Source organism: Oenanthe melanoleuca, chromosome 1, assembly GCF_029582105.1.
Source record: "Oenanthe melanoleuca isolate GR-GAL-2019-014 chromosome 1, OMel1.0, whole genome shotgun sequence".
Taxonomy (NCBI): Eukaryota; Metazoa; Chordata; class Aves; order Passeriformes; family Muscicapidae; genus Oenanthe; species Oenanthe melanoleuca.
The window spans coordinates 26,947,868-27,081,110 of record NC_079333.1 but is presented as its reverse complement, the minus strand read 5'-3'; the positions used below and the strand labels follow the sequence as shown (position 1 = coordinate 27,081,110).

The 133,243-nt window shown below is 51.2% G+C and overlaps 13 protein-coding genes and 1 non-coding gene across 20 annotated transcripts in view; 2 read left to right on the top strand and 12 right to left on the bottom strand.

Annotated features, from left to right (window-relative positions):
- Nucleotides 1-5,856, top strand: part of PHB2 (prohibitin 2) — a 6,330-nt gene extending 474 nt beyond the window's left edge. The window contains exons 3-8 of the mRNA XM_056483052.1: nt 1-12; nt 366-550; nt 2,639-2,768; nt 3,239-3,342; nt 3,745-3,822; nt 4,374-5,856. The exon at nt 1-12 is cut by the window's left edge and continues 68 nt beyond it. Of these exons, the coding sequence (XP_056339027.1) occupies nt 1-12; nt 366-550; nt 2,639-2,768; nt 3,239-3,342; nt 3,745-3,822; nt 4,374-4,454 (590 nt within the window). The 3' untranslated portion in view covers nt 4,455-5,856. The remainder of the gene's footprint in view (nt 13-365; nt 551-2,638; nt 2,769-3,238; nt 3,343-3,744; nt 3,823-4,373) is intronic.
- Nucleotides 5,857-8,907: 3,051 nt separating this feature from the next.
- On the bottom strand, nt 8,908-22,537 carry PTPN6 (protein tyrosine phosphatase non-receptor type 6). 3 transcript variants are annotated; one of them, XM_056501069.1, is made up of 16 exons: nt 22,459-22,537; nt 22,164-22,265; nt 17,223-17,345; nt 16,717-16,911; nt 14,461-14,680; nt 13,597-13,713; nt 13,323-13,439; nt 12,827-12,923; nt 12,333-12,412; nt 12,092-12,241; nt 11,855-11,986; nt 11,420-11,574; nt 11,066-11,133; nt 10,541-10,692; nt 9,723-9,820; nt 8,908-9,622 (listed from the first exon to the last, which is right to left on the bottom strand). In XM_056501069.1, exons 2-16 carry the CDS (start codon nt 22,175-22,177, stop codon nt 9,514-9,516), a joined length of 1,827 nt encoding a protein of 608 aa, XP_056357044.1. In that variant the 5' UTR covers nt 22,178-22,265; nt 22,459-22,537; the 3' UTR covers nt 8,908-9,513. The 3 variants fall into 3 exon arrangements, with proteins under 3 accessions (XP_056357044.1, XP_056357870.1, XP_056356232.1); XM_056501895.1 differs by having other exon boundaries at nt 22,164-22,262; nt 22,459-22,520; XM_056500257.1 differs by lacking the exons at nt 22,164-22,265; nt 22,459-22,537 and adding an exon at nt 17,603-21,163.
- Nucleotides 22,538-23,535: 998 nt separating this feature from the next.
- On the bottom strand, nt 23,536-24,362 carry C1H12orf57 (chromosome 1 C12orf57 homolog). Its single transcript, XM_056484392.1, has 3 exons — nt 24,216-24,362; nt 23,933-24,109; nt 23,536-23,852 (listed from the first exon to the last, which is right to left on the bottom strand). Exons 1-3 carry the CDS (start codon nt 24,271-24,273, stop codon nt 23,704-23,706), a joined length of 384 nt encoding a protein of 127 aa, XP_056340367.1. The 5' UTR covers nt 24,274-24,362; the 3' UTR covers nt 23,536-23,703.
- A 35-nt stretch (nt 24,363-24,397) lies between these two features.
- LOC130260955 (U7 small nuclear RNA) lies at nt 24,398-24,458 on the bottom strand. The gene has a single exon (XR_008841889.1). It is a non-coding gene; the product is annotated as a U7 small nuclear RNA (small nuclear RNA).
- A 164-nt stretch (nt 24,459-24,622) lies between these two features.
- On the bottom strand, nt 24,623-33,465 carry ATN1 (atrophin 1). The gene is made up of 9 exons (XM_056493533.1): nt 33,284-33,465; nt 32,949-33,086; nt 32,477-32,590; nt 29,189-31,215; nt 28,754-28,976; nt 27,928-28,645; nt 27,090-27,233; nt 26,668-26,848; nt 24,623-26,123 (listed from the first exon to the last, which is right to left on the bottom strand). The coding sequence occupies exons 1-9, from the start codon at nt 33,359-33,361 to the stop codon at nt 26,090-26,092; spliced, it is 3,657 nt and encodes a 1,218-aa protein (XP_056349508.1). The 5' UTR covers nt 33,362-33,465; the 3' UTR covers nt 24,623-26,089.
- A 21,149-nt stretch (nt 33,466-54,614) lies between these two features.
- ENO2 (enolase 2) lies at nt 54,615-64,972 on the bottom strand. 2 transcript variants are annotated; one of them, XM_056482357.1, is made up of 12 exons: nt 64,803-64,972; nt 61,726-61,817; nt 60,729-60,824; nt 60,396-60,454; nt 59,340-59,409; nt 59,041-59,174; nt 58,111-58,333; nt 56,751-56,948; nt 56,422-56,623; nt 56,104-56,212; nt 55,908-55,966; nt 54,615-55,572 (listed from the first exon to the last, which is right to left on the bottom strand). In XM_056482357.1, exons 2-12 carry the CDS (start codon nt 61,808-61,810, stop codon nt 55,503-55,505), a joined length of 1,305 nt encoding a protein of 434 aa, XP_056338332.1. In that variant the 5' UTR covers nt 61,811-61,817; nt 64,803-64,972; the 3' UTR covers nt 54,615-55,502. The 2 variants fall into 2 exon arrangements, with proteins under 2 accessions (XP_056338332.1, XP_056338423.1); XM_056482448.1 differs by lacking the exon at nt 60,396-60,454 and having other exon boundaries at nt 54,629-55,572; nt 64,803-64,971.
- Nucleotides 64,973-65,119: 147 nt separating this feature from the next.
- On the bottom strand, nt 65,120-70,953 carry LRRC23 (leucine rich repeat containing 23). Its single transcript, XM_056482209.1, has 7 exons — nt 70,884-70,953; nt 70,675-70,846; nt 69,642-69,895; nt 69,420-69,550; nt 66,567-66,703; nt 65,753-65,975; nt 65,120-65,471 (listed from the first exon to the last, which is right to left on the bottom strand). The coding sequence occupies exons 1-7, from the start codon at nt 70,951-70,953 to the stop codon at nt 65,433-65,435; spliced, it is 1,026 nt and encodes a 341-aa protein (XP_056338184.1). The 3' UTR covers nt 65,120-65,432.
- Nucleotides 70,954-74,323: 3,370 nt separating this feature from the next.
- TPI1 (triosephosphate isomerase 1) lies at nt 74,324-77,052 on the bottom strand. Its single transcript, XM_056483796.1, has 7 exons — nt 76,808-77,052; nt 76,045-76,168; nt 75,884-75,968; nt 75,625-75,757; nt 75,430-75,515; nt 75,160-75,247; nt 74,324-74,888 (listed from the first exon to the last, which is right to left on the bottom strand). The coding sequence occupies exons 1-7, from the start codon at nt 76,917-76,919 to the stop codon at nt 74,770-74,772; spliced, it is 747 nt and encodes a 248-aa protein (XP_056339771.1). The 5' UTR covers nt 76,920-77,052; the 3' UTR covers nt 74,324-74,769.
- Nucleotides 77,053-77,112: 60 nt separating this feature from the next.
- USP5 (ubiquitin specific peptidase 5) lies at nt 77,113-91,736 on the bottom strand. Of its 3 annotated transcripts, none has more exons than XM_056495653.1 (20): nt 91,527-91,736; nt 89,955-90,080; nt 89,591-89,657; nt 86,740-86,873; nt 86,306-86,451; nt 85,829-86,013; nt 85,172-85,266; nt 84,479-84,672; nt 84,254-84,325; nt 82,949-83,030; nt 82,606-82,731; nt 82,115-82,268; nt 81,581-81,755; nt 80,204-80,292; nt 79,886-80,008; nt 79,145-79,288; nt 78,846-78,991; nt 78,611-78,764; nt 77,879-77,963; nt 77,113-77,715 (listed from the first exon to the last, which is right to left on the bottom strand). In XM_056495653.1, exons 1-20 carry the CDS (start codon nt 91,632-91,634, stop codon nt 77,622-77,624), a joined length of 2,499 nt encoding a protein of 832 aa, XP_056351628.1. In that variant the 5' UTR covers nt 91,635-91,736; the 3' UTR covers nt 77,113-77,621. The 3 variants fall into 3 exon arrangements, with proteins under 3 accessions (XP_056351628.1, XP_056350773.1, XP_056352494.1); XM_056494798.1 differs by having other exon boundaries at nt 79,817-80,008; nt 91,527-91,701; XM_056496519.1 differs by having other exon boundaries at nt 78,630-78,764; nt 79,817-80,008; nt 91,527-91,683.
- Nucleotides 91,737-91,992: 256 nt separating this feature from the next.
- CDCA3 (cell division cycle associated 3) lies at nt 91,993-94,488 on the top strand. 2 transcript variants are annotated; one of them, XM_056484265.1, is made up of 6 exons: nt 91,993-92,170; nt 92,244-92,373; nt 92,454-92,510; nt 92,541-92,645; nt 93,576-93,697; nt 94,095-94,488. In XM_056484265.1, the coding sequence occupies exons 1-6, from the start codon at nt 92,057-92,059 to the stop codon at nt 94,227-94,229; spliced, it is 663 nt and encodes a 220-aa protein (XP_056340240.1). In that variant the 5' UTR covers nt 91,993-92,056; the 3' UTR covers nt 94,230-94,488. The 2 variants fall into 2 exon arrangements, with proteins under 2 accessions (XP_056340240.1, XP_056340156.1); XM_056484181.1 differs by having other exon boundaries at nt 91,994-92,170; nt 92,454-92,645.
- Nucleotides 94,489-95,999: 1,511 nt separating this feature from the next.
- On the bottom strand, nt 96,000-100,498 carry GNB3 (G protein subunit beta 3). Its single transcript, XM_056483185.1, has 9 exons — nt 100,442-100,498; nt 99,897-99,935; nt 99,642-99,748; nt 99,468-99,531; nt 99,190-99,352; nt 99,023-99,089; nt 97,913-98,114; nt 96,668-96,884; nt 96,000-96,106 (listed from the first exon to the last, which is right to left on the bottom strand). The coding sequence occupies exons 1-9, from the start codon at nt 100,496-100,498 to the stop codon at nt 96,000-96,002; spliced, it is 1,023 nt and encodes a 340-aa protein (XP_056339160.1).
- Nucleotides 100,499-106,873: 6,375 nt separating this feature from the next.
- On the bottom strand, nt 106,874-118,093 carry P3H3 (prolyl 3-hydroxylase 3). The gene is made up of 15 exons (XM_056497755.1): nt 117,517-118,093; nt 116,772-116,924; nt 115,910-116,096; nt 115,657-115,788; nt 114,691-114,824; nt 114,324-114,413; nt 113,955-114,007; nt 113,716-113,774; nt 112,437-112,561; nt 112,218-112,313; nt 111,090-111,240; nt 110,801-110,918; nt 108,361-108,436; nt 107,797-107,937; nt 106,874-107,558 (listed from the first exon to the last, which is right to left on the bottom strand). Exons 1-15 carry the CDS (start codon nt 117,925-117,927, stop codon nt 107,346-107,348), a joined length of 2,139 nt encoding a protein of 712 aa, XP_056353730.1. The 5' UTR covers nt 117,928-118,093; the 3' UTR covers nt 106,874-107,345.
- Nucleotides 118,094-118,932: 839 nt separating this feature from the next.
- On the bottom strand, nt 118,933-125,313 carry GPR162 (G protein-coupled receptor 162). The gene is made up of 5 exons (XM_056503166.1): nt 125,166-125,313; nt 121,697-123,450; nt 120,707-120,896; nt 119,988-120,139; nt 118,933-119,822 (listed from the first exon to the last, which is right to left on the bottom strand). The coding sequence occupies exons 2-5, from the start codon at nt 122,534-122,536 to the stop codon at nt 119,295-119,297; spliced, it is 1,710 nt and encodes a 569-aa protein (XP_056359141.1). The 5' UTR covers nt 122,537-123,450; nt 125,166-125,313; the 3' UTR covers nt 118,933-119,294.
- A 7,575-nt stretch (nt 125,314-132,888) lies between these two features.
- The window catches only part of CD4 (CD4 molecule), a 12,351-nt gene continuing 11,996 nt past the window's right edge, over nt 132,889-133,243 (bottom strand). Inside the window, exon 10 of the mRNA XM_056482114.1 lies at nt 132,889-133,243. This exon is cut by the window's right edge and continues 259 nt beyond it. The gene's annotated coding sequence lies outside the window, so the exon portion shown is untranslated.

Sequence of the window (133,243 nt, the reverse complement as noted above, 5' to 3'; positions counted from 1 at the left end):
CTGGTTCCAAAGGTGAGAGAGGGGCCACGAGGTGGGAGGCTCGGGACGGGAATTCGGCCGTAGCTCGGCGCTCCTCAGGCAGTATGGAATGTTAAGGGATTGGAATAGGCCTTAAAGATCGTTTAGTCACGATTTTCTGCCACGGGTAGTGACTCCTTTCACCAGACTCAAAGCCCCATTCGACCTGTTCTTGAGTATCTCCAGTGCTGGGGCATCCACAGCTTCCCTGGGCAGCCTGTGCCAGTACCTCACCACCCTTCTTCCTAATTTCCAACCGAAACGTCCGTGTCCCTGTTGGCGCCGGTGGCTCCTTGTCCCTGCTGGGAGGGGCTCTGCAGCTCCCCCTGACCGCGCTGTCCCCGCAGACCTGCAGATGGTGAACATCTCTCTGCGCGTCCTGACGCGGCCCAACGCGGCCGAGCTGCCCAGCATGTACCAGCGCCTGGGGCTGGACTACGAGGAGCGCGTCCTGCCCTCCATCGTCAACGAGGTGCTCAAGAGCGTCGTGGCCAAGTTCAACGCCTCGCAGCTCATCACGCAGAGAGCCCAGGTGAGCCCTGCCAGGCCTTGGGTCGGTCACGGGGCGTGGGGGCAGCGCTGGGGCGGGTGGAGGGAGGGAGGATGGCTGTGTTCAGCTGCTGGATGGTGCAGGAGTGTCCCACGTGCAGTTGGATTCCAGTACAGGGACAAATATTGTACTGGCAGCGTCTGAGGAGGAAACTGGGTCCGTTGGTACACAGAGTGCGAAGCTGCACCAAAATGTAGCACTGAGGGAGAGAGAGCTGGTTTGCTTCATGATCCAGTGGAACAGGACTTAAAAATACAGATCTCAGAATTACTGTCGGAGCAAATTCAACCATCTTGAAAGATCTGAAAAACAATAGGAATGAACAGTTAGCAAAGCACTAAGCTGTCAGTGATGGTGTTACAGAAGGGTAGCAAATAACTTCTGTTTACACTCACAGAATGGGTCAGGTTGGAAGGGACCACCATGGGTCACCTGGTCCAGCCTCCCTGCTCAGGCAGGGTCATCCCAGAGCACATGGTGTATGTGGAACATTGCATCCAGATGGTTCTTGAATGCCTCCAGTGTGAGGGAAACTCCACAACCTCTCTGGGCAACTTGTTGTAGTGCTCTGTCACCTACACAGTAAATAAATTATTCCTCATACTCAGGTGTTCCTATGTTCCAGTTTCTGCCCATGTCCTATTGTTGGACAACACTGAGAAGAGCCTGCTCAGTTGTCTTGGCTCTCTCCCTGCAGGCACTGGTTAGACAAAGCTTAGAGTGTTCTCTGGGTGGGTGTTGTAAAATATTAGAAATATCTAGCTTGAAAATGCCTGTTTGTGAAAGTTCGTATTGTAATAGTTTGCTTGCCAGGGATTCTGAGAGTTCTCATCACCTGCAGCAGCTGGCACAGAGAGGAGGTGTTAGTCTTGTTTTGAAAGGTTTTAGAGGGGGTCCTGCAGGACCAGGAGGGTGCGAAGAGGAAAAGTTGTTAGATGAAATACAAAGCATCTCCCAACTCTCAGAGACCACGTCAAAAGAGCCAAAGAGTTCAACCGAGTGCCCAGGTTCTGTGATGAGAAATGATCTGTATCCCCCTGGTCAGGGGCTTCAGGGTTTTGTGCTTATCCACATGGAGTGCACTGGAGGGATTTGTTAGTCTTCTTGTAGAAAGAGAATGCGTGGAGAAGATGGGACAGTAAAGAGTATCTCGGGGGGTTTTGGCTGTATTGGGAGCGACGGCTGTTAAGTATCTCTGACTTCAGATATGAATCATTCTTTGATCTCTGAAACTTTTGAGCAAACTAAATTGCATTTGTCTTGTCATGTATCCATCCAGTTCTTGTTATTATAAAGTGATGTGGTAATGAAGGGATTGGTGGTCAGAAAAAAAATTTAATGATTTTATGTAGCTGTGCGCTCAGTTCACGCAGGAAAGGTTTGTGTCTGTTTGTGTCACTATTTAGAGTTTTGCTCAGAAACAAGTAAAAGCATATGCTCGACTGGATAAGCACATGATACTGTAGCATAGTTTCTGTTTAAGTCAGTATTTGTTGCAGGACTTCTCAGGCTGCCTGAAAAAAAGTGCTGGCAAGTAAATGGTGAATAAATCAAAGTATCTAGCAGCAGCACCCACCCAAAGCAGCCAAAAAAAGTGCAGTAGCTACACTAGACAAGTAGCTACTGTAATTAAGATATGTGATACAGGTTTTAAAAAAATACGTGGTCATTTCTTTTTCTGTGTTGGAGTACAGTTATGAAAGCACAGCTTGCAAACAGTGACAAATCCAAGCTGGAGAAGGAAATGCTTGTTGCCAAAACTGTGGGAGCTATGGAACTGGATGTGGCAGGATGTGAAAGCAAAAGACACTTTCAAGGTTTTGTTACTTTCACAGTGTTACTTGCATAGAACAGTTAAGTAGTAACTACGAATAAGCTCTAGTAGGGTTTTGAAAATGCTTTTTGTGGCTGTGTTACTCAGAGATGGTGTTGATGTCCATGGTTTGGAGCTTGGCTTGGGGAATATCTCTCCTGACACTGAAGAGCAGTTGTGCTTCACTTTCGGAGTGTGCAGGAAGTGTGGAACACCCTGTGCTTGGTTCTACTCTTGTTGCTGTGTTTGTGTTTCAGGTGTCTCTGCTCATTAGGCGAGAGTTGACAGAGAGAGCCAAGGATTTCAGCCTCATCCTGGATGATGTGGCTATCACAGAGCTCAGTTTCAGTCGTGAATACACAGCCGCTGTGGAGGCTAAGCAAGTGGGTGAGTTCCACTGATGCCTGGAAAAGGTGGATTGCCTTCACCTTTTCACGGAATTATTAAACAAGGAAGTGGAATTTGGGCTAGTGTGTCACTGCTTTGTCACTCTATGAGGTACGGATACAGGGTTACAAATCTCTAAGCCTCCTTAGTAACAGAGCTAAACGTGTTTATTTTACAAGAGTTACCAAAAAGCCGTAGCTAATGGGGTAGACCATCAGAGGGACTGAGTTCCCAAAACTAAGGTTCCTCTTCAGACTGGGACTCTGTCACTCACTGTGGGAGTTATATGTGGAGGGTCTGGGTGCTGTGGGTTTTACTCAAGAAAATGTAAAGTGCTCTCAGATATGTTTTGTACTTGGATGTGGTCCCAGAATGTTACCGTTTCTTTGGGAAGCCCAGCTCCTGGGCCTCAGCTCTCAGGTTCTGATGGGAGACAGTGTGGTTCCAATCTGTGTCCCTTCTCCCTGCAGCCCAGCAGGAGGCACAGCGTGCCCAGTTCCTGGTGGAGAAGGCCAAGCAGGAGCAGAAGCAGAAGATAGTTCAGGCCGAGGGGGAAGCGACAGCTGCCAAGATGATATCCTGCTTCGGGAGATTTTGTGGGATGTGGCTTGAGAGCCTGACAGGCCTGAGAATCTGTCACACTGGGCTCATGCTTAGGACACTGTGATCGGATGATAGCTTCAAGTAGGTCACTATCCTTTTCCCCACCCCTTCTCCAGCTGACTGGAGTGAGGTTTGTCTGAGATGACAGAGCAGAGAAGGCCCTAGGCTCCTTAATTTTTATTGGCTATGTGTGACTGTAATCCATAATGTTCTTAATTTGGGCAAATGAAAATATGCCTACCCAAAGGCCCATGTTACTGTCGTGGAGATTGCTTTTTACCCACTAAGATGTTCTTTAATATGGCTTAGGAAGAATTCCTTGGGGGTAAGCAGATTTTGTTTGTGGGATTTTCCTTAACTTTTTCCTTTGTACCTCGGGGAAGCTCTCAGCAGGAATCCAGGCTACATCAAGCTACGTAAGATCCGAGCTGCTCAAAACATCTCAAAAACGGTGAGCGTTGGGGCACAGAATTCCCTTTGTCCTTTTGCGGTCCTTGTGCTGTCCCCCCAGCCCAGTAGCCACATGATGAATTTAAGGCGAATGTGATCTGCCCTGTCCTGATCTTTGTTCCTGCCCAGCCCTTCCCTGCTCAAGTCGAGCTTAAGACTTAGCAAGGATCTGCAATTAGATGTGAGGCTCAGAGTTCATGCCCTTCATATGCCAAGGCCAGATCCACATCAGATTCCATCACCCACCCTCAGCTGCAGCCACCAAAAGCTTCTGGTTACCTGCAGCTGGGAAAGGGGGACAGATAAATGCAGGATCAAAGGTCTTTGTGACAGAGAGACAGAATGAGCACTTCTTTTAGAAAATCTGATGGCTCTGGGATGAGAAGTCAGGAAGCTAGGGAGTTGTTTTGGGGAATTGTGTTGATTTAACAGAGGTCTTAAGTGAAGGAAACAAGAGTGCTGTATCTGAAAGGGGAGATAGGTTCCTAGTGCTATTCCTCCATGTGCATTTTTAGTCCTTGATGCCATGTCTGTAATGTATTTCTTTTTCAGATTGCTGCCTCACAAAACCGTGTGTATCTCACAGCAGATAACTTGGTACTGAACCTGCAGGATGAGGCCTTCACCAGGTAAAGGGGCTGGGTGCCTGGGTTTGTCTGCACCCTATCTGGGAAGCTGCTCCCCTTTCTGGAGCGCTCTCAGGGTCTTTTTCTGAAGGGAGCCTGATGGCAGGGGATACAGCCGAGTAGGGAGCAGCCTCTCCTACTGTGGAAACAGGGATTTTTGTTAAATCTAATCAATTTACTCTTGTTTTTTTCTTTCCCACCCTCCACCCCTTACTGCTTCTGCTGACACAGAGGAAGGTAAGCCACTCTACATTTTAATCCTTTTGTTAGTACTGGAACCAGGGTGTTGCTGTTCCTGGTGCCTGGGACGTTTCTGGCCTGGGCTGTTTTGGTTTCAGCAAGTTTATTCCAATCTCTATCTCAATTCCCATTTGTGATGTGAAACTTAAAGCTTTCCTTGCAGGGACCACACAAAAATACATAGAGTGTGTGGTAATTGGAGCTCCATGTGGAGGAGGCTCCATAACGAGCCTTGCATGGGAAGGGCAGGAGTAACTGTGGAGCATTCTCTGATCAATCACATGTACAGATCCTGTGGTTATGGCAGACAGGGCTGTAAGGAGGCAGGCAGATGATCATGGGAGTTTGTTGGTTTGGGCTGATGATCTCTAGGGAAGATGCTTTTGTTGTTCTCCAGAAGCTTTCCAGTTCATGCAAGAGCACCTCATTTCCTGCTTTTGGAGCTGGCAGGAAATTTTTTCCTGATCTGTCCAGTGTTTACTGAAGATGTCAGTGCCAACTGAGCTAACAGGATGGTGCTAAAAGCTTCGATTTCTCAGAATTGAGAAGGGAAACCAGAGCTGGTTTCTCTTCTGTGGGATCTTTGATTATTAACATCCTTCTTCCTCACCTCTGACCAGATTGTGTCATATTGTTCCAGAAGATTTAAGGGGCTTTGGAAAAAAACTCTGCCTAATAGGAAGGACTTGGAAGTCCAGATCATTTGTGTGTGACATCCCATACCTCAGAATCCATATTGAGGGGCTGGTACAGCTTTGCTTGTCCTTTCTGGGCTGACGACTCCCTTCTGTCTCCCTTTCAGTGACAGTCTCCTAACCAAAGGGAAGAAATGAAAGAAGCTGAAGATTCCTAGAACCAGCGTTGCTGACCAGCAGAAGATAAGAGTGAGGATCTTTGAACTCCCTCCACTAGTATTTTTTGTCCTCACTATGAAGTTTTTAATCCAGTAGCCAGATTTGGTCCCCATGCCTCTGCTCCATCTGTGGTGGTTCAGTTACCGGAATGGGCTCTGCCTCTAGGCAGCTGTAATTCCTTCCTCATCCCACCAGTTAAATTTGGAGAGTAGGCAAAGGGTCTTACTGGTATTAACCCATGTGGATATTTGCCTCTAATCTTCATTAATATTTAGATTTGTGTAGGATATCAAATTCTTTTTTGGCCAAGTGAGGGAGTTCTTCTGCCATCAGCACCAGGCTTTTTTTGTAGTAAACTTTGTTTCTCTTTCACTCTTGATCCCAAGAGAACCTGGGACTGAATTCAGGACAATGCCATTCATTGGGTGCCTGTCACTGCTGGAATATCTTAGTGTCACTGTCTGCTCAGTGATGCTTTCAAATATTTGTAAAAATTAAAAGAAAAAAATCAACCAAATTTATATTGTGTCTAAGTGTGCTTAGTGCATGGCAAAGAAGAGGTTATTTTATGTAGTGAGAGGTAGTGCAGAGATTTTCGTTGGTTGAAATTAGAATGAGGATGATAAAGGGAAAGGAACAAAAGAAAGAAATATACTCGTGGTCACTGGCAAGTCATCACAGTGTGGGGAGAGAAGAAAGATACTTGGATGCTCATACAGTAAGGGCTGCAGAGGAGGGAAGGTTTACCTGCTTTTCCAGGTCACAGAAGCATCTCTGTGCTGTGTCCTGGCCTCCATTGTTACACCTTGGGTTTTTCCCCCTCTCTGCTTTCCTGGCTGAAAAGAAGAGGGAGAAGTCTTCCTCCGCTGGCTAAACTCTCCTTTGCTTGTGTTTCAACAGCAAGATCTTTAGGGGTAGCTTCTTTGCTGTTTCTCTGGGCTGCCCTATACTGAGATTTAGGACTTGGAGGTTATCATAGCACCACAGAATTGTAGAATGTCCTGAGTTGGAAGGGACTCACAAGGATCAATTCTGGGGCAATCTAGAAGTTAAAATAAAAGTGAGAGTGTTGTCTAAACATGACTTGAACAGAGACAGACTCAGGGTCATGAGTGCTCCCCTGGGGAGGTTAGCCACCCTGTAAATAACCCTTTTTTCTGATATCAAATCTGAGCGTCCCTCTATGCAGTTTTCAGCTATTCCCCGTGTCCTGTTGCTGTACACCAAAGAGAAGAGATCAGCACTCCCCTTCTGCTGCCCCTCATCAGGAGATGTTAGGTCAGTCTTCTCCAAGCTGAGCTAACTTTGTATCCTCAGCTGCTCTTTGTAAGTCACACCTCTCCTTGCTGTCTTTGTTGCCCTCCTTTGGACACATTATAATATTTTTATATCCTCCTTCTCTTGTGGTGCAAGAAAGTATACACAGTGGTGGTGAGGCTGGCTCTAAGCACAGTGGGACCCTCCCTTCTCTGGCCGGTTAACTATTCTGTGCCTAGTACACCCCAGCATAACACACCTGGCAGGGTCTGCCATCCTTCAAAATGCCCAGAGCCTTTTCTGCAGGGCTGCACCCCAGTCTCATCCTTCAGTCTGTATTTACATCCAGGATTACAACATTCCAGGTGCAGAATCTGGCATTTGTCCTTCAGTTTTGTGTGCATGAAATTGTGAACACATCTGGCTTTACACTGAATGCTGGCCAGAGAGATATGGTGAGACTATCAAAAGCTTTTCCAAAACCAGAAAAAACCCACATCTGGCTTCCCTTTGACTACCAGGTGGGTAACCTTGTGAAAGGTTATTAAGTTGTTAATGCATGACTTATCCTTCAAGAACTTGTGTACACTTTGACCAATGACTGCATTGTCTTTCAAGTATTTTTATTGATGGCTTCCAGACTAATTTTCTCCATAGTTTTATCAGGCACCAGAGTGAGACTGATTGACCTGTAATTACCAAGATCTTCTGTTTTGCCTTTCTTGAAGATTGGGACAGCATTTGCCAGCTTCCACAACAACTTATACAGATTCCCAAGGCTGTTGATTAATGACTGAGAGCATTCTCAAAGTTACATTGGCCAACTCTTCAGTCCTCTGGGAGGAATCCCACTGGGCCCATAGACTGACGTGTGTCCAGCTGCAGCAGCAAATCCCGTACAAGTTCAAAGTCAGCCAGGAGTTCTTCACTTCCCCCAGTCATGGCCTTCCAGCCCAAGGCTCTGGACACCCCCAGCACCAGTGTTAGAGAAGGAAGCAAAGGCAGCATTAAGTGTCTCTGTTTCATCATGGTTCAGGGATGAGGTGACCCACCAGTAGGTTTCCTTTAGTCTTCCTTCTGCTGTTAACATATTTAAAAATGCCTGTTGCTACTCACCACAGTACCAGCCAGCTTCAACTCAAGCTTAGGCATTTTTTCACTAGTGGCAAGGAGCATGTCTGTCCTCCTGCAGAATCTATCCTTCTTTCCAAAGTCCATACACTTTCTGCTAAGTTGCAGAAGGAGATCCCTGCTCAGCCAAGCCAGCCCTCAGCCTCACTGGCTAGACTTCTGACACACTGTAATTGCCTGTTCCTGTGCGCTTGAAAGGAGGCCCTAAAAAAGTGAGCAGATTTATGTATACCCCACTATCCTCTAAAACAGATTCCCCAGGGGACCTTAATAACTGCTTCCCTGCAGTCTGAAGTCTACTCTCCCCAGGTCCAGGGAAGTAGCTTTACTTACAGTTTTTGTCCAATCACCAGGATTTTAAACTCAGCTATTTCATGATCATGACGGTCAAGACAGGCACCCATGAGACCACATCTATTTACAACCAACCATCTCTTTTTACAAACATCTCCAACTTGAGCTCTCCAGGGAAGAAGAGAGGTCTTTAGGGACTTCTTGCTCTGGTGAAGCAGAGTACAAGATGTTTAAAGGAACAGATATAATCTATGGATTCCTGGTTTAAAGCTTGTTGGCAATCAGTGTCCTTCCCCCCACTGTATTGTTTATAAATCGTGGTGGGAAGTGGGCTCCAGAGGCTTTTGGACCAGGCTGCTGAACTGTTACCAGCATGAGGTCAGAGCAGGTTTGGCCTTGTCCACATATTGAAAACCCTCGAGTAAAATTTAGATGCAGAAGCTGTGTCAGTTTGTCACACCTGGCTTCCCATGCTCAGACTTCCCTGATGACCACCAACACTTGAGCCTCACAGCATGAAGCCAACATAATTGGTCACAGCTTCTGTTCAGAAGCCTGAGGGCAGCAGGGAATCAGGGCAACTAATCTGGAGTCATACTTGTAAGTCTTTGCAGGTCTGCAGATGAAATCAAGAGTGCAACTAATACTTAGAGAAATTAGAGAAAATAACCTTTTGGGACCTGGTAGTCAAACAAATACAAGTTTATTTACAAACAAAGAAGAAAACAGCCATCACATCAAATTCTGGTATATTTACAGCATCCAGGTGAGGGATGAGATAGCAAAAGGGTAAGAGGGGCAGAAGGCTGGTGGTATTAAGGAAAGAGGAAGTCTCCTGTTGAATTGCAGAGGAGCTAAGCTGAAACAGGCCAAAACCTCCATACTTGAAAAGCTGAGGCTTCAGGGAACACAAACAGGCTATACTCTTAACTCACAGCAGTGGGCAGAGATGTAGCTCCTGGGCTGACCTTCCTTAGCTCTTCCCTGAGAATTCCACTAAAGCTGACACAGCAAAGGTGAGTTGGGGTCCTGGTGCTCAGGGACAAGAAGAGGAGGGGTTTGACCTTTTCCTGCTAGTGGATGATGAGGGGGCAGCAAGAGACTGCTCGCCTGCACAGGCAAGGAACCATGGCCTCAGCTGAGCTGGGAAGCGGCAGTGCTTCACAGCACTGAAAGCTGGCTTGGAAGAGAAGGGGAAGGCTTCATTCCAGTCCAAGAGCAAGGAATGTGAGACAGGCCAGCTGGGATGTGAGCTCCAGTCCTGTAGCCTCATGGGGCTAGCTGCACTGATTATTTTTTCTTTAGCGAGCCTTTCAGCTTCTTCTCTGAGGAGCGTTGCTTCCGCACCTTCTCCTCCTTTTTCCCCAAGTTCTCATAGACTGTTGACTCCTCTTTCTGCCTGTAAGACCAGGGAAAAAGTGAGGAAAGGAAAAAGCCAAGCCAGCAGATAGACTTGCCAGAGGCAGGCAGAGCTGGGCCTGCTTTAGGTGAGCTCTTACTTGGAGGGTTTTCGTGAAACCTTGGGGTGCGCATTCCTCACTGCAGGGGGGTAGGCGATATTCCCATACTCACACTCGTTTGGCTTGCCTTTCTGAGACTGCAGGAGAGAGAAAACAATCTTAGAAGAGCGTGGTCTGGGAGATGCGTTTGAGGCACCGTGGAAGAGTTCTGGCTGTTAAATCCCACTTAGTGCCAGGATCTCAATGGAAGCTGGTGGACTGCTGAAGTGCCTGGGCTCAGCATAGCACTGCCAGAGGTGAGCAGCAGCTAGAAATGCAGCCTTGTACAGGAGGCAACAGTGGGGCAACAAATCTCTGGAGGCACCAGAACACCTAAAAGTTCCAAATTTCAGTAAAAGAATATTGAAACAGCAGGAGCTACAGCATGCTGCCAGAGGCTACAAGGAGAGAGAAAAGATACCACTTATCAAATAACAAGATAGATATTGCAGCTGCAAAATGGGGATGTGAAAGACGAAGAGGAAAGATGAGGCAAGGGAAGTCTTTGTCCTAAACGAAGTTTGTAACAAAACAGCACTTGGTGATGTTGTTCAGAATATAGTTGAGGTAACTGTATTAAAATTTAACTGCTGCCTAGCAGTTCAGACAAGTTCTAGACAAGTCCAGCTGCTAATGAACTTGCCCCCTGAATTTAAAAGTCTTAGAAGAGAGGAATAGGGACACAGATCTTACTGCAGCATTGTAGTCTGTGTAGGTCTCAGTGTTCGCTTAAAGCTTGTGAAACAGAGCACATGGGCTCAGAACCAGCACTGTCTAGGGCTTAGGCTTACAGGGCAGTAGAGCCCCTTTTCTCTCACCTGGATAACTTCCAGCTTTTTCTTGGTTGTCTCAATGAACTGGCAGATAGCCATGTAGATGAACTTGTACTGGGCCTCTGTCTGCACCATCCCAGATCGCTGGGCCCTCACCATCTGGATGGTCTTCTGGATGTCAATGTCACAGTCCAACCCTAGCAAGGAGCACCAGGAAAGTTTATGTTCACTCTCTCCTCTCCCAGTTCTCTACCAAAAGCAGCCACAGTGGAGGGCAGTCAAGAAGTTTCCACCTCCTTCCACATGCTTTATTCCTGTATGGACTTCCTATCTCTCCCCCTGCTCAGTATCTTTCAAGTCTGGCCTTGGAGGAAGAGTCAAAGCTCAGGGAAGGCTGAAGCCGTAAGCAGTGGATAGGGTACAGAGATCCAGCAGAACAACTTCCTTAGGGCCATGGCAGGATCTTCTCCCACTGATACCTGATAGTTTTCACCCCTGTGCACCTGAACTTAAAGGCAAAGCCCTGATGGGTAGCCCAGTTCATTTTGAGATCCTCTGGGGTTCTCTTACCCTTGGTGGAGATTGTTTCCACTATCATATCAATGACGATGATAGTCCCAGTGCGGCCAATCCCAGCACTGCAAGAAGAGGACAAGCAAAGGTCAGAGCAAGACAGCTCTTGAAACAAAATGCAGCTGCTTCTGGGGAAGCATGTGGCTCTTGTAGCAGCTTTTCAGTAATGCCACAAGAGTCACGGGTTCAACAGGTAGGGAGTTTGGTGTGGGGGCATCAAAAGGGAAAAAGCGAATATTGTGACTGGCATATGCTTCACTCACAAGTCCTGGGATACAGCAGAACAGACTTTCTGTATCTCACCCTAGATAAGGGATGGAGGATGCACCAAACTCCAACCTTTATACCAACCTGCAGTGTACCAGAATAGGTCCTGCGTTGGGGATGCTCTCCTGCTTCTGGTTTATCTGGTCGAGGAAGCTGAGGACTCCTCCCGGCTCACTGGGTACCCCATGGTCAGGCCAGCTCAGGTATTGGTAGTGCCAGATCTCACGCACAGCCTTGCTCTGAGAATAGCAAATCACCCCACTGGTAAAACTGCAACCCAACCCTGTCCCTGGCCTCTGTCCCAGGGAGAGGTGAGTCTGAAGCCAGAGAGAATCTCTGTCTCCTGCACACTTCTTGGTGATTCCACCAGTGTGATTCCAGCCCAAACCAGGTGGGAACAGCAGCCCCAGGAATGATAAAACAGCAGCATCATCACAGCACACAGCAGTTCCCAGGTTTAGGTGTATGGTGGCTGTTAGACCCAGGGGTTGGATGCAGTTCTTGGTCAGACACACTCACATTATCCTTGGGGCACACGCAGAGGTGCCGGAGTTTGTACTCCAGTGCATCATGCTCCCCAGTGTTCTGCACAAGGTAGGGCCCGTACTCCTTCGTGCTGCCCGGCTCTGGCCAGTAAGGCACACATTTGTTCTGTGTGGGCAGAGAGGGCAGGGTGAGGATGGGCAGAAGGCAGGAGAGAGAAAAAGCAGAGCATTGGTTGAAAGGGAAAAAAGACACCTCCAGACTGCTACTTACCCGGCCTTTTTCTACCTCCCGTGTTGTCATCACAATAATGCGCGTGTTCTCCTGCCACACCATTTGCCACAAGTCATTGACTGTGGCATCCAGGCAGCCCTGGCTGGCGATGTAGGTCTTGGTGCACTCGTCTGGGCTGATCAGGGTGTTCTGAGTGCAGACAGGGCAGGGTCAGGAAGGCTGCAGGAGCAGGTAGGCCTCCCCCTGCTTTGGGCACACAGCCATCTTTCAAGAATCTCACCTTGACATAGTTGGCATTGATGTAGTCAGATCCAGGTATATTTGGGTCCCTTCCCTGGAGGATGACTCTGGAGTGATCAACTGGGGGTGCAGTGAAAGAATGAACAGTGCAATGAGATACTCCATGCACAGCCACACAGAGCTCCCTCACTGCCCCGTGCCACCTCAGCCATGATTCCCATTGCATGCCCCTGCATGTATCCTCAGCTTTCCCTCTCTGGGTTCAGACCAATCTCACTCCATCCTCCCATCTCTCTGCCTCTGGGATGGACCACAGAAGCTAATAAGTCTGATGCACCCCAACCTCCTTCCTTCAAGGACAGGAAAAGGCTGTGACTTCCCTCATCAGCTCTTAAATCCTCAGTGCCATACACCTTGTAACCTGCTCTGGAGGACAGAGTGGGCTGAGGCAAGGATGGCTTGGACAGGTCTTCATTGCCTATCTGTGTCCATTTGTTTGGTTTTTTTTTTTTATAGTGGAGAAGCAAGACTCACAGGGCAATATGTTCTTGTATCGGTTCTTGCTCTTATTTTCAGGTCTCTGGCCCTCATGACGGTCAAACAGGTGCTTGGCTTCCTGTTTTTGCAGGCTCTGAGAGCAGAAGAAAGAATAATCATGGTAAGGTCACAATGTATGACAGGGGAGGTGGGCACTAGGAGGCACAGTGGGGGCTCTGATGACACATGAGCATGCTGTGGGGGAGCAGAGAAGTGAAAACAGAACCTAGACTTGAGAAGTCCAAGGTTTGTGCCCTTACTGTCTTGGTGACTCACTCTCCCAACCATAAAAAAGCACATTTCTACCTCACTGTGTTCACTTAAAGATGAGACTCATTCCCCAGGGAAACTGGTTCCAAATAGAGACTTCTTTCAGAAAGAAATTGACAAGACACACAAGAAATTTGTGTACAGGAAGAAATCGAGGGTGGAGAATGAGGTGGTGCATGCAGACTTCCCAAAAAGCCAAATAATGTCCCCAGCAGTTTCTTACATCAAATTCCTCCCAGAATCCAGCCTTGGATGTCTCCTCGGACAGACTTGTCTTCTTGTTCAGCTCCTGCACTCTGTTCTCAATGTCAGCAGCATTCACCCTCGTAGCATAGTAGGGCTGGAGATGGGAAAACAGAATAGGTGAGAGAGATGCCGCTGGAGAGCAAAGTGTCCTCTGTGCACCATGGAAAAAAGAAGGAAAGGGACATAAAGCAGAAACAAACAGCAAATCAGTCACTCCAAAGGGCCCCTAAAAACCAGGAAACTGGACTTACCTGCTTCAGGTACACAAAGGAACCAGACATCTCCTCAATTCCAACCTTCTTGAAGTGCTCCACCAGATCTGCCAAGCTGTCAAACATCTCAGTACCTCCAACTGTGTAGCGTCCATTCTAAACAGAGGAAGAATGTGTAATGTCTCACCCATAGCATTCATAACAGAATCATGGAATAATTTGGGTTGGAAGGCTTCATAAAGGGCAGCTAATTCCAAACCCCCTGCTATGGGTATGGACACCTTCCACTAGACTGGGTTGCCCAGAGCCCCCTCCAGCCTTGCCTCAAGCACTTCCAGGGATGGGGCATCCACAATGTCTCTGGGAAACCTGTGCCAGTGCATCACCAACCTCACAGTAAAGTATTTTTTCCTAATATCTCATCTAAACCTGCCCTCTTTCACTTAGAAGGTATTCCCTCTTGCTCTATCACTCCATGCCCTTGTAAAAAGTCCCTCTCCAGCTTTCTCATGAGCCTTCTTTACTGGAAGGTGCTGATATCTCCAGAGAGCTTTCTCCAGGCTGCACAGCCCCCACTCTCTCCATCTTATAGACAAATCTGATGACAAAGCTCAGGAAAAAGGCAATGCTGGGATGCAGATCCATAGGCACCATCTAGGAAAGCATTTCCTCTGGGAAAGGAGGGAGGTCAGAGGAGTTTGCCCTGAGCACACAGAGTTCATGACACAGTGCTCTCCGTGGATCAAAGCCCAGAGTAGGCATATTGCTAATCTCATTTAAGGTCACTTGCATTCTCTCCTCGGAATCTCCATATCCCACATGAAAGAATAGGAGAAATTGTGACAGCCATTTGGGTAACATCCATCAGACCACTGCCTCTCCTTCTGCCCTCCCACTGCTCACCTCACACATGATCTTGATGTGTGTGACTTTGAGCCGGGTCCCAGAGGTGCCGGTTGCCCCAGCTGGAGCGTCAGACCCGGGTTTAGGCTGGTCAGTGAGGACAGACAAGACAAAGTCCCCAGGTTTGCTGAGGCTCTCCCGCACCAAGAAGGTCCAAGGGATAGCTTTGGCCTGGAGCAGTGACTCAGCTGCAGGGCCTGACAGATGCCCATGGTACCACCTAAGAAAATACAGGAGAGGGTCAGAAAAGAGGTGGAGATGCAGGAAGGGGATGCCCTTGAGCTGATGAGTGAAGAACAGCAACACTGGGGAAGGGTGAGGGAGGAAGAAAGGAAGGGAGAGGCAGAGAGGAAGGAATGACAGAGGGAAGAGCAGGATCTTGGGAGAAGCAGATGAGACAGAAGGTGAAGAGCTGGCCAGAAGAGGAAAGTGCAAGGGTGGAGAAGAAGGTGGAGACAGAAAGGACCCAGGGAGCAGAAGGCTGGTACCAGAGAACACAGTGGGAAAGCACCAAGTGTGATACATTGTGTGACACACACAGAGGCACAGGTAAGTGATACTTTCTGCCTGGAACACCAGTTGGGAGAGGGTAGTCTGTGTGTTTCAGCACCTCACAGTATTATTGGGGTTGTTGCCTTACTGCTGCAAGGGGATCTGGAAACTCAAACACAAGGGAAAAAAAATAAGCCCCCACTGAGTCAGAAACTCTCCCATCAGATTTAGCAGCACCCAGATGGTTGTATTGAGAACAGATCCATTACAGAACCATTTCACCAACTCCTCTCTCTCAAACTCAGTCACCTCTTCACTCAAAGGATAATTCCCATCCTCTGGGCACATCACACTACAGCAATCACCCTGGCCACAGGAGTGAGCACCAGGAGCAAGCACTCAGCAGCTCCTTCTCTCCTCCTAGCACAAGCTCCCCACAGGATCATCCCCATCTGCCTTGCCGTGGGGATGTGGGAACAGATTTACTTCCCATGGAGCAGCTAACAGGGAAGGCCTGGCATGGTACTGGTGAACTTCACATTGTTAGGGGGTCATTTGTTCCCAAAAACTGAGGTGGAGTTCAGGAGGCCACAGCCCAGTCACAGAGGCAGCTGGGGGCATTCATTCTTTTCCCCCTGCATCTAGTAGAGCAAGCTCCACATACAGCAAGAGGCTCACACAGTTACTGGCCTCAGCAAGCAACTTTTGTTGACCCTCACCTCACGAACTGAAAGAATCAGCTGGTGACTCTCACTGCACAGTTGTCATTAATTTCTGAACCTCCTCTTGGGGAATTGTTTGGCCACCATGTGTTCAGATGCCACCTTGGGGTAGGTAGGCCCCTCTTGCTCATCAAAGAGGTCTCCCAGCCTCCCCTCCACAGGTAGGATGGGGTTAATGGGTCCCATTCCTCCCTCCCCCAGCAAAGCCCAGCTCTTCAAAACCACGTGATGGAAAATCACTTGGGGAGAGAGTGAGAGGAGCTTTCGTAAGAGCCTGATGGGGGGAGGGGGTAAGTTTCCAACCGCAGAAGGAAGGGAGGAAGCTGCAGGGCCACGATGCAATGGCCTTGACTGGAGAGGACAGCCAGCAGCAGACCTGCCCCCTTTGCAGCCTGACCCCAGAGCAAGCTGGGTGTACCCTGATATTTCAGCCCAGGGCATCTCTGCTCCCTGTCTCCAGGTGCCCAAGGACAACCTGTGCAAGAAGGACTTGTCCACCCCAGAGCAGGGCATGACAGCTCCCCCTGAGCTGCATCAAAGGGCCTGAAAGCAAAACACAAGGGCAAAACCACCTGATTTGATTTAGGAACTTGGTGTCAGAGACACATGCAAAGCAAGGGCAGGAAGGAGACTAAGCAGGCCAGGAATAGCAGGGGAACATGGTCCTGCTCTCAGCTACGTGAGTCATCCAGGCCTAGAATAACCAAGGAGGTTTGGAGCAAGACTGAGGGCTTCCACACAACGCATCCCTCCACAGACCACTGCAGACCCACAGCGGGCACCACAACCTTTGCTTTGAGAAACAGAATATAAATAGCAAAGGCAACCGGAAACCAGAAGTAAAAATAGAGCCCGTTAGGTCTGCTGTGATGGATCAAGGTATGCACAGCTATTCCTGGGGATGCTGCCCCCATGGACACATAGGAGGTTAAGAAAGGCAGGAGGCACTTTTGCAGGATTTGCTTTAGGGATGCAGGCAGGACAGAAAGGAGGCCATGAAACACCCCATCACAGACACAGCAGCTGCCTTGCTGTCCTGTACCTCTCAGTTGTGGGGTCAGAACAGTTGAGCGGATATCGCAAGTCGATGATGGTGCCATCTTTGTCCTGCAGCGAGCCCTGTTGCTGTGTGTAGTATTCCACCAGTTCTGACAAGGTGGCAAACTTCTCCCCTCCATATAGATCATAGAAATCCCCAGTATTCTGGATGCGGATGTGGGTTACCTGATCACCAACCCTGTGGAATAAAGCACAGAGCAATCCAATGAGGTGGTTGGAAAAGGGGCAGAAAATGTCCTGCACTACCTCCCACCATGAAACCAGAATAAACCATCTCCACAAATGGAGATGAGAAGCTGGAAAGAGAAGCTCCTTGGGTAACTTGAGGGAGGCTCTGGAAGATGCTGGGAAGCTGAGGTCATTATACAGCTTGAAAAGAACTCAAAGGAATAGAGACAGGATGAAGAAGATGCCACAGGACACGTGAGGATCTAGGCAATCTGTGTATGTAACACTGCAAAGACAGAAGCTGGGGTCCAAGTTACTTACCGGACTGAAAGAGAAAAATCCCCCTGATTCCTCCGACTGGGTCTGGCCAGGAAGCTCCCATGGACACCACGTCCCTTCAGTAAGGCTTCAGCTTCCAGCCCACTCAGGTCACGGTGGAACCACCTAGCAGAGAAAATAAAAGCAAGACCAAGTGAATAAAAAAGGCCGGGCACCACTGTGGAGATTTGTAGGGTGAAGAATGGTCCCTGGTCTGCACCCCTAGGTGAAAACCAGCAGCAGCATCCCTTCCTGCCTGATGTCTCCCACAGCCTATGGACAGTTCCCATTAGAGATAAGGTTTCCAGGGCCATCCCTGCCCTGATCCATCCCACTTCCTTGGTCCCATTCCTTACAGACACAGACCTCTCAGACCCTCTTACCTCACCATTGTGGAGGGAGAAAGAAGAGGCGGCCAAGCAGCTGCCACCAAAGCAACCCAAAAAACACAGATGAAAAATCAGTTTGCGCTGGAAAGAAAAGGGAAGTCGGAGGTCTGTGCTGGGGCACCCAACACCAAACTGTTCCTGCGCCTCTTGGGAGCTGGCCATGTATCTCTCCTGGAGCCTGCTATCAGTCCATTCAGACTCTCCCCTTCCACCTTCTCCTGGAGAGGTGCCTTGATCTCTGCCCGCCGTGCAGTGCTGCTGGGCACGGGCAGGCGCGAGCCCGTACACAGCGGGGCGCGCGCGGCTCCAGGAACAGGAAGCGCTCTGAACCATCCACTCCACAGCACCAGGCTGCTTTGCATACACTTCTGCTTCTCCTTTTGTGTCTTTCCTCCCCATAGCCCCTATTATTTTTGGGTCTATGTCCTTAGCACACAAGGGCTGACTCTTTGCATGCCTCTTGGGTTCTGGCTGTGTTCACAAAACTCAGTTCTGCACGTCCTCTGTTCCCCTTTTCCTCCAAAAGGCCAATGAGCAACATAAATGGTCCCAAATGTCCTACATGCTCTGCACACGCACAAGGGGGAATCTGTGTGAACCCAGAGCTGCAGACTTCAAGGTCCAGGCTAGTGCTCTGAGCACAGCTGTGCCTGCCTGAAACCAGCCTGCCATGGCATGGGGCTGACACAGGCAGTGATAGCTCAAAAGGGATGGGGAGGTTGGGAGAGGTGGTGAAGCTGCCCAGGAAGGCAGGCAGAGACCAGGACAAACAGCTACTACCTACAGAGAGCCCACATAGCACTGAGGGAGCTGAGCCAAGGACCTTCAAAATCCCAGCACCCCATACTGAGGCCAAAGCTGACAATCTGGACAACCAGGTACAAGAAGAAGGAAAACCATTCCAGCCACCTAGCTGCTTCCAGCTGTGGCCCGTGACTGCCCTGCCTACAACACTGGCTTCAAGGTCTGCAGGTCTGGTGAAAGAATGGGAGCTAAACAGTGGCCTAAGAGTGCAATCCAACTGGGAAAGAAGCCTGACTTTTCCCTAGGGCCATCTCAGCTATCCTGTGTGGTGTGGGCAGCAGCAACAGCAAGAGCCTCACTCATTTCAAGTAGTAGCAGCTGTAGACTTCCCCACACACCACCAGACTGGGAAATCCTGCAAAAAGATGAACAGGCTGCTAGCTAAGACCTAGACAAAAACTCATGGTCAAGACAGAAACCAGCAACAAAGGGAAGTACAGGAGAGACGAGTGGGAAGCTAAACTTCATTGCTAGAAAGGCAACCCAGGCACCTACAAGAGCTTCCTTAGAAATGCTTCTGGTTTCATGCACATGGTGAGCAGGGGTGCAGTGAGCTGCAGGCAGCCAGAGGTACTGACTTAGAACTGATACTAAAAACCAAGGAGATTTTAAATGCACAGGACCAACTCAAGGGAGCAACTCCTGCACAAAGTTGTAGAAGTTGCACCTGAAAGATGGCACCAGAATCAGTCTATCAGGAACAGGAAACAAGTGTTACTTATAGCTAAGGGAGAAATGACAGGAACTTCCAGGGAGAAGTCCCAAAAAATAATATCAAAAATAATAATAAATAATATCGAAAGAATATTAGAGTATGCCAAGTCAATATGAAGCTGAAGTAGATGAAAACCAAAACTTAGGCACCCCTGCACCCTACACTGACTGAGGGAGAAAATCTGTCTGAGGAACTGTACATTAGCTGGACACAGGGGAACACGGAAAGAACAAGATAGCAAAGAGCCCAGACCAGAATAAGAAAGGGTGAGAGCACTTATCCCATGTAACTCCTTCCTCCAGAAGGACAAGCTACAGGGTGCAGTGTAATCTCTTGACAGTATTTTTGTGGACACAAATTCCATATCACATAATTTACAGGATGAATTTTGCTTCTGTTTGCTTTAATTTTAGAAAAGGAGTGGATGCATGCAGCTGCCCTGCTGTCTTTGATCTGGGCCATCTAATAAAAAACTACCAGTAAGGGAGGGAAATGTCACCATAGAGGAGCCATCAGTTGGCATCTTCGAGGTCGCTCTCCCAGATGGCTGCAGCATGAACAGATGAGCCACTAAATATAATAAGACTATAACTGAGCCACTGAAACACTTTTTTAATATAATTAAGAGGTCAAGAGATTTCAGCACAGAGACTTCTCTTACACTGTTTGGCTTTCAGTACAACACAGGTGTTAGAACCTCATCTTGTAAATCCCTCATGGAACCAGGCCACAGCTAGCGCAGTAACAAATTTACAGCAGAAGATAAATGAAACAGCTAATTAAAAGACACACATCTGGATTGCTGCAAAGAAAAAAAGGCCCTGAGAAACTAGAAAGGATTCAGCATAATGCCACTAATGCAGTGAAGAGCCCACAGCATAGCAGGGAGCAAGCTGGGTTTATTCATCTTGAAGACAAGATGCTTAAGGAGGGATTTAACACTTGTCTGAGACTACCTAAAAGGAGCCGTGGGGGTTTAGAGATTATGAGTCAGGCTCTTTCTTATGGGGCAGAACAAAAGGACAAGAGGCAACAGGCATCACTTGCAGCAAGGGAAATTCTGGTTAGGTATCAGGAAAAACTGCACACACGCTCCCCCCCAAGGGGGATTTCAGCACTTGCCACAGGTCCCCAGAGCAGCTGAGAGCCTCCACCCTGGTAAGTGCCAGGACTCACCCGAACAAGGCCCTGAGCCATCTGAGCTAGTTTTGGGGCAAGCTCTACTGTGAGCTGGGGGTGGGACTAGGCAATCCAGAGGTCAAAATGGTTGTCAAAGGAAGAGCAGAGAGAAAGATTATGTATAGTTTCTTTTGCCCTTATATTTCCTAAGCCTCTATTAGCAGCTACTTGTAGTCAACTGTCAAATGCATAACAAATTTTGCATCGTTTGGTAAAGAGTTCCATTGCTCAGTTACAGAAACACTCCCTCATTTGATTCACTTACAACCTGCTCCGTGCCTCTTTTTTAACACCTGGCTGTTGTAAAGAAAGGAAAATCAGTGGGTGATTCCTGTTTCAGACCCCTTGCTCCAAGCTGCTTGTGGTACCAAACCTGAAACATCCATATCTACCCTCAACTCTTTGCCAGGCTGAAGACTCCAGCTCTACCAAGGGCCTCTTTTTGTACAAAGATATTCTACACCTCTGACCACCTTTGCTGTCCCTCTCAAGATATTTCCAATTCTGGCACCTTGATTTGGAGGTAAGAGTGAAGAGTTTGGCACAGAACTGTGGTATTCAAAAAGCTGGTGACTCATGGACAGTTATGATTGCTGATGCTCACCACAACCAAGCATTAAGTTAATAATTGCATGGACTTCTATAATCAGTGTCTCACTCCAGAGAGGTTACAATTAGTTCAGAGTTATTGTTTTATATGCAATTTTTTTTATTTTTCTTTATGAACATTATTTTACATAAGCCTTTTCATCTGCTGTTCTATTGCCCACTCATTCACTGCCATTAGGTCTTTCTGAAATTATTCACAAGTCAACTCCCACGTTATTATCCTGAATAACTTTCTACCATAATCCAATTTTCTTACCTTACCAAGCTGTATTCCCAGGTCACTTGGGAATATACTGAACAGCACGTATTTTAGATTAGGCCCCTGTGATCTGGCCACTGATGACTTCCCTTTGCTGTAAAAATGGGATGTTAATTATTCCCACCTTCCATTTACTATTCTCTAGTAATTCTTCACTCAAGAAAACCTTTTTTTATGTTTATTTTCTTTCTTTTGTTTGTTTGTTTGTTGTTTTTCTTTTTTAATTCCACGATTTCAGCCTTATTTAAAGCCCTTTTTTGGAGCATTTGGAGCCCTTTTTGAGTAGCATTGTGTTTGTTACTTCTAGAGCTCAGCAGTGGGATGATTTCAGATAGGAGGTTTTGCTGTTCTGTACAGAACTCCGCTGAAGTTTAGTGATTAATGCAGAGCAAAGGCTGCCTGGGAATGGGCAGATGGACCATATTGCTGTGACTTGCCAAAGCCACATGCTCTCCATCAGGCCATGGGGCTCCAGGACAGTGCTGGACCACTGTGGTTGCCCAAACTCTTACCAGAGAGTAATGCCAGTGTGAATCCCATTTCCTGACACCCTGCTATGGCAGTCTCCAGAGCAGGATGCCTGTTTGGATTGACTATGAGGACTGTATATCCCACTCTTTGTTCCACAAAGGGCTAGAAAGACTGCAGCAAATAAAGGAATAACCAGGATTTAAAAGGCCAGGCAGCTGACATCTCTCGCTGCAAAACCATTTGGAGATGCTGCAGCTGCAGGGTGGCACAGGAACTGCAGCGGACTGGGAATCACAAACCCTGCTTGCTGGTTATGCAAGCGAGAAGGAGCAACAGTAACAATGTAAAGCACAGCGAGCTCCAATCCTCTGGCAGGCCCTCTGACTACCTCTAACAGGCGGCTCCAATTAGAAAGTGGGGATTTTTCCCTTCTGTGCCTGATTCCTACTGCTGATGTTTTTATTTTTCTCACCAACAGCTCTTGTTTTCTTGCCCTAACTAGCATTCACAGCACTCACCCACGGGATGGCATCAGGGTCTTGTCTCTCAGATCCCCACTGATGGAGGACTGACAGGAGCTGGTGGAGGAAGCACCACAGCCCTCAATCAAGGGGGTCCTACTAAAGAAAATAAAGCAATATTGGAATTACCAAGAAATGATCTCCAGAGGGATCTGGGAGAGAGATCAAAGACCTTGATAGAGGAGAGGTGTCCTGGCACCTCCCGGCAGGGCTGGATGCTCATGGCGGTGCGCGCCGGGCGCTGGAGCAGCAGCTGGCAGTGCCTGCGGGTGCAGCACCTCCCGTGACTCACCTGCGCCTGAGCCGCACAGGCGAAGCCCCGAACTCCGCCCGCTCCCGGGCCGACTGCGAAGAAGGTAGCTCCAGGTCAGGCAAACCTCAGGCCTCAAGCTGAGGGTTTAATTTTCACCATTTGCAAAGCACTTCCTGGACTGCAGTTAATGAATAATCAGAGGGGTGGGGAAGGCTAAGGCCAAGCTCGGAGAGGTAGATGGAGACGGAAGGGACCGACTCTCTTCCCGCCTCCCATCCACTGAGCTCACGCCCTCGCTGGCTGCATTCCTGCCCGGTTTGTAACTGAGCACAGAACGCGGAACCCGACACAGCTCCCTCACACCTGGCTTGCAGCTCCCTGCTATCCCAGCCTGGCTCCTTCACTCTCAGCCCTTTCCCCCCATTGTCCCTCAATTCTTTCAAGGGCAACAGGGAAAAAGGGCTACAAAGGGTTTCCAAGGCCAAAGGAGGCTACAAGCAGACACACCTGATATCCTTCTGAATCACACTGGAAAGAAAACATTGCAAAGGAGCAAGGCTGTACCACTAGGCTGATCCCTCTGCAGTCCACAAAAACGTGAGATAAACGTTTCATGTTGTTTATGTTGTTCTAATCCAGGCTGCAGCCAAATGGGGCAAGCCCAGCCCTCCCACACTTGGCCGCTCCCTGCTGCATCTCTCTGCTGCCTTTTTCACTAAGGATAATGTGCTGGATTGCACATTCAGCCACAAAACAAGGCAGCCACAGGCACTGGAGAAGGCAGGAGTAAATTAACATTGACCCTGCTGGGGACAGGGGCCTCAACGGCACTTACAGCACTTGCTGAACAGCACTAGATCGTGTTGAGGGACACATTTCCTAGCATGCTTCAAACAGCACATCCAAAAATGCTTGCCCTTGTAAAGTGCTTAATACCTGTCCCTCTGATATAATATCCTTGGGCTTCACACTGAGGCTCTGCACAAACCTTTCTGCGGAACATGGTACATAGTGGGCCTCCCAAAACAGCATCACAAGTGTCGTGCAGAGAGCACTGCTGTACCTCTGCACCAGGCAGCAGCACTGCTGGGCTCGCGGCCATCCATAAGACACGGGCACTTTCAACACACGTTTTATTCACGAGCAGACACACAAACGGGCACGAGGCATCCCATTCCTTCCAGGTCCGCGTTTCCCGGGTTCAAGTGCCCCATTCCCAGGGTTGACAGGACGTGCACCTTGGGAGGAGGGCACCAGCCGGAGCACCGGGAGAACTCCAGGGGCTCAGGAGGCAGCAACACCGCCGGTGCCGGCCCCGTGCGGCGGCAGCGTCATGGGCGGCAGGAACATGGCCTTGAGCTTGCCCGACATGCTGGCGATCTCCGGGTCCTGCGACTCGTAGGACTTGATCAGCCGGGCGAACTTGAGGACGCCTGCAAGGAAAGGGGGTGGGCGGGTCGCCCCGCTGCCGCGGCGGGCCCGGAGCGTCCCGCCCGCCAGGGGAACAACCCACCTTCGCCGTCGCTGCTGAACCCGTAGGCCTTGATCACGTCCTGCTGGATCTGGGTGGCCACGGGCAGCAGGAACTGCAGCATCTTGCCCATGTCATTGCAGGCGTTGTCCCGAGCCTCCTCCATGCGCTGCGCGTTCTCGGGCGCCCCGAACGCCTTGATCACCTCCGCCAGCACCGCTGCGGGACACGGGCACTCAGCCGCCCGCCGGCCTCCCGCATCCAGGTACGCGACACGGGCAGGGCGCCGGCGGCCGGCCCGGGAGACGGAGCCTTCCGCACTCACCCTTGGCCTGCTCCGCGCTCAGCGCTGGCGGCGCCGCGGGCTGGCCGGAGGCCGCCATGAGGCGCGGCGGGGACACCGCGGCTCCGGGCCCCGACACACGGGCAGCCGCCACAGCCCGGCCCGGCCCGGCCCCAGCGCGCCTGCGCCGCCCCGCCTTCTCTGCTACTGCACCAGTGTGTGGGAGCGGCTTCCCGCGAGCGCGGGAAACCTGCTGGACAAATTCTAAAAGAGCTGAAATCACTGCCGGCCATTATCGCCGTGCGAGGGGCCCATCGGGGCCGATCCACCCCGCGGTGAGGGCGAGGTCCACTCCTCCCGGGGCTGTCTCCCAGGCGGGTCCCGAGCCTGGCGCCACCCGCCCGCCCCGCTCCGTGTGACACCGGCGGCCTCCGCCGCCTCCTAACGCGTCCCGCCGCGCCGCCCGGGCCGTATGCAGATTTATCGCTTCTCATTGGTCCGCGCCGCGCACGCCCCGCCCCTCCCCGCCGCGGCGGGGCTCCTGCCCAGCGGCTCCCCCGCGCCTTTCCCGAGGCGGTGCCCACTCCCAGCCCCACCCGGTTTCCACCCGTGCGAAAAGCCTGGGAGTGTTTCTACCCTTCCCGTCCGTTTTGGCCCCAGTGAAAAGAAATGAACACACTGGAGTCCTGTTTCTGGAAGGGTTTTTTTGTCTTTTTTTTTTTTTCCTTTTTTAAGAGCTTCATATATATATTTATATATATAAATTATTAGAATGTGTGTCAAGGCTCGGGAGTGTGTGGGGAACGTCGTTTGGGTGGTGGGTTTTTTTTTTCTTTTCCATAGCTGGGTTGTTGGTTGTTTTTTCCTTTAATGGTTAAGTAAATATATATATATATATGGGGACCAATCGAGAGATACAACTGTGAAATCAGAACACGCACGCGGGGGCAAGGGAGTCACAAGTTGCTACATAAAACTGCCACGTCTAATAGGATGTGCATGAGTTAAAGTACATCAATTAGGATGGGTGAGGGGAAAGGGGCAGCCACCATCTCACAGACAGTCCCAGGACGCAGTGCTACCGCTCGGCCACGCCAGCTCTCCCCATGGGGCTCAGAGGTCCAGGGTGGTGATGGCAGTCTCCAAAACAGTCTGCTGGTGCTTCGCACCCCATGGCCGTGCCCGTTCCCATCAGCTGAGGAAAGCACAGCCACCGTCATGCAAACAGTCCTGCGGTGCTTTGCACCCTGATGGCTGGGACCAGACCCTCCACAGGCAGGAGAGGCCGCTCAGGAAGGGGTCTGGAACACTTTGTTTGCATCGGAAGGGATGTTGGGAGAATGGGAAGCTGCTCTGGCTAATCTGAAAAGTTCCATGTTGCTTTTCTGTATCGATAAGCAGTATCTTACACCTAAAGGGGGGTGGGGTGTCGAGGAGGCATCTTGAAAAAAGGCTTTTCTGGGTTTGCAGTTATTTCTTGGCTGCACCTCCTCCTTGCAGAAGTTGAAAAGGCAGGAGCGTCCTGCACATGAACTCCTGCAATGCTCTGCACTTTTTATTTAATGCAACTGTTCCCCCAAAACAAAGGATGGAGCTGCTGCCACCCTGAATTCATGTCAGTCTTTGTCTTTCTGAGCTCTGTGCAATGCCGATTCTCTTTTCTTCAGAGCTCAGCTGAAATCACGTACCGATCGCTTCAGGTCCATTAGTGTTGTTTCAGTCCCTCCCCATTTTCTTTCCTCCACTTTTCCCAGGATGCCATCCCATACTTTTTGTCATCTTCTCTTGTATCTACTGCATGGTGGGATCAGGATGTGTCACTTTGCAGCTTCCCCTCCCCCAGGATTTGGTTGATTGATTGATTTCTCCTCTTGAGAGAAAGGCATGATGATGTCACACTGACAGCAGAAGTCCATTTAAAGGGGTTTGTCACTTTCCTTCTTCAGGTGGCTAGGATAGAAAAGAGGATCAAGGAGACAGTGAAAGGGAAAAAGTCAATTTACTACCTTCCCCAGCCTTTGTTCATCTAGACCCACACAACATGGCTGCCTTGGGAAGTTTTGTAGATCCTTGAAGTAGGAGATACTATTGAAAAGGTACAACATCGCACCTCTCTCTTTCCCAGTGTGCTTCCCCATGCAATTCTGAATGCCTTGTCTTGGCAAAACCATCAAATCCTTATAAAATGCTTTGTATTTTGGCAGGGGTATTGGTTAGTCATAACTGCATTAAGATGTGTGAAACACATATGAATTATCTCCCCACTCAGAGGGGCGGAGCTGAAATCTCATAAGGGATTAGCCACTGAATAGCCACTTGCCAAGTATGACCTTCCTGGTAGCCAGCTGTGCCCTATGGCAAAGCATCCCCGTTCCCAGTGTGGGCTTGGGTACAGCCACCGGCTCCAATGGGGCAATGCCTCCCTGCTCCCACCGCCTGTGCCAGGCCAGGGCAGGGCTGGGCCTGCCTGTGAGACGAGAGCGGCTCCACGCACCTGTAGTAGTCCTCCTGCGTGGGGAGCGGCACGCCGTGCAGAGGGTGGTGGGCGTGCAGCCACTGCTGCTGCTCCAGAGCCAGGCGCTGCAGCTCAGCCGACTGCGCGTGCATGGCCTGCAGCTGGTGCGCCGCCGACATGGGCGCCGACAGGGAGCCCGGCAGGTCCCTGTAGGGGGCGGCTGCAGCCAAAGGTGACACAGAAGAGCCGAGTTAATGGTCCATCCAAGGCCCCACAGTACCCTGCTGCACTCCCATTCCCACCCCTGCCCACATGCAGGACCTGCTCATGCTGACAGCGTGGGCCTGTCCTACGCTCTGTTTCACAGACCTGTTTGGTCCTGTGACCCCTCGGGATGCCCCTGCCCCTCGGCATCATGCTGATGCTCTCTGGAGAACAGCAGTCCCTGTGACCTTCCTTACCAAAGAGCTGGTGGCGCAGCACTTCATTCTCATGGAGAGGGTGAGGCAGCAGAGGGTTGGGGATGGTTCCAGCTGGGTATGGTATCCGGGTGAGGTGTGATCCCGAGGCGAGGGGGTCGATTAGAGGGTGAACGGAGGCCGAGGCTGGAAAGAAAAGATGCCGCAAGATAATTGTCCCAGGCTTTGTAGCAGCTAACACAGAGACAGGCACAAGGCCTCACAAAAACAGGTATGGAGAGACAGGGTCAGAGTGTGTTAGGGATGGGATGATTTCACAGCTAATTTCACACTGTCATCTCCTTCTGGGTGTTACTCTTTTTGCCTGCATTGAACTTTATGTGAACCAGTCTCATAGAACTCTGTCCCTACAACTCCTCAGGAAGGAATACTGCTTCTCAGAAGTACAGCTCTTTAAAAGTTGAGTAGGGTTCTGGAAGGACCTGCTCTGCAATCAGGTCTGCACACCATATCATGACTATCTGTCAACCTGACAGCCATTCATGTGCATACTTGTACTGGCTGCTTTCTTTTCCAGGTCTTATCCAGGACAGATTATCTTTCTAGTGGTTTGGACTCACAGCCAGAGTAAGGTGCCCAACCATGGATCATAGGGAAAATGGACATTCATTTGTACCTCATGCCATCTCTAGCAGTTGCAGCTGCTCAGAGGCAGCATCTCTGGCTGACACCAGACCCCACTGACTGCCTGAAGATCTATGGCCTCAAAATTTAGTCTTGTCAGCTTTTTTCCCAGAGCCAGAGGGAGGGAATGCAAGGAAGGCACAGTAGGACAGAAATCAGGGCTTTGTGTAGGGCACCGTCACCATGCAGCCCTTACCTGCGTGTATGGCATCCTGCTGGTGGAGGTGGAGATGGGAGTGGATGTGGGAATGCTGATGATGATGAGGTGTCACATTGAGCATCTGCAGCCGGGCCAGAGGGTCATTGCTGAGAGCAGCCACCCGCTCGGCGTGCTGGCGTTCGGCCGCCAAGCGCTCGGCGTAGGACATGTCGGGACGAAGGGTCGGGCCAGCTGCCAGCGCCAGCCTCTCCCGCTCCAAGTGGCCCAGCCCTGGGTGGAAGGGAAAAGCGGGATGAAGGCCGGGGGCCGTCTGCAGACTCAGCCCGCCGTGGCGTGGGAACGGATCCATGGCAGCAGCTGGCACGGCATGGAGCTGCTCCAACTCGGCCGGTTTGACTTCAAAGCCAGGCTTGAGACGCTCCCGCAGGTCCCGGTCCCTCAGGTCTCGTTCGCGGGCCTCCCGCTCCCGCAGCTCCCGCTCCCGCGTGGCCGGATCGCTGCTGTAGATGGCTGGCACGTTGTAGCCCAGCAGGCCCGGGTCGACGGCGCCCAGGGGCACGTAGAAAGGGTGGTTGCGGTTGCTGGGGGACATGACGTGGGGCCGGGCGTACTCGCTAAGGGTGCGCAGAGCCGGGGTGTCAGGGCCCAGGTATGGGGGAACAGTCGCTACGGCACTGCCCTGCTCGAAGGAGGGGCGGTGGGGAACCGGCCCGAGGGACGAGCACTCGACCGGACGGCCCTCCTGGGCCATCTTCTGCAAAAGAGCAGAGAGACTGGCTTCAGGGTCCCAGCGGGGAGCGGCCGAGGGGGCCCGTGAGCATCCGCCCTGGCTGCGCTGTGGCAGCGGGACCCCCAGACCTACCACACTCCTCTCCAGCTCCCGCTCCTTCTCCCGCTCCCGCTCCTTCTCCCGCTCACGTTCCCGTTCCCGCTCCTTCTCTTCACGGGCCTTCTGCTCTGCCTCTCGACGCACTTTCTCCACCAAGTCTGCTCTTTTCTTGGCCAGCTTGGAGCCATCAAGGGGCACAAAGTACAGGTCTGTGCGGGAGCAGGAGTTGAAGCCACGGTCCAGGTGTTTGTTGAATCTGGGGATGAGAGGTGAAGCCTATCAATGCTGACAGGGCTGGTGAGCAGGGATGGGGACAGGGACAGGTACTGTGGGAAAGGCACTGCGGGAATGTGAAGAGCATCAAGAAAAAGCCAAAAGAGCATAGCTACATCTCAGGCTTGGGGTGATTTCCTCCTCCCTGCCTCATACATCCCTCCACATCCTTTGGAGAAATCCGCCTCCCCTCACCTGGCGGACTGGCTGGCGTGGCTGGGCACATCCACCACCTTGGGGGGCGGTGAGGGGCTGCGAGCAGGTGGCACGGGGCTCTCTGGGGGCTCGTACTCCTCCGACGGCTCCTGCTTGATCTGAGCAGCGCTGAGCGGGAGCGGGGGCGGCGGCGGAGCCGGGGCAGCCATGCTCCCTGGCAAGGGTGGTGGGGCAGAGGGGGCGGGCGAGGGGGCTTTGTAGCCCCCCGCCACAGGGGAAGAGGCCACCCGGTAGCCAGGAGGGGTGGCTGCACGGAAAGGGGCAGCCGAGGAAGTGGGGGGCGAGCCTGGCTTGTAGGGGGCCGGGGGCTGGAAGGTGGGGACGGGGGAGGCTGCCCGCTTCCCATATGGGGCCACAGCTGACGGGGGTACCGGGGGCGAGACCGTCTTGTAGGGGGCTGCAGAGGGCGATGCTATGGTGGCAATGACGGTGGAGAGGGTGGTGGCAGCAGAGGTGACTGGAGGGCCAGCCCCATGAGCAGGGGAGGGGGGTGGTGGCGGGGGGAAGGTGTAGGTGGCAGGACTCTGCCCTGGCGGGTGCGTGCACATGCTGGCGTAGCTTCCCTGGGAAGAGGCAGCAGAGGAGGATGAGGAAGAGGAAGAGGACGAGGATGAGGAGGAGGAAGAGGGGGCAGCGGCCGCAGTGGCGGAGGGAGCCTGGCTGTAGGCGGCCTGGCTGTGTGGAGGGTAGAGGCGCAGCCCGTAGGTGGGATGGGAAGGGTGATGGCTGTTTGACTCCAGGCCGTGGGGGTAGCCCCCAGGGGGCTGGGGAGGCGCTGTGGCTGCTGGGGAGATGCCCCCGCTGCTCCCGTGACCGTGGTGGTGCTGCTGGGGAGGCTGCTGGTGATGGGGGGACTGGCCAGGGAAAGGGGCAGCGGGGTGGGAGCCAGCATTGCCCAGGGGGCGGCTGTAAGGAGGTGGCCCCTGGCTCCAGACAGGCTGCGAGGGCAAGGAGGGCTGGGTGTACTTGGGCGGCTGGCTGGAGACAGAGAGGCCGCTGGGCGGGGGGAAGGAGTGCCCGTAGGAAGCACTGTAGCTGGGCAAGGGCTGGCCCGGGGAGGGCTGGGGGTACTGGGCAGAGGAGCTGGAGGGTGGCAGTGGTGGTGGGGCATAGGGGTAGCGGGAGGGGGCCAGGGCCGGTGCCTTGTCTTGCCCCATGCTGTGGGGAGAGGGCAGGTGGCCGCCCAGGGCCTGCCCCACCATCCCCGGGGAGCTGGAGGCAGCCACTGCGTTGTTGAGGGGGCGCAGGGCGGGCGGAGGAGGCAGGTTAGAGGAGACGTGGGGGAAGGAAGGGGCCGAGGCCGGGGGGGCAGCTGGGGGGTTGGCTGGGGGAGTCTTCTGAGGGGGCAGCCCTCCTACCGACGCCAGGGAGATTGGGGTGGTAGGGGGTGGATTGTGCTTGGCGCTGACGGTCTGCTCGCGAGCCCCCGGTGCTGGGAGCCCCCCCACTCCACTGGCAATTTTGGCCCCAACCTGGACCACATTGGCCGTAGGATAAAGGGGAGTGTGGGAGGAAGAGGAAGAGGAGGAAGAGGACGAGGAGGAGGAAGGGGGAGCAGAAGGGGCAGCAGCAGCAGAGGAGGAGGAAGAGGAGGAGGAGGAGGTGGAGGAGGAGGAAGAGGCAGGTGTCTGTGGGGCTTGAGCCTGGAAGATGCGTGAGGGCTGGCCCTCCAGCTGGGAATGGTAACTTCCTGCGGGGGGTCCCTGGGGGTGCACCTCGCCCGGGAGCCCAAAGCCGGGCTCTGGCGGACGGGCCAGGCTGTCGGGAGGGGGAGCTACCGGCGGGCTCTCGGGGAACAGAGGGGGGTGGTGGTAGGGGTGAGACGGCCCCTGGGACAGCACGGATGAGGAGTCGGAGTCGTTCTCCACACTCCCAGGGCTGTAGACACTGGGCGAGGTGCTCCTGTTATCCTGGTCAATGTCCCGTGGGTCGCTGCTCATCTCATCGTTGAAGCTGTGGCCATCAAGGCTGTCAACATCGGATGGGGATGGAGGACAGGGCAACTCCTGAAGGAGGAAAGGGGCATTATGAGGCCTTCCAGATCACAGGTGACACACTTCGAGCTCCCAGAGAACTTGTTTTTTGACCTTTCTCTGCCAACCCCAGCACTAGAAAACCTCACAAAGGAAAGGAGACATTGTCTGGCAAGGTATACATAACATCAGTGCTCCTGCCTCCTTTCCAGTGCTCTCAAGTCCTTCATGAGCATTCCCTATTCAGGGGAGAGGTAACAATGGGTACCTTGTGTAAAGAGGCAGTGAGGGAGGAACAGGGAACTGTTACACAGGACTGAGAGGGAACAGATACAACATGGGTGATGGGCTGTTAGCCAGGACATGGTATCACTGGTGGCATGGAGCAGCACACATCACAGTGGTCCCAGCACAGGCCCCAGACCCTGAATTGCTCTTCTTGCCCCTGCAGAGCTCTCTCTGGTCAAGGAGACCAGCTCCCCCCCAGACCCCTCTCACTGTTCCTTCCATTTCTTGCTTCCAGGAGTTCCCCCTGTGCTTCCTAATCCCTGCTCCTCCACACTACCTGCTGCCTCAGACAACATGCATTGGTCATTAAGCAGTCATCATGGGTAAGGGTAACTAACAAGAGACACTCTAAGGAAGAGAGGCTAAGCTTAAAAAATATCATTGTTGAGCTGAACAGGCTGTCCATGTGGAGAAATTACAGAAGTGTAACCAAGGTGGCTGAATTATAATGACCTCTTCACAGGAGCAAGCATCCCCATGTTTTGCAGGCCTTAGCAGCCAGTTCCTGAACAGGCTAACAGGGAATGGAAAAGCACAAGAGCTGGAGTCTTCAACCACCTACCCACCAATCCAGCCTGGTGCTGTCAGTGTTTTGGAAAAGCCCTGCCATGACTATGTGTGCATGAGCAGATTTTGCATGACTGTCACCTGGAACCCATCATGACTTAAGCATCTCCATTTCACACTGTTCTGGGGACAGAAGGGACTGACTTCGACCTGCAGCTGTGCACAGAGCCAGGCTCTTGCCACTAAGCTGGGAAAGGCAGCTCCAATGGCACAGCAAATGAGAGAGAGAGCCTCCATCCACTCATCACTCCTGGTGGCATTTTTGTAGCCAGGTGATGCCACTTAGGTTGGAAGAGCTGCAGTGCAAAACCCGAGGTGTCAGGGCTGCCAAGCAGCAGGAACTTCAAGCTGGGCAGGCAAGAGCAGCACAGACAGGGAACTGGAGACTCCTTTGCTCTGGACTGGGCACATGCCAGCAATCACAGCAGGAAGAGCTCACCTCAGTTTTGGTTTTTTTGGGAGCATTGGTGTCCTCCCCTTCACTCTCTGAGATCTCTTCTGTTCGGCCCTGCTTGCTGCTCTTGGGGGTGCAGGATTCTTCCAACCGGCCTTTCTGCAAGGAGACAGGGAGAACAGAGAGGTGGAGGGTCATGGGGAAATCTTCCAACCCGACAGGTCTTCACACAGTGCAGCAGGTGAGACACAGCCACCATGACACGTGTTGATGACACGGACCCAGGATACAGCAAAAATTAGCACTACAAGGGCCTGGTGACACTGGACACCAGTTCCTAGGAAAGTGCAAGATGGTGAGGATGAGAGAAAAGAGGGATTCTGCACATTTCAGGAAGCTAACCCAGCAGGGGTTCCTTAGTGGATCTCTTCTGGTCCATGTCCCTGGATCCTCAAACGGATCCACCAAGTCTGGGCTGCCCTTGGCCACCCCACACTTGTGTTCTAGCTGGCATTACCTTTGTTGCTTGTCGGGATTTCTCAGCCTTGCCATCACTGCTGGACGTGCTGACACCACCAGGGGAAGCTCGACCCCGTGACCTGAGCTCCTCTCGGGGCCCCGGAGTCTCTTTCTTCCGTCCACTCCGCATTGACATCTACGAGAGGCATCACTGTGTCAGTCCTGCTTTGCATCTCCCACCACTGCTGCTCTGTGCCCAGCCTCCCAAAGCCCCTAACCCCTTGCACTCCACTGTGCCAAACTCATGCCCACCAGCTTTGCAGGGAGCCTCAGTTCCAACCCACACCTCAGGCTTGGCTCCTGTGTCCCACCCCCCTCTCCCACTTCACGTACTGAGTCCTTGTTCTGTCGCGTCTTCATTCTTTTGGGTGTGGGACCCCCATTCTCCTTGGCCCGGTTTGATGAAAACATAAATTTTTATGACTCTGTTTCCGAGGAGATGGAGATGGGCAGTTCTTCTGGAAGGGAAGGACTGGCTGCACCAGCCACGCAGCAAGATCCCGCTGAATCCTGAAAGGCAGACAAGCAGGTGAGGTGGGAGAAAGGCTGAGCGGACTATAGACCATCCTTTTGTGGTCTGCTATAGAAATATGACAAAATTATTATTGTTTCCTTATTTAGAGACTCAAGGATGTTTACCAAGAATGCAATAAACTCTCCCATCAGTGTGGGAAAAGATTTGCCTGCTGCCATATCTGATTTTCAATTTCTAGGAGTGATATGTGACGATGTGAGGTATTCATTTTCAATAGCTTCAAACTGCAAGAGGGATGATTTAGATTAGATATTAGGAAGAAACTCTTTACTCTGAGGGTGACGAGGCACTGGAAAAAGTTGCCCAGAGAAGCCATGGATGCCCCAGCCCTGGCTATGTTCAAGGCCAGGCTGGATGGGGCTTTGAATAACCTGGTCTTGTGGAAGATGTCCCTGTCCATGGCAGGGGTGCTGGGAGTAGATGATCTTTAAGGCTCCTTCTAATCCAAACCATTCTGTGATTATCTAATTCTATGATTTGGGGCCCAATAATGCTGCTTTGGAGGATGCAAGAAAGCATGGTTATCAGGATGTTATCTGTCTTCTGGAATAATTTTAGTATTTTCCTTTCCTCGGGGGAAAAAATAACAGGAAAGTGCTTTACAATGTTCCCAATTACAATTTCTCTGACTTTGTTAGTTTGTCTTCGCACTTGTTGTCAGTGCAGAAAGTTACATCACCCTTACCTGGCCATGTGCTGTCATTTGCTAGCCCTGTGTCATTTGTCATTCAGCAAAGTGGCCTTTGCTGAAGGGCACTGCACATCCCAGCCCTCTCCAGAGCACATCCACACGCACTCACGCACCACCACATTATCCTGAAAATGTGACAAGTCTTGCTTGGGTTGTTCCATGCCCAAGGTACACAAATAGGTGCGAGAAAACACATTTAGCTTTGCTTTTGCACGACACAATCAACAGCTCTGTTTTGCCTGCCAGGGCCTCCTCCTCCTCTTCTACACTACTTCTCAGTGTACCAGACCAAGTCATACCCAGCGAGTATGACGCAGAGCAATCCTTACACTTTGCAGCAGTGGGAAGATTTCTGAGATCCCTCAGGAACAATTTACAGCTTTGTGCCACGTCCAAAAGCATTTTACTGTAGATATTTAACACTCTGTTGTATCACACAGATCCTACTCTAGAGTATGGAAGTACCATGTTTGTGTTAGCCTGGGAGCTAGAGAAAATTACTCAGCTCCTGAAGTTAGCTTGCCTGAATCCAGAAAGCTGAAGACCTTTAGCACTGCTCTGCACTGCACACACATAACCAAAAAGACTTTATCCTTCCCAAGCCTGTCATTTGAGTTGCTATACTCAGCCTCTAGAACAGATAATCTGAAAGACAAGGGAATGTGTCCCGTGGAAGAGGCACCAGGAGAAAAAAAGCCACAACTACTGGGTTTTATTCTCTCATCTGGAAGCACAGAGAAATTTTGTAGAGTAAGAAGCCTATGGATTTGGGGCTCCTGAAGACCATCCCACACCTGGAAAGATCAGCTTCCAGACAAGCAGTGCAGGAGCAGTCTGGATGGCTTCCATTTCTTGGAGAAGGGAGCTGAAAATAGAGACCAGAGGAAAAACACCTGACAGGAGAACTCTTCAGACCTCCTATACAGCCCTGCTGCTGGACTATGTGGCCCCAAGGTCACTGCTTTCCACTGCCTTCATCTCCCTTACCATGAAATGGGAGTAATGACTCTGGCCTATCTCTCCTGGGGATCCACATCTTCCCTGACCAATGCTTAGAGAAACCCATCCGGAAGGTACTTAGGAAAATCAGGGGATTGTTTGTTTTAATTCCATTAATATTTTATTTGACCCTCATCACGAAAGCCCCAGGGGGACTCATCCAGCATTAATTCCCACACACATCAATTTATTAACTGAAACCTCTTCTTCAATAGGAAAATAGCTGATGATGTTTTATAGCTGACCTAATGGAGGCAGAGCCCACTCCCAATCCCCACCCGCTGACTTCTTTTACAGCCTCATATTTCTGTCACGCTTTGGCCTTCGGTTGCTAATTCAGCTATTCTAGATAAGCATCCAGAATCAACATTTCCCATGTGAAGCAGAAGATTGTAACACGTAAGGTGATCCTAATTTAACTCAACTTTGACTCACACCATGGTTGCAACCTGCGAGTATTAGCTCAGCTCTGAAGGCATAGCAGCAGCAACAGCACACTACCAATGTCACTGCTCCCTGTATTCCACAGGGATACTACCCACGCCTCCCACAGCAAAGAAGCCAGAGTGATACTGCACACAGGTCTCCCTTCAGCTTTCCAGCAACCCTGGAATGACAATTACTATCTTCTTCCCAGAGAAGTCAGCCAGGGAAATAACATGCAGTCAGCCACAAACTGGAACTTCCCTTTTTGAAAGGGATACCCACTCCGTACTTATTCCAACCACTGAATACGCAGTAACAAAAAAGCTGGAAATAGTGATATTTCAAGAGACATAATCAACCATTGACTGAGGCAGAAGTTTCTGCCACTTAGACAGTGAAGACTTTACTAAAATATGTAAGAGAATTGATGCACACATTATTAGGCTCAGTACAGCAACTGTTATGGCTAGATGAGAGAATTTCTGATTTTAACATCTATGAAATAAAAGCCTGCTGTGTGAACCTCTAAAATTAGCAAGTTACACCTAACCCTTCCCATCACTAAAGATCCCTGCAAATGTCTTTGAAGGGTTCTTAGGGCTCTGTGGTTTTGGTAAGGAGGTGAGATGTGACAGGGCTGCTGTGGAAGGGTTAACCTTTCCCTGGCCCTGCGAAGCACTTTACAGGTTCAACTGAGTTATGAGGCATTGCAAATTGCTATTTTCTGTTTGCGATTCGTACAATCCAGCTTGGCTTGGCTTATTGCCCAAACCCCTCCATGTTCTCCTGTAAGCCCTGCTGAAGTCTCCTGCGAGCAACACACACTCAACAGGCATCCCCCACATGGCATGCAAAATGGATCCCACTCCTCCTCCTCCCCAGTTCCAAGTAATTCTCCTTCCCAAAGCCTGGACTGTCCTGCATGGGCAGTCAGAAGCTTATGAGTCCAGCTCCTCTTTTCTTGAAGGACACAGATAGGTTCTCTTCTTCCCAGGCTGTCATGTGGAGCAACTCTCCCAGGTAATCAAATTGGAAATAAGTCCATCTCAAATGAGAAGCACTCAGGTTTTACCTCTTAGAAAGCAGAATGAATGTTTGTCCTTGGCTCAGGAGAGCATTTACACATTAGGCTGTGGGTTTGAGGAAATAAACTTTCCTAGATGGCGACAGAAACAGAGGAAATGGGAACCAAATTTCTGGGGTGGTATTTGAGGGCTTGGCCAGAACTGTGAATGACGAACAGCTCCAGTCTGCCTGAGAAGGTTAAACACCAGCTAAGGTCCAGCTAGCCCTCTCTGGGGCCAGTGCAAAAGAGAGAGCTGAAGGCTCCCAGCATCAGTGTCATTTAAGAAAACGAGCTAACATTATCCCCTTTATGGTTTGTTTACTATAGCCAAAGCCATCTTCTACTAGTCCATGCAAGTTTGGAGTAAGGAATTAGTGGAATTCCCGCTTTAATCTCAGTACAGATGTTCTGAAGCACAAACCTCTTGTCTTCTTCATTTGGGAACTGTTTAAAGTACACAGTGACTACTCTTTAAGTCATTTTCTGAAATGTAGGAATCACATCCAAAATCTTACATGAAATCCAAGGCATTTGGTATGCAAAGGCAGGGACTCAGAAGTCAGATGTGAGAATTAAACTGAGTCTGGTTCTCTGCAATTCAATACCTCTCTGTCTCCATACTGTTTTTTCTCTTCCCACTTCTACAAAGGGATGGACTAGCACTGGAGGGAGGAACCAGGGTGGCAAAGCAAACACAGCTGTTTTTTAACACATTGCAGATGCTGAAAAGCGTCCTGAGAATAAACTGGAATAATAACTGATGGATCCCTCTTCATGGGTAAAGATCTCTAAGAAGCAGAGCAGTATGTGTGTGTGTGTGTGTGTGTGTGTGTGTGTGTGTGTATACATATATATATATAACTGCTCAATGAATGATGGTCCCAAATATTTTTAACTCCTATCTCAATCTCCCTCATTTTGTAAAATGAAGGGAAAAATTCCAGAAATGCAATCGATTTTAACAACTGTGTAGAAACTTGAAAAGATTAAATTTCGTCCCAAATACTACAATCAGACAACCTGAAGTACAGCGTTCCCCAATGGCTAATTACCTGATTTCATGCTTGAACCCTGGCATTTTACTCTAGGGCATGATGGAGAAAGAGAGGGAAGGAAGGGGAAGGGCATAATTTTCAGTGTTGGACAGTAATGAAAAAACAGGTCAGGGTTCAGGCTGCATGTCAGAGTCTTCTGATACATACCTGGAACGTGACATTGCTGCAAAAGGGAAAATGACTCTGCAAGAAAAGGGACTGGGATGACAAAATGGTTGACTACCAAGATGGTAAACATTTGTGGCTAGTATCTTGGGTGTGAATATTGTTATGACTAGCAAATCTTCAATATTAAGTAAATGTTTTTTAGAATAAATATACTAAGGTAAACAAATGCAAGGTAGCTTTCATATAAAGATATTTTTCTGTCTCCTACAGATAGAAAATAACTACAAAATAACATCAATAACTACAACACTAGGTAGATGCAGGGGCTGTGAACTCAGGCTGGGAAGTGAATTGATCAAGAAAAGCAGGACTCCTGCAGGTTACTTTCATGCAGGTCACTGTACACAGAGACCTCAGGGTCAGAGTTCTCTGCAGACCCCTTCACAAGGCCTGGGACAGGCACATCCAACCACCAGCAGCCATCAGACATGGCCAGAAAGGGCTGAGACCTGCCCTGCCAGGGAGGTTTGGCATCAAGCACAGTGTTATGCGGCAAACTCAGACAGAAATGCCTAGAACACAAGTGCAAACTGTGACTACTGCTCAAGAGGTCAAAATATAAATCCAGTATGAAAAGAGCAACAGCTGTCAATTTTCGTTATTTTCTATAAAGACACTGATTTCATATCAGCAGCATACTGGAATTTCACTGGATTCTTCTGTCTTCAAAATATGGCATAGAATGGGTCACTATGAGATGTGTGAAAATAAACTTCAGCAATAAATGTAAATGTATGTTTTCAGAAGCTTCAATCTGTGAAGTTGACCAGAGGGTAAATTGCACACACTTTTAATACACAAGCTGAATGGACTCTCTTGATTTATATCTATGTATATAAGAGCTGATTCACAATCCCATTGTAAGAAGTCAGGTGTGAGGCCACCTGAGGAAAGTGAACATGAACAAGTCCGTGGGATCCAAAGAGATGCATCCCAGGGTCTTGAGGGAGTCAGCTGACATAGCTGCCAAACCAATCTCCATGGTATTTGATAACTGGATCCAAAGAGTTACAGTCAACAGTTCAATGTCAAAGTGGAAACCCTGAAGCAGTGGTGTCCCCCAAGGATCTGGGACCAACACTATTTCATATCTTCATCAACGACACAGATGTCAGGACAGAGTGCACTCTCTGCAAGCTCACAGATGACACCAAGTCAAGTGGCTGCTAGGCTAAAGAAAAGAGATGCCAGCCAGAGGGACCTTGACAGTATTGAGGAGTGGAATGTGAAACTCATGAAATTCAACAAGGTGAAGTGCAGGTCCTGCACATGGGTCAAGGCAATCACCAGGATCAGTACAGGCTGGGGAATGAAGAGGCTGAGAGTAGCCCTGTGGCAAAAATCTTGGGGATACAGGTGGACAGAAAATTGGACATGAGCTAACAATTTATGAGCAGGTGACCTCCCTAGCAGGTGAGGGAAAGACTCTGGGTGTTGGATCAGCAACAGGGCAGGGATTGTCCCCCTGTACTCAGCACTGGTGAGGCCACACCTCAAATCCTGTGTCCAGTTCTGGGCCTCTCAACTCAAGAAGGGCATTGAAGTGCTGGAGCATGTCCAGAGAAGGGTGACAGAGCTGGGGAAGGGTCTGAGCACAAGTTCTGTGAGGAGCTGCTGAGAGAGCTGGGGGTGTGCAGCCTGGAGAAAAGGAGGCTCAGGGGAACCTTATCACTCCCTACAACTGCCTGAAAGGGGGCTGTAGCCAGGTGGGGATCAGCCTCATCTCCCAGGCAACAAGTAATGGGATGAGAGGAAATGGCCTCAAACTGTGCCAGGGGAGGTTAAGGTTAGACATGAGGAAGAATTTCTTCACTGAAATGGTGGTTAAGCCTTGGAATGGGCTGCCCAGGGAACAGTGAAACAACATCCCTGGAAGTGTTGAAGAAATGACCAGACATAGCACCCAGTGCTATGGCTTAGTTGACAAGGTGATGTTTGGTCAATGGTTGGACTCGATGGTCTTGGAAATCTTTTCCAACCTTAGTGATTCTGTGATTCAGAGATTCTAAGTATATAAAGGTGGTTTATAAGAAATGTAGAGAGACAGTTTTTACAAGGGCCTGCAGTGACAGGACAAGGAGCAATGGTTTTATATGGCAACAGGGCAGGTTTAAATTGGATATAAGGATGAAATTCTTTACTATGAGGGTAGTGAGGCACTAGAACAGGTTTCCCAGAGAAGTTGTGGATGCCCCAACCCTCAAAGCGTTCAAGGCCAGGTTGCAAAGGACCAGGAGCAACCTGGTCTAGTGGAAGGTGTCCCTGCCCATGGCAGGGGGTTTGGAACCGGATGATGTTTAAAGTCCCTTTCAACCCACACCAGTTCATCATTGTACAAAATATCCTAAAATGATTCCAAAACAACACCTTCCATGCAAAAAGGAGACTCATCTTGAGGCAACAGCTTCAATCCTTATCCAACTTGATGACAAATTTACTTGTCTGGTACCTATGTGCTCCTTCTCTGCAGTAAAATAATAAATAAAAATTAAAATGCTCATGCTTCAGGAAAGGGTGCCAAATAAGAATACTAAAAATAACTGTGCAGAGGGCTGACAGTCTTAGGAGATAAAGCTAGTTTACATTTTATTAAGCATGTATTAATGTTTTGTTTTCTTAATTTTGCACAACCATGAGGAGCAAGAATGTTATTTTGAGTATGAAAACTCTAATTCTGTAACCTTCATTCAAATGAAAATGTATCTGAGAAAAAAATTCTGATTAACAGAGTGAAATAACAGAGCTAAAGCAAAGTAATAAATAATAAAAACATTCATGCATTTAACAATGGCTTAATTTACAGCATAGAAGAAGATAATAATTTTGCAAAAGCAACTGAAAATAAAGTTTGATTCACTAAATGAAGGTTAGATGTACTAAAGAAGGTTATGTTAATCGTAAAACAATTCCTGAGAGCACACTAAAATGACTGTTAAGTATGTAACAGATTTACTTAAAAATCCCAGAAGAATCATTGTGACTCCCCAGAGGAGGGCTTCCATATCTCTGGGAGATACAGGCTGGCAGAGCCCAGTGGTGGATCACGAAACAAAACACACTGGCCTCTGCCTTCTGCGAGTGGGATGGAGCCTACAGATGCATGATCCAGAGGAAGGACACATCATACTCCCCATAAAACCCACTGTTTTATGTAGTGCAGCATCTTCTATATGTGCAACATCTGAGCACACCTTGCCTGTGGAGCTGCTAGGGCCCAAGGGTCTACTGTAATACCTCACACGCTTCTTTTGATAGACAGATGTCCCTTTGCTAAGAATGCAATGCAAATTACTCAAAGACATCACAGGATGGTTGCCCAGAAACTCAAAAGAGGATGCTAGCTGGAAGGAACATAGAGATGCTGAGCTGACCAGTGCAACTCAAGAGTGATGCCCTTTGGATATGAGGCAGGTCCATGAAAATGGGACCCTGGCATCCAGCAGCCATTGAGAAGGTAAACTGCATTCTAGAATTTCCTGAGGAGAATGTCATTATGCCCCCACACAAACCTATGGCTTCCCCAAATCTTGAAATATGTGTGCAATTCTACTTCTTCCATAGGAACTAGAAGGGGCAACAAAGAGGCACAACTGAGGGGGTTAGACATCTCTGTCCAGAGAAAAGGTTATTGAAGTGAGGATGTGACTGGAAACCATAAAGCCATGTATGAAAATTAGAGGTTAGGTAGGAAATAATTTTTTTACTGTCTTTTCCAGTACAAATTTGATGACCATCAAACAACACTACAAAGAAACATGTTCGAAACCAACTAAGAAGAAAGAGTAGTTCTTGAAAAAGGTGGCTGCAGAATTTCCAATTAAAGGACACCACAGATGCAAGAAAGTTCTATGTGTTTGATGGGAGACTGGAGGGTCTAATTCAAGAGAGAACCACTGGCACTTTCCGCATAGCCAGAAACCATATCTGGCTATGGCAGGTTCTCCACTGAAAACAGGTGGAAGAAATACCAGAGGAAAATGGCACTGGATTGGATTGGATTAGATTAGATTAGATTAGATTAGATTAGATTAGATCAGAAAATGAAGTATTAGATTAATGGCTGAATTCAATGATCTTGGAGGTCTCTTCCAACCTGAATGATTTTATAACTTTGCACCACTGACCTAAAGGACACCCTTTAGAGTCTCTGTTTCTAGGGATTCATGACTGACAGCCAAGACAACACAAGAGCCATGTGTGCCAAGGGCAAGCATGTGAACAGGATGAAGATGGACAGACACATCCAGAACTAAAGAAGTGAACTGGGGCCAGAGAAATGGGCACAGGAACAATAGTACAGCAGATATGAGTCACTGGTAAACTCTGAGTCATTCCTAGGCTTGGGATCTCACAGCTTCTCCTTGGTCTACAGCACTGCCCAAGTGGGATGATCCTGCCCTCATCCCTGGGGCCAAAGGAATAAACACCCAACGGTGTGTGCAGGAAGATTTGCTTTGCAAGAGGTTGCTGGAGGTCTCCACTCAAAAGCCCTGTTCACAGCAAACTGCAAAGCTAGTCAAGGTTGTCACAAGCACCTCAGAGAACTGAGCACCTCCAGCCTCCCTGGGAACCCGTGCCAGGGCTGAACCACCCTTGGGAGGAAGGAGAGCGTCTGACACGCTTCACCAAGCTCATGGTGATTTTAGTCCTTCTGATTTCATGGAATCGGAAAACAGAGGTTTATGGCTAAAGCAAGGTTTCCTGGTCATGACACACTGAAGGATTAGAAATCACAAGTATTCACAATTCTCCGTGATTCCAAGGGAATTCAAAGCAGGCAATCTATGCAGAAGTGCTACCGTCTACAGTGATGTATAACCTGCCCCAGTAAGCAAAGATACTCTGCCTCTCAAGTAGGCACCCACTCAAGAGCCCAGAGACTGAGCCCAAACCAAGCTCAGACTGCACTGTCACGAGAAATGGCACCAGAGATAAGGAAACGACAGGCTAAGATATTTTTTATGCCTTGGCTAATCTCTGTAAATCAGCTTGTGCCAACCTGTGGCATAAAGCTTGGTGCACAGCTGTGGCACAAGCAGGACCCATCCCAGCAAAAAGCTGGGACACCTGGATCCACTATCACAAAGCGAGGCTCCGTCAGCAAGAGGCAACAGCAGCCAAACGTGGAATATCGCTGGTAACTCATGAAGGCACTGACTGAACAGCGCCTCCAGAAAGCTGAATAAAGGTTTGCAGGTGAGGCAGGTGAGGTGGTAAATGATGGCATGGAAACTCTGGCACAGACCAGTTGGTGCTACTGCTGCAACGTGGTTGCGCAGACAGACAGGCAACTTAAATATCCAAGATTTTTAATTTTTACATCAAGAACAGAAGAATGTAGAATGCTTCCAAGGATGAAAATCCAAGGACACAAAGAAGATCAGAAAAGACCCTGTAATTAGTGGCTGGAACATGAGTTCTCAGCAGAAGACTTCTAAGAAGACTTTTCCTGAATGAGTGGAATCCATTAGTGCAAAGAGAAAGGAATATTATTCAGGAACAGGAAAAGAGAGATGATTTTTACCTGACTATACACAGGCTGGGTAAGGCAATTATGGGAGTAGTGCACACCATTTTTACCTGTGTACTCCAAAAAGGATGCTGACAAATTGAGAAATGTGATTAACAAATATAGCTTACCTGAGAAAATGTTAAAAGGAGACTTGAAGATGGCCTATGACCACTACAAAGGGAGAAGATTTCTGACAGCTCTTTAACCTACACAACAAATGGATATCCAATGGACCTTGCTAAAGCTATACAAATCCAACATAGGAATAGTGCAAAATCGGAAAAGCAAAAGAAATCAATCACTTGAAAAACTTGCATAGGAATCTAGTGTATCACTGATTTTTTTTAAGGGTTTTCTTTTATTTTATTGTAAAATAAATGCTCTTAATATTTTCTGCATAGACCAGCCAGTTGACAAGAACAGGTCTTTCAATACCAAACTCATTAGTAGTCACAGAATTTGGCCAAAAGGTGATGGGGTCTAGCTTCACCCAACTAGCTCTGGGTGGAAACAGACTTTGAAAACCATGGTCTAGCATTGCTAGACCTCAATGTATGAGGAAAGCCTGATGTATAACCATCACTGGGTAAACCATTCCCCATGGAGGGTGGGCCTTCTTTATGTGTCCGGCAAACTCTGAATAATTCTGAGGTAAATCACTTCATCTGTTGCACTGCCTGAAAGAAAAAAACCCGCAGTATATCCAAAATACTGTGCTATAGATACACATTATATCCAATACACTCTGCTATATATATCAATATAAAATTTAATAACTATATAACATTATATTTTATGTAAGATATATTATACAAACGATCATATATATTGTGATTTACACACACACATAAATATATATATATACACACAGTAAATCCAATTCACTGCCCAAACAGATGAAGGTTGCTCAAATGCAACCTTCGCTTAAGTGATCTATAGCGCAGAAAGACCTTGTGGAAGAAACAGGCTATCACCAAGTGCATTGTACAGCAGGGAACTACAAGACTAAAATTTTCCAGCTAAACTATCTGTGATGAAGAATGTCAACAGGGCAAGAGACATGAAGTAAGATTGAGAGCAACTAGCTCCTCTTCTTCAGCAAAGCCCAGAGAGACCATCATTGGCTGAAATTGCCTGGAGAAGATATTGCAGTTAGCCTTTGGTTTGTAGGTGAAAATACTGCCACAACAATCAATCAAACATTGATATTTTTACAGGAGAAGACAACAACAAATCACTGTTTGCTGCCACAACAGACACAGAAAACAGACGGTCAGAAACTTCTGCAGAAGGATTATCAGAGCTGGAAGCTAGGCACTGCTTCTGAAGGGATCCCTTCCTCTCAAAGTTGACTTCTGTTAAACTTAAAGCATGGCCAAATGCTTATTCCCAAACATTCGAAGCCCAAACAGCCAAACAGGCTGGCAGGGAGGTGAAGCTCAAGCCACTTGAACTGGAAGCATCCCCTTCTGATCATCCTCCATACACACCTCACTGAGACCATGGGCTGTGGGCCCACGACTGCCCAACACGTGACTGGAAGGACAGAAAGATCCTCCAGTGCTCATCTCAACGTTGCAAAGAGCAGTGGGACATGTACCTGGCCAGTCAGGGCACTGCTGAGCCTCAGTAGTCAGGGAAGGCACTGAGAGGGAGCATCTCATGTTCGTGTTAAACCATCCGCTGTGATTCCAGCAGGGATCACGGGAATCAGTTCTGCATAGAATACTGATCCTAGGTGTGCTCATTTGCTTCTTCAGAGATGCCTTCACTTTGAAACAGTCAGAATTGTGTTGCCTTCTCCTTCAGCCTTCAAAAAGTTTGTAAAGCACTGCTATTTTGTACTTCACTAGACAGTCTTCAAGAAGTACGGATGGAAATATATTTCATACTCCCAAAGCATCTCCTAATGGAGGAAGAATGAGACCAGAAAATCCAATGAAGGCAAGAAAATAGTTTATTTGTCCAAAAGAGATTGGGAGAAAGAAATGAACTGAGGAAGATAAAGTCTGACAGAAGAGAAAACCAGGTTCTCAGAAGAAAAGACATTAGGAAAAAGGAGGAATAATGTAAGATGGATAAACATTCAGGTAGGTATTTAAGGAAGGGCACAGCTGAACATGTGCACAGACCAATTCCAGAGATTGCATCTGAAAGCATATTACACCCCAGAACTGGTAAATTAATAAACATTCCCTACACAGCTCTGTATTCCACATGGACTGCTCCTGTCAACTCTACATCCATCCCCAAGAAAAACACTGATGAACATGAGAGAGCTACAGGACAAACTGGGAAGGTGTACAAGGAGTGAGAGGGGTTGAACTTTGGGAAGTGAAAAACCTGCCTGATGCATTTCACCCACAAATAAAACCAGGATAGAATATTTCAGTTGAAAGGGACCTACAATGATCATCTAGACTGACTGGACTAGATGCTCCTCCTCCTCTTGAAGAACAATACAGATCAAGTTGCTTTTAATACAGCAATCTCACCATGCTACAGAATCACAGCCCCTTGCATGACCATTATAATTTTGGAATACAAGTACACCCACAAGAAATGTCATTGTAATTCCTTGTAAAACCTAAAGGTGAGAATGCAAGAATCTTTCAGAGGTATCCAAGGGGTACAAAACCCAAGGGAGGAGGTAAATGCATATGAAGAGAGGTAAAGGCAGGTCACTGCAGCAGGTTAAACCTGTTCATCTTGTTCATTAAGATTCACTGTATATTAAAATTTCAAATGTTTGGAGGTGTTTTACAATTTCCAGCAAGAACCATGGTACTACAAGTTCACTCTTTGGCCATGCTTGAAAAGGTCATGAATCATAACTGGAAAAGTCTGGTTTGAAAAACAGGTCATTCCTAGGAAGTTGGGGAAATACACAAATGGTTAATTGTGCCATCACCAATGACAGACGCAAAATAACATTAACAACTTGGCCAAGAATCAGGGGAAAAGAGAACGAAAATAATTCCAAATGAACAATTTGATCATTCACATTTACAAGTGTCCTATCCATAGGTAATGACCACGGAGCTCCAGCCCCTTAGGAATGTGTGTGCAGCACAGCAGTGATGCACAGCACCCCCGAGGCTTAGAAGAAAAGACAGTCCAGCTTTCAACTCGGCTGTGTGGTTCTCTAGTGGGAAGTCAAGGCTGAACTCTGCAGTTTGCACATCTGAAGGGTGTGTAACCATGCTCCAGCACTCAGGTGGGCACAAAATGAATGGCATCTCCAACTCCTCCTGCGCTCTCCTTAGGATAATGGCCCACTACTTTCTCCTCACTTTTTTAAGGCTGGAAAGCATAGCAGCTCCTATGCAATCCACCCAGTACAACGAGAAATAATGACAACTGATTTGGGTGCTGGGCTCAGTAAGGACATGCTGCTCCTCGAGGCACAGCCCTGTAAGAAACAAACCCTGCAGACAAAAGCCATACAAATTCTTCCAGTAGCCATCCTGGCAAATGAGTAATCGGCTGCAGAACCCAAGGCAGCCACAGCACTGAGGCAAACGCGAGGAAGGACACTGCCCATCTGGCAAACAACTTCGGGAACGTACAATAGCTATCAAGGCAGAACTCCACGGCAAGCAAAGGCAGCGTGCAAAGTAATGCCACGGTGACCAAATGGCTGCCACTTCGACAGCACAGCGGCCACTCGGCAAAATACAGCCGGCAATTCGCTGGGCAACAGCAGCCGAGCCGGCCACAGGCCAGCACCAGCCAGCAAGGCAAACAGCCACCGGCTCCATGGCATAGCCAAAAAGGGCAATGTGGGAAACCCAGATGCCACTTCTTCAGAAATCCTGAATAGCAAATGCACAAGCAGCCGGGCACACCGAGGGCTCTCGGCCGGTCCAGGGGGAGCGCAGCCCTGATGCCACCCGTCCGTACGGGATCCCGCCAGCGCCCCGGCCCCCGAGCGGCACCCTGCCGTGTCAGAAGAGGGGGCAGCGGCAAGGGGGCAATCCCACCCGTGCCCGCTGCAGCCGCGGCGGGAGAGCCGACACGCTTCTCGGTGCCCCGATGGAAACGTTATTGCCAGCTCCTCCTGCCCGCTCCGCGGCCGCACCTGGGGCAGCGGGGACAATACGAGCCCCCCGAAGGCAGGCAGGCGGGGCGGGAGCGGGTCCCCCACAGCATTGTGCCTCCCGCTCCCGCACGGCGCCGGGCCGCGAACTCCAACTGGCGCCCGCCCGCCCGCGCCCCCCGGGCCCGCGCGCCCCGGCCCCCGCCGAACTTCCCGCCGCAGGGAAGGGGGGTCCGCGGGCGCTGACGTCACGCCGGGCGCGCGGCAGGGGGTGTCCCCGCCCCGGGACCCCCGCGGCGGGCGCGGAGCCCCGCGCGACCCCCGCCCCCCGTTCCGGAGGGAAGGCAGGCGCTGCGCCGCCGTCCAGCGCAGCCGAGCCCCGGGCGGGCGCCGAGCCCCGGGCGGGCAGCGCCCCCCGGCGATGCCGGAGCGCCCCCAGCTGCGGCCGGGACCCCCGCCCCGCCGACCCCCGTGCCCCGCGGCGCTGTCCCGGCTCCTTCCCGGCCCCTCGCCGCATCCGCGCCGGGGCACGGACCGCCGGGGACCCTTCCCCAGCGCCGCGGGGGTTAATCGCACTCTCGCCCCTCCTGCCCCCCCCAACTTTGGTGATTCCCCCCCCGCGCCGCCTCGCTCCCCATCCCGACAGACGGACCGGAGGGCTAAAATCCAGCCGCGAAAGAATGCAGCGAGTGGGCGACAATGACAAGCGGGGCGGGAGCGGCTGGGAGCGGGCGAGGGACTCACCGGCGGCTCCTGAGGGGAGGTCGAATGAAGGGAGGAATGGAGGCGGCGAGGAGCGGGGGGCAGGGATTTAAACGCTGCCCCCCCTTCTTTTTTTTTTTTTTTTTTTTTTCTCCCCCTTTCCTCCCTCCTCCTTTTCCGCGCTCCCTCGTTTCCTCTCGCGGCTCCGGAATAACCGGTCGGCGGCAGGGACAGCGGCTCTGGGAGCGGGGGTGCGGCGGGCAGCGGGGCCCCCCCGCCCCGCGGCTCTGTCGCCCCCTCTCCCGCCGCGCTCAGGCGCCTCCGCCTGCGCCCCGCCGCCCTCCCATCGCTCCCACCGCTGCCCGCCTTAGCCACCTCCCATTTCCGAAGGGCCCAGAACGAGCCCCCTCCCCCGCCCCTCTGCTCCGCGCTCGCCGCCGCCCCTCCCCGCGAAACACCCCGCACACACCGCACCCCCCAACCCACCCGCGGGCGGCGTGGGACGGGGGAGGCGGAGAGGCGGGCGAGCACCCAGCCCGGCCCCCGCCCCGGCCGCGGCCGCGCCCCGCACCGCTGGGCCCCCGGCGCCGGCACAAAGGCCGGGCACAGTGGGGGAGACCGAACCCGGAGGGACGTTTTTGGCAGGACGTGCCCGGGGCGACCGAGGGACGCGGGGGGGCGGCGGGCGGCCGGCGCTGCGGCGGGGCCTCCCGGGGGGCGGGGGCGGCGGCCGCCCGACGGGCGCTCCTCGGCGCGCGCATCCCTCCCCCCGATCCCGCTTCCCATCCCCCGCCCGGTTGCCAGGCAACGGCACAAAGGGAGCGCGAGCCCCGTGCGGGGGCCGCTCCGCACCGCCCGTACCGGGCCGCGCCCCTCCGCCACACGCACCCACACGGCGCGGGGGCCGCTCCGCACCGGGCCGCTTCCCCCCGCCACACGCACCCACACGGCGCGGGGGCCGCTCCGCACCGGGCCGCTTCCCCCCGCCACACGCACCCACACGGCGCGGGGGCCGCTCCGCACCGGGCCGCTTCCCCCCGCCACACGCTCACACGGTGCGGGCTCGCGGCGGGGCTCAGCCGCAGAAACATGAAACATCCCCCCCCCACGGCTGTTGAGAAACGTGGCTGCCTCCCCTCGCTGGCCAAGTTCATGACGTCGATGGCCATTTTGGAAAAGCTGCTGTCGGAGGAAAGGGTTTGGGAAGGAAGCGGGAGCCCGCGGGCTCTGTCACCCGGCCAGCCCGCCGCGGGGCTGATCCAGCTCCAGCCGCTGCCTGCTGCGGGAGCACGGCTAGCGGGAGCGCGGGGCTGGGGCCCAGGAGATGCTACAAGTGCTGCCCTTCCTGCCCCGTTCCGCTGCAGAAGGCACGGCAGTATGGGGGAAAACCTAGAGCTGTGTCTCACAGACATGAGCACGGCTGTATGTTTAAATAAGAGAGCCTTCATGTGCAGATGGGCGAGTTTCACTCTGTTGGCCTTCAAGCATAATCCCAAAATATTTCCTCGTCAGGACCTCTCAGTGAGCAGGCTGGATGGCGTGCTCTCCACAGGCTTTTATTCAGCAATTCTCATTGTCCATTACATGGCTCCGAGCACTATTTACTGAACGGCATCCAAACTCGGCACTGAATACAGATGTATTCCTCTCCTTGCGGGGGTTTCAGCAGTGCTATTCACCCCAATGCTTTAAAAATCATTAGTAACAATGTCCCTACAACACCCTTCTAAAGCAGACTGGTCCCAATGCAAGTGTTCCACACCCACTTCCCAGGGGAACCGTGCGGTTTCGGGGCCTCGCTATTTATCCTGGATGCAGAGTTGCTCTTGGTGCCTCTCATTCCCAAGCCAGCCCCACTGGCATGCAGCGCCCTGTTGCACAACACAGCGTGCTTCATGTCCTAGCCCTCATTCATTCTCACATCCACCCTTCTCCCCAGCCTGCCTCTTTGTCCTGTCCCTCACTGGGAGCCTCTGCCCTGACAGCAGTAATCCTGAAGTGCTGAGGTTCCCTTGGACTCTCTGGTTCCCACACCTGGCATGGGGGAGAAAAAGCCGTGGCTAACATTTACAAAAATGCCCACTGGGTTTTGTGTGATCAGTCCAAAACATTTCAACACATTGTTTTGGAGAGGTGCTGTGTGGAAGAGAACACCCTGTGGATCCCAAGCACAGGGGTAAGCGTTATCTGCTTCACCAAGTGCCTCACCAAGCTGAGTCCCAGCCAAGAAGACAGAATATTATTATTGCTGTTGAGGTGGTGGTGTTTGCAGTTGTCACGGCTGCTTCAAGGAGTTGACAGCCTTGCATCCCGAGCTCACAGTGCCTCTGACCCTTAGAGGCCAAAGTGATGATTCATGAAGGAGGAAGATCTTGTCAAGATCCTTGTTCTCTGGATGCTAAGCAAAATACCCACATCCCCAAGGTTTGTGGTTTGAGGAAAAGCCTCTGTGGCAGCTACAGTGGTTGGTATTCCTGGGATCTCCTGGATGAGTAGTACCTGACACCAAGTCTATATAACCACAAGCCCCAAGTGGTTTTCATGTCATCATCTTCCATAACTAAGTCATTTGCTTCAGTTCAAAAACTTGACTTAAATGTTAAATTTATTATCAAGATTTTACTGTCATTTATTTCAATAAGTGAAAAGGCAGAGACTCCAATATCTTATGAAAATCTTACCAAACCAGTTTTGGTTTATTCCAAGAAGCCAGCCAAAGATGGCCTGTGCTCCTAGTTTATGAAGAGGCATCAGAGGTGATTCAAAAGAGAAGCAGGACCAGGGCAACCATTCCCTTTCCCCACTCAGAAATGCTCATAGCCAAATTGCTGCTAGGTCACACCACACTCTACTCTGTTTCAGGGTGGTAAGCCTAGGTGGAAAATAGACAAGAGAACCACAAGTGGTTGTGTGTGCTCTTGCAGCAAGACCAAGGTGGGCTGGCTGCAGAACATGGGAAATAAAATTATCTCAACTTTGAAATCAACAGATTGAAGACCTTAGGCAAACCAAGAGCATTATAGCTGTGTTTCTTCAGGATGGGTGTATGACCTGGGGAGTCTGTGAGCCAGCTAGGAGGCTCAGCAAGCAGAAACTTCCTGGGGTGTAGCTGGTCCTCCCTTCGATTAGGGAGATAGGACATGCCACCTCAAGATCTCTCCAGCCACATCAACCCTCTGCTTTCCAGTTCTACCAGGGAACAAATAGCTGCCTGAAAAATGAGAGGCTGGGATGTAGCCTTCTTAGGGAAATACAGCACAAGAGAGGTGCTGATAGTCCTGTGGGGGAGGGAATGAGATAAGTGGGGTGCTGGAGCTCATGGCATACAAGGGAAGGCTGAAAGAGCTGCTTCTTTTTGCCCAGAGCAGAGAAAAGTTAGGAGGTAACCAGTTACACTCTTTGGCTTTTATTTTTTTTCCTTTGGTATGTAGGGCTACAGTGAAGTGAAAGCCAAGTTCTTCTGACAGATACACAGTGAAACGCCTATGAAATTTGCAAGAAGGGAAATTGTGACTAGATTAAGGGGAAACCTCCCTCCTAAAGGTAGCTCAGCACTGACACAGGTTTCAGTAGGGGCTCAGGAATCTCCTCACCTTGAGATGGTCAGAAACTGCCTGGCCAAGGCCCCAGGCAGCCTCATCTAGGTCTGGAGCTAGCCTTGATATTAGCAGGGGTTTGAAGTCTAGACCTCCAAACATCTAATCTCAATCTTCCTGTGAAACTTCTTACTCTAAAAGTACATGGAGCCCCACTTCCCTTTTGACACATAGCATACAGTAGCCTCCTTGATGGAAAGAGTAAGGAAGCAAGTTACAGCTGCTGAGTTACACTGAGATACGCAATGCTCTAGTGTGCTGATCTTTGTCTATAGAGAGCTTCGTAATGCTCTCCTGCCAACCCAAGCTGTCCAAGCTGCCTGTATTTAGTCTTCCAGTAGCAGAGCCAAATACTCTTCTTTTGATTAATCCGTGCAGCATCTCAAAGGAATTACCCAACACCCAAATTTTTGGACTTCTTGTCAGATGTTCATCAAGACAGTATATCCTATATCAAGATATTTGTTTCCCAAGGTTAGACATCATCCCACTCTTCTTGAGACAGATGAGAACATACTAGAAAAATTCAGTAGCTCTTCATCATTAAGGCTTTTCTCTATGCTCTACAACAAGCCTGATGCAGTGACATCTCCCCTTCCAGCTCATTTATAGGGGCACACACGTATTTAGAAAGAAAAGAAAAAAATCTGCAGGCTTTGGGGGGGGTGGGGAGGGGGGGGGAAGAGGCAGCAGCTAATGCTAAATTATCCCTTTAACAGCTGTACCTCGCTCTGCAAATGTAATTTAAGCAGAGTATGATTTGAGAGGTAAAAGAAAGCAAATCCAACAAATGTTTCCATTCAGATAGCGTCACATGGCCAGCCCATCCCCGTGCTGTTACTCATGCTCTGCATTCACATTACAGCGCAGCAATCTGATGGAGACATCAGCTTATACAACAAGAGTCCTCAGGTGCGGGAGCAGCCGGGTGCTTGGACATTTCTACCGCAAAGAAAATGTAACCAAATCTCTGCCGCTGAGCCAAAGGGAAAGCTACATGTGCATCTTAGGATGCGCTGGATGAGGGCAAGTATTTGCAGTGACCCAAGCAAACATGCCAGCATCACATATTTCTTCTGTGCCAGCAGTGACGAACTCTTTTGATTTAGAAAAAGCACCAAGGTGAGGTACTGCTATTGCGGGATGTGTTCCCATCTCTTCAGGGCTTTCACGATGTGTTCCCATCCCCTCGGGGCTTTCACGCACTTTCCCTGACACAGGGATGTGGTGATGCCTCGCTGGCAGAAACTCTCGCTTAACAAATTCTTCCCACACTGTAGGGACATGTACACCACTTCCCTGCTGTTGCAGCCTGGCTGCATTTAAATGGGCAACGCCAACTACCTTGGGCATTTAATTGCCTTCCTTGGACAGAAAAAAATAATTGGGAGGAGGGAGGGGGCAGAGGGGAAGGGGAGATGCTCTTGGGAATATGAAACATAACGAAGTTTTCTTTGTGGGTTGTTTTTGAGGTTTTTTCCCCAAAAATCTGCCCCGATTGCTAAGCAGTAGCCATACTGTTCACAAAATCCCAGTATCTAAAACAAAGGAGCAGTGAGGTGTACAGCGGGAGAAGACAGCCCACTGCCTCTACCCAAAACGCATATTCCTTCAGGAAAACAGCGCTGTCACGCACACAGCCGCTCTTGCGGGAGGCATGGCTGGGGGGCAGAGCTGGGAGGAAGAGTTGGGGGCCCGCGGGACCCCACGAGGGGCCGGGTGCCGCCGAGGGGGACGCGGGGGCGGGGGAAGATGGAGCAGAGCCTTCCCCTGGTACCCGGACTACAGCTCCCAGAGAGCACGGGCAGAGCCGGGCTGCAGCCGGGGCACAAGCTATCCCTGCCACTGAGATGTGCTCTGTGCACTGGTGATGCCTTGGAAACCAATCCTATCTCTGCCCTCACATTCTCCCTCCCACCCTCTTCTCAGTTCTAGGCATGTGTGCCAAAGTCTTTGTCTTCCCTTCTTGGACTTAATCCTTAATCTGTGCTGTTTAGTAAAGGATCAGCAGTGAAATGCCAGTGTTTTAAAGTTTTGTCTTTGGATTTTTAAGTCTGCATTAGGACATAGTCAAGGGGGATCGGGACTTGCTGAGCAATCTTGAAACAAATTACAAGAGTTAAGCAAGGGTCTGGAAACTTTCTGTAGGGAAGTGGGGCAGGAGCTGAGTGTGCCCAAGAATGTAGTAGGGCTACTGATGTGAGTATAATGGTGGGCAAGGTGGTTTTATCATTTACTCTCCAATTGGATTTCTCACAGTAGCACCCCCAACTCCCTGCCTTCCTTTGAGTCAGTCCAGAACAAAGCTGTTTGTTGAGCAAGCGCTGGGGTTTGCTGGCACCCAGCCTGCTGAGGCACTGGCTGGAGCACGAGCAGCTTTCCCCAAGTACTGCTGTGTTGCCCCAGTGAAAAGAGATGGAGCTGAGAGAGACTACCCATTCCACCTACGCCTCCATCCACTGCTCCACAAGCCTCTTTTGGGGGAGGACAATTAGCATTTTCTCTCTCAAAGACTTGCCATTTCTGTCTATTATCACCTGAGTCCAGCAGACAGACAGCTGGGGGCCCACCCTGAGGTCTTTACATCAGTGGAAGGCTCGATTAAAATCCCTGCACAGCAGATCTTCATGCAACACATTTTGGTGAAGATGACAGGGGCAAGTCATCACACATGGCCTTCCCTTTGGTGCTTCCCAGATGGTGGCCAACAGAGCAGTCTGGCTTGGGGACAAAGCTGTGAAAGCAGGTGAGGATAGCTGAGCTTTTCTTCCCCTGCCTTTTTTTGTTACCTTTCTGTGTGAGCATCTCCTGCTCTGGTGGCAAAATGTCCCCACTTCCCAAACACTGGCAACTAGAGATAAACATCAGGCTGAGTCAGGCAACTCAGGTGTGAAATACATTTTAATAGAGTTAAGGGATCTGTAGTTTGTCTGTTGTTCAGCTGAGCAGGGGCTGTCCAGAAGGTGAAGCAGACATCATGGGCGGAGGGGAGGGTGAAGGAGTGCAAGAGGGAAGGGAACAGAGAGAAAAAGGTCACAAGAAGCAAATGAGAGCGTGGGTTTGTTAACGGATGTGCTTTAATACATTGCCCCGCAGTACTACGTGCTGAGCCAGAGACTGACAGCGCACACACGCACGCACACGCACACCCAGAGTGGGACAGCAGTGCACTCCAACGCTAAGCTGGCGGCAAGCACAGCCCAACACAGCACAGCCCGACACAGCACAGGCCAACACGGCACAGGCCAACACGACACGGCTCCCACCGGGCTCAGCAGACACGCCTGGGGCACAGGGACGCCGTAGGCCAGGACACTACACACACGTACACACATGCACAACGAGAGCGAGCCGCTGGACACTCGGCTGGACACGGCCGCGGGCGCGGCAGTGTCCGAGCACACCGGCCACACACAGATGGCCACCGCACATGCTTCGGCACGAGGGAGCACACCGGGCACGCGCTCTGACCCGCGGGCAGAGCGGCCCAGGCGTGGCCCTGCACACACAACAGAGACACACAATGCCTAGATCCAGGAATGCTTATGACCCCACAGCAAGGGACAGGTGTAGGCTGCTCTCTCATCCTTCACCTGGGTACATCTAGCCAGGGACACCTGAACTCGAGGGGTTTCGAGGTGAGAGGAAACCAGGCAACAGAGTGGGGAGAAAGAGCAAAAAAGGGAGCAGTGGAAGGAAAGGGGGGTTCAGAGTCTGTGAGGTGGGAAAGAGCAGCAGGGTGACTGTGCCCTGGGGACAATGTTCAAAGAACACTTGGGTTGCGGAAGTTGTGTCCGGCAAAGCGTGCTTCATCGCCAAGCTCTTCCTCAATCCTGCAGGAGAGAGACAGCACACATCAGGCCCTAGTGAGGGAGCATTGGAGGCACCAGGGCGCCAGAGAGGCAGCTGATCAGCAGGAAGCTGACATGTGCCCGAGAAGAAGCTCAGCTCCTGCCAGCTGCTGTGACTGCAGGCCTGCACCCTCACGCCAAGGAGGAGGAAAGGAGTCTGCCCAGAGGCCTCCCCAGGATCATACTGTCATCTCTGTGCCTTGTCTTTGTAACATTTCATCCACGAGCCCCATCTACCCTTGGGCTTTCAGCTTCTCCCACCCAATTGGTCACTCCCCCATTCTTGCTTCTGCATTCCTATCCCTGGAGCCCCTTACCTCATGAGCTGGTTGTATTTAGCCAGGCGTTCAGACCTGCAGGGAGCTCCCGTCTTTATCTGTAAAGCATTCCCCAAAGCAAACACTGTAAGACACTGTTATGACTTGTACCAGTTTCTCATGGCAGGGCAGGGGATTCTGGTTTGACACCTCTTTGCTTTCCTCCAGGCCTGTGCATGGCCTGGGTTTCACCTACCTGCCCAGTGCACAGTCCTACAACCAGATCAGCAATGAAGGTGTCTTCAGTCTCCCCAGATCTGTGGCTCACCATCACACCCCATCCATTCTCCTGGGCCAACTTGCAGCTGCAAGGAGTGAGAAATGCAGTCAGTAATTCCTACTCCTACAATTACCACCTACACAGGGGAAGATTCAGGCACACTCTGCTTCCACTCTCAGCATCCTACACTTTGGTAGAGACACAAGTCTGTTCACCCAGTGCATAGTGTGACACCCGGCTGTGGTTCATCACCAGCCCATCCACAGGACAACAAGGGCAGTGGGCTGGACTTACGCTTGGATGGCCTCTGTGACAGACCCAATCTGGTTGACTTTGAGCAGGAGGCAGTTGCAGGCTTTCTCTTCAACAGCTCGCTCGATGCGCTTGGGGTTTGTCACTGTCAGATCATCTCCCACTATCTGAATCCCCACATTGGCAGTGAACTTAGACCAGGCCTCCCAGTCATCTTGGTCAAAGGGATCCTCAATGGAGACCACTGAAAGGACAGCCAAAGAGGCACGAGTCAAAGCTGCCTCCCTTCCCACCCCAAAACCACAGAGGGTTTGTGCCTGGCCGGTGTGCAGCACCAGCACTGATTCCCTACAGCCCCCACAGCAGCTCACCTGGGTAGTCACGTACAAAGCTTTGGTAGAGGTCGCCCAGCTCATCCCCAGAAATGTAGCGGCTTGGGTCATCTGGGGACTTGAAGTCCAGGTCATATTTGCCGTCACGGTAGAACTCGGAGGCTGCCACGTCCATTCCGATGACGATCTTGTCTGTGTAGCCCGCCTTGTCAATAGCTTCCTTGAGCAGCTCCAGAGCTGAGAGGAGAATTGCAGTCAGGAGAGTCAGCCCATGCAGAGAGCTCTGCCTTTTCACGGGAGCCTCCCTTGGGAAGGTCCCTAGAGCCACCAAGAGTGTGGTGGTGTGACGGAGAAGTAGAAGTGGGTTGGGTTGATGTGGCCAGAAATGTGTATTCTATCCCCATCTGTTGAAGCCAGGTGGGGCAGTGATCCTTAGCTCTGTGGCACATACCATCTGCTAATGGTCCATCTTTAAGACAAGATGGGGCAATCATCTTTATCTTTTCCACAACCCATCCTCCCTCCAGGAAGATATCATCTGCTGCTGGGCCATTGAGTCCCACTGTATGACTGATAAAATTACATCATCCCATTGGGAGATGCTCCAGCCCGGGGGGAGGAGCCAAGCCTTTCCTTCCTAGATAAAAACTGAGATTTTGGACAGCAAGGCACCGTCTTTCCACTGGATTCCAGAGGAAAACTGGACCTTTCCACATAATCCCTGGACCTTCAGAAGAAAACTGCACCCTTCTACAGGAGCACTGCTTCAGCTGAACCACATCTGCCACTGCTGGAGGACTGTAGCCACCATTTAATTGTACTGCTACCAAGACCCTGACTGATGGGGTGTCAGGTTGTATTCTGACTCTGTCAGGGTTGGGATTCTTGTAATACCGCATTTCTATTTTAATTTTCCTAGTAAAGAACTGTTATTCCTAATTCCCATATCTTTGCCTGAGAGCCCCTTAATTTCAAAATTGTAATAATTGGGAGGAACGGGGTTTACATTCTCCATTTCAAAGAGAAGCTTCTGCCTTTATTGGCAGACACCTGTCCTTCAAACCAGGACAAGAAGGGAGGCCAGAACACAACGGAAACATGCCAAGGAGCTGTGGAGGCTGTGTCCAAAGGGGCAAGGAGGAATTAAAACGCAATTCCACAGCTCAAAGACAACTTTGTGGAAGGCCTTGTAAAAGTGTGCACACACATAAAGGGTTTGTATGGAGAGGCTGTGACAGATCAAGGCCACCCCAAGGATAAGGAGCTTAGAAACATTCCCCAACACAGGAGGTCAATGACACTGAGGCACCTTTTGAATCAGCCTGGGGAATGCTGCGAGCTGGGCATAGGAACCCATAGCAGTGCAGGCAGGGGTACCCCATCTCCACAGGGCTCTCACCTTCACTGTTTTCCAGGATGTTGGGGGCAAAGCCTCCCTCATCACCCACATTGGTAGCATCTTTGCCATACTTCTCCTTGATTACACTCTTGAGGTTGTGATAGACTTCAGCCCCGATGCGCATGGCATCGCGGAAGCTTTCGGCTCCCACAGGCAGGATCATGAACTCCTGCATGGCCAGTTTGTTGCCTGCGTGGGAGCCTCCATTGATCACATTGAAAGCCTGGAAGAGTCCATAAGAGAGTCAGAGCTGAAGGAACCCGTCTTGGTACCCCTGAGAGGTGGCTCTCAGATATGTCACCATGCCTGTTCATGCCACATCCCACAGGGTAACGTAAGCACATCAGCTACAACCATCAGACTAAAGGCACATCAGCCTGGACTCCTCCTTCCAGTAGTGGCTCAAAGCACATGGCTGGAGAGGATTTTCTCACCTGCTTCCCTCTCAGAGATCTCCTGAGCTATATGTGTTTACCTGTGCTCTGTTTATCTCTACGTGTTTATCAACAATTATGTCAGTCTCCCTTCCAGGACTTTTCTTCTTTACCCTGAGAAAATTTTAGCATCCACAACTCCTTCTGAGAAAGTTTCTCAAGGCAGCTTCCCCTGGTGTGAAGACTGTAAACACTTGTTTTGAACTGTGCCCCAGAGGGTTCACATGATGTCCTATGGTTCTTGTGCTAAGAATGAGATCTTCAGTCAGCCCCCCATCGCTACCTCTACTGTATCCTCCTCAGGCTCCTTTTTTCCAATTGAAACTTGACGAATCTCAGGCCTCAGTTTGCTTCCCTGACAAATGCACTGCACTCAGCTGATGTTTCAATCCCATATCCCTTCCTTGTCTACCTCCCAACACCTCTGAAGTTTCTTTTGGAAACAGCACTCTTTTGGAGCTTCTGAAGGTGGATGTCAGGGGCAGAGGAGTCTTACTGGCACAGGGAGGATGAGGTCAGAGTTGCCGGCCAGGTCGGCGATGTGCCGGTACAGGGGCACGTCCTTCTCTGCAGCTCCCGCCTTGCACACGGCCAGCGAAACTCCCAGGATAGCGTTGGCGCCAAACTTGGCTGTGGGCAAAGGAGGAGATTGACTTTTCAGGTGGCAACACCCTGCCCAGTGCGTGCCCTTGCCAGCCCAGCCTTAGGCTCACCACAGCTTGGACAGTGCCCCCCACTCCAGCCCTGCAACCTCCCATGCTTGTAACTTCCCAGCCAAAAAGAGGGATGAATTACATTTGTTCTCTGTGCCATCCATCTCAAGCATCAGATTGTCTATCTTCTCTTGATCCACAACGGAGAGACCCTGCAAGAAAGAAACAGCTCCTGAGAAAGGGACGAGCTGCTGTCTCTGGTGTGCGGGGAAGGAGGCTTTGATGGAGAAGCTGGGGGTACAGGGACCTTTTCAGCTTGTAGGGGAACATATACACACAAAGCTCTGGAAACTGGTCTCTTGGTATTTAGCCATGTTAGATCACCCTGATGGTGTTGCTGCAGTGCAGTGTAGATGTACCCATGGTGGAGAGGGGGTCAGCTGCAGTCCAGGCAAGGCCACGCATTGCTGGGGACACAGAACACCCTTGGGCAGTTACCCAGTCTTTTGGCAGCTTCCAGGGAGCTTTGTGCTGCTGTGGTCACACAGAAGCTACGCAGAACAACAGGACATGCTCAACCTCAAGCAAGCGAATGTAGACTGGATGGAGCCATCCCCAGGAGTGAGGTGGAGAGCAAGATTAGAGCCAGCACAGGCAGCCCTCCACCACGCTGGGTATTTTTCAGGGGTGGAGAGAACTCTCGGCCAGAGCCAACCATGGGCTACATGGTGTTTAATGTGTGGCTTCCGCTCAGCTCTCCTCAAAGCAGGCTCCAGGTCTTCAGGTGGAGAGAGGCTGCAGATGTGACACCACTGCTCTGCAAGGCTGTGCCAGACCCTGCACGATACAGCCATTGCCCGTCACACCAGGATGAGGCCACAGATGTGTGGATGTGATTCAGTGCTTGAGGGGGAGCACAGCTGAAGGAGGGGGTGAGCTCTACAGGGAGCATGGAAGGGACTAGTTAGGCTGCACAGAGGCTGCAGTGGACCAGGAAGAGTCAAATCCTTTCCTCCCAGAGAAAAGATTGCTGTGGACACACACAGACATGGAGGGCAGGAGGGGTGTGCCCAGGTTCACAGAGAGCATTGCTTTGTCTGTTAACCCAGTGAGATGAAGAGAAGCAGAGACAGAGATCAGGAGACAGAGACGGACCAGAGTAAGCGTTGGACAAGGGAGAACAAAGAGAAATCCTTACAGAGCCCACGAGAGCTGGGGCGACAGTGCTGTTGATATGATCCACGGCCTGCAGGACCCCTAGAGAAGGGAAGAGGCAGAGAAAGAAAGAGAGAGAGAGAGAGTGAGGCAGAGAGAAGAGTGGAAAGAGGGAGGGAGAGGACTGATAGACTGAGAGAGGGAGACAGTGAGGGAAGATCGAGGCCTGATCTTTCACTTTATACCAGGTCTGTGCCTCTGTGGCCTCCCTGAGGGTAGTGGCACATGTGTCACACCAGTGGGTGGGCAGCCCCTCCAGCAGAGCCCCACACACAGGCAGCCCTGAGGATGAGCTGTGGAGCAGGCATTTCCCCACCTTTTCCAAGGAAACGTGACTTGTCATTGTCTCGCAGCTCCAGCGCTTCGTAGATACCAGTGGACGCTCCACTGGGGACGGCTGCTCGAAACATGCCTGGGAAACAGCAAAACAGGGGTGTGAGACAAGCAGAGGGTGATGAGGAAAAACCCTTGTGCACCTGATTCTGCCCTGCTTTCATAGGAAAGGATGCAGCAACTGCTTGTGCAAATGGATGGCCTCACTGGCTGGCTGCTCATGGCTGGTCTTCCCAGAGGTGGAGCACCTCAGTGGCAGAAACAGATGCTGAGGAAGCTGGATGTCAGGCACCCAGAGATTCACACTGATCCCAGAACTGTGTGATGGGTGGAAGTCTGGTTCCTCAGCCCTCCTAGTTCCAGAGGCAGCCTGACTCACATCCACCATCAGCTTCCTCCCCCTCAGATGGAGGTTTCTACCTCACTGAAGAAGGAAGACGTTTGCATGCTCTGCTCTGTTCTGCTCTGTCCTCTCACTGCTCCTCACCCCTCAGCCCAAGTAGCTTTGGGGCCAGTGCAAATGCAGGTCTTCCAGCTAAGACCCATGCATGGACATAGCTGCACAGAGATCTCAGGAACAAAGATTTACTGCTGCCATGAGCTGTGGATGTGCTACCAAACACCTACCATGCTCCCGGTCTAAAAGCACAGCTGCAGCAGGGGTATGATGAGAAGGTGCAGACATATATGATAAAAAGACCTTCTGTTTCTGCTATGAGCAGGCGTGTGGCTCAAGTCCCATACAGGACAGCCAGCTGTCTTGTCATGATTTGCCTGGCACATGTACAGAGCTGCTGAGCACAGGCACAAGCAGAGCCACGAGCAGAGTTTTGGTCTCTGCCTCTTCTCCTGGCTTCTTGTCTGCTGGGGGTTCACCAGTGAGGACTCTCCATGCTCTTGGCATGCCAGGCTGCTCCACAGCACCAGCTCTGCTGGAGTGGGCAGGGTTTGCCCTGCACTTCTTATCTTCACCCACATACCTTTGTGTGTGTAGAGGTCCACCTCCACAGTGGGGTTCCCACGGGAGTCCAGGATCTCACGGGCATGGATCCTCTCGACTGCCATGGTGAGGCTGTGGAGAGGAGAGAACAGGATACATTCAGCTCTGAGAGGCTCCAGGATGCAGAGCTCACCCCTTCTATGTCTAGACTGACAGAGAGAAGGGAATTCAAGGAAAAGTGACCTTAGAAATTTGGGCTAAAACTACTTGCCCCAGGAAATTTAGAAATTCACCCAGACCACAGTAATCTATGAACATTTTTCCAGGAACTGGCTATCTATTTGAATTCACTCTGTCCCTCTGCTGCAGCTGACAAACTGGGAGCACTCTGCCTCCCTCCCTGCGTCACATCACAGCACCCAATACAAGCCTGGATGGCAGGGACGGGGAGGGTGCCATGGGCAGTAGACAGGGAGGGATCAGCTGGCGCAGCGAGGAGGTGCCCCTGGCTCTGGTGTCAAGGACGGGGCAGCAGCTCCTGGCACCTCCTGTCCCCTTGCCAGGAGGCAAGGACAGCGCCGGGCAGCAAGTGGCTGCTGTGTCCCTGTGCAGCAAACGGGGAGCCAGCCAAGCATGATGGGCAGGATAGGGGGAAAGCCAGCCAGGAGGGACCCCCAGCCCCTCTCCAGCCCATGATGGGAGAGACATCCCAGCCTGCCTGTCCCACAACCCACCCTGGCTGTCCCAGACCCCATCCTGCCTGTCCCAGACCCCATCCTGCCTGTCCCAGCCCCCATGCTGCCTGTCCCAGACTCCATCCTATCTGTCCCACACTCCATCCTGGCTGTCCCAGACCCCACCCTGGCTGTCCCAGCCCCCAGCCTTGTCCCCCTCAGCAAGTGCCTGCCCAGCCTCCTGATGTGCCCTGTGAGCTGCAGGGTCAGGCTGTGCCGAGGTGGCGGGAGTATGGAGGAGCAGCCTGAGGAGCCATCTTGCTGAAGGTCACGGCGCCTCAGACGTGGCAAAGAGCACTCTGAAGGGAGGGGGGACCTGGCCCAGATGCCAGCCCTTCACTCTGCTCCTGAGGCAGGGAAGCAGACAAGACTGGGCTGGATCTCTGTTGGGTGATGGGGTGAGGAAGCCTAGCATTTTGGGGCATCTGGTTAAACCTGAAGTAGAAAATATACTGGTGGGTAATGATGGCTGTTTAAAAGAACTTCTCTTGCTGCAGTTTACTCTCTAAGGGTTCCAAACCAGCTCATTCCCCTCATGCCAGCTTTGTCATTCCCCTGGCTGTGGGGCTGTGCAATGCCAGGGTGATGCAATGAGGCGTGTGTCCTCCCATGCTCCCAGCACTGCCAAGTTTTCCTCCCCTGGCTCCCGCAGATGATTCCCCCAACTCTGAGGAGGGCTGGCAGAGGCCAGAGTAGCCACAGAGCCCCAGCCAGGACCTCCCTGTAGTGTGTGTGAGCAGGGGTACAGCCAGCACAGGCTGAAAATGAGCTTGAGCCAGCACATCCCAGCACTGAGGGGAGCTGAGAAGCAGGATGGGGAACCGGAGTCAGCGCTCAACACCACTGCCCCGGGTGGGTGGAAATCACAAGGCTGTGAGGAAATTGTGCTGCTGCTCTGAAGTTTCAGCCAGAGCTTCTCGTGTGGGGAGTTTCAGTCAGCGACTCCAGGGCTCTCTGGAGCCCGTACAGGGCCCTCCACCATGTCCATCTGGGCTGGGATCCCCCATCAGCCGCTTTGGCAGCGCTCCTCACGCCATCTGGCACACGCCACAGGAACTTCCTCCAGAGACGTGCCGGCGCAGCCAGCCGTGAGCTTCCTTTGCAGCAGTGTCCTGGCTGTGCCTCAGCAGCCTCCACGGGGGACAGAGGGACAGGACCCCGCTTAAAGCCATCTTTGACAGCACACCCGTGCCAGATGCTGTGCCTGTCTGCTTATCTGGTCACGTTGTCCCTGGTCACATCCCTGTGGTCACATCCACCTGCCCTCTTGGAGCCAGATCCCAGGAAGCCAAATGGCATGCCCAAATTCAGCCTTGTCTGCCCCACCCCATCCCCTACATGATCCTCTCTCCCTTGTAGTCCTTTAAACCCTTTTCTCCACTTATGTTGCTTCTCCGTGTCCCCTGCGTTTGGTCTCTTTTGAACAGAACCAGCCTGAAATCCCTGGTATCAGCTGCACTGTCCTGAAAGGAGGTCAGAGGCGGATAAGCTGGGATAAGGGATTGGGATGGAGCCATAGCTGGGAAGCCACAGACCACATGCAGGAAGAGAGAGTAGGCTGTGCAGCCCCCGTGAGTAGGGGCTGGGCAGCGTACGCCGGCAGGCTGGTGCTGCTGCAATGCCTTACTGTGGAGCTGCCGCTGGCAGCGATTCCCTGTCACTGCCAGGCCAGCACGGTGAAGACCTTTCCCACCAGTCCCGTGTGCTGCTGCGATTCCCCCGGGCTGGGCACTGCCCCCGGGAAGCCCGCACTGCTGCAGTGCCGTGACTGATGCAGCTAGTGCTTGCCTGACTGTCACCTCCTCTCCCTGCTCTCCCCCTCCCCTGTGGTGTGGGGCTGTGCAAATAGGAAACATCCCCTCTGCTCCCTCCCGCTCCCTGAGCGCCCGTGTTTATGCCAACACCTGGGGAGCCTGGGGGGGCTGGTCCCCTCTGAGGCTGGATCCTCTCCCCAGCCGTGCCCAGACTGAGCGCTGCCTTCTCCCCACTGCCACCCCCTCCCCCGGGGAAAGCTCCATCGCACAGCACCTCCCGACAGTGCCCTTGGGAGCACCACCTATCCTCGTTGGTTGCCCCCCCACCTCCCTGCAATTCCCTGGGTTCACGTCTGAAATTACGATTGCCGGGAGGGGAAAGGGGGGGGCTTGGGAAGGAGGGAGTACCTGAAATTAAAATATGAAAGAAAAGTCAGAAGGATGGGGGTGAGGAGAAAGAGGTGGGAGGAGCAGGGGGAGGAAGTGAGGGGAGTTGAGTTGTTAATGCCACTCGCCGTGGTCCTTCTCCGCAGGGACCCCAAAGTGCGTGTGGGGTTTGGGGGGGCACAAGGTGGGCGGCAAAAACATGCACGCAGCGAGGGGTGTGGTGGCCGTGGGGAGACACTTACCTTCCTAGAGACTGAGAAAGTGCTGGTAGAAAGGAGAGAGGACGAAGCTGAGGAGGGATGCAGGACCTCAAGGGGAGATGATGTGTCCTCTAAGCCAACGGTGGCGGCAGCAGCAGGATGGAGACGCCCCTGATAGGGCCGGGACAGCAGCATGTGACCCAGAGCTGCGATGAGTCAGGATTTAGCAAAGCTTTGCAAACAGCACGTAGGGGATGGAGAGACAGAGAGAGGCAGGCAGCAAGGGATAGACGTAGACAGATGAGGGTGAGAGAGCCAGGGAATAGGAGTGGGCGTGCAGGATAAACAATTCCAGTCACTCCAGACTCATTAATTATTTTTATTCAAATCAGAAAATCTTGCAGGGTTCTTGGGAATCAAATAGAACCACAGAACCTGTAACTCTCCCCTTTCCCCTCTCAGGCCTACTGAGAATAGAACATAGTGCAGTGACTGCAAAAACACTGCAGTGCCTCAGGACAGCTTCCAGGACCAGGGTGGGTAGCAGTCCTCTTTTCTCCAGAGGTAAAATGAGGTGAAGCTGGTACCTACAGCTCTCACTTCCCCAGCCTCACATATGGGGAAAGGCATCACTGCATCCTGACAGCCTCTGGGAACTGGTGTTAAAAACGGTCACTCATCCACTGTATCCTCAAGAGATTCTTTCATTTCCTGAAGGGAGGAGGGAGAAGTTAATGACTCCATGCCTAATGTCTCTTTCCCTTTCACTGCTCTCCTTTGCTAGTGGGGTCAGAAATGGCAGCAGGGTTGCATACTGGCCACCACAACCAGGTTGCAAAGCCTGGCCTCTTTTTCAGGCTCTCGTGCTCTTGAGACTGACATCCCTCACCCTTCTCCTCATGTCATATAGTGGAGAACAGGCTTTATCAGCATGCTTGGTCCTTTTTCTTTCTCTTCACCTCTTTCTAATCCCTGCACTGTCTTGTTCTCACCTTTTCTCTCTCCTTCCTTGTCTGACGGACGTTCTTCGCCTCTTCCCGCTCCTCCTCCTCAACTGGTTCCTTGTCGAGGCGCTGCAGCTGCAGCAGCCGGGACAGGACCTCCAGCCGGTAACCGGGTTCTTCGGCACACGGATTGTCCATCAGCACCAGTGTCTGCAGCACGGGGAGAACCTGCAGCTTTTCTACCTCCTGGAAGCTTTTGATCTCATTGCTCCTGAAGGAAAGGAAGCACAGAGAGCAGGGGAAGGAGACCCATGCAAGTAGTGAAATCCCTTTGGAACAGTAAGTGGACAAGACAGAAAAAGCAAAACTTAGCAGCATGAGGGACCATAGATGATAGACCTCAGATCTGTCCCCTGAGATCCAGATCTGTCTGCAGCTCCCCAGATGGAGGGACAAAAAGGACATCTCTGGATTCCTCGGACAGTCCATTGAATCGCGTGACATCACCATGGCCCCGCACGGCAAATGCCGAGAACTAAAGGGCATTTGCAGCAGAACACAGAGAACACACTTTGAGGGACCCAGCTAACTTATGGCAAGGAATGAAAAGCCTGGGGTGAGGTATGAGAATGACTGGAGAAACAGATATTTTCTAAGAAGCCCAGGAAAGGCTGTAACAATGCCTGAACACTAGTTCAGAATGGTAAACATCCTTAACTGGTGTTCAGCAGCTAAGCTCGGCACAAGCCATCCCTACCAGGTCTTCAACTTTCAAAAACCCCCAAAAAATCCTAAGGATCTAAATGGGAGTGCAATCTGATGAAGGGATCTCTGGGCCCAACACAGAGCAGGGGGGACCCACCGTAGATTGAGGTACTGCAGGCACTTCATGCTATCAGAGAATCCATCCAGGGCCTCAAGCTTGTTGTCACGCAGGTGCAGAGTCTCCAGCTGCTCAAACTCCTCAAGGCCTTCAAGCCTGGAAATGGTGTTCTTGGCCTGAGCACCAGGGAAGCAGGAAGAGAGAAGGAAAATGGGGGCACACAGGAGAGGGAACAGCAGTTATTTCTGGCTTTTAAATCTCTTTCTATCCTTCAGACTCCCTACCACTCATACCACAGCCTTGTCTGAAGCTCAATCAGGTAGTTCAGGGTCTTGGCCAAGTGGACTCTCAGGATTCAGACTCAAGGACCAAAAGTTTGCTGAAAAAGTGTTTCCTGGAGTATCACTTGGTGTCTGAGACAAAACCACCCCCGGTGAATCTGCCAGCACAGCACCCCTTTCCATGGCAGTGCCAAATACGAGCCTCAGAGAGCAACAGCATGGAGGGAAAAGCAAACCTGAGCCTAAAATTAATTAAAGGATGAGTAACCAGCCCTTCTCAGTCACATAGTCCATGTAGTCCAGGCACCTTCCAGTAGCTGCTTCTCTTGTGGGGAAAATCTACAACTAAGGGCTCCCTTCTACTCCTCTGAGCTGTGTCTTACTTCAGGAGGTTTAAAATTCCCCATCACTGAATTTCACTCACTTCACTGGGTTAACAAAGCAGGGAAACACGGAAGCTCTGAATGCCAGGTACCAGTTTCACAGCAGGATTTCAGCTAGAAAAGGCCACTAGAGGTCTCCTGCCCAAGCGGAGGCTCCCCACAGTGCCAGCACCTACGCTCTGCTCTGTCAGGCTGCTCACTGCCTCGTGCGGCCAAGTTCGGAGCATCCCTGGTAATTATCATCTCCCCGCCACGTTCCCCAGCCTGGAGCTGAGCAGGGCTTTCCTTGCCGACGTGGCTCGGGGCTGCAGTCGTTAGGGATGCTGACACCTGAATGGAAAACGAGGGTGAGAGGTGCTGTTGTGCTCTCTCTTCCTCATAGGTACCCAAGCAACGACATGGGCAATACCTGAGACTAAAAAAGGGGCACAGGCTGAACTGGTGGGATAGGAGAACATTTTAGGACTGAGTCATTCTACAGACATTGTAAAAAAGGAGGATTTTAATAGAAACTGGGTAAAGGAGAATCTGGACCAGCTGGGCCAAGTAAAAGGAGTGACACCAGGACAAAAAGAGGAAAGTTGGATATTTAGTGAAGGCCATGAGAGCAGATGTAGCAGTCAGGAAGGATTAGGACATTGTACCTCAGAGAAAATCATGAGCTGGTGTGGATGGGGAGCTCACTGATCACTGGTTTGTTACAGGAATAGTAACCTCCCATCACACTCACTTTCTTCATCACTTCAGTGTGAATTGTTTTACCAGCTCTGGCCTTGCAAGTACTAGCAGGACAATGTAGAATGGATATTTTTCAGAATTGTTTCATTTTTTCCCCCTAAATGAAACAACATTCTCTCTGACATGCCATCACCTTCCCCTAGATACCAGTTCTTCACCCAGATGTGATGCCACTGTTTCTTATGGAAAGTTACCATACGTTGCCCATGATTTCCTCTCCCCTTCCTGCATACTCCTGCATACTAGCCTTTCTCAGGTTAGCCTTTGCCACCACTGCTGCACCATGAGCAGGAGCTAACACAGCCCTTCTGTGACCCTCAGCAATGCTTCAAGTGCCACATGGTACACAGCCAACTTGCAGTCCTCATAGTACATACCACTTTTTACATACTAAATTTCATCTGCAGCTATGTCATACATTAATCAAATGTGGTTCAATTCCTTAAATTGAACCCTTTGTCTTGAACCCTATCCTTGAGGCATCAACTGCACTTACCCAAGGCTGAAGTAACACAAAAGTCTTTACACAGAAACCAAAGCATTACTGGGAGAGATTTCCCTGCAAAATTATTTACTGAGCAAGTAGACATGGGAAACAAATTCAAACCCCCAAGATTCTTGAGAGTCAGTTGTTCTAGTTTTAACAATCACCCCTTGCAATTTTCCTGTTTCACATGGGCAGCTCAGAAACTCCTCAGTCATGCCAGGAACCTTCCTTCAACAGAGATGCTCTATTTGCTTCCCTGCAATAACTCACTAAGGTGACTGGGTATGCCTTGAAATGCTGTATGGGATCTAGTGGCTTATCCACTTCCTCCATTCTTGGAGCACCTCCAGTCATGAAATCCCAGTTTTCCATCAGAAAAGTGCAGGCAATCTCAGCAAGCAATCTCCTTCAGTGTTTTCTGCCAGGGAATTTTGATGAAAAGATTCAAAGCCTTTATCATGTTTAATTGCTTTTCAAGAGGTAGTGACTCAGGACATCTGTTTAGTCTTTGCAAGCAGTAGCACAGTGTGATGCATGAGGCTAAGCCACACATACTCTCTTCACTTGCATCTCTAGGAGTAAATGCTTCCTTGAAGTAATTGTTTATGATATTAAGAAACTGCTTCTCCTATCTTAGTTTCACTGCAATATTGAATCAATTTCTTTTTTGGCAGCTGTAAGTGTGAATCATATAATTGTGCTGGCTTTAAACCAGTATTTGATTAGGCCCATCAGAGAGGAGGCATTGCCTCCCTTTGTCACCCAAAGAGCAAAGCTGTCGCTTTGATCTCCAGTGGTCCCAGGGCACGGAATACAAGCGTGCCCAGCACTGCCTGAAGGGAAAACTGCCCTCCTGCAGGAGCTGTGAGGGAAGAACCCGATGACTGAACATCGACTCCTCTGTGATTTGTGGTTCGTGGCCACTCCCTTTGTGCTATCTGGGCTGCAGGTGCCGGGCCCAGCAGCAGCTCTGTCCCACGCCCCAGGCTGGCTGATCCCTTACCAGATAGAGCTTCGTGAGCTTGGAAACACCGAGCCCTGCTGTGGTCTCTATCTCGTTCCCTCGCAGCTCCAGAACTTGCAGGCTGAACAACTGGTCTTGACTCAGACCCAGCACTGTCTTGATTTTGTTTTCTGAGTGCCAGAGGAAGAAGAAACAAGAAAGTTAATCCCACCTTTCCAAGAGAGTGTCCTCACAAGAATGAAGAGAGGTGGCCTGTATCACCTTTCAGGCTGAGGCTGGCTAGGAGGGGGTGAGTAATGCCCTCCAAATTCATGATCTGGTTGGAATCAAAGCTGATGACTTGGAGGTAGGGCATCTCCTGCATGCTGGCACTGGTGAGCAGATTCCTATCCACCTTCAGCCAAAGCAGCTGGGTTAGGCTGCTCAGTGGGGCCAAATCTTTCAGCTTGTTCTTTGACAAATCCACATACCGCAGGTGAATGAAGCGTTCGAGGAGGCTGATGTCTGTCAGGCCCCTGAGGGAGGGCAAATGTGAATAAAATATCACTCATATTTCCCCACTACCATCTTTTGTGTTGCCCCTTGCCACTAACGGAGGGACAACCACCTTCTCTTCTACTTCCCTGCTGTCCTAGAAAGCCTTGCTGAGAGAAGGAAGAAAAAGGCAGGTGATAGTGACAGGCCTGTAAGCAAAGACAAATGGTAAGATTTGGATCTGCTTTCCTGGCAGAGGGAGTACTTATTCCCATTGAATTGTATCTGTACAACCAGGCCAGAGAAAAGGGTAAATTTTGGGGAGGGGTCTGTTAGACAATAGTGTCAACACAAAGGATTGTGTGGAAGGACTTTCCTAGCGTAAAAAGAGTGGGTGAGATTCTCTGTGAGGCTGCTGAAAGAAACAGCCCTAAGGCAGCCTTAGCTAGGTGGGTATGCTACAGAGGCTGAGGCTCCAAACTGTCCCAAGGCCATTGTGGCAGTACTTACTGCTGCCTGCCCTAAAGGTGAGCATTTAGGAGGACAGATGTCAATGGTATTTCTCAAAGTGCCTGCAGGGAGGTCACTCTGTTCAGGCTCCCCTAGCAAAGCACAGTCCAGAGCAAGGGACAGGCTGCCATCAGCCCTGGGGGACACTGATGCTCCCAGCTGTGTGTGGAGGAGGCAGTGCCCAGGCCAGGGCTGAGGATGGACAGGCTATGCTGAGGCACAGGCTGGAATCCAGGCGGCTGGAGAACAGGGCCTGGATACACCAGCACGGAGTAAAGGGCTTCTGCCGGGTCAGACATTGCACACTCACTTGTCTTTGGCTTCAAACTTCACGTAGGCATAGGCCAGCCCGTTGCCGGTCGTACTGAGGAGAGAGAGGCCCTCCTTGAGGACTTCCTCCGTCAGGGGACAGGGAGCCTGGGAGAGAAGGCAAGAGCACACCGCCAGCGCTGGCCCGACCACAGCCAGGCGGTGCTGAGAGCCTCCCCCTCACCTCTTTTTCCTTCTCCTCATCTTCACCCTCATCTTCATCTCCCTTCTCCTCCTCCTCCTTCTCCACCTCCTCCCCCTCCGACTCCTCGTCCTCCATGCTCCCGGGGCAGGCCGCGCTCGCCCCGCGCCCGCTGCGGCCCGGCCGCTGCCATGGGAACGGGGGCGGGCGCGCCGCTCCGACAGCTCCGGGCGTGTCCCGCCCTCACCCGCGGTGCCATCCCGCTCCCCCTTCCCGGCTGGGCGGCATCTGCAGCTCTCAGCGTATCCAGAGAACCGAAGGGCTTTTTCGGTGGGAGGGGGCCTCTGTGCGCGCCCCAGCTCGAAACGGGCCGGTTCGGAGTCAGGCAGGGCTGCACAGGGCACTCGGGCGGTGAATGCCTAATTAACTCTTAACTTGCCCTCTGGTAAATGTTTAATTGACGTGTTGAGCAGAACTAGCCGTGGGCTGTGCGTGAAGCCCCCCGAGTATGAGCAGCCGGATGCCAGGAGGGGGTTTTTGGGGTGCACTGCTCCAGGCGTATCCTGCAGGCTGCGGAGCCGGGAAGGGCCGGGGCCGCCCGTGCCCAGCCGGTGCCAACAGCGCCGGGTGTTTGCCAGCCGGGAACCCTGCTCAGAGCCGACCGTCACCGCTGGTCTGCAGCTAATACAAAGTCCAAGGCTCTGCTCCCTTCCCCTTCAGTGCACTTTGCTCCTTTGTAGTGCCTGGGTAACGCTAGTGTTAGATAAGTTGGTCCAAGCAGAGCTGCTCACACCACCATCATCCATCGCCCCCCAAAAAGCAACCCTGTGCTTAGGGTGCACCGCAAGCTGCCATCTGTGTCCCCTGCCTTGTCCTGCTAGACTCCTCTTCTGTGCTACACATCTGAATTCACTCCCTGCTCGTTATCACACAACCACGGAATGGTTTGGATTGGAAAGAACCTCAGCATTCAGCTCAACTCCCCTGCTGTGGGCAGGGATGCCACCTGCTAGACCAGGTTGCTCCATCCGACCTGGCCTTGAACACCTCCAAGGATGGGGCAGCCATAACACCTCTGGACAACCTGTTTCAGTGCCTCACCACCCTCAGAGTAAAGAATTAATATGCATAGGAACACTTCCTTCCCTGCCTTTGCTTCCTGCCCTAAATTTCCCCTAATTACAGAAGGAAACACAAATCTTTAAATTAGATAAATTTTATTTAGATTATATATATCCCAAACCTAATCATACTGATAATTCAGGATGGTACATGCTATAAGCTGGCCTGCACACCCACGGAGGAGTACAGGGTGATGGTGGCAGGAGGGAGAGCCCAGGCAGTGCCCATCAGGCTGCTTCCAGGCCCATCCCAGGAGCCATCCCCCACTAAAAGACCATTTTGAGGGGCACAGGGGCACAGTGGCAGGTGGGAACCCAAAATAAGGACTCAGAGAAAGGAACACCCTCTCCAGCCTCATCCCAGGGGAGCCTCAGCCCCAGAGCACCTTTAGGATTGGAGGTGTAGCCGTGTTCAGGGGTGTGGGACACAGGATGGGATGCAGGGGGAGAGTGTTTGGGGATTGCACAGGGCTCATGAGGGAGTGATTAGGGCAGGAACCAGGGGTGACCAAGGGGACATAGAGAAACAAATATAGCATACAGGAATAAAAAGGGGCAGTCAAGTGTAAATGGTTTGTGATGGTTTGTCCATGTCCTCCACCTGATCAGTGCAGCTTGTCCTGTCTTCTCATTAAACTCCTTCTGCATTTTGCCCTGGGTGAGGAACTTGTGGCCAGAACACCACAGGGAGCTGGCTACTGGGGGGCTGGAGAGGTTGGGATTGAGGGGCAGCTACTGGGCACTGCCTGAGCCCAGCTGCTGGAAGGAGACACACTGCACGTGTGTAAACATTTCTGTAAATACACAAATATACAGACACTCACTAGTGCACCTCCATCCTGCTCAGCTGGAGCAGGGTGTGGGATGAGGCTGCCAGTGCTTTGGGAGTGCTCTGTGTGGCCAGCATGGCTATCTATGCTTAAGTGGAATACATTCAGAGTCACAAAATATTCTGAATTTAAAGGGACACACACAAGGATCATCGACTCCAATGTGCGTGGTGCCTACTGGGAACACAACTCAGCCTGGCTATTGTTTGGGGCTGAGGATGTGGAGCCACCACAGCCTCTCTCAGGCTGTCACATCTGGCACAATGCATTTTTCTCCAACAGCAACCTGTTTAGCATCCAACCACTACAGTTTGCTGTGAGGAGCTGACAGTATTTCCACTCCAGAGAGCTGCAGTCCTGCCAGAAACCAGACAAAAAGAAGAGAAACAAGATCTGGCACTCCTGCTGATACAGAAATTATTTTCCATGGTTTATTCTTCATTAAATGAGTGTTTTCATGCCCCTGCATTCTCTCAAAGCAGCAAGATCAATGCCTAGGCTCCCATCTGTTTTCTTCTATGTAGGTCACTCTCCTGAGCTCTTGTGTTGTGGGCAGGGCTGGGCAGGAACAGGAGCTGACAGCAGAGCTGCAGCCGGTGGCCCACCCCTGAGTGATTGTACCCAGTCCCTGCAGACTTAGAACTACTGTGTGTCCCTGCTGCATCACTGCTGTTCTGGTCAGTATGACCCAATGGCCCCAAACTACAGGTACAGCAGCCTCTCAGAAACATGCTCTGCTCATAGAAAACAATTTTCACTTTTTTTTGCCTTTGAATAATCCCCCTCCTTTCTACATCACTCCACACATACAGAGCTGCTTTCAGGCTCTTCCTTCTCAGACCACCTGATATCCTATAGGAAGGAGATCCCTCCCAGCCAGCTGGGCAGCAGGTAGCTACCCCAGCAGTAGTAGGGCAGGAGTCCCCACAGCATCAGGCTTTTTCCTCCTTGCTCCTCGGCTCCTGCCCCTCATCCCTCAGGTGATGCTGGCACCAGCAGCTGGAACACTGCCCATAGGCTCCCAAGGATGTACCGCCTCACAAATAAGCTCCTCCCTTGTGAGGCACTTCTTTTACATCACTCTCAGTACTACCAAAAAAATCAGCAGATGGGAAGTAACATCGAGTCTTGCTTCCTCACCCACCAGCACATGGCTGAAAGATGGCAGCAAGCACTGCCCCAACACAGGGCCTAAATAAAATCCTTTCCTACAGAGATAGAGCTGCTCCACTCTACATTTAATGAGGAAAGTCAATGACCAGTCTCATACAGGCAAAGAGCACATTACTGAGCCTGCCAAGGAAGACAGGCTCACTCATGGAACAGCCAGGTGCTCCAAGCAGCTACTGGAACAGAGACACAGATACAACAGAATCACCACAAGGCCAAAGAGCTGTTGTATGACAGAAGCAATCTGTGCAGTGCCTACTGGGGCAACAGTGGGCTCTCAGGGAAAAGCCCACAAAACCCTCTCTGCAACCAGCCACCTCCAAAAGCAGTAAGTTCTCTACACTACTTATCCCCAAAGATGCTTCCAAATAAGATCCAGGACACGCCTTTGCTTTTTGTTTTTCATTTATTGTTCAGTACGGGACACAGGTGAGGTAAAACATCTCACAAGGGTCGAAGCTGACAGGTTCCTTGCTGATGGAACTGAAGGATGCAAGAGACTGTGCTTCCTTTTTCCTTCCTGCAGCACCAGTGGCCCCCTCTCCCTGCAGGGCTGCAGGGCGAGGGAGAGATGCTGGCCAGGTGGGCTGTGGGCTCTTAACAGGTCAACAGGAAACTGAGGATTCAGCTCAGAGAGGAGACTGTCAAGACTGCTGAGACAGGCTCCTGCTAACAGGACTCCAACGTGGTGAGGGTGGTTAGCAGAACATCTAGAACAACGACTGTGAGGGGGAAAGCCTCGAGGGAGGCCTCCATACTGAGAAATGTGCAATGAAAGGTCCCTTCTTGCTTCCATTTCTTAACCACAAGGGACAGCTCCTCATGGGGTGCCTTCAGTGTTTGGCATTGATAATATCCACAAACTCTGGTTTGAGAGAAGCTCCACCAACAAGGAAGCCATCCACATCATGCTGAGAGGCCAGCTCCTTACAGTTGCTGCCAGTGACAGAACCTAAGGAAGGAGCAGTGTTTTAAGGTCAGATGTGCCTGCTCTAGGAAAATGGAGCCAGGGCAATGGCAGGACTGGTAAGGTACCAGCCACCTCTGGCAGACAGCATGACTGTCTCCCATTTATCCAAGAAAGCTATCCAAACAAGTTAGAACGTGATTCTTTATGCTCTGAAAGTCAAGGGTTTCCTTGCCAGGGAGAGAATGATGTACAACTGCAGCAATAGGGAGAGAAACTAAGCACTTCCTGCCCTGGAAAGTCACTCCAGACTCACCTCCATAGATAATCCTAGTTGACTGAGCAACAGCATCAGACACGTGGCTTTTCAGCCACCCCCGCAGCTTCTCATGAACCTCCTGAGCCTGCAATACAACACAAGAGTCACACTGAGGCCTGAGCCATTCTGCACACAGCTCCTTTCCAAAGATGAGGAACAGTTAGATGTTCCCTAAGTCAGTAAGAATCTCAGTAAGAGTCTTCAGGAAGGTTTCCTGAGGGGGAAGGGTCAGTTGGTCATTTAATCAGCCACCTCCCCTGCTTGTACCTGTTGGGGAGTTGCAGTTTTACCAGTTCCAATAGCCCAAACTGGCTCATAGGCAAGAACCACTTTACTCCAGTCCTTCACGTTGTCTAGGGAGGAGAGAGAAGGTAGAGGTGAGCACAATACCCCCATACTGGGAAGAGCCGAACTGGAAAAGTGCTAAAAAAACCCAAACCAACCATTTCTCTTTCATCTTACCAGCAATAGCCTTGGTCTGTTCAAAAACCACCTTCTCTGTTATGCCAGCTTCTCTCTCATCCAGCTTCTCTCCAATGCAGGCAATGACTCCAAGGCCCTCAGCCAGAGCATGAGCCACCTTCTGCCCAATCAACTGGGAATGAAGAGGAAACAAGGCAGCTAATAGAACAGGTAGGAGGTCTGGTTTAATTGCTTACTTTTCCAGCCTTTGCAGCCCTATCTGAGCTGGACGATGTCTCCATTCTACAAGGCCACTCACCTCATCAGACTCGCCAAAAACATGCCTTCGCTCTGAGTGGCCTAGGATGACCCATGCAGCTCCAATATCCTTGATCATTGCTGGGCTGGGGAGAAAGGAGATGACTCACTGGAGGAAATTCACGTCCCAGAGGCATCCTGACTTTACTCTCTGGGGCTCACCTGATCTCTCCTGTGAAAGCTCCCTTTGGTACCTTGTAGCAGTTCTGTGCTGCCACTCCAATTTTTGCATCTAGCTTCTGACGGGCAAAGTCAAGGTAGATGGCAGGGGCTCCACAAACCACCTCTGCAAGGCAAAGCACATAGCTACCCTTGTGACAGGCAAAGGGCAGAAACTGTACCCAGCCACTGATCCCAAACCCGAGCCCCAAGAGGTCATCCCTCTCGCCTGGGAAGGCACAGCGGGCCCCTCCTCACTGACATTTGGGGAGCCCTCTGCCACAGGGCAATCCCTGCTATCCGATGACTCAACAGCAGAGGAGAGAGCCTTTCCGGGGGCTGGACAGGCGACACTAGGCCGACGGCCAGGTCACAGGGGTCGCTCGTAAAGGTGAGAATCCCATCCTGCAGCCCGGGCCTGGCCTGGCCGAAGCAGGAGAGCCCCACCGCGCTGTGCCTGGGGCCGTACCCGGGCACGGCGACGGAGCAGGGGCAGCTCCGTGCTCCGAGCCCCGCTCCCGGGGCGGGGGTGAGGCCGAGGGGGGTGCGGGCCTCCGGGATGGGCCGGGAGCGCCCCGGGGACCGGCCGCATGTGCCCGCGGAACCCGGATCCCGTTTCGCGGGTATATTTAGCGCCGCTGCCGGGGGTTATATTTAGGCCCCCGCCGCCCTCTGACATTTGCCGCTCCCCCGCGCGGGCCCGGGCCCGGTCCCCGGCTCCGCAGGGCCGTGTGCGACGTGCGCTACGTGCGGGCCGCGCCCTCACCGGTGTCGGCGGAGAGCTTGGCGCCATTCAGCGTGTGGATGAGCTCGCCCAGGCTCTTCTTGTCGCCGTTCATCTTCCAGTTGCCCCCCACGAAGAACTTCCTGGGCGCCATGGCGGGAAGCAGCGGGAGCGAGGCCGGACCGGAGGAGACGCGAAGGTCAGCGGCGGCAGCGCGCGCGGAGACCGGTGCCGCTTTTATAGCCCGGCGGCGGCCGAGACCCCGCCCCCCGCGCGGCCCCGCCCCCCGCGCGGCCCCGCCCCCGCCCCACCCGCGCTCCCCTCAGCCAGGCGGGGCGCAGACAGGAGCCGGTGGGTATATCCACTTTTATTTTGTCCCTCGTGTGTTTTGGCATGTCAAGGGCACACAAGGGGAAGCGCTGCTCGTGGCCCGCCTTGCTGCCCGCCCCACGCCCCCGCCCCACAGGGCCGGCAGGAGGAACCCCCCCAGTAACAAGCCACACGTACACACAAGCCCCCTCCTCTCCTCCCGGACAGCAAGGAGGCGGCATCGTCCCACCAAGCAGCGAAGCGCTAGGGCTGTGTGTCACGGGGGTGGGGACAGTGAGGACATTTCCTATAGAAAGAGATATTCCCAACCCCCCGAACCCCCTCACTCATGTCCACGGGGGCTCCAGCCCCCGGTCAATTAGTCAGTGAACTTTTGAATCTGCCTGTGCCTCCACAGAGAGGCTGTGAAGGGACTGGGGATAGGAGCAGGGAAGAGAAGGACCCTGCTCCCATCCTCACTGCTCCCACCCCTTTCCCCCCCACACCTGCAGCCCACTCCCCCCACCACACACAGCAAGAGGATGTTCTAGCTGGGAATCCGCTGATAGAAGTAGATGTAGCCCAGGTCCTTGGGGGGCTTCTCAGAAGCACAGACTTTCTGGTCGTTGTAGATCACCCACCTGCAACAGGCGCAAGAGGAGCTCAGGAACACCATTCCATGGTTAAGACAACTCGATTGCACTCACCTGCTCTCAGCCCCAACCCCCCCAAGACCTCTGAAGAAACAGGGGAAAATAGGGATTTAAAGCAGTACCTCAGTTCCCTTACACTGGAAATTCTTACCTGCCATCTTTCTTGATGTGACAAACATAATGTCCACACATAGTTGAAGTGCCCATGTGGCTGATGAAGGCAAACAGCTGATATTCTTCAGAGAAGGAGGAAAGAGGGGATTGTCAGGGAAAGAGGAAAGATGTCTGACTCCCAAACACCCTGTGCAAAGCCTTCTCTAGAGAAGGATCCCTGAAGGAAGCTCTGCTGGGTAATAATTTACAACTGGATCCCCATCAAGCGTGACTGTGTCTTAAGGCCAAACATAGAGGGAAATGGGAGATGCTAACTTCCATTTAGCCTTCTCTCTTCCAACTTTTTATTTGGGCCATGAGTGCTGGATGGGTAAGGCAGGGATTCTACCTCCTTATGTCACTCAGCAGCCAAGCACCTCTGGCACAAATTCTGTGCACAGACTGGAACTGTTTTTTTTCAGTAGGAAACAAAAGAGCAAAAGAGCCTCCCAGAACCACTGGATAAAAGCAGCATAGCCCTTCCTTTCTTTCACTTGATGGCATTTCCCCAACCTCTCTCTTACTGGCTTCCAGGTAATCTTCATCCAGCCAGAAGGGTCTAGAGTACTTTGCCATTCCTTCCCCCTTCCTCCCTGCTTCCACCTCTACAACCAGACCAGCTCTGCAATAGCTGCTGCTGCTAAAACCTTCAGTACTGCATGGATCAGGAATGACAAAGTCATATTGAGTTTGCACCCCAAAATCCACATTCCTGCAGCTTGGAACTCACTTCCAGGCCCATCGCGCACTTTGGGACCCACAGGGACGGATTCAGAGATGGACTCGGCTGCCGAGCGCCCCTCTGAGATATCCATAGCAGCTTCTGCATCGAGGTCATCAATGTGACTGAAGATCCAATCCACAGCACGCTCCAGACTGTTGTTCTGGAAGGAAGAAGACAGTGAACTTCAGAACTCCTGTTCCTGACAAAATCCTTGCACTCTGATGTCACCCATGCCTCTCACCGTGGCTCTAAGCGCTTTCATTGCCTGGTCCCTGGAGAAGCCCATGGAGACAATGGTGGCCACACTGTCTTCTGAAGGAGGGTCTGGGCAGGCAATAGTTGACCCTGGTCCACTGGATCCAGGGAGAACTAATGGGTTAGCAAAGTCTGCAGCAGGAAACACAACACAGCTCAGAGTAATTCGATCTGGCCAAGAGGGTACAGCCCAAGTCCAAACTACTTCAGTTTTCCACTGTGGCAGTAGGACACGAGCACAACAGCCCAGGAGCAGTAAGCTTCACTATGGCCACAGCCTCATACCTGGATCGTCCATATGTGACATGACCCAGTTCATGGCTGCCTCAACCCCACTATTCCCCGTGTAATACACGGCTTTGCGGCAGGCATCCATGGGAAAGCCCATTTCCACCAGCTGGATAATCACCGACTCATCCAGCATGGGTGCTGTAGGAAGACAGAAGTTAGAGCCACCCACTCCCACCCATCCCTGCTTGGCTCCACTTCGTCTCGTGTCATGCAGCCTCCAAAGCCACCACTTCCTGGCTTTATTTCACACCAAGCTCCATCACTCAGCTTTTCTCAGCCACCTTTCTCCTTCAGAAGAGCAGCCTCACACACAGGCAAAGAACAAAACTATTCAACCCATGAACTCAGGAGCAGTGGGTGTTCCAAAAGCTCTGAACCTGACCTCCCATTGTGGTTTGTGAAAATTAAATACCCCTACCAATTAAATCCTGTATAAATCCCATCTCTGCCTCCTCTAAATGCACCGGACATGCCACCCTCCATCTTGCACAGAACAGGAATCAACAAACCCCCTTGCATAACAGGCATGCAAGGGAGGCAGCTGGCAATCGCTGACAAAAGGACAGGGAAAGTCTGAGCAAGTGGGAAACTGCTAGCATGGGACACAAGGCAAGGAGAGCAAGGAAGTGAGTCAGGCATCAGGAAGAGAGGAGGAGAATCACTAACATGTCGGAGAGGAGAAGTGAGGGGAGCAGAAGGAGTCGTCGTCCTCGTTGCCATAGAACCCCAGGCTACCTTTGGGCTCATCTGGTGTCACCAGTGGGGGTGCGATGTCTGGCATTTCTTCTTCTCCTTCCTGCAGCCCCGTTCCCTGCAGTGCAGAGATATCCAGCTCCTCTGGCATTTCAATGGAAACATCTGCAAGATATGGTCTTGCTCAGCCTCCGTGTAGGGGCAGAAACAAAGGACTCGAATGGGAGATCTAGAAGGGTAAGTCCCTGGGGATGCCTGCAGCAACTTTTGGGATAGTTACTTTCCTCCTGGTAGTAATAACCACAATATCCAGATGTGTCTCCCAGTACCTATATGCTCTGTACTTCTCATCCTCCTTACCGAGCTTTTTGGGCACCCAGTCCAGACCAAAAGTGAACTTCTTGATCTGGATGACCAGATAATCTGGGAAAGAGGCGAACCGTGTTGTTCTGAAAGAGACACATAATATTTTTAAATACTTTGTCAGCAAAGATCTAGGGTGTCTAGCTGATCCAAGAAATCAGTGAGTAGGGCAGAGCCATGTCCTGAGCAGGCTGAGGGATGCACCAGTCTGCGCAGCTCTCCTGTGCTGAGCTTAAAGCTCCTCAAACACAGAACCATTTCTAAGGCAGAAGCCCCAACAAGATGAGATGAAATGCAAATCTTGGAGATGAGAAAAAAATAGTACATATTCTCTACCTTTCAATCCTGTATTTTACAAGCCCGGTCAGATTTTGTTTAATTAAAGGTCTAGCCCTTAAGGAATGTAGTGGAAATAATATCTTTTATTAGACCAACGGATACACCTGCAGGAATAGACAAGCTTTCAAGCACAAGAGCACTTTTTTGGATATGAAACAGAAGCAGTGAACTTTAAGTTAACTGAATTTGATTAAACATTATTTAGTTATACAATTTGAGAAAGCGTCTGGAATCTATGAAACAGAGGGGAATGTTTCTGAAAGGAGAAGCACCTGTGAGACAGATACTCATTACCAGGTGATAATTGCAACATGCTGTGGAACTCAATTAAGTAACAGTAAAGCATTTTAATATAACTCAGTAAAAATGAAAATGTTATTTTTCAATGCAATGTTTGTTTATAGCAGCTATTGCTTAATAATGGAGTATTTGTCATAAAAGCTATTCCAACTCTTTGAGGACTTTCACTGCAAAAGAACCATCAGTGGCACCACTGCAGAAAGCTGCTTACATTTGTAATCTTGTCACTGCAACTTTGCAGTTGCATGTGCTACACTGCAGTGAGAAAAATTAAAGCTGTTTTTGAAACCTTGCTACTAGAATTTAAGGTACCATTCTTTCAAAGAACTCATGCATCTGTTACACTTGGTGTTCTGCTCAAATCTTAACAGTTAAAAACTTGAAGAAATTTTAGAGATGGTGAGAGATTTGTGTCATCATATGGTCAGTACTGATTCCAAAGCCAAATTTTAAATTTACAGTAAAAGCTACTAGTTTTCCGAAATATCACTGTGTTTTTGTAGCCCCTCAGCAACTGAAATCTGATGGCTAGGACTTCACTAGCGCTGCTCTTCTGCCCACTGAGAGCAACCACTCCAGCACTGATGGACTGATCTCCTCTCTGCTTCAATGTCCTATGGACCCAGGGTATGAAGGACTACAAAGCTTCAGTAATGGTTCTTCCCCCAAGCTACAAGAAGCCCCCAGAGGTGCAGCTATGGCCAGTTCATCACAGCTTTGCTGACACACACTTACTTGAGAGCCACAGACTTGGCCTGCAAGGCTGTGCTCCAGAAATCATCCACCTGCTCTGGAGCTCCATAGGCCTCTAGGCAGGAGCTGAAAGGCACCTTGGCTCGCACCAGCTCAGGCAGCGGCTGCTTCTCCTCCTCTGCCTGCCTCTTCTTCTCCTCATATTCCAGCAGTTCATCTGGAGAATAAAGCACAGGAGTCAAGGACCACCTCTAGGAACCCACAAAGTGACTGGTGTAAGCTACACCCAGAGGCAGAGCAGGCCTATAGATACACGCCATCGAGAATGGAGCACAGCTTCCAGAGCACAGTTCTGCTACTGCAGTCACACCTGCTTTGCTGCTGAATCACAGCCCAGCTTGTGGTGTCCAAGGGAAAGGCTCTAAAGGGCCATCAGCCTGATCCCACAAAAGCAGGAGAAGGATCTGGCCTCAGAAGTGGCAGAGAAGTCCCCTTCTCATTTAAGGAGTTCTGTAAGAATAGTACAATATACAAACATAGGGTTTGCTACTGTTCTGGCCTTGGCACATTACTGACCTTTGTTGAGTGCAGCATCCATGGGCACAGGCAGCTGCATAATATAGTCCACTCGCTGGGTATATTTCACCTTTTCTGTGGCCAGGCACTTCAGCTTCTCCTCCACCAGGAAACGGAAGACCTCGTTAGGGTTCTCCGAGCTGCGGCAGTTCCTCTGAAGAAGATTAGAAGGACAGATGTAACATCAGAATGGCAGAAAAAATTATCTGCTGTAACAATGATGTCACACAGCACATGGCTGAAGAGTATTCACTTCTGTATCCAGTCCCTTAGAAAAGATAGCAAAGAGGAAACTAAAGCTGACTTCTGTACTCCAGGAAACCATGACATTCCTTCTCCATCCTGGCAGGTGCTAGATGGCTCATTTTCCTGTGTTCTCTCCCTCTCTCTGCTCTGACTGCCAGCTTCTCACCCCCATTCCTCATCCCTTGCTGTGGGAAGAAAATCGAGCTGGACTTTTCCATGGTATGCCAGATAGACTCAACCATTACCTCCACCATGTTGATGAAGTGCAGAAAGAATTCCTGGGCATCCTGCTGTCGGTTAGTGGAAAATTCTGGGTGCCCCTTTCCGATGAGGGACTTAAACATGCGTGGAGCAATGCCATTCTGCATACCCTGCAAATAACAGTGTGGAAGAGGAAGGTGGTCATAATTTGCCAAGCATGTGTCCTGGAGTGTAACACTCTATTCTTAGCCATGCTTTTCTTCAGGTGGCAGGCCTCAGAACAAGCCCCAGCACGTCCTCAGAAAGGGTCCTCCCTCCTTTGCCACGTAGCACGCACAATACCCCACACAACACATGCATCAAGAGGATGCCATATCCAAGACTCACCTTCTGATCAGGCTGCTGCTCCCCATCTGCAGAAGCTGGCCTTGAATACTCCCCAGAAAGCAGTCCATGGCCCAGTTTGGCTCTGGAATGACAAAGTCACTGTTAGGATCAATGTTTCTTCAATCTCACATGCTCCAGGAGCCACATCAACCTATCCAGCTTTAACACTGCCATGGGCTGTCAGTCTCACAGATAACAGCTATCTCTGCTGCACCAGGCAAGATTATCTTATTGTGGTCTGCTCTCTGGCTCCTGGAAACATCACTGCCTTCAAAGTTACCAGGGCTTTAGGGTGCCAATCTCAACCACTGCTTGCACACTGAGTAAAACATGAAGGAACAGCTGGTGCTGAGCCACACAGCAGCTGCGCAACAGCCAAGCTGAGCTGCAGCCTGTGGGGGAGAACGGAGACAACAGGGCACACAGAAATTGTCTGAGCCAGAAATAGACTGCTGTGAGCAGACTGATCACGTTTTCCCAGAGGAAGATTGACTGATGAGGCACTTAATGGACAACAGTATGTGTTCAGCGATTTCCTCCTATGCCCAGACCCTCCTGCTATTCCACTTCACTCCAGTCCTTCCCTATCATTATTGCCATTTGTCTGGAACCAAACCTTACTAACTCCTCCCTTTGCCCAGGCAATAATCATTCTGGCTGTCTCACCTTAATCCCCTCTCAGTGAACACCTCACTCCAGGCTGCTCAAATTTAGAATCCTCCTGTACCACTGAACTCTCTGCCAACAAATGCCACCTTCCATTCCTCTACACAAAACTTCCACATGCTTGTTTGAGAGCAGCTGTAGCACAGACTTAATGTTAAAATGTTGTTAAAATGCAACCTCCTCCCAAACCTTGTATTTCTCCTTCTGCATATTCTCCTGCACAGTAGTTCTTGAGGGAAGCCTCTTTAAGCATACATAAGTTATCCACTGAGAATAAAGCTGCCTAAACCTACATATCCCCTTGCTTTTTGCCATCTCTCTCCAGTGCAGACAGCAAGCCTCTTTTAACTGTTATGCAGACACAAGCTGGCTTCCAGAAATCCCCCCAGTTTAACAGGCATAACACATGAAATACATTTCAGAGCCTCTCATGCACACAGGGTCCACTCTGTCCTCTCCACCTAGGGCATTCAGCTGAACTTCCTTGGCTTAGATCCTTATTGATCACTGAGGATCAGTGTCTGGTGACAGGCAAGGAAAGAGAGGTGAGGCTTGAGGGAGAATCCTGGAGCAAAGCAGCACAGAGGGCATGCATCCAGGCAGCCTCAGTCTTCCTAACCTCACCAAAATTCTACGTACACTTGTGTGCTGAAATCCTGTGTGGGGTCAGAAGGAGCACTTTGGAATATCTTCTCCAGCTTGTCCACATACCTGCAGAGCAAAATGGAGCAATCTAAGGGATATGCAGCTTCATCTGGTAAAAAATGCAGTTCTGAGCATGATTACTGCAACAGAAGCTCCCCTCTCTATGAGACTTTTGTACTGATCCCAGACTAATGGAAAGGAGTGATTAAGATCACTTACTTTCTCTGGAAGTCTGGGATACTGAACAGCACCTGCATCACAGAGTTGAGGTAGCAACTGTTGCCCAGGTTACGGATACCAGTGTACCCAGGCCCATAGAGGGGCTTGAGCTGAACACCAGACTCCTGGATGAGCTCCCACTCCCCAATGCGCTGGTTCATGTCTATTTCCAGTTCTGTCATTGTCTTGTCTGTCTGTGGAGGGAAAGAACAGGAAAATCCTCAAAGACTCAAGGAAACATCAGAGGTGTAAAAAGTGCAATGCTGTAGATAAACAGAGTCAAATCCATTTTGTTTTATTCTATAAGTAGAGGAGGAAGAAACAAGAGTTGTTTCCATATATATGAATACCTGAGACAGAAAGAGGAGGGAAAAGAAATATGGGAGAAATCTGAACCATTCCCTCTAACGAGGCGTGGAAACCACATACTAACAGAAAAAGCTCAGCACCTGGGAGTCTCCCTGCCCACAGTACTGACATACAACCCTAGCTAAATAAACCTGAGGGACATGAAAGAAAGGCAAAAAAGGCAATCAAAGAAGAGAAGCAGAAGAGACAACTCTGTGTGACAAAAATCCCCAGGGTTTCTTGACCTGGTTCAGCATAGCCACAGACAGCTGGAATCCAACTAAGACACCTCAGAGCTGCTGCTCTCTTCCTCTGGGCCTATGGAGAACACCACTTCCTCCTCACCTTCTGCATCTTGAGCATGTCAATCCCAAAGTGTGCCAGGTGTTCTGCCAGGTTGGGATCTAACACCATGTCATCCTCATCATAGGAGTAGACATCTATGCAGGAAAACAGAAAAAGGAGAAACTTATAATGGCCTGTGATCTCAAATTCACAGCTGCATGAAGAAACTGCTCAGAACTAGGGGTTTTGACAAACTGAGCCATTGGGGTTTCTGCCCTTTCTCAGCAGAGTAACATAACAGACAGAATACTGAGATTCCTCCTAAACATGTGACAAGACAATTTTGTCACCCATCAGGGTACAGAAGTACACTTATACCAGAAGGAAGGAAAGTGGATTACTGTGCCATATACTCTCCACTCAGGATTTGAACACACAATTCTTTGTGAACACACCCCAACACAGAAAATCACATGGCAACCTGGATAACTATTCTAAAAGCTCCCAATTACAAGGGAGAAGCTGAGGAAGGCAAGGTTCTTTTACCAGCTTGTTCTTTGCACACAAGAATCAAGTCAGAGTGGCAAAGTTCACAATGAGATGGCACTGCATGTTCCAGGTCACGAGATGGCCAATGCCACCCTGATACCTGCAAGAGACCTGCACCAGCCTGAGTGGTGCCTGCACCCCTAGCCCTGGGAGGCTGCCCCTCCTCACCAGCCCCATCAGGAGTGATTGTTCCCAGTTTCACAGCCAGAGGGTAGCCGGTTTCTCGGTAGTGCTCGACCGCGTGGTTGTTGCCACCGCTGCCATCGAAGTAGCGCCGCCCACAGAGGATGGCTCCGTCAGTCATGTTCAGCCACAGGTTCTCCTTCATGTCACACTTGCTGCACTTCCAGCCACTATTGACGAGGAACAGAGAAAAGGAGATCAGAGGGAAAGCCTCTGGGTTCTGCCTCCCAAGCCCTCGCCATTGCTGCCCACTGCAATTTCCACTGTATAAGCAATCTCGCTCCTCTTTTACTACAGAACACTGAGAATCCTGATATACCTTAGCGTGCCACCTACAGATCTACTGTGACAAGGCACACTCAGAGACTCTTTACCAAAGAGGTCTCATCTGCTGCTGCAGCCCAGCACAGGAGAAGGGCCTGGGACACAGAGTGGCACAGCAAGTTCCAGTACTGTGCTCACCATGGCGGGATGCGGACGTCGTTCTGAAGCTGCTGCAGGGAAAAAGCGTGCTTGGAAACACGTCGAACCTCCCCATCCCAAGCCTGCACCTCCTGCTTCCGTGAGGCTGAATCTGCTGTCAGGATGGCCTCAATAGCACTGGCAATCTGGAATCAGGACAGCAGGAGAAAACATGAAGGGCTGGCCTACCACAGTAAGGGCACAAGAAGCTTCCACTGCCACAATACTGCAAATTTAGGCAAGTTGCTTGAGACTTTTGGGAGCCTCAGTCACACACAAGCCAGGACTCTGTAATATAAAGCACTGTGTAAGTGCAGAACAATCCTGATGACCACCAGCTGAGACTCCACAGCATGATCCCTCGTACAGGGCAGTTTCCTTCTCTGTAACAGTACATTTCCTCATTAACAGTAAACACAGCCACCCAAACATACCCTGTCTTTGACCATGTCTGGTAGTCCCTCCAGCCCATCACGTGGAATATCCAGATGGTCTGGCAAAATTACTATTTTTACATCTTCGTCATATTCAAATTTTTCTTCTGTGATGTCAAATCCACCTTCTACACCTACAAGAAGAAAAAACATTGTGGTAACAGGTGAAACAAAAGAGCTTGAAAAGCTTCTTTCCCCACAGCTTACATGAAATAAGGCACCATGACTAAGACAAAGACCTAAATCAGTAATCCACAATCTTTCTACTGCTTCTGGATCCCAAAGCTTCTGCTAGTGGTGTGGACTTCACAGGAAAAGTTATAAGCATAGTGAGAACAGGTTTATTTTCCCAGCTTTTTTTACAGATGCTTAAAAACAATCTCCAGACTCTGGTTACAACCAGGAAGAAAACCAATCCTCCTCTAGAGAGGCATTGGCCAGAAGAGAGCCAAGATAAAGCACTGGTGTTCATCCTTAACCACAATACTCAAGACAATGACTGGAGATGTGCATGAAGAGATCACCTTTATGCCAGGACAAAGGTCAGGTCTACCAGCATCTTTAAGAAGCCTGCCTTTCTTTCTTGTCCTTTCCAGAAAGGATAGTCTAAAATCCCACACTCAAGCAAGAACAACCAGGAGCTCCTTTGGAACCAAAGTATCCAGAATTGCAGAAGAAGTCTGAACAAAGATATAGTGACAGTAGTTTCTATGCCCACCTAGCTGTGCTTTCCAGAGGTTGCACCAGAAACTGTACAGCCATATAATTGTAAAGAGTCATCATGGGTGCTCACCAAAACATCTGCAGTTTCTGCAGGTTCCCTCACGTACAGTTTTTGGATTATGTACTCAGAGGAAAAGCTTGGCCTTCTCTGTTCTGCAGATATTCACATCCTATGTCCCAAAAGGCAGAAGACACATGGCTTATCAGCAGCCTAAACTCCCTGTGTTTTTAACCTGAGTTTCCTTTATTTTTGTAAAAATTGCATGCTGTGACTGCAATAATCTCTGAAACAAGTATCTGAACATCTGCAGCTGCAACAAATCTCTGAAGGGAATAAAAGCTTTTGACGCTCAGTGCTTCTGCCTCAAGAATCCTGTGTGCAACACAGTTCTGATAAGCACTACTGTATTTCCTTAAAACATTCTTATCAAAAATATCCAGTCCTATGCTATCTCCTGCAACTCCCTCCTTAGGTACCTACAATTTTTACACTATGCACAAACTGCTATGTATGAACACAATGGTTTTAGAAAACAGTCACCAGCATCATGCAAAATACCTAGATAATCCTCTTCTGTGCCTCTTCAGCACAGCCCAGAGACTTCCTGTCACCACTTCATAGAGTAAAGCAACACACAATCCCCCAGGGCATGACACAATTCCTGAACCCTAAACAAACCAGACTGGTGAGGTCCCCTCAGGTAGTTAGGTGAACCTTCTGAGGCTCCAGATGAGGAGGAGGGTCAATAGCCACCATCCTGCCCTGAGGTATGCTGTGTCCCTTTCCATGATGGTACCTAAGCACTGCACACCACAAAATCCATCAAACAACACGGAGACACAGGAGGCAGGCACTGTCATTGACAGGGGAAAGTGAGGTACAGAGAGATCAAGGGCTACGTTCTTTTCACAAATCTTTCTAGCACTTTAAAAAAACATCTCCCACGTCAGGATTAGCTAAAACACCACAGTTCAGCTAAGACAAAGATTAAAAAAAAAAATCTTCTCCTGAACTTGGAGACCATTGTCTCACAGGGCTAATACTTCCTTTTATTCTCTCCTGCTCCATTCACACCACTAAGCTGTTATTTTGCCAAGCCACAGACACCACTTGTTGCAAGACCTTTGTAGAATTCAGGATGCAGAAATAACTCATAATGCAGACCGGGCCTCATCTCTCCCAGAGCAGCATAATCACATATACATATATAAGCATTGGCTACCTGAAGAAACAGAGACTCCAGCCTCAGTTTTTCTAGAATTGATCTTTGGGGCTCTACTCAGTTCACCAGCAAAACAGAGAGCAACTGACAGTTTTAATAGTAGTGTTTGTGTTCTGGCAGCAGAGTAACCAAATAAAAAGTGATCCAAAATCAAGATGTTCACAGTCCAGTTTCTGGATTTCCCTCTAGTGGTCAGCTTCCAGAAAGCCAAGAACCTGTTACTGCTACAAATGTTCCCGTCCCTTCCTTTATGTGTCTCCTTAATGGCTCAGAAATTACCAGCTGAGACTGCTCCAAATAAGCAGCATCTCCACTGATTGCCATGACAGCGCTCTCAGTTGGTGAAAGACAGTAATGGAACACCAGCCTTGTTCTTTTAAAAAAGGAAGATTTAAAATATATTTTATGTTTTAATGCTCATATGTATTTCCTCCAGCATCAGCCTTATAAGACCTAATGAGCCAAAAGTCTTAATGCATCATTTTCCATTAATTTCTTCCCTGTCTATATCAATAATGCTAGTTCAATATCAGAGGAGTTTAAAAAATAGTTTTTCTGCCAGGAGCTTCAAACTCAAACTTACTTCAGCTTGATGCTGGGTACATTGTGTTTAAGCAACAGTTCCAGTCTGGTGATCCCCACACCAAGCTGAGCCAGGCATGCAAGGCCATGGCAGAGGATAAAAAACATATTTATCCATGGAAAACAAGATGCAACTTTGGACACAGAACACCTTAATGACTGTTCTACAAGAACTGCTCATCCAAGACACACTCGAAAACGAAATGAACAAACAAATTAATTTGGCTAGGGATACTAGCCAAGAAGAGTAAAGCAAAAGAGACAAACCAGGCAGCTCAGGATTAGCTGAACACAAGGAGTTCAGTACATAGCTGCTTCCTTACCAATAGCCAAGCGAGTTGGTTTCTTCCTCGGGGGGTCCCCAGCACTGGAGTTGGTGTCTTCTTCCTTCTGTGGCATTGAGAAGAAACAGGGAAATAAGAGGTAAGGGGACAGGCATGCTGTGGCAAGACTTACAGGTTGAAATCAAGCTACCCTGAAAACAGGAGGAAACCAGACAGGAAGAACAAGGGCAATCCATACAACAACTCAGCATAAGCAGAATTGAAGCATGAGTGTCCCTCAATTCACCAGGAAAAACAGCAGTTGTATCTCAGGAGAGAAAACTCTGTATCTTATGGAATACACAGACACAGCTTGCCTTTCGATTTCAGAGCAAGTTTGAGGGTAGGTATTTTCATTTTTTACCGGTTTACGTGTCCTTTTGAGGTGCAGGTAGACCCGCTGGCCTGTTTTCTGATAGTGCTTTTCCACATACTGCTTCCCAAAGCCCAGGAACGTGTTCATGCAGATATACAAGCCGCCATCTGACTCCTGGAAGGAAGGAGGGACAAAACTGAAGGGAGGTGGTAAGGAATGCCATTCCAGCTGCTAGGATAGGCATGGCAAACTAGTCATTATTCGTTAGGTCATGGCAACAGCTCATTCCTACATAGCAGCCATGAATAGCCAGTAAGAAATAGGATGACAAGCCCCAGCCTGGCTGTCCCAGAAGAACAGGTACTCCTGTCACGATGATGTATTTAAAAAACTATTTGTGTGCTCCTTTATGGCAAGATACTACCAAATCAGGAAGGCCTGAGTTTCCATGAGAGTTTGTCTCGTAAAAGGCCCTCAGCATGCACGGTTTACAAGTTCAGAGCACGGTACAATCATTACCAGCAGATCTGTGGCACCCTGTCCGTACGCGTGACTCCCAGTGCCACAGGGAATGCTGCCAAGCTACAGTGTGAGAGGAAGGTTAACAGACCACTGTTTACTTTTGCTGTTGTGTTCAAAAGCCTGTGAGCAGCTTGGAAATGGATACAGAATGCACCCCCACCATCCCACCAGCAGCTGGACAACATCACACTCATTCACCAGATATGCTTTTCAAATTGAAGGGGCAGGGGACCCAAATGCAGAGGCTGGAAAGGAGGAAAACCACTAAAAAGCTTTCAGAAGCTGCTGGGACTAAGACAGAGTGGGCAGTGCAGGGTCAGGCATCACTGTGGAGCTCGGGGAGGGAAAGAGGGCGAGGATGCCATGTGCCACTTCCTCAAGGACCCGTATCTTCCAGCCGCAGCCCATTCCTGCTGGGCTGGGGCTCAGCCCGGACGGGCGCCCACGAAGAAATTCAAGGGGAACCTCGCCCTCCTCCCGCTGCCTTCGCCTCCCCGGGTCCGCTCAGGCCGCGCGGGGGTAGCGCAGGAAGCGCAGCGATGCCAGCGCGGTGGAGATGGCTGGAGAAGGGACCACTGCCATCTTAATGACACAGCACGGCCTCGCCCCCCGCCTCCCGGGCCACGCCGCGCAGCGAGGCCGGAGAGGCGGCTCAGACCCGGGCAGGGCGGGACCCCCGGCCCGCCCCCCGCCGCCGAGGGCGGGCCCGGGACGCGCCCGACCCCCCGCCCCCCGCCGGACAACAAGTGCTGGCGAGCCCCCGCCCGGAGGGTTCGGGCCAGGGGCGCTCCCTCTCTAGGGGCTGCCGGCGGGCTGGGCCGCCGCTGGCTGGGGCGAGCGCCCTGCCCACGCCCGCCCGGCCCCAGAACTACAGTCCCCATCGCACCGCGGGCGGGCGGGGCGCGCCGCGGGGCACGCCGGGCGCAGTAGTCCGCGAGCGCCCTGCGCGCCGCCCGGGAGCGGCCGCCGCGGCCACCGGGGAACCACAAATCCCGTGAGGCCCCGCGCAGGCGGCGCCCCGGCCGGCGGCGGAGTGGGAGCCGGCCGCGGCGGGAGTAGCCAGGGCGGGCGAGCGGGCCGGCGGCGGGGCGCGCTTACCGGCGTGTCGAAGGAGAAGGCGCACTCGTCCTTGTGGACTCGGTCGCCGGCCTTGGGCACCCGGATGGACGGCAACACCGACAGCAGTGCCTCGCTCAGCTCCGCCATGACAGCGGCTCACAGCGGCACCGCCCACAGCCCCGCCCCGCCCAATCGCGGCCCAGCGCGGTCAGGCGGCTCCTGGCCAATCGGCAGCGAAGCTGCGGGCCGGACTCCCCGTGCCGACCCGCCGGCTCGCCCAATCGCGACCGCTCTCCGGCCATCGCGGGAGGCGGTGCCTGGCTCCTCGACCAATAGCGGCGTAGAGAGGGCCGAAGGGGCGGGTCTGTCCCCGAAGATTGACAGCGGGGCGAGGCGGGACGTGACGGGCAGGGACTGCGGAGCCGACGGGCTGGCGGGGCGGGGAGGTGGGCGTGGCTCGGTGAGCCCCGCCCCCGCGCAGCGACCAATGGGCGGCGGCACCGCCCGGCACGCGGGAGATTCGAACGGCGCGTCCGGCGGCGCAGGGGCGCAGTGCGGCCGCCGCCGCCATGGGGGCCTCCGGCAGCGCCCCCGCCACCCCGGCCGCGCCCCGCAACAAGCACCTAGCGCACGTCAGCGACCCCCGCTCCCCCACCGCCGGCATCCTGCGCACCCCCATCGAGGTAGGCGCCCTCCCGCCGCCGCTTCCCCCGGCGTGGCTCCGGCCCGCCGCCCCCACGGCTGCCCTCTCCGCAGGTGGTGAGCTCCCCGGCGGGCAGCCCGCAGCTCAGCCCCGCCGAGTCGCTGGCGGGCACTGACCAGGAGCGGGACCCGCGCTCGCCCACGCCCGGTATCTCCCGCACGCCCATGCGAGCCGTGTCGAGTGGTGAGTGAGGCCGCCGTGGGCGGGCGGGTTGAGGGGCGGCCTGACTCGAAGGCTCACCCCGTCCCCTCCGTCCCCCGCAGACAGCGTGGACCGCCTGGTGAAGCAGCTCAGCGAGGCCTTCGGGCCCGAAGCCGCGGCCCCGGAGCCGGCGCCACCGGGAGCGGCGGGCCCCGCCGAGGAGCCGGCGCGGCGGAGCTCCCCGCCCTCCGAGAGGCCGCCCTCTCCCGGCACGGCCCGGCCCGGCCGCCCCGCCGGGCACGGCCCCTCCGCGGGTAAGTGCTCGGGGTGGGCTGACAGCTCCGTGTGCCCGCAGCGCTGCCGGGATGGCTGCGAGTAGGTCGGGGCTCCGGGCCCCATCTGGCACGGGGCCTTCTCCAGGCCCGCTCCCCGCCGGAGCCGGTCCCTAGCCCGCGGTTCGGCTGCTTCCCGCCGCCTGGAGCCTCCGCAGCCGGGGCACCGCTCTGGGCACCGCTGTGTTATCAAACCCAAATTGTTTTCAGCCTGTATTCAGAATCAAGAGGTATATGACAACTCTTCCCCTCTCCGAGATGGATTTGTGGCTGTGGAGACTTGCCCAGAGGGACCTTCTAGTTTCTCCTTGGGAAGAGCTATGGGGCGAGGGTGGGCAGCACACCCCTGTGCTATGGCTGAGCAGTGCTGGGAGACTTTGATATAGACTGTGTATGCTTCAGAAAACTCTGTGCTGAGCACTGCTCCCCGGAGGAGCAACAGGGACTGCTCAACCTGGAGAGGAAAATGCTTAGGGGGTATCTTATTAATAGATAAAAATACCTGAAGGAAGGCTATAAGGAAGGGAGAGCAAGGCTCTTTTCAGCGGTGCCCAATGATGGGACCAAAGGCAAAGGGGATAGAATGGTGCATAGGAAGCTCCTGAACATCAGGAAGCATGTTTTTTTTTTTTTCACTGTGAGAGTGACCAAGCACTGGAGCAGGCTTCTCAGAGAGGTTGCAGAGTCTCTATCCTTTGAGATATCTGAGACCTGGACATGGTCCTGCACAATGGGCTCTAGGTGGCCATGCTGGAGTAGGTCGTCTGGAGTTCACTTCCAGCATTAACCTTTCTGTGATCCCTTTGCCTCAAAGCCCTTGGGTAAGTCTTTGATAAAGGCCAGGAGACACTTAAAATCCAGGACCTTTGAGCCTTGTCATGATGCACTGTTGTGTTTCCTTTTGCCAACTAGTGAGCAAGCCCGTAAGACCCAAGCCCAACAACAAATTCATGGCGACACCTGGAGGAACTGGCCGCTCTCCCCTCAGCATTCTACGAGATGATAATTCTCCCAGTGCTCCTGCCCCTCGCCAGGTAAAGCTTCATGGGTCATACTGAGGGAGGGAGATTGAGCTAAAAAAAAAAACCAAACCAAATCCTTTCATTTCTATGTCTTGTAGGATCCCAGTTTAGAACTGTGGCCTCCTAGGCCTGTAGAGATTAGTAATTTCATGAATGTTTTTCTGTGGGTCAATCTTGACACTAAATGCATCTGAGTCTTGTTCAATGTCTGTCTTTGGCCTGACAGTGAAATTCCCCATTTCAGTGAGTTATTTCTCTTTAGGCCGTATGAAAAAGTCACTCTTGTATGTTGTCACAAGAGAGTCCAAGCTGAATGGCCTGAAAATAGGCTACATATTCTGCTGAGAATTAACTAACCTTCAATTAACTTGTGTTCTACACTCTGTGTTTGGGTTTTTTATTTCTCTAGGGCAAGAGGCACGTGTTGGTAGAGAACCTTGGAGAGAAGAAGGAAGTGGATCTGAGCAGGAGCCTTAAATCTGGGAACTATGCTTGGAGTGACTTGAACAAAGAGAACCAACAGTGTCCTTTTGTGGAGAACTAAACAATTTTCAGGATCTTCCTATAATTTGTTCTTATGTTTTGAGAATTTTCTGGTGGGGAGAAATCCTACAATAGACTGAAACCCCAAAGCAGTGGTCACATTTGTCACTTATCCCTATTGGGGAAAGATCTCTCCCTCCTCTTCCTAGCTTGTCATGTTTTATGTCCAGCACAGACTTTGTGTATTTTATTGTATATCATCTGTATTGATTTTTCCATAGAGTTTTTATCTCTAGTAAATAAATTTGTGTTCAACCTTTGCTGACTGTATGTCCTGATGGTGTGCTTGCCCAGCACAATATTTTCTTTGGGACAAGGGTTCAGGAACAAATAGTTCAACCTTCTATTAGCCTTAAAACTGCCTTATCCCCTGCCTGGGGCATGCTGAAGGGTATGGCCTTGAATCCATGTATGACAGCATGAGCTGGGGAGCTGCAGCTCCCTGTGGGACACCAATGTATATCCAGTGTCACCTCTGGAGTTGTACTGCTCCTACACTGACCTGAAACTGAGTTATTCAAGGGTCTGTCATGAGGGTGAGATCCAAAATAATGTGCAATAGTATTGTCCATAAATATTGACATTCTGTTGATAAGTTACTAGACCTTGTTGAGCTCCAACTTGGGACCCCCCAGGATGTTGCTGTGAGCCAACAAGTGGAATAGGGGATGAAGAAAATGGCTGCCCTGTAACTGAGCTAAAATATCCAAGCTTTGAAAGGATGCTTTCAGCTCACTATCCTACTTCAGCCTCTTCTCAACTAAAACATGAGGAACACCCTCCCCTGGGGGCTGTGAGCTAAAGCAAGGTCTGTGGATGAGGTGTTGACTGGTTGAGACCAGCAGGCAATATTCACAGGAAAGGAGTTATGTTTGCAGTAGCTCATTGCAATGCTGGAAAGAACACAGCCTGCAGTGCTTCTGTGAGCTTTCTTTATTTGCCTGGGCTATGAAGATCTAAACAGACTTGAAAACATGGGCTGATGGCTACTGGTTAGATAGGGTTACCATACAATGCAGGAGTGAGGCAAAGAAGGAAGGAACAGCAAGAAGCAGACAATAAATATAATATTCCCTGATATTCTGGCAGGTCTTGAGGGCTACCTTTCTGCCATTTATGCATAGATAAGACTTGAACTAAGAAAAGAATAAATATATTCCCTGCTATTCTGGCAGGTCTGAAGGCTGCCTTTCCCCCCTTTATGCATCAATAGGACTTGAGCTAAGTGTTCCTCCATGGAAATGAGCCAGATTTACACTAGCTTTATGTTTGAGGTGGTGCCATAGAAATCTCAGACCCAGTGTGTCTCTGAGGCTTGTCTGCATGGATACAGGACAGCTGCACAGAGAAGTTAGGCAGAAGTAAAGCAGGGACAGAGCTTAGTCTGGGGTGGGTGCTGCATGAGGGATCCTCTGAAGGAGGAGGATGGGTATCAGTATGGGTAGAGGTTTGAAGGAATGTGCAGGGTGTCTGGATTGTACTGCAAAGTCCTGAGATGTAAAGAACTGGTCTTTAAGCCTTCACAAGGCTGGAAACTGCTGGGGCTGTTTAGAGGAGGAGAGAAGGGCCAGTGCATGTGCTCCTGCTCTCCAGCTCCCCCTGCTTCTCCTCCCTGATCTCCTTTCACTCTGGGAAACTCCTACAAGTGACCTGTGTCTAGAGACAAGTGGGAGTGGTAGGTAGGCGTTTCTGTTGTGGTCATCTGGTGATGCTGTTTTGCCTGGGCTCGGGCTGTGTGCTTCCGCTGCTCTTCCCCTCTCTGCTGGCATCCTCAGTTCCAGATCTTGAGGAAACTGTCCCAGGAGCCAGTGGCAACAGCCATCCCATCCGCTGTCACCCCCAGGCAGCTCACTCTGTTGTCGTGGCCAGAAAGGATTCCTGTGGAGGGAAAGAAGAGCCACAGATAAGACTAAGACAGGATGGGGTTCTTCTAAAGGCTGAGAAACAGCAATGCTGTTGCTGGGCTGTGTTTCATGACTTTTCAGAGGGTAGGGGTCACATCTGAAGGAAGAGTGTTGTGAGTTCTGGGTATGAGCGTCACAGAGTACCCAAATGTTCTGGATGGAAGCCCTGGTGCACAGTTGGCTTGGTGCCTGGCCACCAAGTGGCACTGTGAGCACCCAGAACCGGTGAATGGCAAACTAGGAGAAAGGAAGATATTCTGTTGGTGGTTGTGAGCAGTTTTAGCTAAGAGGAACCTTCTCACCCCCTCGTAACAACGTTGTTTAAAGGCTTGACTTCATAACAATTCATAAATCATAATCAATTGCTTTTCTACGCCAGTGAGAGCTGCCCTAGTTCTGGTGTGCTCCCTAAGTGCGAGGATCTTTGCTGGGTTTCAGTCAGCATTGGATGCCTTCCGTTCAGAAGAAATAAGAGTCTTATTTTCCCTAAGGAGGCCTTGCAGGGAGAGAAAGAGCCACTCTTGGAGGCACTCACCCACACGCTCTGCTTTCAGGGAGTCCCAGATGTTGCAGTTGAAGTCATCGTAGCCAGCAAACACGAGCCGCCCGCTGCGGGAGAGGGCGATGGAGGTGATGCCGCAGATGATGGTCTCGTGGGAGTAGGTGATGAGCTCCTGGTCCGCCCGCAGGTCGAAGAGGCGGCAGGTGGCATCGTCGGAGCCGGTGCAGATGGCCTCGCCGTTGGGGAAGAACTGCACAGGGAGGGCACACACCGCCTCTTAGTGAGGCTTTTCCTTTGGAACTCCTCAAATTGTCACCCCCCTGCAAACCACCAGGAAGCCATGGAGGCAGGAAAACCTGATGGGACCAAACGCTGGATCATACAATTTGAGTCTGCTGAAGGGGGAGACACTGATACTTCTCATAAGGTCTAATAAACCCCTTCCACTCCAAGAAAACAAGTGGCCTAGGGAGCTAGAGCTGTTGCAAGACACCTCAGTGCACGAGGAAGGATTATTCTGACTCCAGCTGTTAGGTTGGGCCTTGACAAGTGTCCACCCATTGTCCCCCAAGCTCATTTTCTGTGGTCTTGCTCTGAGGAATAAGCAAAGGCTCCTCAGGAGCAGGTATGGCAGAAAATCATGTGGCTGGCAAGGTAGCCATGGGACAATTGAGAAAGGTTTTACTAATGGACATGAGTGGAAGGTGCTTTGAGTGGCAGACTGCATGAAGCTGGCAGGCTCATTTGGTCAGCTACAAGGATTAGTCTGGCAGGTTTCTTGTCCTGCTATCTCTGCAGCTCTGAGGGAGGTGCTTCCTCCCAAATGTCTGAGCTGCCTCCCATGAAAAGTCAATCTTCAGAAGATCTCCCTGGGATCCCAAGTCCCCATCTCTTCCATCTGGAGCTGACCTCAGTGAGTTAGGTACTCCTGCCGCCTCACTTGTGTCTTGCTCCAGGGCTGCTGGAGTGTGCCTGAGCCACAGCTCCCAACAGATGCTGTTGAGCAGAGCTGAACCAGCACCTGTGTCAGGGTGCTCAGCTCCACAGACCATGGTGTGCTGCCTGCCCAAGACTTGGATGCTTTGGTGCCTGGGGACAACCTTCCTCCAAACTTTAGTGAACTTGGGCACTCTCTGCTTCAGGCTGGATCATGGGGCCAAGGTCTAAGACCCTTGCTACTCTTGTGATTGTGACACTCCTTCCAACCTTGTCTCAGGGCTGTTTTGGAGCTGTTCCCCTCCATTTTCCTCCCTAGCACTGTGCAGACAGCATACATACGGAGATGGCGTTGATGTCGGACTCGTGCCCTGAGAAGGTCTGGCGGCAGGAGCCCTCCCGCACATCCCACAGTTTGGCAGTAGCATCACAAGCCCCAGAGATGAAGAGTTTGAAGTCAGGGGAGACAGCCAAGCTCATGCAGTCTCCAGTGTGACCAATGAACACAGTCTTCTGCTGCCCCGTCTCGATGTCCCAGAGCGCGCTGCAGGAGAAGGGAGGAGAGGAGAGAATGTCTCAGGGCCAGCCTAGGCAGGGCACACCTAGAGCCAGGCTGAAGAGCTGTCCCACTCACAGACAAAAGGAGGGAAGCCTTGGCTACAGCACAGGAAATGGGTGAGAGCATCCCTGGATCAGCTGTATACAACAGGAGATATCTTCACAGCTGTTGTTAGCAATACCTTCGCCAAAACAGAGTTAGACTAAGGCTGGGGGTGTGTGAGGTTTGGCATATTCCCGTAAGTGCAACAGCTGGAGGGAATACTGGGAGACAGTAAGAAGGACATAAACTGCAAAAAACAGCAAACAGCTGAAAAAGGTCTTCTGTGTCCACGCTTGTAAGATACAAAGCTCTTGTTCGGTGGGATCCCATACCACAGCCAGGCAAACAAACCCTGTGTAACCCTGATCTCTGGCTGAAATAACACTTGTCCTTGGTCAAGAGGTTCTTCCAAAGCAGGTATAGGGATGGGATGGGATGAATAAAGGCTCAGGACTGTTCAGAGTCACAGCACAGCAAGCCCTAAGAACCAAGAACCAAAGGATCCAGGCACTGCCTCTGCAGTGTCCGTTGCACAGAGGACAAGACTTGAGAAGTGGAGAACGCATGCATGCTCCACATAAAATTAAACCACTTTCTGTCCTGGTATAAATGACACTGTTCTTTGTGAGAACTATTGGCATGGTCCCTACTGCTTGACCTAGCCACAGCTGAGAAAAGAAGCATCTGTTCTGCCAGGGGAGGAAGAATGGATGGGGCTTCCTAAGGTGCTCTCTGTGCCTTGTGGAGCAATTCCTCTTTAGACAGTGGGGTGCTGAAGAGCAGAAGGACTGCACTTGTTGCTGTGATAAGAGCAGAGGTCACGTCACTAGGATGCAGAAGAGAGCACTCACCATGTGGTATCTCCAGAGCTAGTCACAATATTATTGTCATCAAGAAATCGGCAGCAGGAGAGGTATCCTGAGAAGGAGGAACAAGCAAATATGAGAAAAGAGGCAGGGATGGAAGGGTGAGGTTTGGCAGCACAGGGCACCCAGCTGCAGGCAGGCAGTGCACACACCTGTATGGGCTGAGAGCTCCCTGCTCACTTTGACGCTGCCTTCACGAGACTTGAGGCTGTAGATGGAGCACATGTTGTCAAGGCCTCCACAGGCCACAAAATTGCCAGAGGGGGCATAGGCACAGGTCATGACCCAGGAGGAACGCAAGGGGATGGCATGAACCTGGAGGGGACCAGAAACCATGTCAGGACTCTTGGCAGCAGAGAGAGCAGGTCAAGGACACCAGCTACAAGGGGAGCCACTCCAGCATCCTGGTTTGCAGCCACCTGACTCCTACCTTGTTAGTTGTGTATGTGTCCCACACAATCAGTTTCCCATCTTGTGAGGCACTGACCATAAGTCTGTGAGAAAGGAACAAGACCGTGTTAGTAGCTTTCTCCCCATCAGAGCCTTCCTGCCCATCACACCCATGCGCTGCCCTGCACCCAGAGATCAGCAGCAGTGCTCTCACTTGGAGTCTGTGGACCAGTGCAAGGCGTAGATCTTGGCCAGGTGTCCCCGCAGGGTCCTTCGGGTCCGCATCTGGATGCGTCCAACAACCTCCACCCCAGACACAATCTAAAGAAACAGCAGCGGGAGAGAAAGGATTTATCTTGGACTAGCAGGAGCTTTACTGCTTGCCACATCTCTGCCTCCTAATTCCTTCCTGACCGGACAAAAGCCCCCCAGAGTGGTGCTAGCTTGCCCAGGCAGCCCCACCCCTTACCTGAGCAAGCGTTGTGTCTGCACAGGCTTTCCGAGCATCCTGGAGACAAGAGCAGATGAGACAGATTAAAATTGTGGTGAAGGCAAGGACAAGTGAAATCAGCAGTCATTGTCTGAGGGCTACTGGTAGTAGGAGCTGTGGCTTTACTGTGTTCGGACTGTGGCCGACACTTTGTCTGTCATTAGGGCAGTTAAATGTCAGGAAGGTGAGCCAAAATGTGCCCAGCATCCTGTTTGCTATGCTACACCCTTTCCATAGACTGAAAGAACCTGACAAACACCAGCTGTCTCTCAGACAGAGGAGATCCTGGGGATTCACTACACCCTTGGGACCCCTGTCCCCTCTTCTCTCCCTTTCCCTACTGCTCTTCCCCCACCACGGTGTGAAGATCTCCATTAGCATTCAAAGGGCTGTGGAGAACTGCAGAGGGCTCCAAGTATGCAGCTGGAGAAAGCCCAACTCCAGCTTGTGGCTGAGGAGGAAAGTTTGGACATGCAGCGGGGGGGGGTAGACATGCTCTCAGCAGTCTCATTGCCAGCATTTACCGCAATCTGCTTCTTCAGCTGCTCAGCCTCCTGCTTCATCTGCTCCATTTCCCCCATCTTTCTGACCTAGGGGTGGCTCCTCCACCTGGGGCAGCCTGGATTCTGGGGAGACAAATCAAAGGAGAGAGGAGTGAGTTAGCACACTAAGGTGACTGCTCAGTTATGGAAATGTAGATGTCTCTGATAAAGGATTGGTGACCATTTCCTGGCCGAATACTCTGCCACAGCTGTATCTGGCCATAGCCCTTAGCATTTGGGAAGACTGTGCTGGTCAAAGGTCCATTTCATCTTGTAACCTGCTTACATACACGTGCAGAAGCTAAAGAACTCCAGAGCCTCTTTCTGAGGTTCTGGCCTCACTTGTCCCTCATTTTTAACTTCTCCATTCCAAGCCCTGGGTTCTCTTCATCAGCTTCTCCCTGTTCATGGCCAAGCTGTCTGTCTCAGCTCCAGGAGGAAGACACTTGATGAAGGGAGCCCATTGGTTATTTCCTACTCTTTGTCCTAAGCAAAGCCTCACCAGGCAGGACCCACCAACTCTCTGATCCCCAAGGAAATCTATGGGGAAGTTGAGGTGCTCTCTCAGGGCTCCCTTCCAGTTCCACATCAAAACCAAACCAAACAAAAAAAACAAACAAACAAACAAACAAACAAACAAACAAAAAAAAACCCAAAGCAAACCAAAATAAAATTTATACAAAGGTGGATGCCTAGGGAAGGATCTAAGAATAACATAAGCTGATGGGGGTACATCTTCTACTTGCCCAGCCCCAGCTTTTCACGGGCGTCCAAAGCTAGAGCAGCATTACTGTATGCAAGTCCTTGATGGACTTTTCCTTCAGTGCATTTGTCCACACCATCTTTGTGCCCATGCCCAGTTCAGCCTCCTCAGTACCCCATGGTGATGGCTTCCACAGCTGGGTGGCAGACTCTGCAAAGAAGTTCCTGCTTCTATCACTACAGTGGTAGTAGTTCCACCTGACAGTAGCTATATTTTGAATTGGAAGAATCAGCAAATATCTGTCTCTATTCACCTCTGCATCACTCAGGATTTCATACATCTTTGTCATACCCATCTCTTTTCCAGACTGCAGAGCAAACTTAGTTATTCCTCCCATGTAAGCTGTTACATCCTATTATCTCTGTTGTTCTGTGGGCTTTTGTTCAGTTTACAGAGCAGAGATGATGTGTTTTTGCAGGGAGAGCAGGGAACCAGAGCTGTAATCCATATTTAAGATGCAAGTGCACTGTATCATTGTACAGCATCTTTGTTTTGTTCTCTTTTTCTTGTTATATGCACTTAAATCTTCACCAGTGGTTCTAGCATCTCCCACTTTTGTAGACAAAAGTATCTTTAATTGCTCCAACATTTCATCTGGATAGATGTGAGTATCCAGATGTGCTCCAGGTGTAGCACAAGAAATGTTCCAGAAGTATTTCTCCCAGTCCCTGTGGGTCACATCACTTCCATCCCTGTTGCCTGAAGGCCTCATTTCCTCTGGTCAGAGAGGCTTTATGTCCTCCCAGACTTGCTCTCTTGCTGTGGGCAAGCACATCTAGACAGCTCCTAAGTCCCACCTTTGCTTACTGCTTGATAGAGCACTTTGAGTTTCCTTTAAGAATTCCTTTCCTTGAATGTCTCCACGGCTTTCCTTTGATCCCCCAGGCACAGTGAGTTTTAGCTTGTTCAATGATTCCTGAGGCATGGCTTTGAGTGCAGGAAAGAGAACCAGATACAGGTTTCTGCCAGCTCCTGGGAGGCTATTCCAGCAGGAAGATATTCCAGGATATGCTTTGCAGAGAGAGACTTGTGCCTGCTGCCTGCAGGGCTGGATAGAGCCACAGCACTGCTAACTCTTCCCTGCTCTCTGCCCATGCACTGGATGGGGCTGCCAGGAGGAATTCCCAGAGGAATGTGCACAGCCATGGCCTGGGGCTGCCAGCCTCAGCCCCCTTCAGCTACACTGAAGGATAGGAACAGACCAGCACCTGAGCTGGCCCATCTCACTGGTTTTTCTTCTCTCCTTCTAACAGAGCAGCGATGAGGGGGCTCCTCCCAGAAAGGATGCACAGCTGCACCTCATTGAGTGACCCTGGCCATGAAAGCCCATCTTCCTGCACTTCCCCTCCTTTGGGAAAGTGCTGACATTCCACTCCACCTCTCAGCTGACTGACAGTGTGTGGAAAAGCTGGGGAAAGCCTTGCAGCTTTCAGTCAGAGGCTGCACATCCTCCTTATCCTGTGGTGCTTGTCCCTCACTACAGTCAGGATGTAAGGCTCTGGTCAAAGCCTAGAGCACACCAAATGGCACACTTCAACTTCCAGCCACCCTGTGCAGCCAGCACAACCATTGTGGCCCACACTTTGCCCTTTTCCAGCTTTTGTTAGGACTGATTCATCAGTCCCAAGCACTGGATTGCCTTTTCCTGCTAGGTAACCTCCTCCCTCTAAGTCTCTCCTTCCAGCCTTCTTTGCTCGGTTCCCAAGTTCTTCAGGCTGTTATTTCATACACCTTTGGCTATCTGAGATCACTGTCCATCAACCTGGCCTAATTTTTCTTTGTAGACTTCTGGTTTTGCCCACCCAGGCCTGCACAGAGGTGGGAACCTTGTTCTCCCTTCCTTCCAATTTCTGCTCCAGGTGACGCTGGCTGCACACGTCCTCCTCATTACCTGTCAGATCCCAGTCTTCCTTTCATTGCTTCTGGTTTTTTACCACTCTCTTCCTTTCTCCAGTTGTTTCTCAACTCTGGCACTAGCAAGGAAATGCCAGTTCACTGCTCTGTAAAGCTGCCCAACCAGATGAGGGGCTCTTGGAGCCACAGGCAGATCAAACAGCAGGGGCAGGATGTCAAGGACGGATAAAAAAGGGCTAAATATAGAGAAGGTGCAGCTCAGGACTGTGTCCAAACACTTAAATCCCTCTGAGGGAACACTCTAAATGAAGTTGGGAATTGTTCTCAGCCTCAGAAGGACAAGGAGCCACAGATGAGAGATAATAATAGCTCCATCTTTGCCCGTCGCCTCCATCCGTCACGTCCCAGTGCAATTTGTGGAGTGAGTTACCTGATGCCCAGCACAGTGCAGCTGCCTCCCAGGAGGACCAGGGCAGGTGTGCAAAAGAGCAGCTCGTTATGGTCATGTAAATTTAGGGCAGGAAATGGGAGGAACAAAATGGGGGAAGAAGAGAGGAAAGGGAGATGGAGTTTGGCCAAGGCATGTTCCTGCCTTGACTAGCAGGATCTTAGGGATACACATTTCTTGTGGATCTGAGGGTCAGCTCACAGTTGCTCAGGGTGGTTGCCCAGGCTAGTTTTAATGGGAAAGGCTTCTATATGGTGCACGCTTGGTGCTTTCTGGAAGTAAGGGCTCTTTCAGGTGAATGCTAAGCACTAGAGGAAACCAAGTCCTTAGGTACCTTTGAAAGAAACAATTCACCACTCTCAGCACAGCTACTGACAGGAGGACCTTGGCACCAGCACTGTTCCAGAGTATTGCCTCCTGCAAGAGCCACCAAAGAGCAAGAACAGCACAGCCAAAAAGAGCCTGGGCTTGGTCAGCTCATGCCAGTCCTGTTCTGAGCTCTGCCTTAGCTGTGCTCATTTAGTTCACAGCTCTTGGCTTTTGAAATCACATTTCACTTCTGCTCTCCTATATGTCAGTTGTTTTTCCCTCCTGCCTTTCTAACAAATTTCTTGCTGCAGCACTCCTGTGTGTGGCCAGCCAAGCCCATCCTGAGTCCTTCAGTGTCTGCCCATAGCAGATCAAAGCTGTGGTGCAAGGCAGAGGAGGATCTGGAATCATCCATCTTCTGCCTTTTCTGCCACACCCTGACTTTCCAGAGCAGTGGCCATACCCCTTGCACAACGCCATGGAGGTGGCCCAGCTTGCTCCCCGGGAGCTGTCCCTCCAAGTCACCTGCGTCACTCCCTGGTGGGGCTAAGGGTGCAAGTAATGAATGGAAAAGGAGGGAAGGTGAACCCTCTATCATCTGTTCCTAGGGAGCTTCCCCCACACTGCAGAAGGAGTGGTCGCTCTGTGAAATGTTGGGAGAGGGCTGTTAGTGGAAAAGGGAAAGGTGCAAGAAGGACTCAGTGTGAACAGGCAGTGTCCCTGGGTCTCTGTGTAATCCCTGACCAGCTTCACAGGCTCGCCCTGGTGACCCTGGACTCCTTGCAGAGCCGGATACAGAGATGATCCCTCTCTCCTGTGATGGAGATCAAAGGTCAGGATAAAATTACCCTGCTCTGCTCCTTGCTTTTTTGAGGGCTCCTTCTCCACCCAGAAGAGCAGCCAGCTGCAAAGAGGTGTGCACAGGGTGCACTGGGAGTGCAGGGCTGTGTACAGGCAGCAAAAGCTGAGGGGAGGTGTTACCCTCCCACTCCGGTCTGGAAACGGGTGAGATTTACCTGCTGAGTGGAGAACAAGCAACCCCATCCCAGTGCAAAGGCCCCTCACCATTGTAAAGACACCTCAGTGCTAACCCCAACTCCTTTCCATGATCTCACCCTCCCTCATCCTCTGATGGGATGAGCCCTTGCTCCAAGGCTCCCCACAGAATCACTCCAAGAACCTCAGCGTCCCAAATGCCAGATTCACCAAGGTGACTCCAGCCATTGCAAGGCAGCAAACTTACCGGGATCTGCAGAGCAAGGTGGGTTGCAGCCCCCTCTGGATGGGACCCTCACAGCCTGCCTCCCCTGCTGAGAATGGCTCCTCACTGCCCAGAAGTCCCTTGTACCTCTGCAGCCTCCAGGCAGCCCCGTTCGTCCACTCAGTGAGTCCCTCGCTCCCTCTCCGCTCCTCAGCCTCTCCCAGGACTGATCTCCCCATGGGGAGCTGAAAGGCTGTGCACGGGAGGGGTTAGGGGAGGGCTGATTCCAGGAGCAGCGTCAGGCAAATTAAATCAGACACCAGAGACTTGGGGAAATCGGATTGGGACGTAATGCAAAGCAGGTGGATGGGGAGGGGTGAAAAGAGAGAGTAGCACACTGCTCCTGAAGGGAAAGAAACAATCCCAGGCGGATTTGACTCCCTCTGTTTATATCAGCAACAAACTAATAAAGTGAAGATTAGCCAGAACAGCCTAGGATTATCAGTCACCAGGGCAGGGCTTGCTGTACCTCACAGTCGCAGGAATTCCTGTTTTCCCAGGGACAGCATGCCACTTGTGTCCTGGGCAGGGCAGAAAGAGGGATGCTGCCACCACAGAGGGCCTGCAAAGGGAAAACCAATGGCAGGGTCACCACACCCTCTCTCAGCTGCAAACAGGGCTCTGGATGGGGAAAACAGAACTGGGCACAAGGGCCAGGGGTGGCAAAAGATTTGGTGGCATGCCTTTTGGCAGCCACTTTAGTGGGATGCTTCGAGGGGATTATCTTGGCCTCAATCTCTTTTAATCTCTCCCGCGGCTTTGGCCCAAGCCTGAGATAAATACCTTTTAACGGATCTCATCTGACGTCAGGATGCCATCAGTCTAATCACCCAGGCCACCTTTGGGCAAAGCAAGGCAGAGATGGACACCGGCCCCTCACCCCCCCAACATGACCTCATCCAACAGGAACCACCCAGCACCCCCCACAAATCGCTGGGATGGACCTGTGGGTGTGGGATATGACAGGCCCCTCGCCAGGGAGAGGGAATTCGAAATGCACACAGTCAAACTTTTTCCTGTGACCCTGGGGAGGATGGGAAGCAAAAAGGGTTGCCGACACAGGTTTCCCAAGCCTGCGTGTTAAGAAGTGTCAGGATTCCGACTGAGGAAGGACTTCCCTTCCCGTGGAGCACGGGCCCTGTGCCAACAGTGACAAGGGGATCACCCATCCACCTCTTACACCACTGGCCCTGGCTCTACAGATTTCTTCCATCTGAAGAAAGACCCCCATCTGCACTGGGGGTCTCCATACACAATTCACCAAAGCTTGAGTATGTCATGACCACAGACTGATCTCCTGCTCTAATGCTTCCCAGGAAAAGGGTCACTGCTCTTTTAGATACTCCATATCCACCCCATTCAATTCCTATTTGGCTACAATATAATCCCATCTCGGGACACTAATCCCCTGGGCAGTGACAGCAGATTGTCTATCAGGGTGGAAAATGATAAACAAAATCTCTCTTCTGCTTTCAGGGACAATTTAGTGCATGGAGAGGGAAAAAAAAAATGAAAACAAAAAAAAAGGAAAGGTCTCGCTATAGGGAAATATGAGTGTACAGTGCTTTTACTTAAAGGCACTCCTCACCCTTTCCATGTTAGTCATGTCACAGTTGACTTTATCTCTTGGTCTCCCTTATTACAAGTAGCGACATCTGGGCAAATACTTTGTTATCTTTCACTGAGGGCTCAATCCCTTCCCATCATTTGTTAATTAAATTTCAATCTGAAACAAGAGTGCTGGTCTCCCTGGTATACAGAGTCAAGCTCCCATCAATATCTGTGTCCAGCATTTGGCTTTTATTCCATATATTCACAGTCCCTCACTCTTTCTGTCTCAGGTCACTTTGCAAGGTTCTGGAGCTTGCAGGTGCTTAGGAAATTCAAAGGCTTTGAGTTCCTGACTGTGAGACAGACCAGCTGAAAAGACTCCAAGCTCCTCCCCCTCAGATTTAACCCTGGATGGCCAAGAAGTCGGCACTGAGAGGGGTGGGGTGAGAAGAGCTTGTCTTCTTACTTCTGAGTGAGACAAGCACGGTGAGGCAGCAAAGAAGGTTCCTGGTGTCACTGACTTCCACACTGTGCCCTTCTCCTGTTTTTCAGCTGCTGGGACACCACAGAGAAGAAAGCTGCCCCCTCCCCATCACTATGGCTCTACCACTCTAATACACTGCTCCAGGCCTCCGTGGTCCTGGTCCTCCCGTGACCTGCCAGGCCCATGGCGTGTGACAGTCCACAGGGCCCCCTGCACTCAGAACTCATCTCTGGCCCGCAGCACCTTGGGGTGCTGCTCCCCGTGCAAGCCAGGCTTCTGTCCCTGACCCGCAGGCTTGCTCGCACGGCCGGGAGCACGAGGCGCTGGGGAGGATCTGCTGCGGCGAGCAGCCCCCTGATGTTGTTCTCCACCAGGCTGGTCCTGCTCCGCAGCCCTCTGCTCCATCAGCTCCTCTGCCTTCACCCGATCCTGCATGGAGACAGAAATGATGTGAATCCTCCCTGCTGGGGTCTTGACAAACATCCACCCACCCTCTCCAGAGCCCAATCCCCCTGAGCAGGGCCCAGCACCCGCTGGCCCCTCCACCAGACACCTTGCCAGAGGGCAACTCCCAGCTGCTGCACTAGGCCGTGGCCCAAGGAAAGCCTAAAAGTTGCACCTCAGGGGATCTGATCTCACTTGGAGGCACTTGTATTTGTCCCCTCACCTGCTCAGCGTGCTCCTGGGAGTGCGTGTACCAGAGGGCAATGGCGCAGCGCCTGCCGCGGCTCACGGCCCACACGCCGTGGGGGTTCTCCTTGCCAGAGCTGAAGGCCACCAGCCTCCCACACTTGGGACGTACCTCAGCCTGCCAGGAGAGAGACAAGGGACCGTGAAGCCAGCAGACCCCAGCTCTGGAGTACACAGTCCTTCCACAGAGGTGACACTGCCTCTGGGAATGTGGAAGAGCAGAGAGCTGCTAGGCATCTACAGCCAGTCTATGAGCAAGGCAGGCTTTGGAGAGGGACAGAGAGAATCAACGGGACAACAAAGGTCACAGGCACCCACAGACTGGAAGAGTCTGGAAAATCTCAGATAGGAAAGAGTCAAACTCTCCTCTGTCTGAGATTTGCCTTAATTTGCCTTTAGCTGTCCCCATTTGAATCTGCCACTGCTCCAGCACTGGATTGTTTTTGGAATGGTGGGATCCAATAACCAACCAGTTTCCTCCTGCCCAGACCAAGTCTCGCCCTCAGTCCTCTCTCCCTCTTTTGGCCAGTCCCAGACTTACTGTGACAGTCACAGTGTCCATCTCAGTGAAGAAAAGGCCCCCACCTTGGAAGTCATCATTGAGGTAGAGAATGCCACTGTGGACAGAAAGAAAGAGTACATACGTACGGTGAAGCTTATTGCTGCCAGGTGCTTCCCCACACTCCTTGTCACAGGTTCAAAAGCAAGTAGACCAGCTAGCAGGAGAATCCATCTGAGGGTGTTAAATACAGCAGTGTCTAGCTCAGGGGAGTCCCTGAGCTGCAAGCCACAGGAGGCTGGGAGAGTATGTCAGGGAATTAGCTCCACACACTTGTCCCACTTTATTTTGGTTTGTTCTTAATCCCCTGCAGCATGCATCTGTGGCACTGTTGTGACAATGCCCTGGGCCTGATAGACCTTGTTTCTAACCTGTTGTTTATCTTTCAAGGTTGGGAATAATGCAACTTCTGGAAGAGGAGACTGATCAGGAAAGAAAGCCATGTCTTAACAGCCAAGGAATTTCAGGGTAATATTAGAATCAGAATGATCAAAAAGAGAACTGGTGCACGTAGAAAAGAAAATTAAACCAAGAAACTTTTTTACTAAAGTTATACAAAAAGAGAAGTAGTGAGGCCCCTTCACAGCACAGGTGAGACCACAGTAGAGTAGGTGAAAGAATGGACCACAAACTACCCGGGTTCCTCTTGGTATTCAATCAAGCTGATAGAAAACATCAAAGGAACAACAGAGGCTCTTAATTAATGGGACTGAGAGGAAGAAATACAAATCAACACTGTGGTTGCTGAAGCAATGTTGAAGTACATAAGGGCAGTGAGAGGATTACCAGCCCTGAAATACAGGAAGTTGTAGCTCTTCTGCCACAGGGTTTTAATAAGACTGTGAAGCTGGGTGCTGACATGAGTGGAGAAAAGCAAGGACAGCTCTCGCACATCCAAAGGGACAGGAAGATAGGGATAATGGCTGAAGCATAAACAGTGTTATCCTGACCTCAATAGTCTGCAGGGCTTTAGACTCCATTTCTGAGAAGGGTAATTGGAGGACAAAGAGTAAATGGAAAATGGTCTTAAAATGTAACGTGGGGGTACTAAAATTGGGCTACCCACACAATGTTTGAAAAAACAGTGGGTTTTCCAAGGAAACACTACCTGCCTAATCTCAGCAGTTTGGACTCTTGTAAAAGGACTCAGAATGGTGCCATGGGGGAAATTTCTAACTAAAAGAGAAGATGAAGATGAGCATGAACAGCACACAGGGACCAACGTACTCTGACACCCAAAGGAGCACTGTGCACCCAGAAGAGCATCACTTGAACTCGTGTGCCCCTAGGTCCAAACCTATTCAATATTGTCATTAATGCCCATAGCACAGATCCACAGAAAAGATCCAGGAAGTCTGGCACACAGGGACTTTGTTCAAAAGGACACCATAAGAGCTCAGCCCTTGAGCTGATTATTGGGCAGTCATAACTCAAGCTACAAGAGGACAGGGATACTCCCAAAAACAGCTCAGTGGCATGGATTCTGGGAAGGTATTTTACCATCCATTCAAGTGGAAGTCAAAGAACTCGGGGAGCAGTGAAGGGACAGGATGGCTTCCTCACAGGAGGGACAGAGATCTAACCAGTTACACGACAAAGTCTGGTAATTTTACAATCTGGTTATGCCAAGTAAACACCGCTATCGGAAGGGAAACAACTCAATGATAATGGAATTCCCTCTAAGTCCCATATCCTCATCACAGCTGCTTAGAGATTTCTGCTCTGGATACAACTACCATTCAAAGAAAAGACAAGTAAAATTTCTGGATGCTCAGGGATGAGATGGAAAGTAGAAGGAATCAGCTGTAGTGAACTGACCTCATCTGGCTGCAGTGTGCAACAACTGGCATCACCATTAAACTGTATTTCAGGGTCTTTCACAGAGGAGTAATAAAACCAGCCACAGACTGGAAAAAACATAAACTCTCACGTGGAATGGAAAAACCCAACACAAAGTATTTGCAGTGAATCTTGAGAGAATAGTCACTGAAGTACACTGACTGCTCAAACAGAAGGAATCCAAGGAGCTTGACTATCCCTTTCCTGTAATTCACAGAATTCTGTAAAAGATGGAACTTGACTACAGGAAACAGCCTGTCAAAAGGGCTGACAGCTGACTGTAGTACTGTGGTAGACCCACAAGCTAACAGTTTGATATCATGGTTCTAATTTGTGCAGCCTCCCAGCCTCATTCTGCTCTCTGTTAAAGCTGGCTGTTTGAAGCAAGAAGGGAAAAAGGGCAGGTCTTCCCAGCCTAGGGAAGGTGTTTCACACCTCGTTCTGAAGATGCTGATACAGCCTTCTGCCTGATGCTACAGTCCTGGATGGCTTTGAGCCAACCATCACCCAGCTTCTATAAGCTAAGCTCATCCTCTGATGGGGCCAGGGATGTCTTCACATGATCTAATGCAGGTGCTCTTACCTGTAGTCCCTGTACACATAGGCAGGAGGCTCCTTCCAGCACTCTTGCCCCTCAGGATCCAAGAGACAATTATCAGCATGGACGGGATGACTAAGATCCATGCGGCCTTCCTGTTCCCCTGAAAATATGTAAAAAGGAATATGGGCATTTTCAGTTTCAAGAAAGAATAAAGCAGAGAGAAAGGGAAAAGAAAAACAGATTAAAGGGAGCATAGTCTCCTGAGAGCACATGGTGAGGAGTGAGGAGACTCTCTGGGAGACAGGGACTAGCAGGATGAAAGGCTCTTTACCGTCTACAGCTCTGCGACACACAAGGTGTGTGAATGAAAAATGGAGTTTCTTTCCAGGAGTGAAATAGGACTCTATGATTTTCCGAGATTTCTCACTAGCCTGCAGAAGCAATTTGGCGTCTCTCCATTCCACGTCCCCATTTTGGGCTAGCTACAAGTGAAAAACAAGTCTGTTACAATACTTACAGAGACACTCTAAGAGATGATACACGTACACAGCACGGAGAAGAGACCTTTGTAAAGTCATGTGGTCACTCAGGCAAGAATAGAACGCATTTTCTCATTTAAATATAACTCAGGAGCACAACTGTACAGCACAGCAGTTATTTTCTTCTCCCTGGCCCATGAAGCCACATCTGCATCATTTGTAGTAGTCTCCCACTACACAAGAGATACTAGGAGACTGGAGTGAGTCTTGAATGAAGAGTCCTAAGATGGCAGGAATGTTGGAGCATACGACTTAGAAAAAGAGGCCAAAAGAAAAAGAGGCTTTCTTCAGTCTAGAGAAGGCCAAAGGAACATCTAAGTACAGCCTCCTGTCACCTAAAAGGCTGTTATAGATGAGATGGAGACAGAGTCTCCTCAGAGAGACACACTGAAAAGAGGCAGCAGACAAAAGCTGCAGCAAGGGAAATTTTGACTAGATATGAAGAAAAAATTTCACCTTCACAAGACTGGTACAGCACCAAAAAAGGTGCCCAAAGAGCCTGGAGAATCTCCACCCTTGGAAATGTTCAGAACTTGCCTACACTAAGAATTGAGGGATTTCATCTAGCTTTGGAATTGGACATGCTGCAAGCTGGAGGTCAGATTAGAGATCTCAAGAGGCTCCTTCTACCTTAATTTATTCTCCAGCTCTATACTAAGCATGTCTGTAAGGTTACCTCACAGGGTCAAGCAGTCCCAAAACCCTGCCTCACACAGGAGGAAGCACTTGTCAAGCCCTCCATGCACAAAACTCCTGAATGTGATTGAGGAGGAAGCAGGTCAAAGGAGACCACAAGTGTTGTGAGGGAGACAGCACACCCACGATACCACCCAGAGTGCAAGTCACAGAAGAAAACACTCAGGTGGCAAACTCTCTTTATGGACAATTAAGAAGGCAGCAGACTCACAGATGCATTTTACCTGCATGGCCTTCAAAACAGTTAACCCTTCAAATCTCTCATGTGGGGTGTGAGGCGACCGTCTTGCCCGGTACCCATCTCCTGCTTCCCCCGCTGCCTGGAATAGAAGGATACAGATGACATGCATTAGACTGCCACCTCTCTCCATGGAAACCCTACTGCCCTGCCTGCTGAAGAGGAGAGTACACACACAGGAATTCCTACAGGATCCTGGCCTCACCTTTGTCAGCCGGAGAAGGTCCTTGCACTCAGACTCTGTCAGCACTCTGTCGAACACAACCCTCTGGGTTCCATTCATCTGCTGGGAATCCATCGTGACAACAATCCCCTCAAAAGGCAAAGGACCTGTTGAGAAGCAAGCACAGACAGGCATGAGCAAGCTTTGGCCAAGAATCCCTCAGACACCAACCCCAGCCTGGATAAGGAAGTGGAGAGACACTGTACATTCTCTGAGAAGACAGGACAGTTCCCCAGAAGTGCCCGCTCCTCGCAGACCCCTCACATGCTTCAGGGGAACCAGAGCACCAGCTGGGGAAGCTGGCCTACAGCACGTGCTTCAGGAGCCAGCAGAGGCTTGGGACTTGCTGGGAGAGCAGCAGGGAGCTGGGGGAAGATGAGTGCACTGTGGATTGCAGCAGCAGAACAGGTCCAGCCTACTGGAGTGAGGCTCTGGAGAAAAGAAGCAGGTAAACACTTCCATCAACCTTCCTTTCAATCATCTTTCATCTACATCTTATCCCAGAATTATCTCTGGTGAATATTTCTGCTTTCTTCATCCCCAAAGAGAAGCACTGGATATTAGCTGATGATTTAGCTTTTTAATATTTGGCCTTTTTTCCCACCCCCTCTGGCCTCTGGATGAGGAGGAACACCAAGGCGCTCAGGCCCTTAGAAGGCTCTACTCTCACAGGTGCCACAGCAGGGAACCACTTGGGATCATTTTAAGCACAGACTCCACGACAGAGCCTTCCAAGAGGCTCTGTATCCACACATAACAACAGGGACCGGAAGAACACGAGACTCTGCACTACAGTCGGTATTATTCAGCCACCAACCCTTTGGACTTCTGTTTTCCAGGGAAAGACTTGCCCAAGCTACATTGCCTGCTTCCAGTTCCATTTCCTGGCCCCTCCCTTCACGTCCCTTTCAGAAAAATGTTGATTGAAGTTGGGCTGGTGGAGCTGAATCAGGCTTGGTGTAGACACTCCTGGCACACTGAACAGGGATCTGCAGGTCCACAGGCTTGTCACACACTCAGGCTGTTCTCAGCTTGTCCAGCCACAGTGCCCTTTGAGTTTGCATGCCAGAGATGTGGGGAGATTGTGCAAGATTACACATGCATCAAAGAGGAAGAAAAGAAGAGTGAGAAGACTTGCCGAGCCATTCAAGTCAGTCTGCATCTATGGTTGCATTCAAATGTCTGAGGGTGGAAGACGGCCCTTAGCCTGAGTAAAACTGGCTGACTGCATCCAAGACCTCCTTCAAGCTCTTTTACTCACCTCTCTTCTCCCTCTCTTCCACATCCAGAGTTTCCCGCTTTTGCTTCTCCTGATCCTCTCTCGGGAGCAAGGGAACAAACAGAGACCAGGGCTGTCAGTACACAGAGCTATGCCCAACCCTCCTCTGTAGCAGCATTTCACATCCTTCCAGTTCATTTTGTGCCCATTTCTCTACGTATTACTGTTCCTTGTACCACCCCTACTTATATTGCAGTCCTAGCTGACATGCCCAATCTTACCTGTGTTTCTGCTTTAGGTTTTCAGGAATCAGCTCATCTGGAGTCCAAAGATCCTGTAGGAAAAAAACACAGGTACACAGTACACAACAAACCTTGCACTGCTTCTCCAGTGAGTATCAGACCAACCACTGCTGCCCACTTCTCAGGACAGATAAATTGAGCCAATGCCTATGGCTACAGCAGCGATTTCAAATTAACTTCAGTCCTGGAGCAGCAGAAAGGCCTTAAAGATCCACCTCTTAAGGACCTGGGGGTCCTACTCATCAGCATCTGATGCTTTCTGGATCACAGCCTACTAAAGTGAATTCTGATAACTGTGATTGTGAACAATTGCTGAAACCATGGCAGGAAGATTAAGACAATACTTACAGGGTCATTAAAAGTTTCTCCCAGATGCTCCACTGCATAATAAATCAACTTCTTCTCCATCAAAGATCTCTGCACATAATGCTGAATACTCTAGGGAAGTGAAGAGACTGTCAAACAACCACCTCACACAAGACAAGCCCATCCCTGTCCAGGGCAGGGGCAGCAGCCTGCCCCATCACACTGCACAATTAAAACCCGTTCTCGGCCTGAAGGGACACTGACTGTGACAGACTAGAAGTAAACTCCAGTTTCTTCAGTCCTGGCCTTAGCACACATCTGCAGTGAAACACCTTTCCCTTTTTGTCTCTTGGACTGTGATCCTGGGACAGGGGAGGACCAAAAAGGACAGACCTGGAGCTGTAAGTACCTGTCTGGCTGTGACAGCTGCATCCTCTCCCAGTTCTGTGCGATACTCTTTCATTTTCTCCAACATGGGCTCATCCGTGGGATAGAAGAGCAAGTAGGAGGCAGCACATTCAGCAGCTAGTGTCTGGTTCCCAACTTGGGTGGGGGGAAGAGAAGAAAAGAGAACAAACACTGTTTGTTCTGAAAGACTTGAGCAGTGAATGTGAACAGGCCAGCAGCACCCAGTGTCGCTGTCAGGACCTGGCAGCTGGCCTTACACCAAGCACACATCAACCCCTGCTTAGCAGGGCCTCCACCCAACAATGGGAATGAACCTGGTACAGAACAGGCATGCCTTTAATACTTATTGGGAGCTGGTTTAGAAGAAACAGATTAAAACTAAGTATGTTCTGAAAGAGAAATGGTCCCACTTCCCTCATGCATCAGATGAGGGGGCTAGCAGCTTCTCTGAGATACAAGTTTTACCAGCGTTCTGACAGAGAACTAAGAAACAGTTGGATCAGTGCGGGGAGGAGCAGGGGTGTGCAAAAGAAGGGTTGAGGGATGTGTGAAAGTGACAAAGTGACAGGATGAGCAGTGTCACGACAGGCCATTAGTTCAGCAGGAACAGGTAGAGCTGCCTCAGAAGGAACACCACTGCTGAGGTGAAATGCATGGGTAGCCTCTAGGCAGGAAGTGAGAGCCTGGTCTGGAGCCATGTACTGAAAAGAAGGGTATAAAACACTCAGCAACATGGGAACAGCCTCAAATCACAGAACCTGGGCAATGAGACTGAAGAATACCACAAGGGACATCTCCCAAGGTGGCCACAGACTTGAATAGAGGTTCTGAGAAGAGTTAGAGGGCAAACAGAAGTAGAGCTCAGGTCTGTGTGCCCACTTTTCCCCACGACAAACTGCCCTCCAGGATCAGAGACAAAGGACAAGTGTAGGGGTGCCACAACATACTGGTTTGTGGCTCTGCTCACCCTGGCTGTAGGCAAACTGCAGCAAATCAAGATGAGATGGTATGAAATCCTCTGTGGCAGAAATTCTCCCCGGCTTTGTGGCAATTTCCAGGACGCACTGCTGCCTGCACTTCAAAACCTGAATATAATGGGCTGCAAGACAGAGGAGCAAGAAAGGCAGTAGGTCACACCCCTTCCAGGCAGGAGTGCTGGGACATGGGATGTGCCCAGTATGGGGAGGACAGCCTTCCCACCCAAACCTCCATGCCTCTACCTGCAATGGCTTCATACAGGCCAGGCTGCATTTTCTCCTCCTCATCCTCATCCTCCCAAGGCCCTTCACACAGGGCACGACACTCTTCCAGGGCTGACAGAGCCTCTGACAGTGACTCCTCCAGCCTGGCCACGGCCTGCAGGTACTCATCTGCATCATAGTGCTGCACACCAGTCTCATATGCTTCCTGTGAAGGACAGATCCAGGGGCCTCCATCAGAGTGGGTGACACCAAAGGAGACTTCTGAGTTGCTCACAGGGTGATGCTGACATACAGGAGCCCGCCTGCTCATGCACATTCAACCACGCAGTGACAGCAAATCCTAGACTTAAGCCAAACAACTGTCATCAAAAAGTCTCTCTGCCACACTTAGAGTGGTTTGTCCTCACCTCAAAGAGAAGGCTGCAGGGAGATCTCCCTGTAGCCTTTCAGACACAAAGGGGTCTGAGCAAGACTTTTGACCAAGTCCTGCAGTGACAGAACAAGAGGCAATGGTATTAACTGAAAAAGCATTTGATGGAAGATAAAATACTTGTTGGAGATAAGATACTTTTATACTTTTACTGTAGTAAGTCACTGAAGCAGGCTGCTCAGAGAAGCTCTGGATGTCCCATCCCTCAAAGTGCTCCAAGGCCAGGTTGGATGGGGCTTTGAGCAACCTGATCTAGTGGAAGGCATCCCTGCAGGGAACTTGGATTAGACGATCATTAAAGGTCCCTTCCAGGCTGAATCTATCTACACTTCTCTCTTTGGGAGCCCTGTCTCAAGCCATGGCCTTTGTGTGGGAAGAGATCAGGGTCCCAGACCAGTCCCTAGGGTGGAATAAGAGCTGCTCATGCGTGGCTCTGCACTGAGCCCTCACCCAGTGTGGCGTGGCCTCCAGGTCCTGGAAGCTGTCTGACTTCACCCCTGACATTCGCCGGTACTTCTCAATGTCCTCCCGCATTTGGAGGTGCTGGGGATTAGCGACGAAGAAGGTGTGAGCAGCAGACACAGCCTGATCCAGCTTCTTCAGCTGTGGAGAAAAGGTAGTAGTGCCTGTCATGCTTCTGCAGGTCTCTGCAGTTCACACCCACCCCTCACCCCAGCTGCTTACCGGGTTCACCGAATCACAGAATTACACAATGGGTCAGATTGGAAGAGACCACAGTGGGTCATCCGCTCCAACCTCCCTGCACAAGCAGGGTCGTCCTACAGCACATGGCATCAGATTGCATCCAGATGGTTTTGGAATGTCTCCGGTGAGGGAGATTCCATAACTGCTCTGGGCAATCTGTTCCAGTGCACGGTCACCCGCATAGTAGAATTATTCCTAATATTCCACCTAAAGGTGGAACTTCTGCGCATCAGTTTTTGCCTGTTGCCTGTTGCAGCGGCTGGCACCAGTGAGAAGAACCTGGCTCCATTCCCTTGGCAACCCCCTTGCTGATATTTCTGCGCATCACTAAGGCTCCCTCTCGGCTGTTTCTTCTCGAGGCTGCAGAAAGGCGTTCGTTCACCCCTCGGCCTCCCGGGGACCCTGCCGGAGAGCCGTGCCGCGCACGACAGCACCCCGGAGGCGGCAGCCGCCCCGCTCCGCAGCGAGCCCGCCCGGGGCCGGTGCCCACCTGGAAGAAGGCCACCTGCAGGTAGTTGTAGGGCTCCCTGCGCTGGAAGTCGCGGCGCACGGCGCGGCTGGCGCGGTGCGCGGAGGGCGCGGGGCGCAGCCGCCGGCCCAGGCAGCGCTGCAGGCAGCCGGCGCGCTGCAGCACCGGCCCGAGCAGCGCGGCCTCCCAGCGCCTGGGCCCGCCGGCGAAGGGCTCCTGGCGGGCGCAGGCGGCGCGGCAGGCGCGGCGGGCCGCCCGCAGCCCCGCGTAGCTGTGCAGGGCGCGCTGCAGCAGCTCGGCCGCCCGCGCCCAGTCCCGCGCCAGGTACGCCCGCACCCCGTCCGCGTACAGCAGGTCGAACGGCACCAGCCGGCCCGGCGACGTGGCGGCCGCGGCGGCGGCGAGCAGGCTGAGGCACAGCAGCGAGGCCATGGCTCCGGCAGGGGAAGGCGGAGAAGAGGAGAAGGGGTCCGGGCCGGGCGAGCGTGCTGGCGGGCCCCGGGCTCGGCCCACCCCGGGGGCGGCGCCGGTCCGGGGCCGCGCTGGGCGGGCGGGCTCGGCCCGGGCCCCGCTGCGCCTCGGGGGCTCCCGGTGCTGCTGCCGCTCCCCCTGTCTGACGTGGCCCCCCTGTCCGGGCGGCCGCCCCAGGACGAACCGTCCCTTCGACGTGGGTCACCCAAATGCCTCCAACGAGGCCTCTCCTTGGAGTCACGCTCGGACACTTCATGCTCCCATCACACGGAAAACTGCTTTGGGGGGGAAGGGCTACCTATCTCCCTCTGACATTGCCAAACCTTTGCCTATGGCTGGAACCGCAGCCAGCACCAGCCAGAAGGTCCATCTCCCACACAGAGCTCTTGCCTCTCCCTGACAAGGGCTGTGTCTGGAGCAGGAGCCTGCTCCAGACCTCACCACTCCCATCTTTGATGGTGTGAGCAGTTGAGGGAGCCTTCCCCCAGAAGCCTCTGTCAGTTTTCCTGTTTGGCTGAGAAGTTCAGGCCATCTGAAGTTTCACACAAAGTCTGCACTGGAATCAAGAGTTTGCACTGGTGAAATAAGATGTTAAGGGTCTCAGAGTCTTCTTGGAGAGAATTCTTTCCAAGCCTGGAGTTGCCTCTAAGCAAAACCTTTAGCTGAGCAATGTTAGAAACCCAAGGCCTCTGCTGCTTAGCACCACTCTGAAATGGACAGAAGACCTTTCACCCAGTCTCCCATGACAGCTCCTCTAAGGGCATCACTCCCTTTCCTGGGCTGCTAAGCATCTGTTGCCTTTCAGAGGAACTGACAAGAAAGGATGAAGAGGGAGGAAAGGAGCCTCGCACATTCTGCATTTCCCTTCCAAAAGCCTGTGAAGCTTCATTAAACATCGGGCCAATCATTTTGTTTCTATGGAAACAAAATTATTACTAATATAGTATTTTAAAAACAGACACACGATTGACACTCCAAATATAGAATTTTAATACCATTCTGCGTCTGCCTTGTCTCTTAGGGCAGAGCGGATGCGAGGGTGGAGTTCACAAAGGGACGGGACTGGCAAGGGTGCCAAGTGGCGGTGGCAGCGGTGGATGTGTTTGTAACCTGAGAGCAGGCACAGGCTGTCTGTCCGTCCGTCCGTTGTGCTCCCTTCTGCGGATCTGTCCCACTTCTTTTTCCCCCACCAGCATGGGGTGCCGTGTTTTCTGCCTGCTGGCGAGAAAGATGAAAATGCAAATTAGTGATTGGGTCCCGGGACAAAGGGAAGGCTTGAAGTTTTATTTAAAAACTGTGATGGCACTGAATGTTTTTGATGCTGTCTCTCATAGTTTGGGGTCCTGGAAGGTCTGTGGCTCGCAGGCCTCTAGGGTCCTTTCACATGGCGCCTGCTCTCCGTCCTGCAGCTGCCAGACTTCATTGCCAAGAACGGAGCAGCGCCGTGGCCGGTCGGAATTCTCCTCCTCCCTGCTGCCGAGGGAGAGGCGGCGGTCGCGGCGCGATGCGAGCAGGAGACGGGAGTGCCGTGGGCTGCAGGCTGGGGTGGGCTGTGGCGTCTCGTCGATGAATGTGGTGATCTCATCTCGGAAGAAGCAGGCGCTGGAGCTGGAGCCCCGGGGCAGCAGCCCCCCCTCCAAAAATTGCCGTAGGGTCGTCAGCTCATCTTCTGGGGGCCGCCGGCGGTGCTGGTAGTCATGCAGCTGGGGAGGCAAGAAACCAGGGCCTCCAGGCTTGCGGGGGGTGGAAATGCGGATGTCGTCAGACGAAGACCACTTGTGTAGGAAGGATGGAGCAGAGCGGTGGGCGGAGAAGATGTTAGTCTCATCATGTGACATTCTCCGTGAGATAGGGACCTGGAAAACAGAGAGGGGGGCAGGTGATGGAAGACTTGAAGAGTCAGAACAGGAAGGGAGTAGCTGAGGTTTTCTCAGAGAAGAGAGTCAAGAGGACACAAAGGCGTGGGAAACTGACAGAGAAGGAAGTGGGTTGTGGGGCTGCCCCGCTAGCTTTCGGCTCACCTGCAGGTAGTGCACCTTGTCCTGGGGCAACAACATGTGGTGCATGGGCAGCAGCTTGATGTCCCGCGAGTCCCGCTTCGCAGCTGCAGCGCCGTTCGCATCGAATCTCACTTTGCAGATCCTGCCATCACCATAATCATCACACACACCATCTGTTGGCAAAGACAAGAACAGCAGTCAACACTTTTTAGTCAGAAGAGGAGCATTGTCAGGGCACCTGGACACCATCCTAATGCTTATCTGACTTGTGCTGCCCTACTTGCAGCCCTCAGGGCTCACCTCTGAACAAGGACCTCATCTTTCTGCTTGCAGCAGCACTAAAGCACCCAGACAGTGCCCTATTTCTTCTGTCTTGCCTTTGAATCGCTCACTGCCAGGTCTTGGGACCCTTGGATCAGAGCGTGCTGGGCTGAGGCCCAGCATGTCACTTCGGTTGTGGTTTGGCAGCCACACACACAATATATCTATGCTTGCAACTAGTGAGGAGGATGTCACACAAATGCTTCCTGGATGCTAGTCCTAAGGCTGCAAGTGAGTGGCAGAGCCTCTCTACAGAATAAATTTTCTCATGGTTGCTGACCCCAAGCTGTAACATGAATGTCACTGAGCTACCCACAACACCACAAGATCCTTCTCCCAAAGATCCCCTCTTTCCTCTGTAGTCTTTTGGGGCGGTTGGTTAGTGAAGAAAGGTGACTGCGGTCAGATGAGGAGCTCACCATCCTCTGTGTCTTCCTCAGACATGATAGCCACACACTGCTCCCACACGGTGCGGAGATCTGCTCGGTAGCGCTCGCAGGACCAGATGAAAGAGGGGAGCAGCAAGGTCTGCACCATGGAACACCAGAGCACAGCCAGAACCATCCAGGTGGGGGCCGTATCATAGCGCAGGCTGAAAAAACTCACGACCTTTAAGGAAAGAAAAAGCGATAATGCCAAGGAGACAGAAGTAGGGATCAAGGGACAAAGGTAACACGAATCAATTCTGTAGTAGAACATAATCTGTCTCTAAAGGATTCCTCAAGTAATTACCCTGTGTCCCTTTGAAAAACTGCTTCTGGGGTCTTGCCCCAGGTTTGCTGGACCATATTCCAAGCTATCATATCTCTAACATGAGACCTGGTGCTAGCATCCCTTCTTCCTGTGCTCATTACCAGCTGGAGCTAAATAGGTGCTAACAAAGGACACAGCCACTGGGAAAAAAAATAATCTGTGACTCAGCCTCTCCTCTTTTAAGGGTTCTTTTTGAGAACTTCTCTAGCTCTTCAATTTTGCACAGAATCGATCGGCTAGCCAAAACCTGAATGCAGCCTACAGCCATGCAAGCAGAAAGAAAAAGACAACTGGATTCATCAGCTGTTAAAGCTAATGTGTCAGTTCTCCAAAAGGAAACTGGAGCAATAGAAATCTCATTGTTTTCACAAGTAAGTTTGTAGAATAATTTCCTCTCCTCTTAGCCACTTAAAACTTGCACAGTGGTTTTAGCTGTGTGGTGTGTATTCCCCAGGCTTAGACTTAAGAAAATGCTGCTGCGGAAGGATGAGAGAATTACTGCAATCTTTTTAAAACCACCGCTCAGAATAACACAGATTCAGATGCGGCAGTTCTGCGGCTGGTGGGACAGGAGAGATCCTTCTCTAAAACTTGAGAGAAAAGCAAATCTGGTTTAACTGCAGACTCTGAAGGGAAAGGGAGAACTGGATGCTTACCAAGATAGGCACCCCAGTGAGCGTGTCATACAGGAAGACAATGGCGCTTATGAGGTTGGTCATCTGCAAGGAGGTCTTGGCTGACTCAGAGCCGTCCAGTGAAGACCTCCTTTTGCCTCGTACATCCTCCACCACAATGGCTGGCACATTGAAAGTGGTGTGTGCTGATGAAGAGCAGGATGACGCTTCTTCCGCTCTCTGATGGTGGCACCGCCGGCGTCTTCTGTGTGCCCACAGGGTTTGGTAGAAGGTGATACCCACGCACACCAAGCCCATGACGATGCCTCCAAGCAGCAGGAGGCTGAAGCACACACCGAAGCCCAGCCCTATTTTGCTGACAATGAACTGGCAGCCACGGGCATAGTAGCGCTCGCCATTGTTGTGCCAGCCGATGGAGGGCAGGGTGGAGAGGATGAATGACACCATCCAGATCCCCATGACGGCGTGCAGAGCCTGCTTCTTGGCGTTGCTCAGGCGGTAGTTGACTGGCCACCTCACCATCCACATCCGGTGGTAGGACAGGGAGGCCACTGTGAAGCAGGTGGCCAGTGCCAGTGTGTAGTACGTGGAGACAAAAACCTTGCAGATGCTTTCATTCCAGTCGTAGTCGGAGGACTCGCGCCGCAGCTGCACCACAGCATAGGTGGTGAGGGGTACTGCTGCCATAAGGATGTGCGTGCCAGCAAGGAAGCACAGCAGCAGCTCCAGAGGCTTGTGTTTCTGTTGTTTGGCCGTGATGCTGAGGATAATCCAAGAGTTGGCCAACAGAGCTAACATCCCACATGCCAGCCACCACAGTGAGTTGTTATGCAAGGTGGACTCTGATTCAGAGTCCCCCATGCTGCCACCCCTGCTAGACTGCACCCTGCCTCTGATGCTGGGATTTCGTAGGAGGGTGAGTGGGATTCTGCACTGGGGGAGCCACGTCTCTCCTCATCTGCTGCTGCAATGTGAGTTGTTTGCACGCTGGAAGGGTTTCTCAAGGCATTGCCACCAGGTGCCAGGCAGAACAGCCGTCAATTCTGTCTCGCTTCCAGTCTTCCCTTTCCCTCCTATTTGATTATATTTCTTCCCCTTGTTCTAACTTATTCATCTGGTTTTTTTTCCTCTTGTTCTCTTTCTTTCTTCCACCTTTTTTCTCTCTCATGAACACTTGCCAGTGCTTCTTCCCTCACTCACTTGGGCTCACTTTTTTTTTTTCCTCCCCATCTATTACATCACTCCTTCACTCTTCTCTCAAATAAAAACCTCTCATTACTTCATGTGGCCGCCAGATACCTTCTAGCTCAGAGACCACCTTCTGCTGGGACTGGTGAAGGCTACACCAAACAGGGACTTCTAGGGACTCCAAACAGTTTGGCAGAAGCAAGTGCCTGCTTCCCAGTGTCCTAGGGTATGAGGAGTTAGGCAAGAGTTTCAGAGACAACAGGAAAAAGAGCAAAGGTCCCGACAAAAAAGTGAGGGCGGTGTATACAGTGTGTAATTCCCCTCTCACCAAATGCCACCGCGCTCAGGGCCAGGTAGAGGTTCCTGCCAAGGCTGTCAGAGCTATCAACGAAGAGGGAAGGGTGAGAAACAAGATTCAAAGGGCTCCCTACCCAAGACCTCACTGCACTCTCACTACATTGTCCTTTTTGCTGTGCTCTTTTTGCTGGTCTTTAAAGCTTTCCTGCGCAGGGCACAGCTGGCAAACAATAAGGAGATGGCAGGGAGGGGAAGATCCTTTTCAAAGGTTCCCTTGGAGATTCAGGGCACTGTTGAAGAGAGAAAAGAGAAAAAGTAATTTAAGATCATTCTATCTTCCCAGATCTCTCCTTCTCTCTCCCTCTCTCTCCTTGCCCACACTAACACCTTGTCATGATTTAGACAGTGTGGAGCATTCCCTGTGTCTTTCACAGAACAGAAGAGCCAAATTTGCACCAATCCCTGCACAGCTCAGGCTGGACTCTGGTTCCCATCAACTCAATCCAGTGCTGCTGAGACACACCATGCTCCCTGCCCTTCCAGTCCTAGGGTGCCTATCCAAAATGTTACTAATGCCATTTCTGGCATGGAAGGTCTGACCTGCATCATCCCTTGCAATTCCAACCCTGCCATCCCCAGGCATGTGCTGCTAGACCCCTTGTTTCAGCTGTTCAGCTCCCACAGCTTCAACAGTCTTCAGACCTCAGCTTCTCTCTGCCAATGATCTGATTTTTAACCTGCTGCTCCCATCCTGTCCCATCCATGGGAGCATTCCACCATTCCAACAGTACCCTGCCATTTCACATTGGCACACAAGTCTTTCAGCCATGTTTCTGCTGGAGCAGTTCTGGTCTCCAGAGACCACCCCCCAGTCACAAACCCAGGGAACAAGACTACTAACCTATTCTCGAGACTACTTATCTTTGCCTCCCTGGTCCTACCAGCTCAGACCCTCTTCTCTGTCTTTATCCACAGGGGACACACAAGTAGTACATTCCAGGAAGGTACAGGCCTGCTCTGTGCCTTGACCAGAGCAGATGTAAACTTAAATCTCTATGTGGATGGCTCAGTACCCAAGCCTGAGTTAGTGGGTCAGCTCCCACTCCCCCCTCCTTCTGCTTCTCCCTATTTTCTCACCCTCTCGGTGGCTTCCATATCCTCACCTGAGGCTTTGTCTCCTTTCCTCCCTGCTTGGAGCAGTTTGCCATGACTGGACTGGCAATGCCCCCATTCTACTCTGTTTCATCTTTTTCCCCCCAGCACCACCACTCTTGCAGTTAGGCCTGTGGCCTCTGGAGACCGTTACAGAACTACCCGTCTCTGATAATCCCAGGAGAACAAATTTCCTTGCAGCATCTCCTTCTGCCCTTCCCAACCAGCTTGTTCTGGTGGCCCACACCGATCCCTCGATGAGGCTGGAATTCCCCCGCTTCTGCTGCCTTTGGGGCCCAATTCTGCTTCGAGCTGTGGTCCTCTCGCTCACGGAGACCGGAGTGCCCCAGAACTAAGGCAGGGTGGATGCCCAGGTCGGGGCAGCCCGTCCGCAGCTGGCCGCGCTGCCTGGGTGCACCCACCGCCCATCCCGCCAGCGGGGGAGAGCGCAGGAGACGCCGGCGGGGCTGCTGGTGCAGGGGGAGGCGAGGGAGTGGGCTCGGAGGGGAAGGTGACCCAGAATGATGGCAAAGAAGCGCGCAGAGAGCCGGGGTGCCGGGAGCCGCGGCCGGCCGGGCCGAGGTGCGCCGCTGCCCTTCGCCCCCTCCCCTCGCCCCCCGCTCGGCAGCCCGGGCACGGCGCGGGTCCGGCCGCCCGAGCCTCGCCCGGCGGCGGCGGAGCGCAGCGGCTCGGCCGGGGCTGGGCTGGGCTGGGCTGGGCTGGGCTGGGCGGGGGCCGCGGAGCCCGCGGGGCGCCCCGGGGCGCGGCAGTGCCCGGCGGAGCGGGGGCCGCCGGCGGCGCAGCGGGGGCCGATCGCGGCGGCGGCGGCGGGGGCCGGGGGGACCCATCTTACCTCTCGCCGGAGCAAGCGCTGCCATGGCGACGGGCGCCCCGCGCGGCTGTGCGCGCCTCTGCCCGGCCGTGCCGGCCCCCGGCCCCGGCCGCCGCCGCAGCTCCGGCCGCCGCAGGCAGCCGCCCCGGCCCCGCGCTCCGGCCACCGCCGGGCGGGGCTCGGCGAGGAGCGAGGGGCGGGGAGCGCCGGCGGGGGACGGCGGCGGGAGCACCGCCGGGCCGAGCAGCCAGGGGGCGGGACGGGCGGACGGGCGCGGAGCCGCCGCCCCGGCCCCGGCCCCCGCCCCGGCCCCCGCCCGGGCCCCGGCACCGGCCCCGCCGCTGCTCCCGACGGGCCGCGGCGACGGGGCGGGCTGCGGCCGGCCGTGCTCCCGGAGCCGCGCTTGGCACGGCCCAGGCACGGCGGCTCCCCGCAGTGTGCAGCCCTCCTGCCCCACGGGCCGACACGGGCCCACCCCGCAGTGCCGCTGGCGGGACAAGAAGGCACCGGCTCCCTTTTCCGAAGAGGGACGTGAGGAGGAACCCAGGCCGTAGGAGACGCGGGGAGCCTGGGTGCGAAGTGAGGGGAAAGGCAAGGAGCTGGTGCTGCAAAGGGTGCTTGGAGGGCAAGGTGCCGAGGGCATAGGATGCTCAGGGTGCCTCAGTTTGCACAGCTGCTGTGGTGGCCTCATCACCTACAGCCTGGTCCTACACATGGGGGAAAGGGGGAAGAGAGGACAGGAGACAGAGTGGGAGTAGTGCTCAGAGGAATGATTTGGTCATGTCAGAGGGGTAAATCTCCCCCTCCAGCTGTGTCACCTCAGCCAGGGCGATCCTGGCTAGAAAGTCTTCACAAGAAAATAGACATCTCATTTTCCTGTTACCTATCTTGCTACTGAAGGGAAGGCACCAATACCTTCCTTGTCTTCATTCATTTTAGGGCCTGTTGTCTGATGGTATCTCTGTGTTCCTTTTCTCCATCAGAACTGGGATAGGAGTCCATGTTGGTGGACAGTTAAGGTGCAGCTGCATTGGCACCTCAGTTTGGATCAGGAGAACACGAACAATTTAGGTGAAAGGACCTGCAAGGTGTGCAGCAAATGTGCTCTGACCATTGTGAGAATTCAGCTTTGATTTGGGCTAGGGCTAGTCTGAAGTAAGTCCCCAGGCATTTACAGTGTGGCCAAAAAGTCTTCGTCATTGTCTCTACAGATCTGCTCCTGCTTCATCACCCTGTTTGCTAAAGTGGACCTACGGTTCCAGGATCTGCTCAGATTTATCACCCTGCTGACAACGAAGATTTCATTTCTCATCCTCAGTATTGGCTGAGGTGACCCCAAATGTCTTAGATAACAAGGGATTTCATCTGAGATTTGTAGGATCAGCACAGGGAGAGGCTCCTGAGGAAGAAAGCTGGAGGTACTGCTGGTCCCAGGGGCAGCAGCGAAGGCAATTCCAGAGGTAAAAAACAGATTTTGCATTGCAGTAGCTGCTGTGAGTGAGGTCTGTTTTGGAGACAGTGAGTAGAATGGGGAACCACTAGAATAGATCCAGCTTTGTGTCTGGTAGGTAACAGCAGATATTTTTGAGGAAGACAGGTGGTGACAATGCTGCCATAATCTGGCTATTCGTTGGCATGAGGAACTCCCACAGAGGAGCAGTCTTGGGGTGGTTCAGCTCAGTGGCCAGTCCAGCAACAGCAGGAGCCAAAGATGTGAGAAGGGACAGTAATGGCCCCTCTGTCACTGTTGAACCTGTATTGTTTGCGGGAGGTTTATGCCTTGAAGTAAGAAGATCTGTATCCACAAATGTCAACATTTGTGCAGCTTCAATTGTGTCATTTGTATGAATTGCTTAATGTGATAACTTCCACATCACCATCCTCTTCTGATTCAGGAGCTGAGTCTTCTTAGCATGAGACTTGCCTGCTTGTTACCTTGTGCCTACTTGTTAGCCTGCTTGTGTGGGTGAATAAATCCTCTCAGGGAACCAGCAAACCAAGCTTCCAGCACTTTCTGTACTGTCTTTCTGCCTCCTCTCCACACGGGAAAGGACAAGCTGCAGCCCAGCATCTCTTCATGGCTTAGGCTACACCTGAGAAGATTGGTGAGCAGAGCTGGATGGGAGTAGTCCTCCAGTCTCAAGGAAGCTTCTTGTGTTTACAAATTAGTCTGGGTTATTACTTTGAATGAAAGCAAAAAAATTGAAGATTTACTGTGAAGCGGAACAAACTCTGTTGGAAGAAGAGCTCTTACCCTAGGGCTGTCACAGTCCCAAGCAGATGCCTGTCCATCCATGTCATCTAAATGTATTTTAAAGATTTCCAGACATCTGGTTTCACTGGTTTTCATAAGAGGTGCATTGCAACTGTGTATATGCTACATATTGACAATACACCTGCAAAGGAGCACCAATACTCAGACCTGTAAATCCTGAAGCCTCACACTGCAGGCTTCCCTGTGTATCTAGGAAGTCTGGGCTGGAAGTGTGCCCCCCCTCCCCTCCAAGACTCATCTCTGAGGAGGACTCACACAGCTGGGAACATTTTTTAATTCCTACAGTCAGGCTGTACTCCGACCAGCAACCTGCTGTTTGAAGTTTCAGCTCACTAAAATAGTCTAAGGCATCCAGGCCTGAAGAAACAGTACTGTTGCAATGTCAGGGTATGAAATGGTTTCTGGAAAAGTTCACTGCATAAAGATCAGTTATTTCTGGACAGCAGCTCTGCAGGTCCAGGGAAATGCACTTCCCAGAGGTACCTTGGATCCTTAAAGGAACAGAGCTCATTAACTAAGGAGCAGACAGCAGAATCCTAAAAGCAGAAGCATTTACACGACAGCCAAATGCACTTCACAGGGTTTTGATGGTTTGCAGCTCTTACTCAGGACTTTGATAGGGACCATGGGAGGTTTCATATGTTTCTCACAGATCATGGATGCAATTAAATCCACTCTCTGAGCCCCACCATGGCTTATACAGCCTCCTGTGAGGCTACATTGGTGTGCTTGCAAGCAGGTTTCCTGGCATCCTTCCTGGCTCTCTGAGCAGGGTGTGGTTAATGGCTAACAAGAATCCAGCCAAGCATCTCCCTCCAATGACAGCGACTGCAATGTAGATTTGTCATACCCAAACCTTAGGTTCTATTTCTAGCACTGTACAGCAAGATTTAGTGAGATTTCTCAGATATTTCATCTGCAAAACGGACAATTGATAATAGCTCTCATCAGGGGACAGATGACTAGTGCTGGTTATGAGCTTCACAGAAATATTTAGGGTTCACAATGTATAAACTAGGATTTGGACTTGTGGATGCCTGTTTAACACTCAATGTTTTTACTTACACAGCTGGGCCCCCTCAACTTTTTTTTTTTTCCCTCTGTCACATACAGAAATATTTGTATATGATATTTACCATGAGAAAAGGAATTGCCAGGGTAGCTTTGTCAAATATATGATGTTGTAATGCTGCATGCTGTTTTGCAGAGGTGTGTACGTCTTCCTGCTTCCCCCATCCCCCTTCCAATCCAGTGTAATGTTTTCTGTATTCTTCTCTTCTGAGTGTTAGCGACCCCTTTTTCATCCCTCTTGCTCTTGTGGCATCGCTGATATCCCAGCTCAGTCAATTCCAGTCTATAAAAGATGTAAAACTGTCATTTCAGAATTTAATTATGCTGCTTTCCAAAATTACCGAACACTTACTTGTTTGTTCTCATACACAGAAAAGATAATTAGGAGCTCTTGAATCATTAGTCTGGGAACCCACAATATCTGGAAGGAGCTGAAATTACTTCTTTGCTTTAAATTTGTAACACTGAATTGCAATTTTTGTTTTACCTCTGGCTTCTCTAGGTATGTTTGAGGTTTCCCAAGGCCAGAACAATCATTTAATTCAAAAATAGCCTGGCCTTTCGGGAGCCCTGCTGAGATGCTGGATGCTTCTCTCTGGCTCCCCTCGTTGTTTCGGGTGGTGTGCTGGCCCCTCTGGAGCCACGGTCCTCACACAGCCAGCATCACTGTTACTGCTGTTCACCTCCAGAGCCTCATCTCCACACAGCACACGGACAAGCTCAGAGGAGGGACTTCCCAGCACTGAAACAGGCACCTTGACACGAGCCAGCTGGTGCTGAAGCATTGAGGAGCTGGGGTTTCTCCTTTCTTCCTTTTTGATGCCTTGCCAGCGAGGCAATCTCTGCCACCACCTCTTATTCTGTTGTTCTTTGATTCTCCAAATCTGGAAGTACCTCTAAGACTTGGCCAAGCTGGCTGGAAAATGAACAGAAGGAGAGCCAAAGGCTTCTTCGGGAGGATGCCAAGGAGGGATGCTGACATGCATGGGGCTGTGGTTTGGAGGTGTTTCTCTGAGGGAAGGGCACTTACAAACCCTGGGCTTCCTCCTTGGAAATACACACTCTCAGAAAGGAAACCAGTCCAGAGCTGAGCATCTTGGAAGAGTCTGGTAGTCAAACTATACCCTCACCTTAGAGAAGCTCCTCTTTCTCTGCAGCTGCGTTAGGCTGGGTGATGAGCCATTCAAATGGACACTGAATATTGCCCTTCCTCTCCCCTCCCCCCACTTCCCATCCCCAAGATAAAAAGAAATTAAAAGAGGCTGGAGTGCACAGCTTTTTCCCTTCTAGACCTTGGGAACATGCAGAGAAACACACAGGGTCATTTGGCTCTGAAGGCTGAGGGATGCGAGTGCTTTGCTGCAGAGCCTGCGGGGAGCATGAGTCACATGGATCGCCTCGGCAGATCCGGGCTGACAGCATCCACCAAATCACCGCCTCACGCTGCACTCACAGGGCAGAAATAAACTGGGAAGCAGGAAGGGCTTGGGGAGGTAGCGCTGTGGGACGGGGTTATTTCGGCACGTGTGTTTCTAGCTCAGCAGAAACAGGGCAGTATATTCTCAGCTGTGTCCAACCTCCTCCCTCTGCTGGAGCAAGGAGGTCTGTGGATCCTGACCGAGGGCCATGTGTTGGAGGTGGGTCCGAAGGTCTGAGGAATGTGCTTTTCCCCTTCTGCAGCCCAGAAACACGGAGAACAGTAGTATCAGAAAGACTGACATAATAGGAAAAATCAGCACTTCACATATTCTTCCAAACTCATGCTTTCTGTGGTGTTTCCACATCACTACACAGAGCTCTTGCTGACATTGTCATTTTGTGAGTATGGCCATGTACGCCATCATCTCAGGGTTACTCTGATGAGCTGTTACCACATGATAAAATAAGTCTGTCATTGTGTTTGCTGCTTTGCAGAGTTGTTTATTGCTGTGGTTTGTATCATGCAGAGGTATTAGTGCCTTTGCATAGTGTAGATACACCTGTGTCTCACCTAGCAAAGGGAGAAGTCCTCAACACTTCCTGAGAAGGAGGACCAGGATACGTGGAAGACAGCCTGTCAAGTCCTGGCTTGGGCAAGATGTAACTGCATTCCATTCCAGCTGGGGACTCATCTACCTTGACACATTTTGTGCAAGCTTGTTTCTTATCTGAATCTGAATCTTGAATCTCTACCTCTGTGCTGCCTTGAAGCCCACACTGAAGCTTTCAGTATTGCGCTCAGGTGGAAAGCAGAGCCTAACTGGGACTGACTCTGTGGATGACTTTTCTCTCAATCAGGGCAGTCCGTGCATCTAGGGAACAAAGGAGACAGACAGGAGTGCTGCCAAAATATAGAGATTTATAAGATTAGAGCCTACAGTGATTATGCTTGCAGATGAGCTTCAAGTAGAGTAGGGCAGGGTCACAACTTCTGAGATCAGGAGACCCACCTAGGAATTGTGCAATGTTGAGGAAGGCCTATCATTTTTGTTACACTCATGCAGATGGGAGAACTGGAAGCTGTGCATCTGTGGATGTGGCTGTGTGCTTACAGGCATCCCAGTGGCACCATCACATCTGCTGTCATGCTAACCAGGCCACCTGGAAGCAGACGGAGGCACCTTCTGCGTCGATGGCGGGGGTGAGAGCCTGAGTGCTCTTTGCAGGTGGGCCCCAGCTGTGCTTGGGGACACAACCTTTGGTTACATGTGAAGACTCTGTGTGCCTCTTCCAGCCTCTGGAAGAGAGGAGAGCTGCATCCTGGCTTTGACAGCTGTCAGGCAGCTCAGGCACCTCCGTGTTCTTCGAGCCACCAGTGCTGGCATTGTCTGCTACCAATGCATTTTATCCTGGACAGGCCGGGTTTGATGGACCCTGTGCTGAGAAAAAATTAACTCTACACTGGCTGAAACTGGGGCACAAGGTTTTTAATAAGCGCTATTAGCTTAGTCTTTTATTGTCAGGCTGATTCTCTTGCTGAAAAAGTCAGGGCTGGTATTTTTTGGTAAAGAGGTGGTTGGTTTGGCTGTCAGAACCTCAGGTAAGCATCTGAACTGCTGGAGATGGCTGCAGTGCTAAAGGAGCTCCCAACAGATGTTCACCCAGCCTGATTTTTTTGTCCCATCTGGCTATCAGGTGGTACAGGATAATCTCTCTGCTCCAGATACCGTGTGAGTGAAAAAAAAGGAGCTGATTTGGGTACTCAAGCAGTTATTTAAGGTGAAGAGTCTGAACTGCAGAAACAGGGGTAGTTTTTGTTGAGGGGACTGTACCAAGCAGTTTGGCATGACCATTACAGAGACCACCAATGACTTTGTGCTCATTTTCCCACATACAGCTCCTAAAATGGACCTGTCCTTAAGCCATGTTGATGCCTTGTTTAGCAGATTGATGGGCCACAGCCCCTCCCAAGGTATACTGGCAGTTCAAGAACAGGAGCAGGAGCAGAAGGAGCAACCGCAAGCACCAGGATACGGACCAAGGCTTTTCCAAAATTAATGTAGTCATGTGCATGCAAGCACAAGCTGTAGGAAGGAAAGTGATGTCAGTGTGGGCCATTGTCACTTCTGACTGAGTGAGGATGAAGGTGGAGAAACAGGCCTGACACCAGTGAGGCCCACACCTGCTGTCTGGGCTGTGTCCCCATGCAGGGTTGTGGGCTGGAGGATTTCCCCCGGCTCGCAGGTGTTGCTGTGCCGTTGCCACCTGTCTATTGTCTGTCAGTAACAGCATGATGCTGGCGTGACTGCAGCACAGAAACCCCCTCCTGCAGCACCAGGCATCCCACGGAGGGTCTGGAGCACAGGGAGCCCTTCCCACAGCCCAGTGCCCCTCTGTGCCTGTCCCCAGCAAGGCCAGCGCAGGCAAACAAACCAGGACTGCAGCCAGTGACAGCTGTAGGACCCCAAGGCCTGTGTGACCTGCCACTAGCAGACAGTAGAGCAACTTCTATAAACACAAGACTTCTGTGTACATATTTTAACAGCAGTTTTTCTTTCAGGACGTTCTGTCATCTCTGAAACATGCTTTTAGTTCCATCTGAAATTTCTTGGGCTTTTCACTCCCTCTTCTCATCCCCTTGAGCCAAAAAAAAGGGTCATTTTGGTGAGAAACATTTTCAGTGGCTTTCTCAGAAGCATCTGCTCTCTGCACTCTGCAGGATTAGGCAGCTCAAGGCTGGTTTGTTCTCTTAGGAAATTATTTTCTCACACCCTTCCCAAACTTACCTTCTAAATCAACATTCAGGACTTCTTCAGGCTCTGACTTCCAGAATCTTTTGGTATCCTTAACTGCCCTCCTGATAAAATTCGTTCTGAATTATTCCACTGGCTGTGCTGTTTTTACTTGTTTGTTGGCTTGTTTACCTTGGAAGAGGTTAAAGCTACAGGCTGAGGGATAGATATAGGGGATCAGATATTTGGGTCTAAGACTGCTCAGGAAAGGCAAATGAGTATGGACAGAAAGGTTTCACAGAGAGCAAAGAGCTGGTGCATTAAGAAAGGTTCATGGCAGCCAGGGAGGTTGGAGACAGAGAGAATCAGCATTTCACATCCTAGCAGGAAAGAGAGAAATGTGAATTTGAACCAGACATGAGTGCCTCAGAAAAAAATGTAGTCCAGCTTGCAAAAAATAACTCCCAACCCCAAAGTAATTTATTGTCGCTCAGGCAGATAAAAGAAGCGCATAAAATTGGTTCCACAAGAAGGTCAAATTAAGTGCATGAACAAAATGCAAGCATATTATGTATGTGCATGTGTGTGTATATATATATATA

What these genes read in the sequence shown, in the direction of transcription:
- ATN1 (XM_056493533.1), bottom strand. Translation starts at nt 33,361, where the DNA reads ATGTTTTCATCAAACCGGGCCAAGGAGAATGGGGGTCCCACACCCAAA. An exon ending in GCAGGATGCCATACACGCAG is followed by an intron (nt 27,234 to 27,927) that starts GTAAGGGCTGCA and finishes TTTTCTTTCCAG; the next exon opens with CCTCGGCCTCCGTTCACCCT. An exon ending in GCTGCGCCACCAGCTCTTTG is followed by an intron (nt 26,849 to 27,089) that starts GTAAGGAAGGTC and finishes CTTTGGCTGCAG; the next exon opens with CCGCCCCCTACAGGGACCTG.
- ENO2 (XM_056482357.1), bottom strand. Translation starts at nt 61,810, where the DNA reads ATGGCAGTCGAGAGGATCCATGCCCGTGAGATCCTGGACTCCCGTGGG. An exon ending in GTCACAGAGGCCATCCAAGC is followed by an intron (nt 56,213 to 56,421) that starts GTAAGTCCAGCC and finishes CACTCCTTGCAG; the next exon opens with CTGCAAGTTGGCCCAGGAGA. An exon ending in TAGGACTGTGCACTGGGCAG is followed by an intron (nt 55,967 to 56,103) that starts GTAGGTGAAACC and finishes AATGCTTTACAG; the next exon opens with ATAAAGACGGGAGCTCCCTG.
- GNB3 (XM_056483185.1), bottom strand. Translation starts at nt 100,498, where the DNA reads ATGGGGGAAATGGAGCAGATGAAGCAGGAGGCTGAGCAGCTGAAGAAG. An exon ending in AGCTGAAGAAGCAGATTGCG is followed by an intron (nt 99,936 to 100,441) that starts GTAAATGCTGGC and finishes TCTTGTCTCCAG; the next exon opens with GATGCTCGGAAAGCCTGTGC. An exon ending in AGCTCTGGAGATACCACATG is followed by an intron (nt 98,115 to 99,022) that starts GTGAGTGCTCTC and finishes CTTCTCCTGCAG; the next exon opens with CGCGCTCTGGGACATCGAGA.
- P3H3 (XM_056497755.1), bottom strand. Translation starts at nt 117,927, where the DNA reads ATGGCCTCGCTGCTGTGCCTCAGCCTGCTCGCCGCCGCCGCGGCCGCC. An exon ending in GGAAGAGAGGGAGAAGAGAG is followed by an intron (nt 112,562 to 113,715) that starts GTGAGTAAAAGA and finishes GCTTCTCAACAG; the next exon opens with GTCCTTTGCCTTTTGAGGGG. An exon ending in CTGTTTTGAAGGCCATGCAG is followed by an intron (nt 111,241 to 112,217) that starts GTAAAATGCATC and finishes TTTCACTTGTAG; the next exon opens with CTAGCCCAAAATGGGGACGT.
- GPR162 (XM_056503166.1), bottom strand. Translation starts at nt 122,536, where the DNA reads ATGGGGGACTCTGAATCAGAGTCCACCTTGCATAACAACTCACTGTGG. An exon ending in TCACTGGGGTGCCTATCTTG is followed by an intron (nt 120,897 to 121,696) that starts GTAAGCATCCAG and finishes CTTTCCTTAAAG; the next exon opens with GTCGTGAGTTTTTTCAGCCT. An exon ending in ACAAGGTGCACTACCTGCAG is followed by an intron (nt 119,823 to 119,987) that starts GTGAGCCGAAAG and finishes TCTGTTTTCCAG; the next exon opens with GTCCCTATCTCACGGAGAAT.
- LRRC23 (XM_056482209.1), bottom strand. Translation starts at nt 70,953, where the DNA reads ATGGAGGACGAGGAGTCGGAGGGGGAGGAGGTGGAGAAGGAGGAGGAG. An exon ending in AAGTTTGAAGCCAAAGACAA is followed by an intron (nt 69,896 to 70,674) that starts GTGAGTGTGCAA and finishes GCCCTCCCTCAG; the next exon opens with GGGCCTGACAGACATCAGCC. An exon ending in CTGCAGTACCTCAATCTACG is followed by an intron (nt 65,976 to 66,566) that starts GTGGGTCCCCCC and finishes CCTTTCCTTCAG; the next exon opens with GAGCAATGAGATCAAAAGCT.
- CDCA3 (XM_056484181.1), top strand. Translation starts at nt 92,057, where the DNA reads ATGGGGGCCTCCGGCAGCGCCCCCGCCACCCCGGCCGCGCCCCGCAAC. An exon ending in CGGGCACGGCCCCTCCGCGG is followed by an intron (nt 92,646 to 93,575) that starts GTAAGTGCTCGG and finishes TTTGCCAACTAG; the next exon opens with TGAGCAAGCCCGTAAGACCC. An exon ending in GTGCTCCTGCCCCTCGCCAG is followed by an intron (nt 93,698 to 94,094) that starts GTAAAGCTTCAT and finishes TTATTTCTCTAG; the next exon opens with GGCAAGAGGCACGTGTTGGT.
- USP5 (XM_056494798.1), bottom strand. Translation starts at nt 91,634, where the DNA reads ATGGCGGAGCTGAGCGAGGCACTGCTGTCGGTGTTGCCGTCCATCCGG. An exon ending in CCTTCTCCTTCGACACGCCG is followed by an intron (nt 90,081 to 91,526) that starts GTAAGCGCGCCC and finishes CCTTCCTTCCAG; the next exon opens with GAGTCAGATGGCGGCTTGTA. An exon ending in AGTGCGCGATGGGCCTGGAA is followed by an intron (nt 77,964 to 78,610) that starts GTGAGTTCCAAG and finishes CCTTCTCTGAAG; the next exon opens with AATATCAGCTGTTTGCCTTC.
- PTPN6 (XM_056501069.1), bottom strand. An exon ending in GGGAGGTAGAAAAAGGCCGG is followed by an intron (nt 11,987 to 12,091) that starts GTAAGTAGCAGT and finishes CTGCCCACACAG; the next exon opens with AACAAATGTGTGCCTTACTG. An exon ending in AAAAGCTGGAAGTTATCCAG is followed by an intron (nt 9,821 to 10,540) that starts GTGAGAGAAAAG and finishes TCTCTCCTGCAG; the next exon opens with TCTCAGAAAGGCAAGCCAAA.
- C1H12orf57 (XM_056484392.1), bottom strand. Translation starts at nt 24,273, where the DNA reads ATGGCGGCCTCCGGCCAGCCCGCGGCGCCGCCAGCGCTGAGCGCGGAG. An exon ending in GAGCGCGGAGCAGGCCAAGG is followed by an intron (nt 24,110 to 24,215) that starts GTGAGTGCGGAA and finishes CGTGTCCCGCAG; the next exon opens with CGGTGCTGGCGGAGGTGATC. An exon ending in GTTCAGCAGCGACGGCGAAG is followed by an intron (nt 23,853 to 23,932) that starts GTGGGTTGTTCC and finishes CTTTCCTTGCAG; the next exon opens with GCGTCCTCAAGTTCGCCCGG.
- TPI1 (XM_056483796.1), bottom strand. Translation starts at nt 76,919, where the DNA reads ATGGCGCCCAGGAAGTTCTTCGTGGGGGGCAACTGGAAGATGAACGGC. An exon ending in CAAGCTCTCCGCCGACACCG is followed by an intron (nt 76,169 to 76,807) that starts GTGAGGGCGCGG and finishes TTTGCCTTGCAG; the next exon opens with AGGTGGTTTGTGGAGCCCCT. An exon ending in AACTAGGATTATCTATGGAG is followed by an intron (nt 74,889 to 75,159) that starts GTGAGTCTGGAG and finishes CTCCTTCCTTAG; the next exon opens with GTTCTGTCACTGGCAGCAAC.